Genomic DNA, 130903 nt, shown 5'->3' on the forward strand with positions numbered 1-130903 from the left:
CGCCAGCCGCCCGCCTCCCGGCGCCTCCGCGGCACCGGCCGGCTCGCCCCGCCGGGCGCCCCCCGCCTCGCCGGGCGCGTCCTGCGCCGCATCGCGCCACGCCGCTGCGGGCGGGGAGCGGCGCGGATCCGGGCTGACCGCGGCTGGGTGGCTCTCCCGCAAACCTGCCGGGCTGCGTGAGTAATCCTCGCTCGCTGGGGGAGGCGGGGGGCGCCAGCCCGACCCCCCGGGTTCCGCTCCGCGTTCTTGCGTGCGTGGGCACGCGAACCTGGGTGTAGGTATATAGATGTGCGCGCGCGTGTGCGAGGGCAGGTAGATCATAGGTCTGTGGGTGGCGAGAGTGCCGTTGAGCATGAGCAGAGTGCCTCTCGCCAGCCCAGCGAGTTCGATGAATCCCTGCGGGGTTTTCAGGGGCGGCTCCCAGGTGGCAAGGCGCGGAGGCTTTGCGGGCGAGCCTTGGCACGGTCCAGCCCCTTTCGTTCGAGAAGGTGGGCTTAGGAAGGCGTGCGCCTTCCTGAGACCCGCTCAGAGGTCCGCGTCTGGCTGCTGGGCTTTAGTGGGCGCGGCTGCCTCGCTGCAGGGGGACGGCTGGGGGTCTTGATCTCTCCTGATCGGAGGATGCCGGCCCTGTGTCGCCGGGCCCGAGCGCATAGTCGGGGGCTAACGTCACGTGCTCGCATTGACGTGGGAGTCAGTCCCTTTCAACACACGTGCGCTTCTTCCTGAATAGATGTGCGGAGGATCGGGCGTTGCTAGGAGTCGGAAAGATCCGGGATCAGGCCAATAAAACTCACACGACATAAAATGCAACAATCTTCCTATGCTAATTGACATGTGCTCTGAAAAGACCCCTGGGGCTCCCTTCTTTGTCAAAGGGGGTGCAGGGAGGGGAGGGCATTTGATTTTCCGAGGGAGGGGGGAACCCCTCAACAGAAAGATTCCAGTTGTGGGTATCAGGGAGAAGCCCTTGTGGGCAAGAGCAGCTTATTTGGCGGGGTCCAGGAGGGGATTTGATGGAATAGAGGGCCTCACAGCTTCTGTGCCTTTTTCACCCAACAAATGCCCATGTTCAGCAGCACAGTGGGGCAGATGGCCTTGTAGAGATTTGGGGCCCCAGACAGAAGACTTAGGGCCCCACATTGCCTCTGCATAGGACTGGGAATGGTGGCACCAGCTGGGCAAGGGAAGGCGCTGTTGGTTTGGGATCCAGCCCTCGTTGCTGCACGCTGTGCCCACTGGCAATCCGTTCGGATCTCTTTCCTGCACAGAGGAGAAAACTAACCCCATCTCCAGCACAGCTGGTAGCTTTGCAACATGGAAAGGCCATGCTGGGTTTCTAAAATCAGAGATGCTAGTAGGTTTGGGGTCTGTGCAAAATTTCAGGAAAAGGTGGGCTTCCCTGTGTGTATGTTCACTTGTGACTTAGATTTCTGAGAGAGAAATAAACATTTTTCTCTTGTTGATGCTTTCATCCTAAACATATTTGCTCTACAGTAAGTCCTACTGATTATGACAACCTCCTCTTCTATATAATGCGTTCATAGAAATAAATATCCCATCCTTTCCTGTGAGGTCCCCTGGAAGGTCACCACCAACATAAGAACAAGACAAGATCTGAACACCATTAACATATAACTCCAAAACTACAGAAATATAATAAAATTGATACATCAAAAAGGGATGAATGTTTGTCTGTACCAGGGGTCGGCAACCTTTAACACTCAAAGAGCCATTTGAACCCGTTTCCCACACAAAAGAAAACACCGGGAGCCGCCAAACCCTTTTGACATCTAAAATGAAGATAGCACTGCATATATCGTTTTTTACCTTAATGCTATGTATATCTTCATTATGATTTAGCTGCAGCTCTTGTTCAGTCACTAAAAGCTGTTATTTTTAATCTTACATTATAAACTAGTAGGACTCCTTTCATATATTTTGAATAGGAGAACAGCTTCCTGCAGAGTCAAAGTCAGTGCTAAAGGGCTGCGTGCATTAAACAGCAAACCCCATAAGTTCCTCAGCAGTAAAAGCAAATGAATCTACCCACGTATCATTAAACGTTTGGTTTTCTTCAGAAACTTTTCTTTGATTTATCCAAGCCGTGCCGGTACAGGCTGCGGATCGGCGGTGACTGTGACGCCAGTGACGGAGCCGCAGCAGAGGAATTCAAGAGCCGCGTGCGGCTCCAGAGCCGCAGGTTGCCGACTCCTGGTCTATACCCTAAAAGCTTGTACAAAAAAATGCATCCCTAAGTGACACCTGAGAGCCAAGTTCTGAAGTGAGGATTTTACAGGCAGGGTGCCACCTCTGAGAAGACTCTGCTACATGAAGTAGAGTTCCAAGCAGTGTGAGTAAGCACACGTAGGACCAGAGACTCCTTTTCTTTCTGGTTTATGTTCTAGGTATAATTGGTATGTGCAAAATGGCCTTTCCTTCAAGTGGCCAGTCCGAGTTTCACCTACAATTGTGTATTCAAGGTTTCGTTTCATGCTGATGTTTGCTCTTTTTCAGAATCTTTGCTGCCGGTTCTCTTTTTTGAAATTAGTGCTCTATTATTTTATTGTGTGAGTGTTAATTGTTTCATTGTATGCTGCCTTGGGAAGGTTCCTACTCAGATGGCCAAGGAATGAATGAATTTTATGATTATCATTTCTTATTTAAAGTTTTTATATGCTGTGCCAATACTTTGCACGGCTAACAAAAAACAAAGCAACCATATACAACGAACAACAGACAACACACTGCATCCAATACATGGTGATAAAAACAAGGATAACACCAATTAACTGTTAAAATATTAGGAAAATAAAAATGAAAATTTAAATGAATAAGTAAAAAATGAATAACCCTGAGGGGGTTGCAGTGGAGGTGAGTGGAGCAGGCTGTTTGCCCAGTAGCTGTGCTGGGTCAAACCAGGGTAGTGAATTGTGGCATTTGAGCGGAGCTGCTGCAGTGCTGGGTGAGGCCAGTAGGGGGTGCTGTGTTGCAGGGGGGCAAATTGCTCTTTAGGACATGGGGAGAGGGACCTCTGGCCCGCCAGCCCAGTCCTCCAGACCTGTGGGGATTTACCCCTTCAGGGCTTGGGAGGGCGAGGAAGCCGTTCTTTCCTAACACTGGCTGGAGATAACAGGGAGTGGAGGAAGACTCTGTTGGGTTGAACTGAGAGCAGAGTTCAGGAAAGCCATGCTGTGAGGGCTTCTGCAGCCACAGAGCTGAGAAAGGATACCGGGAACATGTAGCCCAATTCCCTGCCTATTCTAAAGTGGCATTTTGGTCCTTCCTCTTAGGATCTTATAATTTCTCGATGGATTTGGTATCCTGCGTCGTTCACTCATTTTGCCTTTTGGCTCGGATCCCTGGCATTATCTCAAAGTGGGCAAGCTGCAAGCCAGTCAGCTTCAACGCTCACATGCTAAGGGGAGGGGGATTTTAAAGGGTGTATTGTAAATATGACCAAGATAATGCTTTTGAAACTCTTTAAACATTTGTAGTAAAAAGATTTCCTGATTAATTGGGCAGGTGGTTAAAAATAATAAAGATTTGTAGTATGGGCACTCAAAGCATGAATGGTCAAGAATTAAGACAAGTAGCTATCTCTTTTTCTGAGTAGAAAATACTTCCTTGGATGGTGCCTTGCCTTCAACGACGCACGTTGACATCATCTTCCAACAACAAAAAATGCTTTATTCTTCAGTGCTGTTGTTTTCGCTGACGCGCGAATTCAGGCAGATAGAGGCAGGGGTCTTTTGAGTAGACACGAACCGGACTGCACTCCTGTGATGAATCAAGATTTCATTAAGGAGCTGATAGCCTAAATACGTTATTACAAGTAAGAACTGCGACAAAATGTTGCAGTATATCCTACTCTCTTAATCGAAGTGCCCCTATTAAGGATTCTATTAAGTTATTCCCACTTCTGAGCAACTGCATTCTGCTCCCGTTCTTCTTTTGCATCGGAAGGTGATATTCTGTGCTTATGAAGCATAGTTAATGCGGGGTTGCTTGGGGTGGAGGGCATTCTCCTTAGACTGTTAGCAACAACAACAACATTTGTTTTGCTATCTGCAAACCTCAGGAGTTCCCCCAGTGTGCTAATACCTTCCTCAGATTTCTCAGTGGCCCCGTGTGGCCCCAGTTCTGCTGGCACTCACTGTCTGAGCTTGCTATTAAAGGCATGAATATTCTTATCCTTAAAATATTGCCCCTCTCGGGCTCACAGGTCTGGCGGGAGACAGGAGCTGATGACAGCTGCCTGGAAGTGCCACTTGAGCTGTCACTGGTGGTGGTTTCGGCATGATCCTGTCCCTTCCCTGGACCCCAAAGGGGTCAGTCCCCCAGCGGTGAACAACACGCCAACCCATCATGGGTTCAACAAGCCCTGCAACAACCCACGGGTTGGCAGGGGTCTGGGTTCACACAGCAACCCGTGGGCAACGTTGGGTTTCCGAGCCAGGCGAGCCCAGTCAAAACAGCGGAACAGCCATACGGAGCACGGACTCCCAACAACAACATGATGTGATTTTCAACCTAGAGAAGGTGTGAGAACCTCCTTTCCGCAAGTCCAGCTTCTCTTGTACGTGCAGGAAGTAAAAATTGACAAAACCCAGATGGGCTGTTTCTCAGCAAGCTGTTGCAACCTACGTGCCTTGGGAGTGTCACTTTTGGCCCTAAATGGAGCAGCTGGCTTGGGGGGTGGGGATGGGGAAAGGAGGAAGGCTTTGCAGCATAGGGGTGGGGAGGAGACGGGAGGTCAGGGTGCTGATCCAAGGGAGAGCCTGACCTTTTCAGCTCAGGAGATCTGATGGAGGCTGCAGGAAACCCTGAGGCGAAACCTGAGTCACTTTCTCCAGCCGGGTGGTGGGGAACAACTCCGGCTTGTGCTTGGTGGCAAGCAGCCGGTGGCAGACACAGGGTGTTTCTTGACCCATTGGTCGGCCTGTGGGGCTGGTGGATGGGGGCTAGTTTGTTTGGCCAGACGAGACACTTTTATTCTGGGGAAAGGAATCCAGAGACAGCTGAGAGGAGAAAGCCACTGCAGATGTGACTGTGCCGAGAGGAGGGGGGACAGCTTTGTGTGGAAAGTTTCAGCATGTGTGCCCTTCCACATGGATCGCCTTCTCTTTCATGTGCTTGCCCAAATATTAGGAGTGAGTGGGCGTGTCCTCTCCATGGGCTGCCATTTGTGTGGGCTTCAGCAGGCAACAACAGGAGAATGGGGATTTTGAGGTAGGCGTTCCGTCTGTGAACTCCTGTTCACCTTCCCATACAGACAAAATTCAATCTTACACACTTTCAGCACCACTGAAGACCAATTTTTTCCACCCAGGCTTTGATTGTGCTCTTTTTGGCTGTGTCATTCAAGTTGTTTATCTGTATTGCTGTTCTTCACAGTTTTTTTTAAAGCTATGCATGGTTTTACTATGCCATATTGCTTGCCCTCTGCCTTGGGATTATGGAGTAATGAAGATTGGGCAATAAAAGGTGTGATTCAGGACTGAGTGAGTTTAGGCCTGCCGGCGAAATCCAGGCCTTCCCCCTTCCGCAAAGGACCCCCAATCCTTTCCCCCACTCGAGTGCTGATCATTTGCTCATCCCCTGTGCAGTTTTCTTCCTTATTTTGAAAGCCTGAAGGCCTTTCTTAAGACTTGGGTCCCACGGCTTTTGCTCACGGTCCAGTTTTGACAAATTACCCATGCCGGGAGCCACAGACCATTTTTTCCGTCTAAACATGCTTTGGTTGTGCCTTTGAGCTAACACATGCTCGGAGTTTGGGCATTTTGGCTCTGGCCCGTTTGTTTTCAACTGCATCCCTCTTCAAAATATGGCCTCAGAGAGCTTCTCCAAAACTGAATTGGGGTCCTAGGTTGAAAGAAGGTCCCCGCTGTTGCCGGCACAGCTTGCCAAGCTCGGGTTGTGATGTCCCTGGAGACTCCAAGATTTGATGTCCGTTTCTCAGAACGGTGGCCCTTTGTAGTGCCTAAAGCAGCTTTCTGCGAAAGGGACGTGCTTTTCTCTCCCCGCTTCTGAACTGAAATTGGAGACATGTTGGGGATAATTGATTTATATCACCCGAAGGGAAAAGGTCAAGCGTCACTGCGGTGCAGCGATTAACCTGTGGATTTTTCCTGCCAGTGCTGATGGCTGCTATAACCTGAAAGGGGATTAGACAAATTTATGGAAGGATGAATGATGGCCAGATGTATGGAACCTCCAAGTTCAGAAGCAGTGTACCACTGAATCCCAGTGGCTTGGGAATAGTAACCAAAGAGGGTTATTGTTTGCCTTTCTGAAGGCATCTGGTGGCCTTAAGCAAGAAGCAGGACTGTGAATTATACTGGTCTTGGGTCTGATCTAGCTGGACTTTCTTGACAGTCATAAGTAACAACTGAAAATAACTTCGCTTTCCTTTTTTTTTAAACGAACGTACTTCCTGAACATGTGTGCAAAGCAGCCTGTTACAACAATTAAAGCATATCAGTTTGCAGCTAAATGAAGCCACCCTAGAACCTTGGACCATAATCTGAAACCTTTGGCCCTGTGTCCCATATGTTTTGAGAAATTATGTCTATTTGTGATAAGTTACTGACTTGTAATTGGCTTTCACTGTACATACCCGAAGCTACAAAGAAAAACAGCTGCAGGCTACAAGCGATCCTGGCCATGCATGGCCAACAGAGCGAGACCAGTTTGGACCTCAGTTGTCCTCTTCTGTGATGTGCCCATTTAAATTGATTGGGGTTTCGTTTGTTCATTTGTTTGTTTCTGGGTAGGAGGTGTTAAAAGCGTAGCAGCCGGATTAATTGTGCCAGAGGAAACAGAGATTAAAATCTCAGGAGCCGGTAATTGCTATTATATTATGCGGGACCAGGCTGTGGGCCAGTAGCCGTTGTAAAATGTTACAACTTGCAGTGGGAAGGCTTGGCCCCTTTGTTGTAAGCCCCCACTGTGGACTGGAGATTGCAGCAAGCAGGCTGAAGAGAGAAAGAGTAGTCAGGGTTATTTGCTGTCTCCACCAAGAAAAAACAAACGCACACTGATTTTTGGGAGAACGGTAACCCCCCAATTTCTTTTAGTGCCTTTTTCCATTGTGCATTGGCAGCATTTTTGACTGGTCATATTTTCACCTTTCTGGTAGCCCTTACAAGCCAACACATGTTTACCATTACATTATTCTTAATCATCTGGAGAAAGGGAATTCTAAACGTAAGTCCTATTTTGTGATTAGAGGGAGCTGTTACACTGCATTTCTCGCCTGTTTGTCTCCTCTTGCAATGAGCGCAAGGCAGTTCACAGAGTTCCATTTTATCCTCACAACAACAACCCTGTGAAGCAGGCTAGGCCGAGGGCAAGTGACTGGCCCAAAGTTATTCAGGGAGTTCTGGGGCTGAATGGCCGCTCACCATGATGGCCCACATCTGTGCATCTTCTGATGCCGCTTGAAATTTCCAGGGGAGGCGGTACAGACGTAAGTGCAGCAAGATACTGGTTGCGTAATTTATCTCATTCAGATCCTCTGCTTTTATATTGGCTTAAAATTTGGAAAGTAGCCCTTATTGCGGCTACGTTCCAAATGGCTGAATCCTCACATGCCTCTCTTAGTCCTCCTGCTTTTAGGAAGCTCATGGCCCTGGTAAAATAGACTTTATCCAGGGCTAACAGCCTCCCTCGAGCACCTGCTGAATTCAGCCTGCTTTACTCCATTTAACAAACCAGCTGATGAATACACACGTGGGCCGGGACATTTGGCTCAGCAGGGTTCCAGCTGCAGGATAATTTTCCCACAATTCCGCTGACCCAGCCTCACTCTGAGGTATTATGGGAAATTAGAATGGTGGCTGGAGCCTCTCCGTGCATCTCTACACATCACTTGCGAGGAAATCCAGAATCTTGCTGGGTTCACTCCCTTCAAGACTGGAGCTAGTCTTGGAATAGTTTATTTATTTATTAGATTTATATCCTGCCTTTTTTCTTACAAAGAACCCGAAGTGGCCAACATCATCTTTTCCCTCCTGTTCTTAATCTTCTCCCCAGCACAACGACCCTGTGAGGTAGGCTGGGCTGAGAGTCTGTGGCTGGCCCAAAGTCCCCCAGTCGGCTCCGTGGCTGAGCGGGGACTCGAACCCAGATCGCCCGAGTCCCAGCTCTGCGCTCTTAACCGCTGCACCAGCTTGGCTCTCTCTACCAGCAAAGCCCAGTTAAGCCGGAGCTAGACACTCGAGCTGCTGTGTTAATTAGGAGCAAGTGCTTAATTAGAGAGCCAGTGTGGTGTACTGGTTAAGAGCATGGGATTGGGACTCAGGCGATCCGGGTTCGAGTCCCCTCTTGGCCATGGAGCCAACTGGGTGACTTTGGGCCAGTCACAGACTCTCAGCCCAACCTACCTCACAGGGTTGTTGTTGTGGGGATAGGATGGAGGGGGAGATGTAAGCTGCCTTGAGCCCCTTGAGGAAAAAGGCAGGATATAAATCAATCAATAAAAACGTGCTTGCAGTCAAGGAGGCAGCGGGAGAACTGCGCTGCCATTTTGTGGGGCTGCTTCCCCTTTCTTTGATGGGCGACGTGCATCTAATTTCTTCTGTTAGGAGATGAAAGAATGAAACACTTTCAACCTTTTTTCCTTTCATTCCTTCCAAAACCTTAACAATGATAACTCTCAAAAGGCCCGGAATAAAAGAAAGGAAAACCTGTTTTGTGTGCAGAAGCAGGCTCTTACATGCAGGGAACGACACTCTGTGCACATAAACACATTGTGCAAGACCTTACATAAGAGGAGAAGAATCAAATGTACCCACACTATCCATTCTTCAGAAACAATTTGTCTGGCACAAGCCTTCCCCCTTTTTTTCAGTAACCACCCAGGACTTATGTACTTTATTCTATCCTAAATATTATGCTTATTCCCCACCTTTCTTCCTCTTGCAAGAAACTCAAAGTAACTTACAAGGTTCTCCTTGTTTCATTTTATCCTCATAACAACAACCCTGTGAGGTAGGTTAGGCTGAGTGGCAGTGATTGGTCCAAAGATCCCCAACAGGCTCCATGAATGGGTGAGCGGAGACTTGAACCCAGATCTCCTGAGTCCTAGCCTAAGGCTCTTAACCACCACATTAAAAAGAAAGAAGAGAAAAAATTATGCCCCGGGGAAAGCTGAATTTGTTTGCCTGTGCTAATTATGCAGATGAAGCCTATTTGCATGATTTTACCTTATTTAGCATAAGTTATGTAATTGCTGCATTTTACTGCTGAAAAGAAGAAGGTGGCTTTGGGAGTCCCAGAATGGAGCTCAATATGGAAGTGACATGAGCTTCCTTCTGTCCTGGCAACTCAGAACATGTTCCTGAGCTCAGAAATTTTTCATTCTAACGCCACCCCTTTTGCAGCAAGCTCCAGCTGGTGGATCTCAGAGAATGAGCTACATATCGGAGTAGATTCTGCAAGGTTGTGGGTCTCCCAGTCCATTCTGTCCTTGCAAACATGGATGTGCTGGCTGGGAGGACGCCAGTAGGAGGTTGGGGAAGGCTTTCCTTGAACAGTCTTGCTTAAATCCTTGATCGGGGAAAACTAGCGCAGTAACACTTGGGCTAGGCCCAAAGCATCCCCACCACCTCCAGGGGGTTTTGCTTATGGGGAAGCACTGGGACATGGCAGGTCCTACCTGGAGCTCGAACTGGTGCAGTTCAGGATAAAAGGCCTTGCTGAAGCCAGCCAAATTCACGCTCTACGCCTCCACGGTGGTCCGTCCTTGCTCCTTGTTTCCCTTGCAGTGGGCCAGATGTTTGGTTTGGGCCAGATGTTTGGTTGAGGCCGAAGATGAGGCAGGTTTACCTGCTTCCTTGGTCATGGAGCTCGCTGGGCGATCGTTGGGTGGGCCATGCTGTTCTTCCTCTGACGTTTCTTTGGATGAACCAGCCTTTCCTTTCCTTGTGCGCTCCCATCGGCTCCCATCAAACAGCATAGCCAGTGGTCAGACATTCTGGGCACTGTGATCCAAAATATCTGGAGGGTAGGTGGAGGAAGATTGGGCCAAACCTTGGTTTTAGTGCCTGAACCGAGATTGTACTAAACAATGGTTTTAGTGCCTAAACCAAGATTGCTAAACCATGGTTTGTTGTAACATCCCAACATAGCTGCAGTACACATTTGCAAATGTAAATCAAAGAACAGACACAAAATGGAAGGAAATGTAGCTAATGGTTGTCTCCACTTTCTCAGCTGTTGGAAAATCATGAGGATGAAGATGAAACATTGATATTAATTTGCCTGTGGCCAGGCAAATTTTTAAGCAAAAAAGATTCATGTTAGCTCTGGCTCAGTATCTCGAAATGTGCAGTAAGCCTGGATGGGTATTTATTATATTTCTCTCCTGCTTTTTTTTTCCTGCAGAAAATCCTAAGCAGCTTACATAATTTTTCTCCTCTCCATTTTATCTTCCCAACAACCCTGTGAGGTAGGGAAGACTGAGAGTCAGTGACTGGCCCAGTGAGTTCCACAGCTGAGTGGGGACTAGAACCTTGTTCTCCCAAGGCCCAGTCCAACACCCTAACACTATCCCACACTGGCTGCCAGGTTTATGGAGCCCTGTGGCTATGCTTTACCTGACTTGAAAGCTCGAAACTTTCTTTTTGGGAAGTTGAGAAACCAAGTCTGTGAGAGCTGGCAGGCCTCATAATAGTAGTCAGAACAGCATTCCTCCTTCCCTATTTTGGACTACAGTTCCCATCATCCCTGACCAGTGGGCCCTGCTGACTAGGACTGAAGAGTTGCAGTCTGAAATATTGGGAGGACATGATGCTGGAGAAGTCTATGCCAGAGTGACAAAACTAGAAGCGGCGGGACCCGAGTTCTCAGCCGAACCCATCACACAAGGACAAAGAGGGTACTAGGAAACCCAGTTCTTCCTTGAACCCCTTGGGTTTTCTTTTTCTTTTTAGAAAAACATAATGAAGTGTTCTAAAATCCATGCAATGTAACACCTTGATTAAGCCAACGCGAGGACCTCAAAAGTTCTGAAAGCTTTTGCAGATCCGGAGCTGCTCGCTACGTGAGATGTTGCCCAAAATGAGTCGGTGGCGTGGGAAATGGGGCAGAGAGTGGATGATTTGATCTTGAAGTCGGGATGTCTACGTGGCTGCGGGTGATGCGGAGAAGGGGTTGCAAGCCGGCGACAGGATGGCTTCATCCTGACCCAGCCGTCGGGAAGTGCAGCGGAGTTGGAGGAACCGGCAGCCTTTTGTTTGGGGGTGGCAAGATCGCCGTGCGTGCGCGCAGGTTTCTGCTTGCAACCGCGGTCCTTCCTTCCAGACATTCAGTACACGATATTTTGATAGGGAAGAGAGCAAGTCGTAACCTGACGTAGGCAGCGCTCTCTTGCACCGGGTGGAATTTGCACGACTGGTCTGATCCCCAGGCGAATTAATGATTTGCAGTTGCCCGGCCCCGTCGTTCACTGGTCTATGAGGTGGCCTTTTCCCGCTTCCAGGAAGCCACCCCCCCAGAATACAAGCCCCGTGTTGCCACCTACCTTTCCGGTCGCCACTCCCTTTCCTTTGGATGAATGAGAAATCGCTTTTTCTTTCACTGGTGGTTCTGCACGCATCTGCCCATCCCATCTCTTCCTTCCTGCTTTTGTGCCAATTTTCACCCTCTCAGCCATTCCCTTTCCAAGAAACGGGGCCAAGAGGCAGACGATCCTCCTTTTCCTCGTTCCCTTCCTCTCCCGCTTCTTCTCTAGGGTTCCCCGTAGCCAACTTTTCATCTCTCGGAAACAAGGAATGGTTTGATTCTCACAGGCAGCTCAGGAGGTTTGCGGCAGCGTGTGGAATGCAACTCTTGTAACCTTCCAGATGCAGGAGAGGGAAGAAAGGAGACGAGAGAGACGGAGAGACACAGAGAGGAAGGTTTCCTTCTTGAAACTGGCTGGCTTTTGTGCATCCACCTCTGCATTTCTGGATCCTGGCTCTGAAAACTGAAGCAAGGGGGGATGCGAAATCCCAGCTCGAAGCAATTTGGTCAAAGGTGCTTTTTTGTGGAATAGTGAACCATCCGGTGGAGGAAGACTGTCTGGAAGTGAGGGGTAATGGATCTTTCTTTTCCCAGCAGTTGGTGGAAGAGTGCGCATAACAAAGCGCTTTGCTTTTTAATTTTTTTTACAGGGCCTAACAAAGGCGATCTTAATGGAGAGAGCAAGAGAGCTAGCAAGCGAGATTGTCGCAGCCATGAGAAGGAACCAAACAGATCTTTTCCTAGGGGATGTGCATGCGTGTGAATGTGTGTGTGTGGGGTGGGTGGGGGGAGGGAATCCCACCGATGCCCATCATTGCTAACAAAAACACTGGATCTTTGCTTACCTAATGCAGTTTAATTAGATCCCCCCTAAAGAGGATTGAACGCAGTTCAGAGTTCTCCACAGCTTGTGTTGCCCACCCACCATGAGCGAAAAGATCAAGTCCTGGATTTAGGCTTCTCCTTTGGAGCACTGGGCCGGCGAAGGACTTCCGCATGGATCATTTACATGGATAATGCATGTTATGGGGTTTATGGATCCACCTGGAAGCTCTCTGCCCCAACCCCAGGAAAGGGTGTGTGATTGTGGGAAGGAGTCCAGTCTTCAGATTATTTGGACTAGGCATGGGTTTGTTTCTTTACTTCAAAGTTTATCCACCTTCAGATTCAGAAGATTCAGAACTTCCAAATGTTAAGAATCACCAGGGGGAAGGTTGTTTGCATGTTTGGGGAGAATCATTGCTGTTCTTGGTTACTATGAGTGGATTTAACCTTTGGGGTTTGGGGGCAGCTCATTAGGTGGGAGTCTTTCTTTTGGGCCCCCAAATCTCTGCAAGACATTGATCCCCCCCCAATGCAGGGGCACTTGCTGGAAAAAAAAATGGTACAGAGGCTCTGATAATCTCTGTTGCATAGGATGCCCTGCATGAGCCGGCTTTTTGCCCATCTGCGCTTCCTTTCTATCCCCCACCCCCGGTCTTTCTGCCTGAGGTTTTATTTTCTGAAGTCAAATGGCTTTTATTCCCCTGCCTTGATATAAAGGTGTCCTTAGGAGATGTGCCCTTTAACGACTCAGATGCAGAGAGAGATTTTAGACATAGGTCAATCAGTGTGTGGAAATATGTGCATATTTTTTGTCTTGTGGGTCTCAGTGCCAGATCTTTGCTGTACCCAGCATCGCCTCTGTCCTAGATTCTCTTAAGGGAGCCTTGTACTTCGCTTTGGAACCGGGAGTGCGAAAAACCTTCCACAAACACTTCCTAGCCCTCATGTCTCCAGAACTTTGGAGCAGAGGGAAAGGTATGTGGCTGAAATTTGCTCCACACACAAAAAAGCATACAATGAAAGGTTCTCTTCTCCCCCTTCTTTGCACATAAAATAAGCACAGTGGTTCAAGGGAATAAAATAGGGTCAGACAAAAAGGATGACTTTTCTTTTTCTTCTGGATTTCAGTCCTCCTTGTGGCTTTTTAGTTGCCCACTTCATGTGGTCCTGATTGCAAATTATTCATCCAAACGGTTTGATTTCTTTTTGAAAATGAAAGAAGGCTAAAAACCATAAACGCATACCATGTGGGTTGACAGACTTGAATCACAGCGGCTGAGCGGGGGAGAGGGAAGAGAATAGTTCCGAGGGTGGAGCTGAGCGCTGCCTTTCCCTCTGCAGAAAAAATGGGTCTGATTTAATGGCTAATTTCACCCACTACAAGGCGACAGATCTCTGTCAACTGAAAAAGCTGACACTTCTCCTCTCTGGGTTAAATCAAGCGATGCGCCACTGGATCCATGTAGCAGAACTTGCTTTCCTGCTGTAAACAAGGGCTGGGTATGAAGCTTGCTTTTTCACCCATTTGTAAACTTAGGAGCAGTCTCACTTCCTAAGTCTTCTCCCGCCACCCTGCCCCAAATCTGCTCTTCATCCTCATGGGAACCAGGTGCAATTCCACTGAGTTACTGGTCTTGCTCTTACAGCGTAAACCAGGAGTGACTATTAAAATCCGTCGGATTAATGTCCTTAATCCTTTACTACTGTGTGGCTCACCAGGACTAGCTAATACAGTGTCTTTTGTTCTGCTTAGGGACTTTTCCTTTTACTCTCAATTGGATCCTGAGATCTGGATTTTCCTACCTTTCTGCAATGGAATGAATTTTGATTCATTTTTGCAGTTGGCCCAGTACATTAGTTCTTTTTTGGAGAAGTAGTGACATAGCAGGAGACTTTCCTGATATGTTTTCCTTCCCCTGCTTATCTCAGCTGGGCTGTCATTCAGCCTCAGGGATTGATTTGTTTGGATTTCTGGCTGCAATCTACCCTGGTTTTCACCTTGGAGTAAATTAGACGTATCCACTGTGGCAGAAATTGGCTTCAAGAGCCTGGTTTAAACCCAGCATAACCACACTCAGGTGGTGGGAACAGATTCTGCTCGTTCCCCCTCCTCTTCCACTCCTCTGTAAACTTTGGTTTAAGAAGAAGCCTTCTTGAAACCTCTGAACAAATTGCTTCCTTTATCTGGCTAAGGTGCTTCATGAGAGACTCCACAGACTGGATTCCTCCTTTTCTTCCAAAAAGGTGAACTACAGCTCAGCATCCTTTGGCGCATCTGCAGGGCACCAGGTTGCAAGCCTCCCAGAGCCTTCACTCAGCGAAAGTTTTGCATGCGGAAGTTTGCCAACTCATCCTTTGCCATGGCCAGTCCTGGGGAAAGACTCTTCTTGCATAAGGCTCCAGAGATTTCTGGCCAGCCCCACCGGACTCTCCTGGGTGGGAAGGTCCAGTGTGGAACCCTGCGCAAGGAACCACTGTATCCTTCAGCCCCAAACATGTGGAAGGAGGGGCAAAGCCCATGGGCACGTCTCCGGTCTCCCACAACACCGTGTTCGGTGTGTATAGAGCTTGGAAACCAGCCTACCAAGCCCAGCTGTTGATGTGTCTAGCAACAACCCAGTACTGTTGTACCCAGTACTGGCATGTGCCCCTTTGCTGGCGTACTGGGCTCTGCATAGCAGCCCCCAAAGCCTTTGGAATCCCTCCCCAGCTTGGAGCTTGGCCTCTCTCTTGATCCCTGCTGTTCTCTCTGATCGTATTGCCCCTTGGATCCGGAACCGATGGGAGATGGCTGTGGCCAAGCAGGCGTTTGTTCTGCTTCTACCAGGCATTTGCTCTGCTTCTACTAGTTTGCCAAACTTCAGGAGACCTTCAACTCCGCATATCAGCTTTCCTTTTCCAGCTGAGATCCAGCATTCTGCAGTCACTGAGCGTGTTCAATCCAGGCACGTCTTTCTTTGTGTACAGACAGCCATCTTTGGTTTCTTTCCTAAAGTTTCTTTTTTCTTTTTGCACTTCTGCAAACCTTGGGAGTTTCCAAAAGTGCCGCTATACTTCCCTCTCAATTTTCTGAGATCCTGTCGACACTCACTAAACAAGTCTGCTATTAGAGTGAGGGAGCGAGCCGAGAACCGTAGCTCTCTAGCGTCAACATCCCAACTGCCTATTTTGGTTCCCAGAATACGCACCTGACTTTTACAGAAAATGCCATTGGTGGTATAGTGTAGCCGGGACTCAGAGGAACACAGTCGTGGCAGCTTTTTGTTAGTTTTGTGGTTGCCATTTGCCACTGCTTTCAGACTTCCCCGCTGAGTTTAGCTGCAGGGAAGAAACAATTTTTCTCCCAATGTTCTATCCCTCCTTTGTTCTAATGCAAAGTATCTTGTGGTGGCTTGGCCTTGAATGGACAAACAAGATCCGTTAGTTTTAGAAAAGACCTGAATCTTGTGGAGATGAAAACGGGGGTCTTTTTTTGTGGGGCGGCAGTGGGAAGATTGTTCTGGGTTTGTTAATACGAGTTTTGGCTCTTCGAAATTTATAGCTGTAGCAGTATATGTAAGATGGGGCCAATTTGGTGGTGGCACCCACCTTGCCCTGCCTTGGCAGATCCAGCTGGTTCCCTCTCTCTGGATTAGGAAGGTTCCTGTGAAAAAGAGCATAGCTCTGCTGTTAGAGAATTTGCTCTACATTTTTATTACTTCCTCAATTCCTGCTGTCTTTATTTTTATGGGTTTGTTCTGATGGATTGACTAGCTGTGAAATACCTCCCTTGAGAGGTCCTGTGGAGGTTAAAAGGACAGAGATGCTAACATTTCAATCAATAATTGGCCATTACAACAGACCGTCCTGTTGCTGGTTCACACATATGTCAATTTAAAGGGTTGGATAAATATATAAGAGGCAGGTCCAAGAATAGCCAGTAGCGGGAATAGCTGGGTGTGCATGTGGACAAGGGGTGGATTTCTGAAAGTGGAAGGTGCCAGGGTGTTCAAGATACCCTGGAAGAAACTCTCAAGGCTTAGACAGCAGAGGACCCACAAGCAAGGGTTGAGTTGGGTTATTGCTGAAAATAGGCCGTGCTGTCTGAACCCAGCTGTGCTAACAAGCTATAGTTTAACCACAAACAGCCCATGAGGAAAATCCATAGTTTCTCGTTGGGTCGTGAACTGTGCCTTGTTCATCATGGTTTGTCAGCTCGGCTGAGTTGGGACGATGTGATAACCCACATTTCAGGAACAAGCCATGGTTCATTGACACCCACCCACACACCCCTTCAGTGTGGGTTAGCATATTGTCTGAATCCAGTCGTGGACTGATTGAAACTTGGCCTTCTAACTGGGTGCATTAGGGTTGACCAAGACCAGCTGTGCCATCAGCCAGAAGGAGGTGGGTGAAGATTCAGGGGGAAGTAAGGGGTGGCAGCTGGTGGAAGACAGAGTTTCAGGTGTACCACAGGTGTAGCTGTCCTGTACCCCCGTATCTTCTCTACTGCTCTCAAGAATGCCAGAGGCAGCTTGTGCTAAAGTAAAATTCAGCTGCCAGATGGATCAGCCCTGATGCGAGTTTTCTGCAGGGAGCAAAATGAGTTTCTACAAAGTCTTTTTAAAGATGCTTTTCAAGACTTCACCCTCACAAGACAGTATACGGAGACAAGCACAGACCGAGAGGATATGATGTCAGTGCACAAAATGATTTATTTGGAGACAGCTTTAAATAATTGGAAGGTTGCTCTTTAGCTCTGGGGCAACGCCAAGAAGTCTTTCCTTCCTCGCGTGCGAGGCTTAGTGGTGAGCCCTCGAGAAGGAAGAATGCACTCTGCAGATGCTCGGGGACTCTCTTCCTTGTTGCTTTGGCTGCGTAATATCAGTGGCCAAGAAGCACTTTTCAGAGTGTGTTTGTAAGCGGGTTTAAAAGAGGCCTTCTCTCGAAGTCAGCAGGCACTGAGAGCTCATGGACTATGTCCTTTCTGGCCGTGCCTTGCTTCTGACCTTCCCTGCAGCATCTGGTCAGCCACAGTCAGAAGGCAATCGTCATGTCGCCCGCTGAATGGCTTTCGGGCCTGCTGGGAAGGTTTGGTAATCCAAGCCATCCATTTGAGTTAATGTGCTTAATAGCACGGTCCTGCCAAGCGCATTTGGGAAGAGGCCCATGTTCCAAACGGGTTTCAGTGCTCATGTAGCTGTAAAGAAACGGAATACTTTACGCAGGGATCTGCACAGACACGTGTGCAGGGGAACTTTATTGTATAATTAAGGGCCTGGTTCCACATGCGGCTGAATGAGACTCTGAAGATGGTAGAGTGATTCGGGCTTGTTTATTTGGGTGCTTCTCCTGCACCGATGCAGATTTCTTCTTACACGTTCGTTGGAGCAGGCTGGCTAGTTATTCTGTGGTTAAAGGCCGTAGCAGGGAAGAATTCCTTGGCGGTTTGAAGACTAAGAAACTTAGGATGGCATAAGCTTTCTCCTTCAGCAGATGCTGTCCTGGGTTGGTGGGTAAATATACACGCGACAAAATTACTAGCATGAGGCTGGGCAGGGGGAGGTGAAATGCAAGATTGGCAGACTGCTAATGGCATTAAAATGTAAACATATATCTATTTTTTATCTATTTAAAACTTTTCTATACCATCCCATACTTAAAAGTCTTGGGACGGTTTACAGCGGTCTCGTGTGGGTTTACAGCAGTGGCTTTCCTATTTTTATTATAAACTGCTTTGGTTATTTTAGCATATTATTATATTCAAAATATAAGTATAAATCTATATTTATAATATATTTATAAATGCATCTGAGTAACTAATAATATTAAAAATAAAGCATGCATTAACTAGAGCCAGTGCAAAATACAGACTTTGAATTCATGGATTTTCAGCCCGGGAACTTGTTTTGAGTACGATGAATGAACAGAGCATCTTCCACACAAAAATCTACTCCCAATTACCTCTTCTCGGGCAGCTTTCTTCCTTTTGGCAGCATAATTCAGTGTGCATATGGCAGAAGGAGTCATTATGCTGTGCCACTGCAAAGCAATGGGAAAAGCCTACAAAATATACAAAATACATTGCACTAATCATACGCAGCGCAGTGTTGCTGAGAGCACAAACATCCTGGTACTGTGAACGAATTAACCCCAATTGGGGTAACAACCCATTATTTTGATTCAGGCCACAGCAGACAGAACTGAACTCATCTGTAAGTGTTCATTCAGTGGATTGGCATTTCAATCTTTGTTGAAGTTCCTCTGTTGCAGGTAGTCGCTTTGGGGATCAGACTTTGAAGCGCAAATAGATGGCGCTGTATAAATGATGGCAAAACGGGTTGAGCAGTTCATGCTATTTCCCTGTCCGATATGTTTTGCTATTGTTTCCTTTCCTCCACTCAGAGAGGATTCTAAGTTAAAAATGCTTTGTTTCCTGCCTCCGGAAAGACGCATTTCCCTTCTCCATGGAAAAGGGCTTCAAGGGTTGGGATCCGTGAAGGGGCTGGGGCTGGAAAAACCTAGTCGCTTTGCAGGCGGTCCATAGTTGGGGAGCTCGGCTTCTCCACTAGGTCTTTTGCTCAGACAGAGAGGAACGAGAGTGAGAAGCCAGCAGAATTGGTACCAGGTATGGATGCCTATCTCAGCTTTCACATTATTTTCTTCTTGCCTGTGGCTTGTGGCCTCTGGACCCCTGAAGTTCTTTCTTTCATGTCCATCTTGCCTGCAGCATCTGATAGAAGGCGGGCTGCAGGACGGTTTGCCCTTAATTGTATTTCCATGGCCAATGAGGTCTAGCAACTTATCCTTTGCAAAGCAATATGACATCAGAGCTTCTAATGTGGGGGCACACTACCCCCTTGCTATTGCTTACAGTTTCTCTTCAGAAGTGTAGATCACGGGTAGATAACCTGGAAGCCTCCAGATACATTGACTACAAGGCCCTCAGCCCCTGACTATTGACCATGTTGGCTGGGGCTGATGGGTGTTGTAGTCTGAAACATCTGGAGGGCACCAAGGCATCTACTGCCGGTCTGGAATGCTGGCTTTGTGCACAGCTGTGCTTTGTGGGGTTGGGAGCAGGGGAGGGGTCCGTTCTTGCGTTTGCATTTTACAGTATCCGGAGACTGGGAATTGTGTGATGTTGCGGCTGTGTAAAGTGTTCTTACTGCAACGAGAAGGGAATAATAATTCTTCATTACACCCCCCCAACCCCCCCTCTACAACTCATACCTTGCCTTCCTGAAGTATAGCGCCTTTGAGATAATTTACAGCAACTAAGGCAAAATGTTCTCAGTACAGCCCCAGGGTCAAGCTGAAATACAGTGAAATCTACTAAGGGTGCAGCCCTGGCATGTTGTGGCCTACAGCTCCCAGCATGCCCCAGCCAACATGCCTGGCTGGGGCATCCTGGGAAATGGATCGCTTTCTTCCTGTGTGAACATGTACTGCACCCTAAAAGACGAGACGAGACGAGGCGGCAGGGGATGCGGATAACTTCCATGCCCCATTGTGTCTAGGAAATGCTGGGAACCGGAGAACGTTTCTTCTCCCTAGATGTACACAAGGTTGTACAACTGCATGTTAAAGTCCTGCACCGAGGTCAGAGCTGCTCAGGAGATATTCCTGGCCACTCTTGCCCTGCTGTCACCATTTCCCCGCTGAACCCAGGAATCCCCTCTCGCGTGTCCCGCACAACCAGAGAAGCGTGAGGGAGAATGACTGGGCTGCTGGTCACCAGCGCATCTCGTGGCTTTGGTGGGGTCTGAACCCAGATCTTCCCGGCTGAGAAGTGCACCAGGGACAGGGATGTGGTTGACGGACCTTCCTGTGTGCAGCTCGAGGGCGCTTTGCGTGGATATCACAAGCACTTGTGTAAACCGCCTGTCCTCGTCCTCAGGAATGCCTGTTTGGTGAAGGGAGGAGCCCGGCTTTCCACGATGCCCGAAGCGGGAGCGTGCAGGGCTGCCCTAGCAGCCTGTCTTCCAATTCTTCCCAAAAGCATCGGAGAGAACCCTGCAATTTCGTATTGCACCGCTCGGGGCATCATCTGGATCCTGCCATTCTCCATGCTTCTGCCCCGGTCCGGTTTTAGGGGACTGCCTTCCTTGTGGGGTTGGATGCCCTTGCAGAGAGTTGGAACCTAAGCGTCCCAGAGAGCTTGGTCTAGTCCCAGGTCATTGTGAAGGTGGCTAGACCTCTTGAGGTTTCTGGGGCATGGCCCAGATTTTGAATGGGTGGAGGGCCTGTTTGAACACAGCTCAGAATGGATTTGAGGCGTGAATTATCTCGGCTGAATGAGGAGGATGGACTTAAAAGAACCATTGAGGGGGAAAAAACGTAGCTTTCATGAATTCTACTTGTAGAAGGGACTTCTTAGCTGACTTTGTCCAGAAAATTTCTGAGCATGTCATGACTTCACTAGGAAGCTGCCTCTTACCAAGTTAGGTCATTAACTTCACATCTCTAGAATGGTTCATTTTCCCCTCCTTCCACCTATGGAGAGAGAGAAAGCTTTCTTGGTCACATTATTGTGAATATCTTTGCATAGTATTTATATTCTGCCTTTCTTCCTCAGAAGGTATCCCTGACTTACAGGGTTCTCGTCTTCAGTTTCTCTCCACAACAACCCTGTGAGATAGGTCAGGCCGAGAGTCCATGACTGGCCCGGACAAGTGTCAGTGCGGCGTTGCGGTTAAGAGTTTGGGGCTGGGACACAGGAGATCCGTGTTTGAGTCCCCACTCAGCCATGGAGCCAACTGGGTAATGTTGGGCCAGTCATGGCCTCTCATCCCATCCTACCTCACAGGGCTGTTGTGGTGGGGACAAGTTTGAGAGCAGCAGGAGGAAAATGATGTCACCGTCCCGTCCCTGAGCTCTTTGCCAGAAAAAGTGGGATATAAATCTAATAAATAAAAAATAAACTAAGTGGGTGGTGGAGCAAGCGAGGAATGTACCTAGGGCAGGTTTCGTTCGAGGGCTGCCAGTTGCTGACCAGTGCCCCCTTTCCTGACATCCCCTGCATGCTTCCCCCCCTCTCTCCCGTGTTGTCATTCCTGACCCATTCTCCAGGCACAAAGCCCAACTTTCTCCACCCACATGGTGGGCCCAAAATATCTAGCCAACAGCTGACCTGCTCCTACTGTCTCCTGCTAGGCAGCTGTCATGCGTCCGTTCCCTTCCTCTTCCCCCATTCCACGCCCGCAGCCTTCACGTTCGGGAAGGCACGCTCGCACCCTGAGCGATCCTCTCTCTGGCTCTCTGAGGCTTTGGAGCACTTGGGCGCCCTTGAGCAAACCGGTAAGATGAGGCTCGGACAATGGCCCGGAAGTGAGAAGTGTCCAGAGAAAAGTTGTGTGTGTGTGTGTGTGTGTTTAAGGGTGTGCCGGTATGGCAAGATTTGGAACGTGTTTCTGGAGTAGAAATCTAGGCCAATTTTGCAAAAAGGAACGAACGGTCAGCCTGGGAATTAATCTGCTGGTGTGGAGGAGTAGGACGTGGGGCGGAGGGAAGGTGGTAGATAAATATTTTCCATTCCTGCCCAGTTGTAGATGGAGAAGACTTTTTATAGAGATGATAGAAGCTCCCTCTGTGATCTTGTAAGTCATTGGAAACTGGGACGTTACATCTGAGATGGAGGGAAGCCATGCAAGTCTGTGTAACTTTGTGAAAAAAAAAATTAAAAATATATCCCTCCCCAAATTATTCATTTTGGGATAGCAGAAACTTGAGCTGTGGAATTTTGGTGCACTTTGGGCAAAATCCTACACAAGTTTAGGTGTAAAAATGCCCTACAGTTCCCAGCCTTCCTCAGACTTCTTGTGGGCTGCCCTATTTACTGTCTTGAGATTTCATCGGGCCTTTTAAAATCTTTCTCTCTTTTGGTAAGTCTTGGAATGCATGAGGGATAGAAACTTGACTTAAAAACAAAAGTGGCTTATGGTTCTTAGGGAACTGCACCAAGAGTTGAACTCCGTGCAGTGCAAACACAGAGGTGTGGCAAAGTCAAACAGTTCAATGACGGGAGGTGCTTATGTATGAGAATGGGCAGGTCCCCCCCCCCCAAAAAAAAGCCCCTTGGTACTTTGCACCACTGTGAATTCCCTTGGAAAGAAGACTTGGACTAGAAAAGCTACAGCTCCTTTTTTCTGGGCAAGCAGAATTTTCCGCGGAAAAATGTTTTTGCGGGGAGGAAAAGGCACGGAGGGGAAATGCAATATTTCTCCCTCTGCATCAGGTTCTGATCAGAATCCGCCGGGTGTCACAAAGAGGTGTGGTCCACCCTGAACACACACTCGGCGTGATGCACACTTTGGCCCTCGGCTGCCACACCTTGGCCAGTCAGACTTCTGGTTTGCTCAGAGCGACGGGGGCTAGCATTCCTTTTCTGCCCGGCTGGACTGGCATGATTCTCGGGCCTCCACGGGTCCGGATTTCACACCCCGGATTCTTGATCCGAGCAGTCCCGAGGCAGCCTCTCTCCCCACTGGGAGCGTGAGAGCCGCTCTCCGGACTCTGCTTTGGCAGCTAGCCCGGGAGGGCCGCTTGCAGCCAGCTGGCCGTCGCATGTGCGTGCTCCTGGAGGGCAGGACGTCCAGCCTGTGTGCAGAGCCAAATGAATGAGGCCGGCAAGCCCTGGAGACGGATGGTGAAAGGGCCTGCACGGCGGCTGCCAAGGCTGCACATATGACTTTGGGAGGCTTCCGCGAGGGAGCAAGAGCTCTTGCCTTACTTGGCTGTTGGGGTGTGGGCACCGTTTCTTCCGTAAGCTGCTGCTTGTAACTTCAGATGGGAGTCCCCCGTCTTGGCCCGCACGGAGGAGGCGAAGAGCCGGAGCTCAGGGGTGGGACACGTGCGAGAAATCCAGGTGGAGGAATGAAATCAAACAGTGGGAGATGTACGGAGGATAAAAGCAAGCCCTTCTTCACACAGGCCTGAATTAAACTGTGGAATTGGCTTGCACAAGCCACAGTGACGGTTGCCAACTTGGGTGGCTTTAAAGGGGGACAGTGGAGCCAAGATCAGGGAACCAAGGTTCAGTTTGGATGCCGGGAAGTACTTCCTGACGGTTAGGACCCCGAGGGTGTGGAATGGGCTTCCCTGGGAGGTGGTTGAAGCCCCATCGGTGCGGGTGCTCAAGGATAGGCTGGACATGCACATGGTGGGCATGTCATGAGCAAAGCTGGTTGGAGCCGGGGGTCAGACTAGATGGCCCGGGAGGACCCTTCTGACTCGCTCTGTTTCTATGCTTGCTGGGGGAGCGGGCTGTTGAAAGCGACCAGTCACTCCAGTTTCAGAGGAGACATGAAATTGCTGGGGAAGATGCGTGGGTGTGTGCCGTTACATTTCGCTCCGCTTGTGAGCCTTGCACATCCATCTGGCTGGCACGACCTGAGCAAGATCGTGCCGTACTATTTTTACTTTTAATTTATTTCATTGAACTAATTTAAGCAGCCAAACGGTGATAAAACATCACTTAAAACGAACTCTGGTTTATAGCATAACATGGAAGCAGTTTCCTAAAACCCCAGTAATAATAAAAATATTGATGGGATGGATAAATCTTTGGTGTGAACGTAGCACAACTCTTTTTATGGCTGAGAAAGGAAACCCACAATTTTGCAGCAGATGGACCCTAGTCCTGATTCTGTATGTCCAGCAACTTCCCCATTAGTATCCTTACTTCATCCTTAGTATCCCAGCCATTTTCCTCAGGGGAGGAACCCCAGGTGGCTTAACGGAGCTCTATTTTATCCTCACAACAACCCTGTGAGGTAGGTTAGGCTGAGAATGAGTGACTGGTCCAAATTCACCCATTAAGCGTCATGGCTGAGTAGAGACTCAAACCCGTGTCTCCCAAGGTCCCCAGAGCCTCACTCTTTGATCCCAAGAGCTGAACTCAGTTTGACCGCAGCTCTCGAGAGCTGGTGGGTTGCATCTCGGTACTGGAATAAAATGCAGAGGTTTGGTCAGACTTCAAGAATGCCACTAAGCATCTCCTGTCACTTTTCTTTTCCCTGCAGGAAATGAAGCCGTGTTGGTTTTGCTGCTGCAAATGACCCGCCTTTCTGGAGAGCTGCTCCATGGACCCCTTACCTCCGGCCACCCCTCCGACCCAGAAGCCCACCCGTATCATCAAGCCCCGGCCCCCCACCAGGCCGCGGCCCTACCTGCCCCCCAGGCCAGACTCCGCCAGGCTGAGCTGTGACTTGTCCCCGTCTTTGTCCTCGGAGGGCTCTGTGGCTGAAACAGCAAGCAATGGGTGTCCCAGGATCACCGAGCCCTCTCGCAGCCCCCAGCGGCAGCTCCGAAAGCTGCAGAATTCGGGCGCCGTCCGCAAGATTGTGGTGCGCTTTGATCACGTCGGCTCGGAGAAGGGGGAAGCCAGGAAGCCGGCCCGACCGAGTTCAAACGGCAGCCAAGCACCCGGGCCTGTTGTGGAGAATGGGGCGGAGAAGATGGTGGAGGAGACGGAGATGTCAGACCGGTTGCGTAAGTTGCTCCAAGCCTGCCTCCTCCGTGGCTGGGTTGGGAACCTCAGGCCAGCAGGCCAAAACGGGGTTTCTGTCCTTTGGCGGCTGGATGAGCTCTCTGCAGTGAAAGAGCTTTGAGCTAAAAGGAGGCTGGTTTTCTGGGCCAGTCCTTTTCCAGTTACAACTGGATTGCGGCCCCAGAGAATCTCGGGGGAAAGAAGCAGAGCTAGGAGCAAGCGAGGCCTGATCCCAGCAAGGATTCGGTCGAGGCGCTGGCCCCGACGGAGGCCTCCACCTGTCTCCCTCTCTCCCCTTCTGCAGATCCTTCTGAGGAGCAGCCCGCCCCGTCCGTGGTGGAGCAGAACGGCGTAGAACCGGCCGCATCCTGCCGCTCGGGGTGCCCCTGCCTTTGCCATCAGCAGCGGCCCGGCATGGTCTTGGCCTGGGTGCCGGCCCGGTCGCGGCAGGCGGAGTGCGAGGACGGCGAGGAAGGGCCTGCTTCGGACCACTCGTCCTCGGCGGATGAGGGGGGCCCGCCCTTTCAGCACCTCCTGGTGGTCACGGCCCCGGCGGCCGGCCCCCCCTCGCCTGCCAGCGGCAGGGCCCCGCCATCCCGCCTTTCCTCCCGGAGCAAGAAGCCCCCCGACCCGCCTCCCTCGGCCAATGGGGACACAGACGGCGGCGTGGTGCTGACGGGGTACCGCTCCACCGCCGAGCCGCTGCCCCCGCGGTGCCCCCCGCTGATGCCCAAGCCACCCCGCCGCAGCAAGGGGGGGTCCCCGGCCTCTCTGGACGGCGAGGCCGTGCCCCCCGCCATCCCCCCCAAGGCCCCGGTGAAGCCACCCCGCAGCTCCCTGGGAACGTTGGCCTTCTCCCGCAGGAGCTCCCTGCAGTACCCGCTGGAGCTGAACCAGGCGCCGGGGGGCATCTCCCCCATCTCTTTGCGGGAGGGCCTGCTGTTGCCACCCCCTTCCCAGCCGCCCCCTCCCCCACCCACTTCCCAGACGCCCCCGCCCCTCCCTCCTTCGCAGCACCAGCCTCCCCCGCTGCCATCCTTTCCTCCCCCCACGGCCCCGACCCCGCCACCCCCCTCCCAGCCACCGCCTCCGTTGCCCCAGGGCCTGCCTCCCCCTCCTACTCAGCCGCCACCGCCCTTGGAGAGCCCGCTGTCGGATGAGGGCCCCTGTCCAGGTACCAACTGTACCAAAAAGGGAAAGGTGTGTTGGGGTTGCGGTGGGAAGGGCAAGGGGGCTTATTCCAGGGTCCCCTGGCAAACAGGCTTCTTGGGTTTCCAAACTGGCTTGGACATAAAATTGGGTGGCCACAGAGAGCGTGCCTTCCTGCAAAGTGAGGGTAAGGTTTTTGTGTGTTCCACTATGTTTCCTTCCAAGAATGTAGCTTGGCTTACTTGCGTTGAGTTATGTACATCTTCTGCCATGAGCTAGGAGAAGGCAGGTGTCTTCTGCTATGTGGCGTGTGGCAGCCATTCCTGGGTTTTGCCCAGACATATCTCTACTTTGTGTGTGCATATTTGGGGTGGCAGTGTTCGTGGTAATATTTAGGTTAAATATTCTCCCCGTTCTCTCATTCCCCCACCTTGTGCTTCAATAACTGTTCATACATCTTTCTCCCCAGGTGGATGTGATACTGGATGTGGCCTTTCAGGCGATTCAGATCCAGCCACCCCAACTGACAGGTGTGTTGGTGTCCTCATGTCCACAAAATTCTGAAGACGTTTACCCAAGATGAGTGGGTACTGTTTGGGGGTACAGCAGCCAGAAATTGAAATGGGATTTTCCAGTTGATTTACAGCAGAACCCCAAGAGGCAGGTTTAGCACCAACAGGTGGAAGGCAAGGATGCTGATGTTCAGCGAAGTATTAAAAAAAAAAAAATGTTCTAAGGTTCCAATCATTTTACATGGCAGAACCGAGAATTGATTTTGGGATTTGAAAACTCACTTCTAGGTCATGAGTGCCCTCAGGAGCTTTTGTTTCTTAACTCTAATTTCATGCTTGTCACTCCTGGCATGGGAATTATTTTATTTTTATTTAGTTATTTATTTAAAAATTTCTATGCCGCCCCATTCGCCGAAGCCTCGGGGCGGCTTACGAAACATCAGTTAAAATATAAAACACTAAAAATATAAAACACATTAACATTATAAAATAAGTCGCCCTGGCCGAAGAATTAAGCAAATAATATTAGCAATTAAAATGACGTTTGAATAAAAAGGTCTTCTCCTGGCGCCGAAAAACAAATAACGACGGCGCCAGGCGGACCTCTCTGGGGAGCGCATTCCATAGATTGGGCGCCACCGCTGAGAAAGCCCTCCTCCGGGTACCTACCCTCCTGATTTCCTTCACGGAGGGTTCCCGGAGTAGGGCCTCTCCTGCAGATCTCAAGGGGCGGGCGGGCGTATATGGATGTAAGCACTCCTTCAGGTAGCCAGGACCCAAGCCGTTTAGGGCTTTATAGGTCATCACCAACACCTTGAATTGGGCCCGGACTTCAATGGGAAGCCAGTGAAGCTGACAGAGAACTGGAGTCAGGTGAACATAACATCCAGTCCCTGTCAGCAGCCTGGCAGCTCTATTTTGAACCAATTGAAGTATCCGGACCGTCTTCAAGGGTAGCCCCACGTAGAGCGCATTACAGAAGTCAAGGCAGGAAGTCACCAAAGCGTTTGTCACTGTCGTACTCCAGGCAGTCGTACTCCAGGTAGGGGCGCAGCTGGAGAACAACATCCAGAATCCTTGGCCCGATTAGGTGAATTCTTACGTACAAGTTGCATCTATTCTTACTAGCTTGTTTGTTCTTTGTTTCCTGCTTTTTGCAGGTGCAGCCTGATATTATCCCCAAAAGGTCCAGACTGGGCACTCTGCCTGCAGGATGGTAAGTAAGAAACTGGTGTGGGGATCGTGGGGGTAGAGAGATCTAAGGAAAGAAAAGATCACTATTCTGCCTCTGTTTTCTCAGCTGTTGCTGGCGGCTCCCGTGTCAGTGGGATTGGTGCAGCCTCTCCAGGTTTCAGCTCAAGCCTTGAAGGAACTCTCCTTGGTGCTGAAACTACGAGGGCTTGGAATTCAGCACCATGGAGAGATCCTTACAGTGGATACTTTGGGGTGGATACACTGCCCATGGCGTTGGAATCATGAATCTCTGCCCAATATTATTGGGTAGATTTTTGCCCAATATCAAAATTCTTTCAGCCCAAGGGCCAAGTGCCACTTCAGAGAAGGTCTTGGGGGGGGGGGGGCTGCCTTGAGGGGGGGGGGGGCTGTCAGGCTGTTTTGGGCTAAATGGAGAAGGGAAGGAGGCCAAAGGAGAGTCTGAGAGAACTGGGCATGGTCAGACTTGAGAAGAGAAGACTGAGGGGGACATGATATCCCTCTATAAGGACCTCCAAGGCTGTCACAAAGAGGAAGGTCAAGATCTCTTCTTGCTGATGCCAGAGTGTAGGACACGGAGTAATCAAGTCAAGCTGTGACAACCCAGATTCAGGCTAGATATTGGGAAAAGTTTCCTCACCATCAGAGCAATAAGGCAGTGGAACCAGCTGCCTGGAGAGGTGGTGGGCTCTCCCACACTAGAGACATTCAAACAGGAGCTGGACAGCCATCTGGGTGGGGTGGTGTAACGCGGTGTCCTGCAACAGCAGAGGGTTGGACTCGGTGGCCTTCATGGCCCCTTCCAACTCTGCTATTCTGTGATTCTGTAACCTGTGTAGCGCATTGTAGTCCATACAGTCTGAAGCTGGAGGAAAGGATAAACCGTTGGACAAAGTTATTTCTGTATTTATTATATTTATATCCTACCATTTCCCTGCAAGGAACTTAAGGCAGCTTACATAATCTTCCTCCACCTCTCTGTTATGCCCTCCCAACAACCCTGTGAGGTAGATTGTGCAACTGCCCCCTCCGCCTTGCTCTAGGACCATCCCTCGTAGGGTAGTGGGGTAGAGAGAAGCCTCCGTCAGAGAATTATAGGGGTCCACCATAAGAGGGGCTGTGTTAGGGTGCTCAGAAATGATTGTGGACCAGTTATCCAACTCCGGCTGCCGTTTAGCTTGCGCGAAGGCTTTGCTGCATGAATCTAAGGACCATCCTCACCTGTGCAAAGCTGGGCCCTTTGGCTAGTAATTCCATAAAGCAAGGCCATCTCTCCCTCTCCCACTGAAACACCCGTATTTACATCCTTCTCTTTCGCCCCTGCAGAGCCACTGTATCAAACCTACCGCCAGGCTGTCATCTCCAAGGAGATCAAGCGACAGACGGTGCCCCGCAATAGCAGTTTCAGCAGTTCGGACTACGGGGCCCCTTCCCCTGGTGAAGGGCCAGCCGGGCCCCGTGGGACCCTCCCACATAGCACCCTTTGGCAGGAGCTGCCTGCCGTGCGGGAGAGCGGCCTCCTGGGGAACATGGGTCCCGAGGAGAGGAAGATGCAAGAGGTGAGACTGCGGAGGCTCAGGCGGAGAAGACTTGGCCTTTTTGCCACCTGGCAGCTGGTATCAGAAAGCAGAGTGGGGGGGCCGTGCGTAGGCAGACCTGGTGCTCTCTGAACCTCAGGCTAAATAAAAGCGTGAATGCAAAGCTCTTTGGCCACACAGTGCCCTGAGCATATTTGTGGTCGTAAAGCGGCGTAAGCAAACATCATAAGTAAATGCATGGGCAAGCTAACAGTAAGCACAGAGGAAGCGGAACAGTCGGTAAACTCACGGCAAGCTCTTTGAACACAGAGGTTTGCGGCTCAGAGGGTTGTGGGCTGGGCAAGCGTGTGGCCAGGGCATTCCTTGCGGACCGTGTTTTAGCTGGGTGCTTGTTTTCATTAATGGCAATGACTCGTTCTCAGCATGTGGGCGGAAGGATGGCAACACAGCGTGTTTTGTCAATCAAAGTGTCCCAGAAAGCATGAATTGATTTTACGCTGCAAAAGAAAACGATCCAAATGGTATATGTTGGCAGTGCAGAACGATATGGGGAGGATGGGCTGGAGTGCCCCCTAACCACCAGGTGGGGTGGGTTAGAAGTGCCATTAGGCAGGGCCAGGTCCGTGCCAGCCTCTCTCCGTGTTGGGAAGGGCATGGCCTTCCATGCCTCCCACACAGAGGAGGAGACGCCGTCTTCCCAGCACTGCTCTGACTTTGCACCGTGCCTGGTTCTTCCCAGCAGCAGCCCCGTCCAATCTGTTATCTCAGTCTGGCAATAACGGCTCTGGGCTGGAAGCTGTGCTCCCACGATCTGTGCGTTGGGTTCTGAAACACCCTGTTGCAGGAACTCGGATATTCCCCGACACCTTAAGCCGCACTTCAGTACGACTCCTAAGATCCCGGTGCAGGGAAATGAATTCTGTAAGCGCTATTAACAGTTCTCACTCTCTCTCCTCCTCTGTCGGTTTTCTCCTCCCACCGATGTCCCTTTTGGCGGATGGTGCTCCTCGTGTGCAGAGCCTTTTTGAGGTGGTGACGTCGGAGGCATCCTACCTGCGCTCCCTGAGCCTTCTGATCGAGCACTTCATGGAGTCGCGGGACCTGGCGGCCACCATCCTCCTGCGGGAGCACCGTATCCTCTTCTCCAACATCCGCAAAGTCAAGGAGGTCAGCGAAAGGTTAGCTTTGCCTCCTCCCCTTCCCTCTTGGCCCCTTTGCCCCCATCACTCGGGCTTCATCCTGGAGAACAGAGGAGACCCATCTATGCTGGGGAAATTGCCGGCCTGCTGGTCACAGTCGCTGAAAGCTCAGCCCTGTATCCAGAAGAAGTTTCATGGCTCCTGCAGGGACTGCGCTCTGTGACTTTTCCGGAGATCACCTCTTAGTGACCAGCAGTAAACTGCATCATTTCGGGGGGTATCGGATGTTAAAATCCTATTCCTGAATGCTCATCCCTGCTTGCAGACAGCTAAGCCCGCTCTCACTGCCTGCATAGCTGTGACTATCGCATGCATGGCTTTTCCTAGTGCCTGTTTTTCTTCTGGGCAGATTCCTGCTGGATCTGGAGGGACGCCTGGCTGACAGCTTGCAGATTTCGGATGTCTGCGATATTGTGGAGGAACATGCCCAGCAGAACTTTTCCGTGTACATCGACTATGTACGCAACCAGCTGTACCAGGAAAAGACCTACAGCACCCTCATGTGAGTGTGTGGTGTGTGTAGCGGTGGGTTTTCTGGGATGGTGGTTTATGGGGTACTTCCCACTGCAAAAGGCCATCTCAAAGAGTCTTCTAGAGGTGGATAAGAAACTGATAAGTAAGTTGACAGAAAAAACACCCCAAATCCGTTTAAAGCATCATGCGCACAATACAAATAAAAGCAAGCACCGCAAAACAGAATCTGAAGTTAGTAAATACATTTTTGCAACTGTTGAGCTGTGACCCGTACCGAAAGCATCTAGCAAAATATGTTTATCTTCTGGTGCTGAAAAGACCACATTGGTGGCTGGGTGAAATAAACCGGAGGAACTCCTGGTACTATTGGTCTTGCAATTTTGCATTTGGATCGTTGTGTACAAATTGTGCGGAAGCAGATAGAATCGGGTATCCTCAGGGTGGCACTGTTCTCTGGCGCATCATTTTCGAACTCCATCAAGCTTGCCAGCCTCATGGATTGTAACCAGGGTGGGAAGGGGGGATGGAGGTGGGTCTGGGAGCAGAAACAGCCAGAATTGACTGGCTGATAGCAGGACGGGAAATGAAGGGTTGACTGGCTGATAGCAGGAATGGAAATGAATTGGCGTATCCTGAACAGCAGCCATCTGCGCTGCAATATGGAAGACTTTTCTGACCCAGGTGCTGCCTCTTTTTGCTTCTCAGGGAAAAGAACCCGCAGTTTGCCGTAGTGGTCACCCGGCTCCAGGAGCTTCCCCAGTGCCAGCGGCTGCCCTTTATGTCCTTCCTGCTGCTTCCTTTCCAGAGGATCACCCGCATCAAGATGCTCATAGAGGTGGGAGCAGTCCTCGTCCTGATAGCTTTGGCGCTGTAAGGCAGGCTGGGGAGTCCGATTGCGTTCCCTCGCCCAGGGCTGCATGCCCTGTGGCAGGGGTGTGTGTGTGTGTGTGTGTGTGTGTGTGTGTGTGTGTGTGAGAGAGAGAGAGAGAGAGAGAGAGAGAGAGAGAGAGAGAGAGGGAGAGGGAGAGGGAGAGAGAGAGAGAGAGAGAGAGATATCTCCCAGGGGAGGGGTGTGATAATAGTGTGCAAGGCCATATTTCTCTATTCCCCGATTCCTCCCAGCTCAGCGGCCAGTGGAGGGAAAACAGGCTGGTCTTGCCCAGGGGCTTGAACTGGCCACTTGCACAGGGCGTCTGACATTCAGGCTGAGGGCTGCAGGTTGCCCACCGTTGCTGAACGGCGACTGGGTTCTGTTTCTCTGCCGTCTGACATTTGGTGGGGCTGCTCCGTGTCCTTTGCATCTCGGCATGATGTGGTTGGGAACCAGCCTTCTTCCGTAGCACGGGCCCCTACAGCTATTCTGGAGCACAACTCCCAGGATCCTTGGCATGTCAGGACAGGTAGTTTCTGAGTTTTATCCACTGGATCCAGGAGTCCAGCGAACTGAGTCTGTATTTGGGGGCCCCTGAGGAATGTGTCTCTAGAGCTCCACGGATGAGCAGATTAACCTTGGCAGAGAAATTCTCCACCACCCTTCTTCCCCAAAAGCGCAGAAATGCTGGGGAAGTGCCAACTGCTTCCTAGGCTGCCCAAGTGGGAGGCCCAGGATCCCGCTCCACGTGCATGAAAAGTGCCTTCCCAGAATCCGCTGCAACTCCCAGGTGCCCCACAGCCATCAAGCCAACATGGAGAGCAACTTCACTCCCCTAGAGCAAAATAGCTGTGAAAATCCATGCAGCTTGCGCTAACCCCTCTACGTCTTGGGCTACATTTCCTGGGGGAGCCCATCAGCACTTTCTTCTGGCTGGGGATGATGGACACGGTAGTCAGCACATCTGGAAGACTGTCCTAGTTGATGAGGATGAGTGATGGCCTCTTGCCCTCTTCCCTCCTTCCGCCTCTGAGTTTATTTATCCCTGTATCTGTAGAACATCCTGCGGCGGACGGAAGAAGGGTCCCAGAGAGAGCAGAACGCCATGAAGGCCCTCGCGTCCGTTTCCAAGGTGAGGAGGCGCACGGCTAACAGGAGCCCATGTGGCTACCACAGATGGACTGAGGCCAGTGGCAGGCGCTCTCCGTGCGGTTTTCCCAGGACTCTAGTGTGATATCCTTGCACCGGGCTTTCCCAGGGGCAGAACCTTCTATGGAGTTTGGGCCTTTATCATATAGGGGAATGGGGACGAGAACGCTGCTTCACCTCACCCAGATGTGGCTTGGTGGCAGCCCGGGAGCCGAGGCAGGTCCTGGAGGAATGAAAGCGACGTCTCCCGGAGCCGACGGGTCCAGGGGAAGCCAGGGTGGTGCGGTGGCCGAGAGCGTGGGGCTGGGGCTCAGGAGATCCGGGTTCTAGTCCCTGCTCGACCAGCCATTGTGTGACTTTGGGCCGGTCACAGATTCTTAGCCCAACCTGCCTCAAAGGGAGGTGGTTGTTAGGGTGAGAGTGAGAGGAGGAGAATTAGGTAAGCTGCCTTGAGTTCCTTGGAAAGGAAAAAGGTGGGATGTGAAATTAATTAATTAATTAATTAACCAACCAACCAACCCTGGGATTTGTAGACCTACATCCCCCTTCCCAGGATCTTCTCCACACCAACATTCAGACCAAAGCATGTTGAGTGGCCCCAAAATGCTAAGCTCCAGTTGGGGTGGGGGGGTGAGAGGAAAAGCACGGGGAACAGAATGGCATATCCTGAAAAAGGGCATGGCCGGCTGCCACTTTGCACTGGATCACTTTGCACTCGCAGCGTTTGGTTGCAGTTCCCACTTGTATGCATCCGAAGACCGTGTGGTTCATAAGTGGTCCATTTCCTTTAGAGAAAGCAGGTCCTCTGAACTGACTCTCCAAGTCCTCTGAACTTTCCTCTTCCTCAAATCTCTTCCTTAAGATCATAGAAGAATGCAACTCGGAGGTGGGCCGCATGCGCCACATGGAGGAGCTGATCCACCTGACCAGCAAGATTGAGTTCGACAAGCTCAAGGTAGGACGTGGCAACCTGCCCCTTCGCTCCGTAGCCAAGGGCGGCTCACAGCCAATTAAAATGCTGCCATTCACCTGCCATGGTATGCCTGTTGTTGTTGTTTGTTCTGGAGTTTGGCTTGGAATCGCAATTTCTCATTCTCTTTCATAATAGAAACGGAGTGAGTCAGAAGGGGTCTCTGGGGCCATCTAGTCTGACCCCCGGCTCCAGCCGGCTCCGTTCATGTAATCCCCAACATGTGGTTGTCCAATCTTTCCTTGAACACCCTCACTGATGGGGCCTCCACCACCTCCCTTGGAAGCCCATTCCATATCCTGGGGGTCTTAACCAGCAGGAAGTACTTCCTGACATCCAACCTGAAGCCTGGTTCCTTGAGCTTTGCCCCACTGGAACACATCCTGCCCTCCACTGCAGGGGGGAAAAGGTCATGACCACCTCTGTGTGGCACCCCCTCACATACATTAAAAAAATCCCCTCGGAGTCTCCTCTTCTCCAGGCTGAAAAGACCCAGTTCCCTCAATCTCTCCTCATTTGGCCTCCCTCCCAACCCGGCTACCCTTCTTGTGACCCTGCACTGAACCGATTCTAACCCAGCTATGCCTCTCCTATAACTGGAGCCCAGAACTGGGCGCAGGACTCCAGCTGTGGGCACTCCAGAGTCGAGCAGTGCTTTTCTCCCCTTGGTCTCCTTGAGAACGGTGCCCGCTGGGGGCTTGGGGTGAGCCCTTTCCGAATGCAGAAGAACGACGCTGCTTCCGCGGTGCAGAGTTTGATTCCTGGCAAGAGCCCCGTGAATGCTGGATGCGCTCGCCAGGAACTCGGGCTCGGGCCACTGCAAAGCAGCCGTTGCCTCTTGAATGGCCTCTGCTGACATTTTGTGGGTCTCTTGGCCCGTGGCTAGGCAGCCTTCAGAGACCTTGCCATCCCCCCGGATTTCTCTCTGCTCCAGGCGGTGCCCATCATCTCGCAGAGCCGGCAGCTGCTGAAGCAGGGCGAGCTGCTGGAGGTGGTGCATCGGGGCACCATCTTCGGCACCAAGCCCAAACTGGTGCCCATCTATCTGTTCCTCTTCAACGACCTGCTGCTAGTCACCCAGCGCAAGAGGTGAGCTGGGAGGTGGACCGTGTGCTTGTGTGTGTGTGTGTGTGTGTGTGGGCTGGGAGCCAAAATGAAGTGGCAAAACATTCCCCCAGACACCTCACTTATGGGGCTAAGAAACATGCTGGCCAACAACCTGTAAACTATTCTGCAGGATACATTTTGAGACTGAGTCAGCTGCACAGTTCCTCTCACTTTAATCTTAAGGGCTAGAAACTTGTCTCTTTTTAAAAAATGAAACCACAGATTATCCAAATGTCACCCAGTGCACAATTGTGTCCTTGCTTAGTGCAGTTGTGAGAATACACCGCCCACACCGCACACGGAGTTTGTTTGACACAGCTGGTAGGCCTAGGAGCAGATCTGGTTCCCAGGTAGCCTCATCCGCCTTTCCCTGGCCACTCATAATTTGGTGGCTTCCTGATGGTTTTGTGCAAACCTTTTGCCTGCCTGGGGAGGTTAAAATGCCTCTCTTAAGACTCAGTCACTGGCCATGCCCTAATTTCAAGCTAAAAGAGCCTGGTGTTTTTGGAACAAGATGCCTGATGGCCCAGCCTGGACAGTTGGCTTGCGAGAGGGTTTGTGCGAACCCCTCCCGGCCTTCCAGCCGCCCGGATTTCTCCCGGGCCTCACCTGCTGCGTTCCCCTGTTCTCTGCAGCTCCGAACGCTTCGTGGTGCTGGATTACGCCCATCGCTCGCTGGTGCAGGCCCAGGACTGCGGGGAATCCTCCACGAGCCACCACGCCGAGAACTGCTTCTACCTAACCCTGATGGAGAACCACCAGGGGCGGAGCAGCGAGCGCCTCTGCCGTGCCCCGACGCAGTGAGTGGCCCGCCTTGGGAGCCTCGGTGAGGAATGGTGCCCGTCCCTCTCGTCACGGACCTGTCTCTGGCTTTCAGTTCTGATATGCATCGCTGGATGGGTGCCTTCCCCTGCCACGAATCCCAGTGCAACGGCAAGCAGGAAACGATCTACGAGGACTGGGGTAAGGCCCGGGTGCTTCCTTCCTCTCCCCTTCTCTTCCCTCGCGGCCGTCGACACGGCTTCTTACAAAGTGCGTCCTTCCAGCAAAATTGGATTGAGCTGGATTCTCCTGGCTTTGCTTTGGTGTCTCTTGAGAAGCATTCTGGGCATCGCCCTGCTTGCAAGCCGTGCCTTTCCGATGGGACCGCTAGGTTTTTGCTACGTGGGCAAACTGCAATTTGTGTACACGTGTGTGATCTGTACTGGGGAGACGCCTTCCTCTGAATCATCCCAGCTCTACCACAGAGATAGATAAATAGATAGCTGTATGTTTTAAATATGTATAAGGATAGGACATTCACTCACATATAGCTTTCTTGTACGTGGCCTGCAACATCCTCTCCTCATGCATATTAATCTACACGTTCAAAGGTTATATTCTAGTCCTTTTTAGTAACGTGCTGATTATGACTGTATATGTTATATTCATGTAAGATCCCTTGGCATTCTTATTTTTCTTTTACATTTTTCTTCCTTTCTGTGCTTCATTTCTTTTAAGAAAACAAGTTTTGAAAGTTTATATCCTAATCTTTTAAATACAGATTACAGGAATGAGGCTGGTTTTGACAACAGTATGTGAAACAACAACAGTATGTGAAATTCTCCCAGCCTTACTGGCATTTTGAGTTTCTTGCTTCTCCCTCTTGCCAAGGGAAGATGGGGTGGGGGGGGGTCCTGTTTTGTCCTTCTGCCCCCATGAGACTTTCTCCCATTGGCTAGAAGTTCACTTCTTTCACAGCACCTGTTTGAAAACTTCATGGTATGCTTTTTCTTCTCAGCAGTTGAAATTTAGCTAAAGCATTGCAGAAGATGGGTACCAAAAGAGCTCCCTTGAGGCGGGTTTGTCTGTAAGGGTTTACGTCATGCAGAAGACAATATTTATCTATCTTTTCCCCTGCTTCACCTGTTTCTGTATGCCTGGTTAAGATTATTCCGCATACAAACCAGGGCTGGGTTCAGACAGCATTCTCAGTCAAGGGTTGAGAATGGGTTGTCATTGAAACACGGGTGATCGTGTTGTCAGAACCCAGCCGGATTAATAGCAGCGTGGTGAACCATTCGCAGTTCACAAGCCAGCAACAAACCAGGGGTTCTCTTCAGGGGATTTTGAGTCGACAAGTTGTTGGCACACTGGCTCCAGATGGCTCAGAAACTCAGGTTCAGCGGCAGCCCCTGCCCAGCCCTTCTGTGCGTCATCTGAAGCCGGTCCATCTCTCATTCCACCCCGGCTTTCTCTCCGCAGACTGTCCCCAGGTGCAGTGCACGGAGGCCTACACAGCTGCCCAGGCCGATGAGCTGAGCCTCGAGCAGACTGATATCATCAACGTGCTGCGCAAAACCAACGAAGGTGAGCGAGGGCAAAGGGGGTGCAGTTGCCGAATAATCGCAGCTGAGGGAGCCCATCGAAATCTCCTCCCGGTTTCCTCTCCACCACATCCTGGTGGACAGAGTCCCTGCGGGTGTTGGACTCTGGTCCCTATTAGGCTGGCTGGGGATGATGGGGTTTGTAGGCCGGTGCCTCCAGATGCTGTTAGAGTAAAAGGGACTGTTCCAGCCTCAGGGATTCAAAGCCTGAGATAGAAGGATAATTTTATATTATTTATATTTATATTTATGGCCTCATTTACTAAAAAAACCGTCAAGGTGGTGCACAGCAATTTAAAACAGTAAAAGTGTAGCACAATAAAAATTAGACCATTAGAAACAGAATAACATCATACCATCAGAAAAGCTAGGCTGGACGTCCACATGGTGGGCATGTCGTGAGCGGAGCCGGCTGGTGCCGGAGGTCAGACTAGATGGCCCGGGAGACCCCTTCTGACTCGCTCTGTTTTCTATGTTTCTAAGCTACATTATTCAAAAAGTTGCCTACATAGAGATGCATCGTGATACCCTTTCCAAAGGCGAAGAGAGTGCAGGCCCTGTTCTAGCTTGCGTGGGGAACAAATTAAACTTTTTATTTATTTGATTTATATCCCACCTTTTTTCTTGCAAAGAACTCAGAGCAGGTGCCCTCATTCTCCTCCACCCATCTTCTCCATCTTATTTATTTATTTAGGAGACTTCTATGCCGCCCCATTCGCCGAAGCCTCGGGGTGGCTCACAACCATAAATAAACTTCAAGATAGAATAATATAAATTAACAATATATATTAAGTCGCCCTGGCCAAAGAATAATCCCCACCACAACAACCCTGCGAGGTAGGTTGGGCTGAGAGTCTGTGGCTGGCCCAGAGTCACCCAGGTGGCTCCATGGCGGAGTGCGGACTAGGACCCGGGTCGCCTGAGCCCCAGCCCCGTGCTTGAAACCACTACACTGGGACAGCCTTTTTATCTCTGCCTCTCCGTGGGCCATACTTCCCTCGAAAAGCCTCTCCTGCAGATCAGGCAGGTTCATTACAGGAAAGGTGCCGGCCAAGATAACCAGCTGCTCACCCATTCTAGGGGGTTTTAAGTTCAGCTGCGCCTGGAAGGCACCTGGCAGCCCGTTTTGATTTTTCAGGGCAGGGTTAGGATTAGGATCTCTTAATAGGATCCCGATTCCATGTAGTGGTTAGCAACGGAGCCACTGCAATTATCCTTCAAGCCCCACACAATCACGGCACACCGTGCCTTCCTTATGTAGGACATTCCTATCCTGCCCTTTATATCCTCACGACAACCCTGCGAGGTCGATCAGGCTGACAGAGAACGCCTGGGCCAAGCTTGCTCCTCTTGCTTCATGGCAGTGTCGGGATTTGAACCTAGGTCACCTTCTCCCTTCTTTGGGACAAAGTCCACCCTAGGTGACATTCCTGTTTGAGTGCTGCAGGGGTCGTCTCGATCGGGAAAAGAGTCGGAGGGGAAAGGAATACCTCCCCCTTCTCCCAGTGCCATGGCACTGATCAGATTCAGGATCTCCCTCCTTTGCATCCTGTAGCCGCATTCCAGGCAGAGGGAGATGGGGGCACTTCCAGCCCAAGACGTCTCTTGCGGAAGCTGCAAGAGCTGGACGTCATGTTCTCTTCACGGTGGTACCTTCTGCAGGCACCTCCTGGATCTGCCCTTCTCTCTGGCTTTTGGCCGCCAGGCTTAAAACCTGTTTTTTATCAAAACTTGCTGAGTGACTTTGTTCATTTTCATCTTCAGGGGATTTTGAGCTCTCTCTGTGTGTGTGTGTGTGTGTGTGTGTGTGTGTGTGTGTGCGCGCGCGCGCGCGCGCGCGCGCGCGCGCGCTAATGGTGTCCTGCTGATTTTAAATAACATCTTAGACTAATATTTTTTGGCATTCCATTTTCCTTCAGTGCTTACATTTTTAATTTCAGTCGACACTCAGACCAGTGTGCCTTTTGCAACACATGAAGAGCTTAATTAGAACATTGTGCTCGTTTGTTTAAAAACAGGCCCCTCCTAACAGTTTTAGCCAACATCTTGTAGCAGCAAGTTTTACTCTGCATCATTTTTCATACCATCCAGCATGGAAATTCATGGCAAGGCGTTGTGACCTCATGCTTTTATCCAAGTCTCTTGACTGCCATGGTGATATTATTATATTTAAGCCCCCACCATGAGGAAGAGTTCTGTGTAACCTAGAAGTCTGCACGCCACACTGTGAACACTTAATCCCAACAAAAGTGTTGTTCTTCGTGTCTCTGGGAGTAGCTGGTTGGAAGCGTTTTCCCTCCATGGTATCCTCTGATACAGGCATGGCTCATTCTGCGGCCACCAGTAGCTAAACAGTGCCTCTGTTTAGCTCATCATGATTAGAGAGCATACTCTAAATACCAAAGGGTGAGGAAGGGCTTGCTGAGGCGATTCTCAACAGCCTCTGGGAAACAAGAAACTGGACCAGAGGAAAGAGTGATCTCATTTACGAATTACCATTTCCTCTATTTGTGCCATCCCGGCTGAGTGCATTTGCTTGTGTAGCCCAAAATAAAAGTCGTTGATAGACTCAGGGGAGCCTCACGAGTGGTAGAGACATGTTAGTAGTGAAGATATACAAGGTATTTAGGGGAAACCTAAGTTGGGTGACCCCAAAACAGCCCAGTGGGGGCTGAATGTGCTTACCGGCTGCAGGATGGTGATCGTTAGTGACGGGAAGAGGGACCCCGAGGGTCTGGAATGGGCTTCCCCGGGAGGTGGTTGAGGCCCCATCAGTGAGGAGTTCAAAGATAGACTGGACATGCACATGGTGGGCATGTTGTGAGCGGAGCCGGCTGGAGCCGGGGGTCAGACTAGATGGCCCGGGAGGCCCCATCTGACTTGCTCTGTTTCTGTGTTTTTATGAAACCAAATGGAGCAGGTAGACACCTGGATAACATGTTGCAACATTTTGTTGTGCTTGTGTGCTCTTCGAGAGCACCTGTCTTATTGATATTAGACCAAAACCTTATGGATGGTTGATTGAATGCTCAGCTATAGATATTCCTGGTGTGGAAGGCAGTCTGCTTTTATTAACCGTGGCAGCTGCAAATGGAACCTCAGTTTTCGGAGGTGTCGGGCCATGTGGCTGGTTCATGTCAGCTGGGACCCAAGAGTTGGGACTGATCCTCACCGCCACTGAGCTGGTTCGGCCTTCGGTCTAAAGCAGCAGGGCCGTTCTCGCCTTTTTATACCCCGTTTGGCCTTCCTGGTGCTGTTGCGGGGCAGCTCCCACAAGCGTGGTCCGTGGAGAGGCATGATGGGAGTTGTGGTCCATGCAGATCGGGAGGTCCGTGGCTCACCCGCTGCAGCTGCAGAGCAAAAGAGGGCCGACGGGCCTCGCGACTGCTGCCCGCCTCTGGAGCGCACTGCAAACGGGTCCTGTTTTCTGCCCGCAGGTTGGTATGAAGGTGTCCGCCTGGCTGACGGCAGGAAGGGCTGGTTCCCCTCGCGCTACGTGCAGGAGATCACCAACGAGCACGTGCGCCGGCGCAACCTCCGTGAGCGCTACCGCGTCCTGCAGGTGGCTCGCCAGCTGCAGCTGATGCGCTCCAGCCAGGGGAAGAGCAAGTTCGGTTCGGCCTGAGACCCGCGGGTGCCGAGCAGCCAAGAGGAGAGCCAGGGACCAGCCTGTGCACTCTGCACACGCGTCTCGCGGCCTGGAGGGGGCAGCAGTGGGACGCCTCGAAACCCGCCTCCTCCACCCACCTGGAGCGGCAACAGGCCGTCGGTATCATCAACTCCCTTGCATGGCGCACAGAACTGGCTGCTTCCGGTTCTGTCGACCGACCGCCCAAGAATTGGTCCGAATTCCACAGAGACGGCCCTGCTGTGTTGGGACTCACAGGTTACAGCTAAATTCCTCAGTGGAGAGAGCGTGGTGGGGAGAGGCTCTTTCCCCCACTCCTGCTTGAGGAAGGCTGATGATCCCAAGCTGTAACACCAGTGCCATATTCCAAGCAGAAAGGTTAGCGGAGTCAGGGCCTGAACTGTTATGGCCCACTATTCTGACCAGCTTCAGGACCGAGGAAGTACCTTCTCACCTCCTCCTCCCGTACGGCTGTGGGTCTACTGACATAAGTGGCAAGCCACGATCTTTGAGCGAGAGGGAGAGATGGGGAACAGGGCCTTCCGTTGCTCAAGTTCCCCAAGGAACACGGGCAGTAGATGTTCCATCCAAAGGCCGGGTTTTCAAGCGATACTTTTCTTTTCCTGAATCGCCTGCCCCAGGTGTCTGAAGAGAGCACCTTGCTCGTGCTACTAGAGGTACCAGGTAGAACCGGAACCTTTTCCATTTCACAGAGAAGCCCCCGTTGGCAGGCTAAATGTGTGACCCAGGCTAGAACTTGGCACAGGAATGGAACAGCCAAAAGCCAACCCCCTCCCCAAATGAATTTTGCAAATGGGGCTTTTCCGAAGTCCGAGCATCCTACCACCTCTGCCAGTTTTTCCACAAACCTTCCCAGTTTCCCTGTTCCGACCTCAGGCCCTCTACCTCAATGCATACAACGAGCTCCCTCTCTTCTCCGGGTTTTAGCGAGCTGCCCTGGTGCAGCTCATGGGCCTAGGCGCACCCATTTCCTCTTTTCTGGCGCTGGCGTCTGATCCACTCCCTTCCCTGGCCTGCTTTCTCCCTAAGTGTGCTCAGAGGTTTCTGCGACTAGGGAGTCGTGTTCCCCACCCCGGAAATGCGGCCGTGGACCAGCTTGTATTTATTACAACGTCCCCACACCCTTGGCTGTGGATTCCTTAGAGCTCTGGTAGCACCAGGAGGTGTGGAGGAAAAGATGGTTAAATTATTCTGTCCCATATTTGCCTGGATTGTCGTCTTTATTTTGTGCAGCTTTTTCCCTATCACCGTTGCCTGTTGTTGTTGTTGTCTTTTTAAGCGATGATGATGATGATGAAGAGAATGAGAGAAATGATTGTGTGCCAGTGCTGGTTTTTCTGCCTCTGGAGGGTTCCCACTTTTGCGGACGCTTGTAGAAAAGTCTCTGCTTACCACTTTCTGCTGCTTCCCAAGCAGCGGTCGCATGAAGTGGAGGCGGGAGCTGAACGCTAGCTTAACAACGTGTCCTGAGCCATCGCTGTCTCCCAGGTTTGTAAGCTGCAAAACTGAGCGCTCTCGCATAATGCTTGCCTATGCCAAGTATTGCATTTAAGGCCCTCCTCCTGGCCCAAGAACTCATTCAGAGAGATAACGGGCAGCCTCCTCTATGCAGGATTGGCTGCTCTGGAAGGAAGCCTGGCTGCGTGTCCACACTGAGAGGTGGACCATTTTGCTGGGATTGTTCAACACCAGAAACGCAACCGGTTTGACCGCTTCTGGAGGGAGGTGGGCAACTGAGTGTCTCGGTGCTGGTCTCGTCTCCTTGCAAAGTCATGTAAGGAGTGTGTCTCATGCATCCTCACAAAAGTGAACTATTGCAGGGGTTGAGGAGGGGGAGATGGAAAGTTTGCCCCATGCAGTCCCTGCCTTTGGGGGTTAGAGATTGCCATGTGACACAGATTGCTTATTAAAACAGCCTTCGTGGTGGGGGGAGACGGGGGCTTTCACAAGCCTAATTATTTGGGGGGGCATTTTCAAGAGGGTTTGTAATGCCAGAGTGCAGTCTAGAAGAGATGTGGGTAGGAGAGAGGCTGGGTTCAGACAACGTAACAAGCCATGGTGATCTTTAGACCCTGTTGGTTTCTCTTGCTGTCTGAACCCAGTCATGGTATTTCACCACGGTAAGATTAGTCTTTAGAAACCACAAAGGAAACCATGGTTTGTTCTATGCTTGTCTGTGCCACCATGGCTTGTTATGTTGTCTGAACCCAGGATCATGGTGTGCGTGGTGCTGGTGTGTGACTACCACAGATGCACCCTGGGATTGAGGCCAACAGCAGGACTGACTGGGGAGCATGGGAAGTCTGGTAATGTAGGAACCTCTTGATTGCCTTTTGGGTGGATCAGGATTGAAAAAAGCCACCAACTGTGGTAACCAAGCAGGGTAGCTTGCCAAGTCGTGTGAACCCAGAAGGTGGGCGAGTGAATGGGGTCTGAGGCCAGTGTTGACCATGGAGTGGCCCTGCTTGCCCACTTTGGGGGGGGGGGGGCAAGGGGCTGCTGCCCCAGGCCCAATGGGACAAGGCTCTCCCAGCCTATCTTCCCCCACACAAACATTGTGGAACGCTGCTGACAGAAAGAGGAGTCCGGTTAAAAACATAAATGTATTTGTCGCGCCGGGAAACAGCAGTGCCAATAACTTAATGCACGCTCTGTGTAGGAAGCCACTAGCCACCCCACCGGCCAGGTCAAGCTGAGCGCCAGAAAGCCCACAGGATTATGGGGGGTTACGCAGGGCTCTGTGTTGTACCTGAGCTCTCCAGCCCCGGAGTTCCTGCCTCGACACGCTGGCGAGTACAGAGCAATGCCCCACAGTCTGACCTCCCCCTCCTACTCCTGGAAGGGCGCTAAGCACCCCTCCAGTGGCACCTGAGGATAATCTTCAGCCGCAAACTGAAACGGGGTGTTTGCATCCGTCTTCAACTGTTTAAGAAACAGAGTGTCAGCCGCTGCTGGGGAGCTGAAAGTTTGAGACTTTCTTCTGTTTGCAATAAACCTCCAAAACTTGTCTGTCCCCGTCTGCAGCCCCAAATACACGTCCAGATGGAGAAGGGTGACAATGCTGAGAGTTAAAATTTGCGTCCTTCCTGGCTACTGTCTCCCCATGTTTTCTGGGTAGCTGTAATCTCTGCAGCTTTGTTCTCGGAAGCGGAGGAAGGCCAAGACTCATGCCTGAACCTACATCTTCCTCTTGCTGCTTCTCCCATGCAAGAGGGGCAGCAGTTGGTGGAAGGGATGCTGTGACTCAGAAGCACCTGCTGCTTCACAGAGGCCAGGCTTGGGTCCTGGCCTAGCTCAAAAATTTCTTCTACAAAAGAAGAGTTTGAACTTGGCTCAAATAAAGTCGATCAAGGTGAACAAACCGAGGAAGGGGATAGGAAGAAGACCTGAGGTGAAGGGTGAAGGCACTGGGAGCTGCCCCTTGCCCCTCCTGCGTGCTGCTTTTCCTTGAGGAAATGGTTTCGGGGTCTGATGTGCTTCTGCTAACCTGATGGAGGCCTGTGGGCGTTAGGATAGATCTCAACTAAGCCCTTCTTGCAGAGAAAAGGGCACAAACAGCCAGCGGTGTCTCCCAAGGGCAGGTGTGGTTGGGCACCGGGTGAAAGCTGGCAACTCCAGACAAGAGGCCTCTGGCTCTCCTCCTCCTCCTCTTTCACCAGCTCAGCTCCGGATTTAGTGAGGAGAAGTGACGGATGCCACCGGCTGTGTGATCCTGGCCCACCTGGAAGCCACGAGGAGAGAGAGGCAGCTGCAGCAATGGGGCTGCAAGGACAGACTGGGAGGAGAGGACCCGTGGAGGGCGGCTTGTCCCGGAGCCCGGGAGAAACCCGGAGGCGGCACCCCAAGGCGAGGAGGGCACCCAGGCGGAGCGCTGCAAGGCGGCGGCGGCTTCTCCAGGCACTGGCGGTGACCGACGTTCGGTGCCGGGCAAAGGGCCGTGCCTGCCGCACCTGGCAGGAGGCCGTCCGTTTCTGTCCCGCGTGGAAGGCACCGAGGACGGTGAAGAGGAGGCCGCCCCCCACGCCTCGGCCTGCTTTCCGCATGTCTCCTGCGTTCGGCGGCCTCTCCGCACCCCGGGGCCGAGGCGTGGGGGGTGGCGCTGGCGTTAGGGGTCCACAAAGGAGACCATGATGTAGCGGGTGCCGCTGGTGGTGGGCAAGCCTTCGTGATAGTGCGTGAGGCGTCCAGGGTGCAGCAAGGTCCAGCCCTTACGGGGCGACTCCACTTGGCAGTTGTAGCGGAGGAAGCGGCAGCCGCCTCCCTGGCGAAGTGGGAGAGAGAGAAGCAGAATAAATTAACGGCTCCTGGTTCGTCAGCATCCTCAGCAGGGGGAATGGGTAATTTTAAAGCGAAGGCCATGCAGTGGTTCTTCCTCAAGCTGGTATGTTGGACAACAACCTCTAGCATCCCCTGGCAAGCTATGAGGAGGCCGGATCCAGATTTAGCCATACTTAAGAGTAGACCCATTGAAATCAGTGGGGTTTAAGCGGATCGTGGACTCCGCAGCCCCAGTGATTTTAATGGCTATCCTCTTTAAATCTGACTAAATCTGGCTCTCACTCTGAACATAGACACTGAAAAATAAAACTAGAGATTTCATTCGATAAGGAAGATAAAATAATGGGAATTATTTACTTGAAAGGGTAAGAAACTAGAGTTTTCATTCAGTAAGATAAAATAATGGGAATTATTTACTTGAAAGGGTGAGTGGGCTTGCAGTACAAAAGCTGCATGTTTAATATTGCAGATTTTTCTTGAAAATTAAACGCTTTTGCCTTCCAGGAAATCCTTCCATCCATCAACTTCCTGGCTAGGAAACGTCCTTGTACTTCTGTCATGGCAACCTTTCTGAGCATCAGAGGATTCTGGGACAAATCTGAGGCCAGGCCCAAACTTCCCCCAGTCCATTCTCACTGTCCCCCTTCAGGAAGTGGGTGACTTCTCGGGCTGGCGGGCATGTTTTGCAGGTCCGAAGTCCTCGCGTCATCTCCGGGTCAAAGGCAACAAGGCCAAGAGGAAAGCCTCCGCTGGGCCACGCTGCCCACTTGGCACGGACACTCAGAGCGGCCCAAAAACATTTGAGGGGGCTGCTAGACCACTCTCCAACTGCCCAAAGTCTGTGGGAATGGGGCAGTATATAAATACTAAGATAAAATAATAAAATGATAATAAAAAATAAATAAAATAAAATAAATCCTCTGGGGACATGCTCTGCCAGTGCCCAAAGTCTGTGGGAATGGGGCAGTATATAAATACTAAGATAAAATAATAAAATGATAATAAAAATAAAATAAAATAAAATAAATCCTCTGGGGACATGCTCTGCAAGTGCCCAAAGTCTGTGGGAATGGGGCAGTATATAAATACTAAGGTAAAATAATAATAAAATAAAATAAAATAAAATAAAATAAAATAAATCCTCTGGGGACATGCTGTGCCAGTACAAGACTTCTCCTTGAGGAATCCCTGACCGTCACATGCTGCAGCGATTTGTGTCAAGCCACAGCTTCTGAAGCAAGGGAAAACGGTCTTTGTTTTCAGACCCTGCGCCTGTGTCCAAAGAGGCATCCTCCTTTTGTGGGGAGCAGCAAGGCAACGGTGCTTGCCGTCTGTTGCTGTTTGATTACGACACCCATCAATCCTAGCCCCTGGTTATGCTGGCTGGGACTGATGGGTGTCTGGAGTGCCAAAGCACTGGGAGAGCCATGGGTTCCCCGTCCCTGGCATACAGGATCAAGCAGCTGGAAGGGTCTTCGAGGGTCATCCGCATCTATCCCTCTCCAGGACGGGAAATTGACTGTGACGGAGGGCTGGGCGCAATTTTGCCCTGCTAACAAAAGGCAGTCCGCCATCTTCCCAGGGGGTCTCTTGCCCCACTGTCTAAAACTTTCTGTGTTATCAAGAAGTTCTTCGTAAGGTCTAGGCTAGCTTTTAGGAGCCAAAACAAACAAGTCCTTCCAAATACTTGGAATTGTATCCAAGTATTTGTATTAAAAGTAGAGATATTCATCAAAAGCTTACTGTCCTGTTAAACTGGGGCACCAACAGTGTTTTCTTTTATTCCGTTAATCTACCCAATTAAATGCGGTGGTTCTGGATGCGCTCTTACCATTTCTGTTAGGGTTTGTTTGATTGGTTGTATTTACAGCCCACCATTTTGCCTTTCAAGGAATTCAAGGCAGCTTATAGAATTCTCTTTTTCTCTGTCCTGCCCTTGTAACAACAACCCTGGGAGGTAGGCTGTGCCGAGAGTCGGTGACTGGTCTAAGTTCGCCCCATGAGTTTCATGGCTGAGTGGGGACTCAGTCCTGGATCTCACGGATCCCCCGCTCAGCCCCGTCCCCATCACACCACCCTGCCCTCCCCCATCCCCTCAGCCCCCAGATGGCTCCCTTCCCGCCCCGCAGGGAGCTCACATCGTAGTCGATCCCTTTGTGGTTGAGCGCGATGTTGATGGTGAACGTGGAGGAATCGTGATGCGGCCGGAGGGCGGGCTGCTCATCCGGACGGTACCGGACCATGAAGTTCATGATGGCGCGAGCCTGAGAAACGGAAGCGTGTCAGCACCGCTCCGTGGAAATGCGGGCGAGTGTGGCAAAGGGCGCCTGAAAGCGCCACCACTGACTGCCTCTTGCCCATCCTGGCTTGCCCCGCGGGCCTGTGCGTTCCCTCGTGCAGCGATGGCGAAGCTCTGAGAGACCGAGTGCCCAGAACCCTCCTATTCATTGCAAAGTGCCAACATGGCAACAAAACCTGCAAACTGAGGTTTTAGTTTAGAAAAAACAACTCACAGCCGGTCCTTCGCAGCGCACTGACTGGCCATGCGAAAGCTCGGACGAGTCGCGGCTCATGATGTCATCGCCTGGCACCGCTACTCCTTTCCGAGCATGCGCATGGCCCCTGTGTGCGCCGTTATCCGATGCTCGGCTGCTGGGGCGATGCTGGGGCGACTTGGCTCTGCATGCCCGCTATGGCATGCGTGCCACAGGTTCGCCACCACTGCCCTGGTAGATCCAAGAGGATCTTCTGGTGTTCTTGCACCAACCTCTCCCCCACCCCAGTAAAAACCCGGTCTATAAAATCCATGACAATGGGAAAAAAAAACAGGTTGTTGCAGAATCGACAGACTGGGTTTCTGAGAATCTAAATTCACAGAATCCGTGTCTGATTCCTCTGACATTTCTGTCTCCTCTTGGGCCTTGGCAATACCAGGGGACACCCTGATGCTCAGCTGGCAGCTGGGACAACCTTCAAGCATCCCACAATGCACCAGCACTGTTGCTCCAGAACACTGTTGGAGTTAATTGGACAGCTGTAGTGAACCTATTGTAAAGGGCCATCTGGTAGGTGCAGATTAGTGGGATGGTGTAAATTGGTGTCCTGCAAGAGCAGGGGGTTGGACTCCATGTCCTTCATGGCCCCTTCCAACTCCACTATTTTAAGATTCTGAGTTAAGATTTTCCTCTATGCAAATAGTTTTTGTAAACTAGAGCTCTTTTTTGCCTCTGCCCTCCTCTGCGCTTGCTTTCTTATCATGACCTTCCAATGGGCAGTGTCCAAGGCACTTTACAGAACTTCCCCTCCATCAATGATAACTCCAGCACCCTATGGATGCGGCCTTCCAGACTACTGATGTGCCATGAAGGACAGACACATACATGGGCAGATGGGCCGGAAAGAAATTTTGTAGGCTAGCTGCTTTTCACGCTAAATCATGAGAACTAGTCACTTAACAAAACTTTTCAGGGTGGTGGGAAGAGGAGAATGCAGTCCCCCCTTCGTTAGGAATAGATACTTAATTCTGGCTCCTCCTGCCTGCGACCAACTTCTCTGATCCCTCTGTTGTGATGCTTCAGGAGACGAGCTGCCGCTGCTGTTTCCCCACGTCTCAGCAACTGGTACCTTGGTGTAATAGCCAGGATACAGCTTCTCTGTGACAGGCGCGATATATTCCCGCAAGAACTGCAGCCATTCCTTCTCGAAATCGATCTGGTTCATGTGGATATCAACAGTAGGGACATTCTCGTAGCCGCCAGCCAGTCGGGAATCCTAGCGCAGGCAGATGCAGAGGGAGGGGACACCATGAGACCATCCAGTCCAGCCCCCACCCTGCTTCCACCGATCCACCAAGAAGGTCCAGGCCACAGGGCACCCCAAGTAAAGGAAAAAGCAGAACATCTGGAGGTGACTTGGAAATAAATCGACTCCTCTCTCAGAGAGAGGAAGGGATTTCCGTGTGGCATTCCGATGTTCAAAAGTGGCACATCCACACGGCCAGAAGTCTGGGCGCAGCTGGCCTTTGGTCAAGGCACACTGCAGTCCTGCAGCATGCCGTACAGATCAGTCGGGCGAAGACCACAAAACAGGCTTGGAATTCTTTCTGGCTTTGGAAGCCATTTTCCCTGGCATCTAGCCTTCCTGGGACTGCACCCCAATGGGGTTGCCTCCCCCACACTTAAAATGGGGAGGGTCAAAACAAACCTGAGCAGGGCCACCTTTCCATGCGCATGTCTCCTCTTCTCCGGGAAGAATCAGGGTTTTGCAGCGATGGAAGACTTCCAAATGCGCCCAGTGCAAGGGGAAGAAGTCCCCGCTTACAGCCCCCTCCCTAAGTTGCTCCCCTACTCTGCAATTAGGCTTAAAAATATTTTCCACTGGTGCCAACAAAAGGATTTTTCCAGCCTTATCACGGCTCAGGGAGAGGGGAGGCAAAACCCCCCAACTGGCTGAGGTGACCCAGCTGACCACCGGTTCCCCCACCCTGTCCTGAATCCAATTCCCCCACATGACAGTTGTGCAAAAGAGGAAAAATGGTGCCACCGCTAGCAGGACCCTGCAAAACCAGCAGGAGAAGCCAGGAAAGAGGAAAGGAGGTGATCTATTCAGGGTAACTTTTCCCCCCTTCTTCTCAAGTTTCACGTTCTTGCGAAGCGAGGGTCCCTCATGCTGGTTCTGGGAGATGTGGCAGGCTGGTCCTAGAGATTCTGGGTGAGAGAGATGACACTCTCCACCCAGGAGGACAGAAACCATGACGGACAACCGCCTTACGAGTCAGCAGGTCCCACGTTGGTCACACGCGTGCCGAAGGACGGGAGAACGTGCCCATGTGGCGCTCTTACCTCGTGCTTGCCCCCGGACCACTGGCCAAAGTGTTCCACTTGCTCAACCAGTTCGTCACACATCTGGTCACTGAACACCGGGAACCAGTAAACGTCGGGACAGGGCTGCCGATAGGGAGAAGGGATCACATGAGAGGAAAGACCAAGCCGGAGGAAAGAATTCTGCACCGTGACGGATTGCAAGAGAGGGGCAGTTACCTGCTCGAACTGTTCCCCCTCCAGCACTTGCGAGTAGTTCTCGTGGATGTACTTGTCTTGCCAGTCCTAATTGAAGAGGGGGAACGAGCACAGAGACATTAATGGTCCCCAGAGAATTTGTTTTGGCTTTCATGGCAAGGAGCAAGTTCCTGGACTTTGTGTCTGCAGAGAAGTGCTTTGACAATGTCAGGAAAGAATATCATGTAACAGTCAACTGATTTCTAAACTTTAGAGGTCCAAGAGGGGGACCTCAGGAATTGTCCTGCCCAATTTTTGCCTCTTTGAAGAACTGTAGCACTTGGAAAGGCCAACTTCTGCCAGCTTTACAGCAGATTCTGAACACGTGTTGCACGAAAGAGAATGCAATTGTCAAGGTAAACAGAAAGCCAAAGCAACACTCAAGAGTCTTTCTTGCCCAGGCACATGGCATTCTTGGTCAGCTTCCCCCCAATTTGTCACTGGCTCTCTGGCCCAATTAGTGCTGGGTACCTGTGTAAGGGAATGTCTGTTTTAATTTCCCTTAATATGCCTATATAATATCACTCTAGGATGCTATCAGAAATGTAAAAGAAGCCTTCTCAGAAGAGACTGAATTCCCACAATGCCCTGGTTGTGGGACATTGTCATGCGGTGTCAAGGCATTCTGGGAAATTTTCATGGCGGTTTCCTCACAGTGTCATGGCTGCTGTTGCCATTACCAGGTGAGCCTTCAGCACCAGGAGGGCCCACCTGGGGCAGGTGTGTGCGGTGAGGTCACACCCTGTGCATCCTGGAAGTGCCACAGGTATAGCATTGGACAGCCACTCACCAGGGGGTTCTCCGAAATCTGCCAGAGATCCGGATGTAGACGGGATGCATTGTACCTGGCAGTGGAGAGCAGACGTCCAAATTCATCCCGGTTACTGATGTGAAGAAAGATGCCCTTGAAAGAGACGCCCAAATTTGGGTTGGAAGAGGAAGAAGCAGCTCATAAGGCCTGCATCCCCAAACCCCTACATGCGGGGGGAACCCGGAAGCACTAAAAAGCAAAGTCTCCCGTGCATTGAGACATTGCTATATTCACTCTGCCAGAGCAGAGAATTTTGTGATCTGGGGAATTCTACCTCAGTGTATTTTTTGTATTTAGTGGTAATTTATTATGTTCTATTGTATTTCAATATAGTTTATTGTGTTGTAAGCCGCCCTGAGGCTTCGGCAAGGGGCGGCATAGAAATGTAATAATAATAATAATAATAATAATAATAATAATAATAATAATAATAATAATTTGAGGGTTTTTAAAAAGGAAATATTCTACCCTTAAGATGAGGGTGACAGACTTGAAACTCTGTCTTGAGGAATTTAATCAGCGGATGAAACTCCTGAAGTAGGGAAAGGGCTCGGTGGATGTTTCAGAACACACCTTGTGTTCCTACAGGTCTGGGAGGAAAGGAAAGATTTCTCACCTTCTCCCGCACGCTCTTGCAGAAGGCCATATCCGGGTCAGTACTGTCCAAGGTGAAAACGCTGCGCTGGGACAGCTCACGGCGTAACGTCTCCCCTCGCAGCAGGTAGGCCTGCGAGATGTACGGGACATTCCACACCCCGCTGCCGCGGAGAAAGGAGATGGGAGAATTTTTAGGGCCGAAAGGAGGGGAGTCTAGAGCAAACCGTCCTCCCCACTCATGCCCCACCACGGCAGCTTACATTCTCTTGCCTTGCACCAGCTCCACATAATCCTCCGAGCGAGCATAATAGTCATCGGGGCTCAGGGCTCCCCAAAAGTTGGACCAAAGTTTGCCATGGCGGGACATCATGGGAGCGATCACATTCCTGAATTGCGGGGGAGAAGAGAAACACCAGAATTGAAAGGAGCAAAGACGGCCAGGCCAGGGCAGTGGTCAGCGTGTCAGACTGGAGCTCTGGGTCCCTACTCAGCCATGAAGTTCACGGGGTGATTTTGTACTTCACAGGTTCGTTGTGAAGATAAAATTGAGAGGAAGGGGGGTCATGAAAGCTGCCTTAGGTTCCTTGAAAGGTGGAATATAAATACGCATCGATGAAAAGGGGGATCAGGAAGGAGACATTCTTGCAACTGATCTGCTGTGCTAGGGAGGTGGAGGAAGCGAAGAAGAAGGTCTCACTTGTTCTCCTGGATGAGAATCTGGAGGATCTCCGGGTTGGTCACCACCACATCGGCATCCAGGCTGAAGTAGTAGTCACAGGCTGGGTCCTGCCGACACAGATCCCTGTGGCAGGGGAAAATGGGTGTTCAGAGATCCATGCGGTGCATCCTAATACCCGGGAGTCCCTTTCCTTTCTTCCTACATCAGCTTCCGTTCCCATTTCTGCCTACAGTGACTTGGCTTCGCAAGGGGCAGAGACAGGGAGCGGCGAGAAGGTCGGCGGAAGCATCAGGGACGTGGCTGGCTGCGGATGGGCATGGGGACACGACTTCACAAAAGTACCCGATCTTCCTACAAGCCTTGATTTCTTCCACACTTCAGAGGCCGGGGTAAGAGGTTTCCCTCTCTTCCACCCAAGGCAGAACCCATCGCGTTTTGCATCACCTTTCCACAGCTTGGCACCTCTGGACATGTTGGACTACAGCTTCCAGCATCCCCTAGCCATGATGCAGATAGAACCCAAGGCAAGGAAAGGAGAGGTCCCTGTGTAATCATGACCACCTTAAGCCAGCTCATGACCCTGCCGACAAAAGTACGTATAGTCAGGGCTATGGTTTTCCCAGTTGCAATGTATGGCTGTGAAAGCTGGACCATAAGGAAGGCTGAGCGCCAAAGGATTGAGGCCTTTGAATTGTGGTGCTGGAGGAGACTCCTGTGAGTCCCTTGGACCGCAAGGTGATCAAACCGGTCAGTCCTAGAGGAGATCAACCCTGACTGCTCTTTAGAAGGCCAGATACTGAAGATGAAACTCAAATACTTTGGCCACCTAATGAGAAGGAAGGACTCCCCGGAGAAGAGCCTGATGCTGGAAACAATTGAGGGCAAAAGGAGAAGGGGACGGCAGAAGATGAGGTGGCTGGATGGAGTCACTGAAGCAGTGGGTGTGAGCCTAGGTGGACTCCAGGGGATGGTGGAGGACAGGAAGGCCTGGAGGAATGTTGTCCATGGGGTCACAACTAACAACAACAACAAAACCAGCTCAGGGGTACAGAGATCAATATCACTCAGCAGGACTTTCAAATAGCAGGTCCTTGCATGTCTACTCACAAGCAAACAGGTCTCCTGCCTGCAAAATACACAACTTATTTCTTTTCCAGACAGCTGGATCCTTTTGCAGGTACTTCAAGTTTAATTTGCTTTTAAATAACCTTTTAGCTGTATCAGTGACAGTAGAGATCGGATTTGAACAGGGACATTTCTGGGGAACAGTTCATTTTTGTAACTGCCGGGGTGGTTCTCCGCAGAGGCAATGAAAGCTGCACCTGTTGCGTTTCTGCCCATCACACACCTGTTAGGAATGGGAGGCCTTTGCCAGAGGGGCTGTGGGGAGAGCACAAAGTTGGCACTTTGGCCAACGGGGCCTCGTTTTCCTCCACGGGTCCACCGGCACCTTCGGGCGCCGCTTCGCCTCTTCCGCCCGCCTCATCCAACCTTTCCGCATTTACTTACATGCCCATATCTCTCGCCTCCCCCTCGCTCAGCTCCTCCTCGGGGCCCACGAGCTTGATGCTGCTGAAGGCCTCGCGCAGATTCTCCCACTCTGCTTGGATGTGCAGCTCGTGATAGACCTCCTGGGGAAAGAGCGAGATGCATCACCCTCCCGAGAAGCCGCGGAGAAGCCAGACCCCGACATGGGGCAGCATCTCTGGACGCTTAGCAAGGGGCTGCAAAGTGCCGGAGAGACAAAGCCCCGCAAGAGCTGGATTCAGCTTCTCTCTCGTGTGTGCGGTGTAGCGGCCATGGGGTTAGACCAGGACTTGGGAGATCCAGTTTCCAGTCCCTGCTCAACTCTGAAGCTCACGGAGTGTCTCTGGGCCACTCACCAACTCCCAGATGAATCACAGGGTTGTTGGGAGGGTAAAAATGCAGAGGAGAATCCCCACCAAGAGGGGACATGACAGGCAATAATTACAGTAATAAATACGATAAACAGGCAATGCTCAAATTATTGGGGAGGCGAGTAGGAATGGATGAAGCTCCACTCCTGATTTCCCTCAATACTTTTTTTTATTTCTGTACTGGGCAAATGGCTGAGAGGGAATTCATAGGGTTGGCACCAGGAGGGCCTCACTGGAGAGACTGTCCCATAACTGGGGGGCTGCCACAAAGCAGGCCCTTCTCCTTGTCGCCCCCAACCAAACCTCCCTTGAAAGTGGTGTCTGCGGGAAGGCCTCCCGCGTGCGCTCACTGTGAAATGGGTTTGGAGAGGGGTTAAGTATTGGAGTCCCCAGCCAAATCACCCCCCCCCCGGTGGTGCCCTTTGTAAAAGCAGTGGTCAAGAGAGCAAATGCAAGGGGACCCTCCCTGCCCTCTGGCCTGCCCACGATTCAGCATTTTCTTACACCATATAATTCCTTTCCATGGCTTTTAAGTACTCTGCATGTAGCTTTTAGAGGAGTAAAAATCCACTTCCAAATCTTAAATCCAAGTTGCTTTAATCTTAATGTTTTTAAATTAAGATCTCCCTGTTTTAAATTATTTGTCGTCCAGTCATTGTATTCTTTCACTTTGCCCTTGTGCACGTCTGCAAACAGAACTATTTTGTGCTTTTTACATGAAATGGGAGTCACAGATTTAAATGCTGGAGGCCCTTTTAGGGCAACTATCTACGTTGTCTGAATATGTCTCTGTATTTAGTATTTCCTAGAAACAACACGGGGAAAAACTGGTGCCTACGTACTCTTGACCTCTTAGCAGGCTCTACACCAAAATTCTGTATTCCCAAACGCAACTGGGGTCATCAGTTTAAAGTGCCTGTGCTTTAGAGGCAGTTTCTGGCATCTTGGTGCCTCCCCGAATGGGTTCGATCACAGTGCCTACCACCCCCAGACAAATGGGAACATGCTGGCAGGGAATGATGGCCACTGTAGTCAGATCCAGCCTGATTTAGGGGCACAACTCACGTGGTTGTGGATGAAGAGGCTGATCTGTGAGTAAGGGTAATCCAAGGTCACGAGGCGGCGGAGAAACTCGGGGAAAAAGGGGGTCGGTTGCTCAATGAAGACACCCAGCAGGACTCGTGGGTAGCTTGACTCCTGCAAAGAGGTGGGGACAGAGGAAACCTGAGCACGCTTCCCTAAACCGTTTGCATATCCCCCCACCCAAAGTGCAAGATCCCCACCCACCCATCTCCTTCAGTACCAGGACATCTAACTTCTTTTGGCTCAGGGATCAAACTCCATTTTGGGGACGTTCCAAGGTGGTGGAGGAACCAGAGGCAAAAACCCCCAAAATGCCAGGGTACTGTAGCTTCAAGTTCTCACAGCCAGTAAGTCAGTCTTTGGAGGAGTATTTCAACCGTTTGGCATGGCAGACAATGATGGAAAAGCCACTACAACGGCGAAACAGGAGCAGGGCCTTCTGGGAAACCCCAAGGGACTCTGGGAGATTCCATCCTCAGATCTGAGCTTCTGTGCCTCTGCTCAAAGAACTTGCCCCCATCTCCAGCTTCTCCCATCCTTATTCGGCCACTGACTCACCGGCACGTCTGTCAGATCCAGAAGGCCTTCATCACACACCTCACAGCCCCCCTCGTACGTCCACGCGTTGGGGATGTAGTTTCCCAGGTAGTTCAGCTGCAACTGCAGAGACAGAAGAAGAAATGCAGGTGGCGAAGGCGAAAAGGAGCTTGCTTGCCCCAGGGTATCCCCAACGGGGGATTTTTCTCACGGCTTTTGTCACCACCAGCCAAATGGCAACCATCACTTTCTAAAAACTGAACTGAGCTAGAAGCCCTTGGAGCGGAGCGAATTTGCCAGGTTATTGGAAAAGACGGTCACCCGGTTTTACTACTAAGTCCCAAGACAAATTCTATCCAGCACTGATGTCCCACGTTTCCCAGATATAAATGCCCGATTGCAGTGGGACGGGAAGAGTTTACCTTGGTAGGTCCGTTCCCATGGATGACAACTGGCATGGTGTCGTAAGCAACGTTCCGGGCACGCACTCGGGTCTTCTCGAATTTCAGAACGACCTCGTCTGTTAAACGAGGAGCAGTCAGGATAGAAGAAAAGCATGGATCCAATGCATCATCCTGACCTCATTCCTTCTGACCTAGGAATCACAGCTGTGGGGGAACGGAACCCTTTCGTTTCCTACCCCCTTGCAAGTTTATGATTCTACTAAGGAGACATCCACTGCATGGTGGCCCTCGTAATCTGCAGCTTGCCTCTCTTTTGAGCTGGGATCTTCAAAAACATTAGGGAAACCTGCTTGCTCGTGGCCTAGAGAGCTTCTGACTCAAAGGGGGCACAGAAATACTTTTAGTAAAAATAAAAGAAACTTGGCTGCTTTTACAATAGTCCTCTGCACCGAGAAAGCCCTGCTGTTTCTCTAGGTGGGAGGTGCTGAATTTTGGCGACTAAGTTCCATGCAAAGGACAGTTCCTAAAGCTCAGCTGTCTGGCTCTGCTTCCCCCAGTATGGGTGCGTTTGCTTGCACGCCACCGGAAGTGACGAGAGCACCGATCACTCACCGATGGCACCATTGAGGTTCTGGAAGATTTTTGACTTGTGATCGAGGGTGATCCCGTGTTTCTCCTAGGGAGACAGCAAGGAAGAGCCCAGAGGAGAAAATTACTTTACGCAACAGGTCCTTCCACCAGCATCCCCAGTGCACAATTATAATTCCGTTGAGCAGAAAAGCAGTGTTACATTATCTTCTCCATCAATGAACCAGCTCGCATTTCGCAAGCCAAGAGTCCATGCTTGGCTGCCGTGGCAAATCTTCCCCAAGACCGAAAAGCATCACTCTTGTGGTCCAGAGGTCCTTTCTGTTTTGTTTGCTTAGTATTGAATGTGACAATAAAATAGGCTCCCCACTGCAAGGTTTGCGCTGGAGAGAGGCAGGTGTGCCATTTCCAGACTTCTGCAAGAATCGGCTGGATTACACATGTGTCAAGTTTCATTGGTCTACGTGTTGAGAATCAGGGTGCTGTGAAGAAGGCCCAGGCAGCGGGAATTGCAGAGAATGGGGGGAATAAGGATCCGTGCTGCTCCTCTCTCACTGTACTCACCCGCAAGGCAGAGTCCAAGTAGATGCGTGTGTAGAAGAGCTGGTCGTCGTCGTCATCCTTGTACTTCCACAACTGCACAATCTGATGGATGGTGGGGGCATAACCAATGAATCCTGCAAGACAGAGAGACCGACCATTGGGGGACTCTGGGGAAATGGAGTATTCCGGCCACCTCTTACTGTCTTGAGGACTAGAAACTTTTCTGTTGCTCAGTTAATGAAAGCAGGAATTCATTGGGATTCTGTGCTCACTGGACACCAAATCTGCTGATGGAATGGGGCAGCCTTCAAAAAGATTGGCACAGCTTGCTCAAAAATACACTGGCCCAGTAGACTCGCTGGGTTATTACTAATGGGGGAGGGACTTTTTAATGCTGCCCTGAACGCTGCACATCTAGAAGAACTTTAGAAGAGTCCAGAGTGGCTGAAGAGGAGGCCACGACCCCATTCACCCGATCACTAGGTTCCAGGGCTCTCTGTATTCTTCACACCTGCTGGCTTGCTATGCAGACCCATAACCTGGCAGCTAGCATTTTATTTATTTTTTATTTATATCCTGCCTTTTTCCTACAAAGGGCTCAAGGCAGCTTACATGTCTTCATCCATCTTATCCCCACAACAACAACCCTGTGAGGTAGGTTGGGCTGAGAGTCTGTGACTGGCCCAAGGTCACCCAGTTGGCTCCATGGCTGAGCGGGGACTAGAACCCAGATCGCCCGAGTCCCAGTCCCATGCTCTTAACCACTACACCACACTGGCTCTCCAGGTACCAGCATCAAATCTGGTACCTGGAGAATACTGGTTCCTATGCTTTACCCCACAAGCTTCTAGTCCATATGGTTGCTACTACACACTTGACAGGTATGAACAGTAAAGAGATGGAAACTAGCCAGAAAGGAGCACCAACAGTACCCCTCATGCACAAAGTGGGGGTCTTTTCTTCCATGCCCCTAGGATGCTCCTTCCTCCACCCCAACAGCCATTGGGTCTAGGCCCAACACTCCGTTATTCTTTGCACCCCCACCGTCACTTCCAAAATAGCTTCCATGCTGTTTTGAAACCTGTCGTGTGCCATAAAAAGTACGCAAAACCCGAGCACACATTCAGATCATGAACTCCCACAGCAGAATCTGAGTTTTTCTGGGGCAGATTATGCATAATTCAAATCAGCACAATACATGTCGTTATCTGGGCAGGTTACAACCAGTTTGGAAGTAAAAAGCCATTTTAAAACACCATTCACTGGTTTGATTTATTATTGCATTTATATCCCACCTTTTTTTCTTCCAAGGAAACAAAGGTGGCTTATATGATCCCCCTCCTTCCTATTTATCCTCAAAACAACCCTGCAAGGTAGTCTAGGCTGAAGGTCAGAGATTGACCCAAAGTCAGCCAGGGAGTTTCATGGTGAGTCAGGACTAAACTCCAAACTCCTGAGTCTCAGCCCAACACTCAAACCACCATACCACACTGGCTCACAGTTAGAAATATAAAATACAAATATTTAAAAGAATAACAATGCAATATAATAAAAATAGGGGGTCAATAAGCAGTCACTGTAACTTTGAACTAGATCTCCAAAATGCCTGGGGGAATAGAAAAGTTTTTGCCTGACACAGAAAGACAACAATGTACACACCACACAAACGTCAAAGAGTTTATTCCATGAATGGGATGCTGGCACCAAGAAAGCCCTCTTCCTTTTGGCTTCCTTTGGAGGAGGTACCTATAAAAGGACTCCTGAAGATGTCCAAGCAGACACAGATAGGAGGAGAAATGCTTTTAGCTACTCTGAAATGTCCTCAGAATTTCTTTCCAGCCCTCGATGCAACGAGCTGCTTACCTCCAGAATTCAGAAAACGCTTGCCCACGGACACCGGCGGGTACTTCTCAGCCAGTGACCACTCCGGCCAGCAGAAGCTTTCTGCTGAGAAAACCAGTTTGCTCTTGAACCGCAGGAACTTCCAGAGAAGCTCGATGGGACTTCCTGCCAGGATCACGTCGTAGCTGAGAATGGAAGAAGACAAGTTCTGGGCACGTGCACAAAACAACATTCCATTCCGACTGGACAAACTACATCCAGCCTGGCTTCAGTCCATCTCTGCCATCCTTTTCTGCGGTCCTTGATCCCTGATGCTGAATTTCAGCAGCAGATCTAGGTGTGGAGAACTGTTCTCTAGGACTCTGGAAGGAAGGGCGTCCTTATATATTCAGCAGTCAGATTTCTGTTTCATCACGCCTTTCCACGTCCCTGTGATTTCTCCAAGGGGCGCCAGAGGGGGACAGCTGTGCATAAAATCATGCTCTTTTGTCAGGCTCAAGAGGCTGCCCATTGATTTTCGAGAATAGGTTGCTGAGTGCAGAAATCTTAATACAGACCTATTGATTTATACCAATATTTATATACTGCTTAATATAACAAGTGGCTGGGGATCTTCCCAGGCCACACTAGGTAGAAACAGCTGGAAGGGTGAAAAAATGCCTGACCTGCATCACCTCTGCATTGAGAACAGTATTTATCAAGACAAGCATCAGTCTGTCAGCCACTTCCCTTGTGCCTTGCACTTCCTGTCCTGCACCCCGACACCCAGAAGGAAAGATCTTGGCCTCCCAATCATGCACTGATTTGAAATAGAGCAGTGCCAACCTCAGAACATTCACTTGCAGCCTGCACCGTTCAAAATATTATTTCCACATCCCACCTGTTCAGAATGTTACACACCAGGCAGATAAAAAAGAAAAAAACATTTAAATCTAATCATCACAACAACCCTGCAAGGGTTACCATCATACCCAGTCTACTGTCATGTTACTGAGGGAGGCACAGAGAAACTGGCCCATAAGAAAGTCAAGTCAGGATGCTGGTAATATACGCCCTGGGCTTGATATTGCGACCAGCCTTCCAGCTTTGTGGAAGCAGCCAAACTCCAGGAAGCGCGGCATTTCCAGTGACCCCAAATGCGGCCTTATCAGTCTCCCGGCATTGCTTTTCCCCGCTACGGTTCCAGGCTAATGTTCCTGAGCCCACCTGTCCACAAACATGATGATCATGTCCTCCTGGTTCGCAAATTTCTTCATTTCGGCCTTCAGCCAACGGACCTTCTGACCTCCACCCACCGTCCGGGCAACATCTCCTCCCTTCCAGTCTTCACCCAGGCCAAGAGTCTTGGGAAATACCACAGTCGGCAAGTAAGACAAAGCTAGAAATGCATCATTTCCCTTTTAGAAGCAAAACCCTTTCCCCACCCAGCATGATTCAGATGGGTTCCTACTGGGCCCCATCTGGGTCCAACCGTCTTCTAGAAAGCAGGAAGGAGGAATCCGTGGTGTGCCAGCCACCAAAGGAAGGCCCAAAGAGCAATCTGCCTGCTGTGGTGACTCAACCCCGCTGCTCTTAACACGGACGATTTAACTTGAGCTAAAGTCCTGCATTTAGCAGGGGGTTGGTCCCAACAGCCTTCTCTGCCCTTCCCAGATGAATAATATCCTGAGACTGCATTGCTGATTCTATCATATCCATTTTTTAATCTCATGTGCCACCTGCAGAGGGGTCCACCCTTGAAGACTGTCTACAAACAATTTTAGATATATTTTTAAAGACATTTCTAAGAGACATCCCAACAAAATAGTATTGAGCCATCATGGAATACCGTGTAAAACTTGGCAGAGGAAACATGCAGGACAAGATTGCCGCTTAGGGAAAGCTTGTCAGACCTATGTGGCTTTGGGAGGTACCCAAAAACCGGAAAAGGGCCCCACGGATTTGCAGTGGTAGGGAGTGGGCGCCGTGATGCAAGAAGCCCTGTTCTCAGCTATTGCGGAGTGGCTCCCCGGTATTCCAGGCTGAACCAGGGCGGTCTCCCCTGATGCAGGCAGCAATTGGGCGGGCAGAGACTGGGGTGAGGGGAGCTCAGATTTTCTTGAAGATGAGAAACTGTCTCACCTTCACGGTGTAATTGAAGTATTTGGCAGTCCGCATGAAGCGCTGATACCCCTCCGTCTCCTCCGTGGCTGCCGTCAGGACCAAGAGTTTGCCTGAAGAGGAAACATACACACACAAGCCCGAACAGGTCAAAGAAAGGAAGCTAAAACTTCGTCAGGGGAAGATCTACATGGCCCTGTTTCCAGGCACACAGGACTACAAAAACCTACTGCTCCTGGGCACCAAGCTTCTTAAAATTTTTTGGCAGCTGCTGAAGAATGCCGAGCATTTTCCAACTGTTCCAGAAGCTGGTGCCTAGAAAGCAGATGATGGCACCAAATCATTTGCCGTTTTTATTTTTCCGACACTCAGGATTTAAGGTTTCGGGATGTGTCCTGCCAAGGACAATTTCACAAGGGCTCTTTTATGCAGGAAAATGTGCAGGAGTTTCTTACTGTTCAATCCTTCTCCCAGGTTTGTATAACTCCCTTTTATCTTTGCAATAACCCTGCGAGGTAGGCTAGGATAAGGGATGGCTGAGGCAACCCACAGAGTTTTGTGACCAAGTAGAATCTGAACCTGGATCTAAGTCCAATTTTGCACTCCAGCCTTTCCTGACCATGTGCTTCTGGATGTGCTGGACTACAGTTCCCATCAACCTCAACCCGCATGGACTAGCCTCTGCCAAACATCTGTCCACAACCTGTAGCAAACATATGGAGCATTAGAAATGGTCTTCGGAGTTCCTGGGCTAAGGACCAAGTTACACATTTGATAAAGATGTTTGGGGAAAATGTACTTAAACTGGTCACTTATTTTAGAGTAAAAGAAACCATGGAGCTTTGATCTGTACCCCCTTTGATCTGGTGGTGGGGAAAAAGGAGAGATTCTCAGCAGAAAACCCTGGCCAGGTTTGGGGGCACAGAGTGTGGCATTTTCTTCATTAGTTTTGAACATGCGTAAAGCAAATATCTTTCCTGTAGCATGAAGTTTGGCACTTAATTATCCAGCTTACTCCCCAGAATACTCAGGTCCAGGTTTTGCTCCAGTTGCATTCTGTGTACAAGATGACAAAAGCCTTCACCCAAACACCTCCTTCCAACTTTCATGCGATCCCGTATCGTGCTTTGCAGTGGGGGCTGTCACATTCCTAGCGATTAGCCGATTGAGAGATGTTCCTTTGTCCCCGGAGCAACCAGCCGCTGCAGGGGTTTAAAAGGAAAGCCCTCTATTCTGTATTGGGGGAGGGGGCCTAGGAAGGCAAAGGGGGCCCAGAGGAGAGCAGGGGGAGAATGGAGGAGGTAAGCCTGGACTACCTGGGCCTCTGTTGACGCAGGAAAACGCTTTGCAGAGTGTTTTACTTGGATCTGGATTATTCCGCACCTGAGCCTGGAACTGCACGTTCTCCTAGGTACCCAGTGCAAGAACGTTGTGCAGGCAAGGAAGGGATCCAAAAACAACACCCACATCATTAAGAGCAACAGACGTGAGATGTGAGATGTTCGTTCTCACTCATTCACGCACTGTTTGGCTTAGGGCTGGACCATCTGCTTGTGCCAAAGTTTTTGGATGGCCAAAGAATGAGCAGGTCTCTGTAGAACAGCTTTCCTCAATTTGGAGTGCTTCCAGACTTGTTGGACTACAAATCCCAGCATCCCCCACCCAGCATTTGGGAGATTCTGGGATTTGCAGTCAAACCCATCTGAAGGGCTCCAAGTCAGGGAAGGCTATTATAAACCATTAACTTTATCAGAAGGACAATCACAGGAATACTTGAAAATATAACCATCCGCTGCTTGGCTATTTAGATGCCGTGTTTCCACTGGATCTGCCCGCCTTTCCAATAAGGATAATGATAAAGATTATATCTGAAGCAGGAAAAGAACAAAATAATAGCAACAGTGGGGAAAAACAGGTAAGTTAGGCTAATTAAAAGGCAGTGTCTGCCTGGGTTTTTTCCCCCAGTTCTGCATCAAGAGTGGAATCCCATGCATGAGTGCTCAAAAGTGCTCCCAGGAAATTTGACGAAAGATCGCAGCCCAAATTCATTTCAGCCCTCATGGATGGAGGGTCAGCCAGCAAGCAACCCAGTCCTTTAGTTCCCCCAATTCCCAGTGCCCTCATCGTATCCTGCCAACCGCAGTGGTATCCTTGGTGTCAATTTCTAACAGTATTTAGAAACACAGAAACAGAGTGAGTCAGAAGGGGCCTCCTGGGCTATCTAGTCTGACCCCCGGGCTCCAGCCGGCTCTGCTCATGACGTGCCCACCATGTACATGTCCAGCCTATCCTTGAACACCCTCACTGATGGGGCTTCAACCACCTCCCATGGAAGCCCATTCCACACCCTCGGGGTCCTAACCATCAGGAAGTACTTCCTGACATCCAAACGGAACCTTGGTTCCCTGAGCTTTGCTCCATGGGAACGCATCCTGCCCTCCACCGCAGGAGGAAACAGGTCACAACCCACCTCTGCGTGACACCCCCTCATGTACCTGTATGTCACTAACAGTTCTCCTCGGAGTCTCCTCTTCTCCAGGCTGAAAAGACCCAGCTCCCTCAGTCTCAGCTCACATGGCTTTCCCTGAAATCTGTCCTCCCTCCCAGTTGCCCTATGGTGCAGTGTACGGCCACAAAGATGGTGGCTGGACTGCAGTCAAGATAATGGCCTTGGGCCAATGAGTTGACCAGCATCCCAACGGTCTCCAGCCTCCACGAGGAGATGTGTGTGAATGCCCTGGATTTCTGGGGAATACAGACTGTTTCTTCTCATGTGCATGGGGGTGGACAGATTCTCCGGCAGGGAAGGGGGAGGTCCATGCAGCTGCGGGCTTGGCTGAACATCCCTAATTCTGCTGGGAGCGCTCGCTCTTCCATTCTCATCGTGCGAGCAGCCAACACTAGCCGTGAAAAGGATGTTATTCATAAGCCCATGGGCTGGGTTTTAGGGGGCAGCCTCTGAGTCACACCACGCTTGCACTCTCGGCTCACCCAGGCAAAATGGCCACCAAGCCACCCCCTTGCTTTGTACCCATGATCTCTCTGGGGAGAAATTCAGTTCTAGCCTTTGCTCATACAGTGGTGTGGCCAAGCCTGGATGCTAGGCCTGAATCTGGTTCCCAGAGCCCCGGGTGCCAAGAGAAGGTTTGTTCTTAACTGCCACGCAGGGGACAATGGCCAGGGGAAATCACGGCTGGGGATGGAAGGGTTAACTCTACCCTCTCCATGTACTGCAACATTGCCTCCTGCCTCCCAAACATCACAAATAGACATTGGCACAAATTATGTCCAGCGAGGGCTGTATCCCAAAACTCTATAGGACCTAGCTGGAAAAAACGCAGATTCTGGTAAATTTCAAGGGCTGATGCATGGGTGCAAAGAGCCCAGAATGAGATGGCGAATCCTGAACAGATAGTGATGCCACTTGGAGGGGAACCTTTTTCGAATGTCTACATAAAAAGCTCCCAGGAGACAAAAATCGAGCCAAGAGACGTTTGCCCTTTCTGCTGTGCTACTTTGCTGCTTCTGAAAATTTAAAGAAAGCACTCCACCCTCCACCCTCAAAAGCACCTCCAGGCTGAAATGATACACTCGGTTCTTCCATCTTATCAGCTGATCTGTCTCAGAGCCAACCATCCCTCGCTCCTAGTCCAACCATCCAGCAGAGCTTAACCCCAGAGCATGGGCAGAAGTCTGCAGAGGCGGTTTTTCCGATGAGAGTCCCAGAGCTGAGCAGCTGCGCTCAGTCTCTGGATGTCAGGAATTCAAGGAAAGGGAATCCGGGGTGAAAGGTATCCTGTCGGGACGGCTTGGAGTCCTGGACACACGGCTGGCCATCCCACATTCCTCAGACTCCTTGCCACTCTTTCGTTACACCTCCTCTGAACAGCCAGCCCAGCTAAGCGGGTCCCTCTCGGCGGCAGGGTGCCGTTGGACAGGAGGCCCTCTGCTTTGTCTATTTAAACGTTTTGCTCATCCTTTTTTGGCTCTCGTGGCGGCAGCGGCGGGGCCTCCGCTTCTTCAATGAGCCCTTCAGTTGACCAGGAATGTGGTTTTGGGGGACGGCCAAGGCTGCCGCTCTGGCACAGGAAGGTGGAAGCAGAGAAGCTGAGAGCAGGCTGGGGCACCTTTGGTAATGCTAGGAGGATTTCGGCTTTTCCCCCCTGCCCTGGTCAACCAGTGGTTAGTGCAACAGGATGAGCACCATAAGATTGCCCCTAGCCACTATTATGCACCGCTACATCTTCAGACCATGAGGACTAGAAGCACATTTTTTGCTTGGTTTTTTTAAAAATGCGGTATGCTAAGATCCCTAGGGAACTAAAAAGCACATTATGTCACGTCCACCCAGAAGAGTCAGATGTGTCCCTCCCAGCAGTGCAGACTTGATGGGGCTGGAAAAGCAGCTTTCCCCGATTTCCCAGATGCTTTGAACCGCAGCTCCTAGCAATCCTGACTTTTGGGGTACCCTGGATCGGGAATGATGGGAACTGAAGTCCAACCATCTGGAGGCCGCCAGGTTGAGAAAGGCAGGGCTGCAGAAGGATTGCCTGAAAGAGGCCCATAAACCTGAAGCCAGTCTGCTGAAAGTCTCCCAACTAGGAGGCCATCTCAAGATTTGGCACGCTAGGTTGGGTGTCAGTTTCTGCCTTAAATCCAAGCTGGCTGTGACCTGCTGCAGGTTGGATTTGTCAGATACTCTGTGCTAACTGGGGAATCCTAGTATCCCAGAGTGCATTTTGCTAGCTCTGCTATAGCCCTACCTGGAGAGGGTGAACTTCACCTCAGTTATCCACATACGAGCAATGGGCTGCATATGGGACGACTTTTGAAGATCGCCCAGAAACATCAGCTGCTGCAGAATGCAGACCCCGGAGTGCCGCCCATCTTGCGCCTTCTGAACTGGTTACTGCTGCATTTCCAAGTCCAATTTAAACTCCTGGTTTTGACCTTGAACATTTGGGGACCGAATAACTTGAAAGGCTGCCTTTACCTGCATCAGGCTGCCCATGCTTTAAGGTGAGCAAGAGAAGCCCTCCTCGTCTGCCCCACCTGTCAGGGCTGTTAGGTGGATGACCACATGGAAGAGGGCCTTCTCTCCAGTGGCCCCCCATTCCTGGAATAAGTTTCTATTGAGAGTCTATTTATTTATTTATTTATTTATTTATTTATTTATTTATTTATTAAAACATTTTTATGCCGCCCCATTCGCCGAAGCCTCGGGGCGGCTTACAACATAGAATCATCATCACAGGCTTTTCAGGAGGCCCTGAAACCATTGTTCTGTTCTGGCCTTCCCTAGAGACGATCACTGTGGTTGGGTTAATTGTGGTTTTTGTTGTGTTCTTCCTGTTTGGTTGTGTTTTGGGCACTTTCAATGCTGTAAAGGTTTTACTGTTGTATGCAGCCTTGGGAATCTTTTCCAGATGGGTGAAGAATCCTCCCCCACACAAATGGTATTTAACACAGCGGTGGAGAAATGCAGCTTTTCGGTTGCTTGTTGGGCTCCAACACCTATCAGTCTCAGGTAGCAGTGGCCAAAGGTCATGGATGATGGGGTTTGTAGTCCAGGGCCTTCAGGACAGAAGCACAAGGTTTCCCACTCCCTGCCTGCCCCCTCCAAAGGAGACACCTCTTAAAGAGGGTTTTCTTCCCCTGGCTGCCAATGTTGCAGGCAAAGCTGCCAAGCCATGATCAAATCCGTCTGGCAAAGCTTTTCTCAAGCTACTATTTTCCCCTCCGCAAACATCGGAAAGTCTGGCTCAAGTCTCTCCGGTGTCGGTGTCGCAGCTGGTCACCAGAGAATTCCAGAACCTGCCAGAAACATCTCGAATTCTCCATCCTGGGCAGAGAGAGAGAATTCGTTGACCACAGAAAGTAAAGAAGAACCGGTCAGCCCAGGTGGGAGGCAAAACGAGGGAAGGACCTGGCAGCAGACGAGGCAAAGAATCCGAGCAAAATGTCAGGGTGAGACGAGGCAGCCGAGCGGGGGGAGTCTGTGCAAAGAGGACTAGGGCTCCAAATTCAGTTTCCCAAGTTCAGGATCTGAATGATGTCACTTAGGGGTACGCAGCAGCTCGCTCCCCCTTTCTTTCACTGTGAACAGCAACGGAGGCCTTGGAACGACAGCATATTAATTCTAGCAGGGCTGAGAAAACAAATCGCTTCGAGCAGATCAGAAAGTTCTGCAGAGAAACTCGTTTTGCACGCTGCACATTACATTTCAGCTGTTTGATTTCACCTGCTTGCAACGGGGAGGCAGCTTTGAATTAGGGCCAGGCAACGGCGTAAACGATCTGGCCCCCTTGCTGGCTTCCCATCGGATCCCCCAAAGCCAAGGTTCCCTCAATCCGCCTCTGTACATGTGGCTGAACGGCTCTTTAAACCCCTTTCTCAGTTTATTCACAGCAGCCGAGGGCCTGGCGGTGAGACCCCCTGAGATGCCTTCTTCCTGTGCTCAAACCAAGTTGGAGGCAAGTGGCGATCAGCAAGAGAGCTATGCCAGGGCCCACAAGTAGGAATGAGCAGGCTAAGCTGTCCTGCGCCCATATCTTATTTACATATGGCAAAGTGGCAGAAGCAGGAGAAGGGAAATGCTCAGCATTCACAACTCTAGTGGTCTTGTGGCCAGCAGGAGCCCCCTTTGGCTACCTGCTTGAGCTTCGACCTGCCTCCCCACCGCACACAAGCAAAATTATACATCCTCCAAGCCAGGAACGTGGTATGTGGACAAAGCACGTTCCCCTGCAGCATCTCAGCGGCTACCAAGTTGTGGGGTGCGGAACCAGAGTCCCATGGGCCAAAACCAGCCCCACGGAGCCCCCTAGATGGCCAGGAATTGGGGGTATTTGGGTCTTGCTCTCAGCTGCACCCACCAGTGCAAAGAGTCCCCCCCCACACACACACACACAGAAGAGGGTCCCCAACATGGAATTCAGCATTCATAACTCACAAGTCGCACATTTTTAAAAGGAATGAATTTTGGGGGAAAGGAAAAGAATTGCTAGCAACGGGATTTTCTCCTCTCGCATCATGTGGGAGTTCACATGATTCCTTAAACATCCCTAACCAGCCAAGGGCCCCTCGGTCCCTTCCAGCTAGCATTACCCCTCAGTACCCCGTCTGCCAGCAGTCTATTCACAGAGATCTAGCGGCTCGTCTCCAAATCTGGACGGCTGTCTCCACAACACCAGCAGTAAATATCTTCTAGCGGCAAGGTCAACATTTCACAATGGCCGAAGCCGCCAGCCCCCTGAAATGCGATCCAGCGATTTCTGTAGAAATAATTATAGGCGGAGGCAGGAGAGGAACGGGGAGGAGATCCGTCTCCCTGGAATGTTTATTGGAGAGCTAAGTCTGCCTTTTCTGTGCTCAGTGCTCGTGGCCGCTGTGCTGGGGGCGATGGGGGTTGTAGTCTGACAGATCTGGAAGGCTGCCAGGCTGGGGGAGATTGCGTTGAGTGATAGAGAAAGGCCTAACAAGGACAGAATCCTGGCAAAATTGCAAGCTGTTTTGCTCCGCCTCAGTCCCTAACAGCAAGTGTTTCCCAAGTTCTGTACATTCCAATCCCCTCAAATCAGGTCCCTGGATAAGGGAAAAATGCTCTCTCTCACACATATAAGGCGAGGAAAATGGTGTCAAGCATTGAGTGAGAATTGAGGGAGCTACTCTCTCAATTTGATGCACTGAACACAATAGGAGAGACCTCTAAGCAAGCATAGATGGACTGCCCTGCATGTCAATTGTTCATGTTGCAACTCTTTCTCATTTTGCCCATGATATTCCGACCATGAGGAATACGCGTCCCTCCACAGCAGAGAAAGCTTTCCTTGAAGGCCGGGGTGGGCCTTGCACGGGCCAAAGGCTGCGTGAATTTCAAGTAGCTTTTGGCCAGCAACCAGTTCAGACCTCCATCAGGGTGAGCTGCCCCGTCCCTGGGCGGGGAGAAGTGGAGCCAAGAGAGCCAAGCTCAGTACGAGCACAGCTGGATGTGAAACGGTCCGTCTCTTGCACCTCCAGGTAAGGCTGGGAAGGAACCCTGAACCATGGAGACCCACCGCCGCTGCCGCTCAGTGCTGACCGTACTGGATGGCTCCAAAGTCCGATTCAGTGTAAGGGGCCTTCCCACATTCCTAGGACGGGGTGTCAGGAAGAGACACTCCGTTCTCGGTCCCATCTACCACCGGCTTCAATGCCCTACTTGAAACCAATTTGGTGCATGCTTAAAAATGGGTCATGTGTGAATTGGGCTCTAAAGGCACTGCTCCGAAAATGAGCAGTCTCCATTTCCAGGAAATAAATGGATCCTAAATGATGGATGCACCATTGGAAGGAACGCTAAGGGAGGTATCTCAAGGGTAAACCCATCCACTGCCGAAATTCCCAGATTGACCCAATCCAGGGACAGGCAGCAATGGAGGGCCATCATCTCCATAGCTTCCTTCTTGCACATCTGGCCAGCTGCTGTTGGAATCCTTGGAGTGATCCAACCCAGCAGATCTTACCCCCTGACCAATTCCTCCACCTCCACCATCATGAAGAACCATTGCAGGGTTCTGGAAGCAGTCAAGAGCACAATCCGACACAGGCCTAGCCAGGAATAAATCCTACAGCTTGCAGTATAGATTTTTTTCTGTCTAAAGCTGCAGAGGATTGCAGCCTGAGGTGTACTGTTGAAAATTCTGCATGATGCTGCCTCAGCGATTTTGACATCCCAAGCAGAAGCAAGGACAGGAAAACGTACTTCCTCAAACTTTCTCAGGACCCAGTGAGGAAATGTTCATGACCCAAGAGAATTTACAGAGTGACGCAATGGGGCAAAGACCATGTCAGCTTTTGCAGTGAATTTCTGCTCACTGAAGCAATTCTGGGGGAGTTACAAACCATGCCCGGATGACATCTCAAAAATAAACTTTTCAAAGCCCAATGAATCAAGAAGGGCCACGTTCTGCCACTTCGACAATTGCTAAACTCTCACCAGAAGCCTTCCTCAAGAACTTAAGAAGGGTCTTCCTAGATTAGCCTAAAGGTCTATCTAGTCTGGCATTCAGTTCCCACAGGGACTAACCAGATCCAGGGGCTAACTGCAAGCAGGACTAGCTCAATAGCACTTGCCTTCTCCTGTAAGTCTGCCTTGATTTACTTCAAGAGGTCTGACAAACTTTGCCGGATGCTAAATGTGGCTCATTACAAAAGCTTCTGGAAAAACAGACAACCTCTGCTCATAAACTTACACGTAAGAGATCTTCCTTGATTTTTGTGGTTGTGTGCCCTCAAATCATCTCCGACTTATAGGAACCCTATGAATTATATATTGCATGTGGAGGAATACAATGAAGGAGTTTTCCAAGGGAGACTAAAATATTACATGGTTGCTATTCCAGGCATAAACTCTTTTCGCATCAATATGATGTGCATAGATACGCTTTAGAAAGAATTAAAACAACAAATTCTATCCTCCTTTCCTGGGTGCCCTCAATTCTCCAACTTGCACCATTGTTTCCCATGAAACGTGGGGTTGCATTTCAAGATAGCCTGGGCTTAGGTTTGGCTGGGCTCTGCTATAATAAGAAGGACTGGCCCTGGCGTCACGGATGGCAGGGATGGGCACCAGGTGAGAGCTCACAGCCAGCATGGGGCTGTTCGTCTTTTGCCCCATGGCGCCCTGCTTCTTCCCCTGCGTCTCTGCTCTGGCCCAAACCGGAGCAACAGAGAGAAGGAGATGCTGGAAACGGTGCATCTCCTTGCTTGCTGGCTCTCCGTCCATCAAAAAGCACGGGGGGGGGGGGGCAATGATGGGAAAGAGTCTGTGGCGCAAGGGCGGCAGGTGATGCCGGCCCTGAGAAGGGAGGTTCACTGAAGGAGGGAATCCGTTCAGCTAGCTTGCCCTTCACCAACCTAGACTCGGACAGCCTTGTAAGAAGAGAGCACTTTGGACACGCGCAGAATGCCCTGTTCCTCCAGCTCAGCCACCACGGTCAGTTCCCACACTCATGTGGATCTCGATGTTCAGGGGACGAAAGCGGCAAGCAGGAATGGCCCAGGATTCCCACCGGCACTGCTGAGATCTGCCTTCCCGGGCACGCAGCCTTCCCCGAGATGCCCAGTTTGGGTAAGCTCAGCAAAAACGATGCTGGCCGCTCTGGGGAGCTCCTACCTCCCCGGGGACTGCCAGCTTGCCCCATCCCGCTCCCGCAGACCAGGCTGCCTGGGCAACGGCGTGCCAGGCTGTACGGACTGCGACTCGCCACTCAGAAGACGCAAGGCCCTTCACGGGTTCTCCCCAGGGACTTGTGAACGCCGCCTCGCCCAGCCTGGCGCCTCTCGTCCCCCACCGCTAACCCCCTGCCCCGGGGAGGCGGCCGAACTTGGAGACGCCAGTGAGGTTTTGCTGCAAGGCTTTGCCCTCTCCCTCCCCTTCCCCAAAAGGGAGCATGTGGGGCGCCCAACTTGCTGGGCCGGACCTTGCATCCAGATAAGTTGGGCTGCAAACGTCCCATCTTCCCCCGCTGCAGCCACGTTGGCTGGGGAGGATGGGGCCTGGAGCTCCAAACACCCGAAGGACCCAGGAGGCGAGGGGAGGCCGTGGGAGGCGCAGCACGGGCATCTACGGAGGGGCGCAAGAGGAGGCGCGCGCGGCGCCTGAAGGCAGATCCTCGGTCGCAGCGCGCCCCGTCCAACAACGCGCCCCCTTCCCTGCGCGGGCGAACCGTCTCCAGCCCGCCCGGATCCTACTCGCTGGCAGGATCGCCCCACGACCCACTGAGCCTCCCCCTTCCCAGCCCCACTCTTCGTCCCCGCGACCGTACCGGGATCCACAGCCTCCTGCTTCGCGCCGCCGGCCACTTCGCCCCTCAGCAGCACGGCCAGCGTCGCGGCGACAAGCGCGGCGCTCGGGAAGAGGGTCCTCCGCCGCCCCATAGCGCAGGCGAAGCGCGCACCGAGCAAGGAGCCTGCGGGGCCCGCCCGGGGATTTTATGTTTGTTCTCGCGATCGGCGGGGCTGGGTCAGCCAGGCTCCTCCCCGCCGCCCTCCTGCGGGAACTTGCGGAACACGGGCCGGTGGAAGCCAGCGAGGATCCTCGGAGCGGGAGATCCGCGGCCGCCGTCCTACCTCCCTCCCCAGCCGGGCGCGGGGCGCACCCCCCTTTCCCGTCCCGGCGATCGCCGCCGAGCCAGAAGGGGCGAATTGACTCTTCCCCCGGGAGCGCCCGCTTTCCGTTTTTCTCAATGGCAAGCTTTGGGAAAGTTGGTCTTCTCCACTGTCCAATCAGGGCGCAGCCCACGCCAGGGGTGAGCCAATCGAGGCGCGGGGCTCCCCTCCTCCCTTACTCTTCCCTCCAGGCCAATTGGGAGTCTGGAAAATTCTGGAGGGTGACAGCAAAGTGGGACGGCGGAGGTGGGGGAGGAAGCACTGGGAGAGATGGAAGAGGCAGGGTGGCGAGAAAGACTGTGCTTTCCGAGGAGCGCGCCACGTTGCCGAGTGCGCTTCGCCCCGATCAGAGCTGTGCTTTTCGAGAGCTGGAAAAGCGCGATTGGAAAAGTTATGGCAAATAAGCGCGCGATCCTAGGCACGTTCAGACAGGAAAAAAGTCCCGCAACTCCCTGCATTCCCCAGCCAGGCTAAACATACCTAGGATTGCACCCTGCTGCAGTCAAGGGCTACCTATATGGTGGCCATATATTATCTCCAGAAACAGTGTTCGAGCAAAAGTCCCGCCTCCTAGCTATCTGTCATCTCTAAAGAATGAGCTGTAGTGATTGATTCTCAGCTCACTTACCTGCGAGTAAACCCAATGGGTCGCCACGAGGGTTTCTTCCGAGGAAGCATTCTCAAGAACATGGTTCGATTTGCCGCCTGTAGGAGGTCCAAGAAGAGCGGACCATCCCTCCCACCCGATTCAAGACAAAATTTAACTGTTATTGGTATGTGAGTTGACAATTGATTTCCAAAATCACTGAGTTATTCTTGCCTAAGCACAAATAGAGCCATATCAGGTCCGAGTGACTCGCAGGCTGCTTTGCGCCGCCGATCCTATGCAGAGAGCCGCTTTCAAAATGAATAAAATACAAACCCCGCTGAGGATCGGACTGGCTAGAAAGAGGTACTCAGGGCCGTCCTTTGTGCTTATGATCCTTTCGCCACCCTTTTCTTCCCCACCTCATCCTATGTCGGCGCCCTTCGTATCTGGCCGTGATTATATTGCCGGCGCTCTTCACATGGTCAGAAGAACGATTTTACCATGATATCACTGTCATCATAGCCCGAAGACTGGAACTGGGAACATTTTCCGGACCCGGGAGCTGCTTGTGAGCCTCGTCTCGCTTTCAAATGAAACTCATTTGCACCCCGCCTTCGCAGAAATAAAGCAATTACGAAGGATTTGGAGGAAACACGACGGAGTTTTGGACCCAGGAAAACATTCCTTGTCTCAGCCAAAACGTCATCGTGATATAGTCCAACGGGGCAGGCGGAAATGCATTTGCCTCTAGTAATAGGGCGGGGGGTTGCGACTGGCACTTACTGCACAGAGATAAAAAATGGAGTCTGCAAAACGCAATATACGCTTCCGGTACGAATGGGAACAGGCTTTGCGCTGAATGCAGAATGGTGCCGCTCTATATCAACTCTATGGCACTTTGATAGAAAACAGAGTGGAAAAGCCTGTCCCCTTTCGAACCGGAAGTTTATGTCAGGACTGCGTAAGGAGCTGTAGCCTTTTGTTTGCCTTCGTGCATCATGGTGGAAAAGAAAGTATCAGGTATTTCCGATTGGGACGCGGGGAGAGAATTGAGGATGGGTGGATATGAAGGGTGATGGGGTGTTTTTCAGTTTCGGAATGGCTCGAATTGCAAAAGGACACACATGTCCAGATTGTTCATTTTGCACTGGAACAATCTGGAATTCGGAGGAGCTCTTTCCAAAAAAAGGGGGCACGCAAAACTAATTCCCAAGGCAGATTCCTCAGCAGTTTCGGTTTAAGAAAAACCTGGCTTAATTATGAATTTGAGCTGAACACGTTCCATCCCAGGAAAATGGTGTCAAATGTTATTAACGTGGAATGGATGACCCCTTATAAATCGCCCCCAAATCGCCCCGAAAATGGAAACGCATTAACAAAAAAAATTACATACCAAATGTTATGTAATTTGCATAACATTTGGTATGTAATTTTTACATACTTTTTACATTTAATTTGCATAACATTTGCGTGTGCCAATACATTTTAAAAGAATATAAATAGAAATTTTAAAAATTAAATGTTAAAATAATTTAAAAAGAAATACACAAGAAACTTGATGGGCAACATGTCTTAAAATTCTTTATCTTTAAACTGGAACAGAACAGGACAACTTTTCAAATAAAGGACACCAAACAGAATGAGCCATTCCTCTATTAGACCTGACAGAGGATTTAAAGATAAATAGAGGACAGTCTGCAGTAGAAGAGTCACAACTAAGTCCTAAATGAATCCAGTGCTTAGACTTGCATATTTGGACTTACTCATGTAATGCTAGGAATGTCTCTGAGCCTGTGCAGAGTGCCTTTCAGGGCAATCAATAAACTGGGCATGTCTCAATAATCTGGATATGAGAAGAAGGTGCTTTCAAGTAAGAGTATTTTGCACCCGGGGCGATTTTAAACAAAGCAAAACAAACCTTTTTGTTTCAGGCAGTTGGTGTAATACATTGAAAGCTGCCCCAGTTCACATGGTGAACAACTGTGCCCAAGCATTTCCGGTGACCTCCAAATGTTTGGGACTTTGATTCCCATCAGCCTTGTCAGCATGACCAATGCCCAGGAATGCTGGGAACTGTAGTACAAAACCTGTGGAAGGCACCAGGTTGAGAAATGATTCTAGAGCTTAAAGGCAGTAACCCTGTTTAGCATCCCCGCTTTCAAGACTACCAGTTTTATTATGGTACAATAAATATTCATGGGCTAGAACACGATTCATCAGATGCACCAGTCTTTCATCCTCAATGAGCAGACAAAAAATTCAAACCACTCTCTGAATTGGATAAATATCCGTATATGGTCCCTTAAAGTGGATATTGACCATGTCTGGGTAAATTGCTGGACAAGAAAGAATGCTCTGGAGCAGCAAGTGCCAGTTCTCGCCACATGATGGTGCTTGCAGACCACACATGCACATGTTAATGGCGTGGCGTGGCGAGAACTGTGTTAAAATAAGACACAGAGGTCCCCTGTGAGGGGCAAAGAGCTATTCCTGCTTGAGTGTGGGAAGTGAGGGCCTCAGGGTGGGGTGAGGAACCAGCTCTGAGGGACCAAGGCAAGCCCACTGGGACTCCATAGAAGGCCACTCCGCTGTCTTTTGCCCTTTTCCCGCAGCCACCCACCATTTGTGCTGTTTTTCCAAAAGGGATGGAATTCCTCTCCTGAGTTCTTAGTAGGAAGAACTTTAAGCTCAAATATGGTGGCACGTTTGTTTGCCTGTCTGTTTGTTGGCTGTTCTGCTGTGACTGTCTGTCCTATCCCACACGAGAATGTGGCCCCCGGAGCTTCTCTGAAATGCAGTTTAGCCCCTGGGCCAAGTAGGGGTTCTGCACCCTTGCTTTAGGGGATGAGGCAACAGCAAGGACGTTGTGGAGGGCCCCCGCCGCTGCTCCTAGGGCTGCCTGTTGGACCGCTCTCGCGTTGCTTGACCCCCTCTTCGCTCCTTCGCTGCACAGCACGGTCTCAGGACCCCGGCCAGAGGCGCATCTTAGACCGGGCGACCCGACAGCGGCGCCTCAACCGCCAGCTGGAGGCGCTGGAGAACGACAACTTCCAGGACGATCCTCACGCCAACATGCCCCAGCTGGTGAAGCGCTTGCCTCAGTTTGACGACGATGCCGAAACAGGTGCATTTCTGTCCCCGCAACGGAAACTGCGTGTTGATGTTGTTGTTGTTGTTGTTATTATAACATTTCTATGCCGCCCCTTGCCGAAGCCTCGGGGCGGCTTACAACACAATAAAATACATTGAAATACAATAGAACATAATAAATTACCACTAAATACAAAAAATTACACTGAGATACAAACATAATAATATAAAATTAAAATTAACAGTATAACATAAGTAAATAAAGAATATAGGAGGATGTCTGCCTTTCTCGTTCTCTTGGGGTTTGCCCTGCCTCGGAGGCCTTATATATGATATTTGCATCCCAGCCTCCTTCCTCCAAAGCAGCATACATGAACCTCCTCTTCATTTTATCCACATAGCAACCCTGTGAGGTAGGTTAGGTTGGGAGTCACCGACTGGCCCAAAGTCACCCAGTGAGCTCCATGGCCAAGCAGGGATTACTCCTGCCCCAGCCAAGCTCTGCAGTGACTATACCACACTGGTTTTTGTACTGGAGAATGGCAGCAGTTTATTTAAAGCCTCTGCATCCATCTTGCTTTCTAGCTGAAACTGCTTCTCCAGCAGCTTAAAAATCACATTTTCTGCTCTCAGGTTTATGGTTTAAATGGTATGATGTGTGTGTGTGGGGTAAAATATTTGAGGAGCAAGCAGTGAAAAGGGGAAAAGCTGGGAGGTGAAGGACAGTCCTGTCCAGAAGGTCCATCAGCCGATGGGCTGTCAGATTCGTTGGATGAGGCAGAACCATCCACATTTTCCTGCAGTCCTGACATGTCTTGCTAGTTCAACTAGCTCAGCTTACACTTGAGCATCAGCTGAGCAGATAAGATCACACTTAAATATATTTGAAAGCATTAACGTCACTGGAACAGAAGAAAGAGACTTTAATCACCCGCAGGTTTGGCTGAGGTCTGCTCATTGGATGAAACAGTTTGTTGATGCTGTTGTGAAGCAACAGCAGAAAAACGGAGGTCAGATTTCTAGACATTTAGAAGAATCATAGCATTGCCATTTGTTGTCCAGGAACACCTGTGTCAAGCTGCAGTTGCTATTCTCCTCCTATTATTATTATTATTTTGAAAGAATTGTAAATGAACAGAGCAAAGTAAGAACAAGCATTTTTATTTAAAAAACCCCAGATTCCCTTTTACACATAGTTTTTTTATTTATTTAGAATATTTATATGCCGTCCTTTTGCGAAAGCCTCAGGACGGCTTACATAAATAAATAAGAATAATAATATAAAGCATAATACAGATAAATTCCAGATCCCTAGTTATGCTAAGCTGATGGCAGTTTTATACTTCAGGTATTGTCAGCATCAAAAGAGATGGAGTCAGGGTAGTCCTAGAGCAAAGCTTCTCACTGCCGGAAGACGGATCCTGACCACTTGCATAGGGAGGCATCAGGGGAGGCTGGTGGCCAGTGGGGCAATGGGGTTGCGGGAGGCCAAGCAGTCTTTGAATCCCCAGCGGTCAGTGAGCCATTGCTCAGAAAGAGAAAACTGAGCCCTGGGCATGCAAAGACGTCGGGGGAAGTCACCCAGGGACACAGAAGCACTGTTGCTCCCAGTCCTACACCACAGAAACTCAAGAAGATAAGTGGGATTGGAGACTGCACACAGCCATAATATCAATAATAATGATGATAATTAAAATAAGACAGAACATTCTTACAGCTACAAAGAAAAGCAGACTTTGCAACCCAGGAACAAGTTCTGAAAATCTGGTGCGTTCACCAGAGCAGCTTTCTCAGAAGCAGGACGATGCAAAATTCCCAGCTGGGAATATCTTGTCAGAAGGAAGGACTGCAACGCTGGGGAACAGCATGCTTTAATAACAGAAATGATTACTGTAACCCTTTTAAACTGCCCTTCCCTTTGGACGTGGATTCACACACACACAAATCCCCTAACTGTGTGCCAAGTGAAACTGAGGCTAAAACTCCAGAGCTTACACTCACAAGCACACACACACTTGTCTTGTGCACACCTGTCGAGTGCCCGGCCTCTTACTTGCCTTTGGTCTTAGCTAAACAGCCCTGAGCCTTGTACCCTTTCCTTCTGGAGGTGTTGCTCCTGCCCCGTGATTCACCGACCGGTGTGCCCAGTTCTGCTCAGGCTAAAGAAGCGTAGCTGAAATTGACCGTCGTCTCTTCCTCACCCCGTCTGTCTCTCTGCTTGCTGTGTCTACAGGAAAGAAGAAGAAGAAAACACGTGGTGACCATTTCAAGCTGCGTTTCCGCAAGAATTTCCAGGCTTTGCTGGAGGAACAGGTACCTCTTTAGGAGGTGGCTGAGAACTGGCCGTCCTCCACGGCCTTTGCTGTTCCGCCTCACAGCTTTCTCCTTTTGCTGCCCCCTGAAACAATGCAGCCGTTCGACACAGAATCGTCCAAACTGACGCTGAAAGGGACACTGCCAGACGCAAATGGTGCTTTTGGTTTTGCATGGAGACTTGGGGGATGTGTGCCCGGCGTGTGCCCTGAAGGCACATAAGGTGGCCCGCATGCGAAGCTAAGCAGAACTGGGGCTGGCCTGAGCATGGAGGGGAGACCACCTGGGAACCAGATGAGCGCCAGAAGGGGAGAAAGGTGGGATAATCAATAAATCAATTAATGAAGACATCCTTTTGAGGCAGAGGAGTATACAGCTTGCAGAATAGGGTTCTGTGTGCGTCGGCATTTACCAGGTGGGTTGAGGTTCCGTGTGGGGCTCGGCCCCTCTTTCCCCGTGTCCTCAGTTACAAAGGGGAGTGGAAGTCAACCTTTGCACCTCCTCTGTCTCCATTTTTTGGATTCTGGAGTCCCTTTTTGGTTAAACTCCCCATAAGTACCAGCAGCCTTCCTTCAGGTCCTGCTGCTGCTCCCAAGCGGCACGGCTCCAGGAGATGCAGCCTCATTGCAACCGTCCGACTGTCTCAGCAGTCAGGCCAAGCTCCCATTTCTGACAAGCACATTCAAGGAACAAGCCATTGCTCTGGGGGGGGGGGGGTGTGGAATTCATCTGGGGGTAGGATTCATTGGTTCCCTGAGCTCAGCTCCTTGGACTCTGAGCTTTGAAGTGGCCCTGGGTCCAAATTTCTGGTGAGCACATCCCACATTCAGGGGGTACTTGCAGGAATCAAGGATGTTGCACAAGCCCTGCCCCTCTTCTGCCCCCAATGCTGCTGCTATTTGGGCAGCTGCCCCAATGGGGAAGGTTGCCAGATGCACAATTGCGGGTCTGTGAGTGTTCCTGGACTTCCTCTTTGTTCAGCTCGCTTTGCAGGGCCTCTGAGGATGCTAGAGGGATGGATTCCAAAAGGATTCATCCCAGTGCTTTGGAGGTCAATGGTGGGGCACATGCTTTGTGTGTAGGAGACCCCGGGTTCAAAACGTGCCATCCTCAGCTTGCCCAAGACCCTGGGAAGCCACTGCTAATTGGTGTTGAAGGCAGCACTGAGCTAGATGGACTGGTGGTCTTCCTCAATGTGAGCAACTTCCTGTGTTGACCCTTTGCTCCCATTCGCTGATCTTGACAACTGTGTCCCATTCTGTGGCTACTGGAGGCTCTCCGGGGTGGCAGCTATCATCCAAGAGGGACTTGTCAGAGCAAGGATTCTGATCAAGGCAGGCAAAGTTGGGTTACATACCCTGTTTCCCCGAAAATAAGACCTAACTGGAAAATAAGCCCTAGCATGATTTTTCAGGATGCTCGTAATGTAAGCCCTACCCCCAAAATAAGCCCCGGTTAAGACTGTCAGCCAGATGGACGCATTTAGTACATCTGTTGCAACACAATTCGTGGTTTGGAGAGTTATGACGATGTTCCAGAAGAAGATGATGTGGCTGTATTTGAATAAATGCAGATTTTTGTACTTGAATAAATGTAGATAGTTGTTGTAACCCTAACCCTAATGCGACTTTTGGAGCAAAAATTAATATAAGACCCGGTCTTATTTTTGGGGAAACACGGTAGGCGGAGTCTGGTCACATTTCATCGCGTTGCCCAGAAACCGAATGGCAGATCCAGGCACAGAGAAGAAAGCACAGAGGTGGCGTCAGGAGGCGGCAGCTTGGAGTGGCCTGACAGCTCCCACCCCAAAGAAGGCACAATTTGAATTCATTTTTGGCCTCCCACTTTTGCTTCCCAGCAGAACCTGAATGTGAGCGACGGGCCAAACTACCTGACTGCGTGTGCTCCCCCTTCCAACCTGCCCCAGCGCCACTTCTGCACCGTCTGTGGCTTCCCGTCGAACTACACATGTGTGTCCTGTGGGGCTCGCTACTGCTGCGTCAAATGTCTGGGGACACACCAGGAAACTCGGTAAAGCACTCTTGCAAATGGCAGCTCTCCTGGTCGCCTGGGAGGATTAGGAATCGCCCCAGGCGAATAGAGAAGGAAGAACAGAATGTCAGAATTCTTTTGGAGGGTGCAGGGAGGCAATGAAGATTGACACAGGCAAGCCTGGACAGAGAGGCTCAGAAATGCACTGCTAGCATTTCCTCCATGTGATTGGAGGAAAATGCAGAACAGAAGATCAAATTCCTCTTAAAACCTTGTAAGACTGTGGTCGGTCAGTGGGCGCGGATTCCAAAAATCAAGTAATGATTATCTGAGGGGCTGCCTCTTCTTTTTCCTGTTGTGAATCTCTTGTGCCCGTCTGTTGCCCGTCAATTCCAGTGGATGTTTGAGTTCCAGCATTATGAGAAATGGAGAAAAAATTGCCCCTGTCCACTGTCTCTGCACGAAGGGACAGCTTTATAAATCTCTTGGCACACCTCCCCACAGCCTCATGGTTAGATTTCTATCTCAGTTAAAAATATGCCAATTCTTTAGCCTTCCCTTGCCTTCAAGGGGGTCCAGAATCCCTGATCATCCCTAGTTGTGCTTTTTTCCCCTTTTTCCAGATATAGGAATGTAAGTGGGATCACAGGGCTTCGTATCCACCCCTCCAGGGAGTCTGTGATGCGAATACAGCACCTGAGACCACTTAACCAGCATGATCCTATGCAAAGGCAGCCTCCTCCAGCCTGGCAACCCCCCAATGTGCTGGCCTACAACTCCCATCATGCCAAGGCATGAATTACAATCAGACACACTGAGAAAGCATCACACTGGAGGAGGCCGTGAGCGGGTTTTTCCTTGAATTTTCTTTGGTGCATGTGGCGTGGCTGTTACGAAGCGCTTACGGTTTGCCTTCTCATGATTTCTTCTGAACTCCCTGCTCTCTCTTGCAAACAGGTGCCTGAAGTGGACCGTTTGAAAGGCGCCCAGAAGAACTGCAGTGCCTGGGTCGCATGTGGACGGAACGTGAGGCCTGCCTGGTGCCTTGGGATGGGTCCGGCTGGGCTCTGGCTCCCCTGGGGCTGAATTATGGGTTTGCAGAGCTGGGGGAGCTCGCTTGCCTGCACCTGACTGTCACCGGAATCTGACAATTAAAACGTTGTGTTGCTGCTGCTGTGATAAGTGACTTCAGTCACGTCTGTGAGTCTCTGGGAGCCGCTTCTTCTGGAGCTGACGGGCTGCCACTTGCAGACTGGGGTGCTGTGTTACCTGGAGGATCAGCTACAGGATCCCAGGATCAGCTGCATGTGGAAGGGAGATCAGGCTGACGAGCCTGTTGCTTTCCAGTACTTTTCTGCTGCCAACAAGTAGAAAGCATTATTTGCCCTGGCTGCATCCACCAGACAGTTTTTAAAATCTCTTATAAGTGTCTTTAGGTAATATGGGGTCTGCCTTTTACAGGTGGGTGAGTAATCCAATGAGGAAAATACTCACAAAGTTTAAAGGATACAAGTTTCAAAGCTGACTGGAGAAGTGTTAATTTTGGGGAAAAGGTTTTAACAGTTGGATGGTCACAGCGTTCACACACAAACAAGACCATGATCATACGGGCTACAGATACATGGTGGCATGTCGTGAGCGGGGCCGGCTGGAGCCAGGGGTCAGACTAGATAGCCCAGGAGCCCCCTTCTGACTCACTCTATGTTTCTCCGTCCAGTCATTCCTAACTAGGCTGTGTCTCTATTTTCCAAGCCCTTCCCAGCAATATTCTACTCGGAGTTTTCATGTTCAGCTCGCTTTCGGGACCTCTGCATCCCATTTCACCCTAGGATTCAGCAAGCAGTTTTCTCTGTTTGAGTCTTCTTTCCTTCCAACCTTCTATTTCACCCTTCCTCTAACTTTTCAAAGCTCTTTCTTCTATCAACTTGACCAGATGGGAAAGCTCACTCTTGCCCCAGACTCTGCTGAGCAATTTGCAAACATCTCAGCAGAAACCTTTGCATTTTGCGGGAAGAAAAAGTAGTTTTTCCAGGATAGCAAACACTGTGGCTTCAAAGGGGTTTTTTTTACCTTTAGTTGAAACTCCTGTGCTTAGCAGCAATCTGAATTTTTAAACTATTCATTTTACATTGGGCAATATATCCAGAAAAAAACATCTTTGAACATCTAAACTATATATAAATGTATAAAGAGTTCTTTTCCTTCAGTAATCCAAACTAGCTGTGGTATGGAATGTGTGTTTACCAATTATGTCAGGCTTTTAATTAATAGTAGTGATACTAAATAACATGAGCAATTGTTGGGTGGTCTCATTGGGACTGGTGTGGATCGACAGGGAGGTTTAATTCACAGGCAAGCCTCTGATCATAAAAATCACTCCCTTGCAGGCCTGCTGTTGGAAGGAGAGCACCCAATGGTGCCTTCCTGGGAGAACAGCAGCTACCAGAGTGGGGTAGGAAGGGTGAAATTTCCTCTCTCCACACACTGAAATCCCAGTGATAATTTGCTTCCCTTCACCTGCTATTAATTAAAACAGAAGGGTGGTTGCTGAAGAAGTGTTTTGTATCATGCCCAGTTTGACCCCAGGGGACAAAAGAAAACCCCACTATTCTGCAACCAGCAGCCCTTGGGTTGGGATGTCTTTTGCCGGGGGGGGGGGGGCTACAACTAAACTGCTATCATGCCCATTTTTCGCGCTTAGACTGCATGAAACCTGCACAGTCCCTTCGTCTTGGTATACTTGGAGTGCATTGATGAGAAATCATAAATCCCGCATACTGAAGCCTTGGCAGGAAAGAGGCCCTTTAAAAGAAGAGAAAGCCTGCTTGGGCAGGTGGAAGTTTTGCATCCGTCCTGCTTGAGGGATCCTGTGGGCAGCTGGTTTGCCACTGTGTGTACAGAATGCTGGGCTGGATGGACCATGGATGGGCCAAATCTAACATGGCTGTTCTTACATGCTTATGCCAAAGTCTTCTCTGTACAGGACATATTTTGATGGAATTACTGACTCTTCCCAGTTTACATTTGTCTAGGAGGTGACACTGTTTTCTTTTAACTGGACTCTGTCCCAACAGCTGAAAAAGGCAATAAAAACTGCTGGCATGTAGCAGAAAACAAGAAATAAATAGGTACCGCATTGTTACATTTATACCCTGCCTTCTTCCTTTTGTATCAAACTCAAGACATCTTATAAGGTTCTTCTCCTCTCTGTTTTATCATAACAACCACCTTGTGAGATAGCTTAGTTTGAGAGTCTGTGACTGGCCCAATGTTACCCAGTGAACTTTCAGTGCTGAGTAGAGACTAAAATCTGGGTTTTCAAGTCCCAGTCCCACACACTAACCACTATGCCACATGGCTCTCCAGTGTGGGATGTCCATGTTGGGAAGCTCTTGGGGTTCCAATGGTGCCCAGGACTGAAGGTGGAAGAGATAGAGTCAAAGAAACAAAAATGCAGCGTATTTAAATATTGGCACTAACAAAACCTTAAGGGAGGAATCTCAGCCTTTTAGAAGGCACAAAAGCTGGGAAACAGACTGTTTTGTGGTTGGGGAAAAGCTGCAGTCGCAGGGGAACGGGGCATTGCCTTTTAGAAGTCCCTGGAGGGCTGGGATTACTACTGTCCTGGAAGCAGCACAGGATGGATTTTCAAGGATTACACCATACAAAAGCTTTCTCCAGGATGGATCAAAGGAATGCTACAGCAGGTGTATCCCAGAACGGTCGCAGTTGAACCAGACAAAACCACAAACCACTCCCTTAACATATTTTTGTCGCAGTGCTTGTCAGCTTGGAACAGTAATGCATCTGTTACTAAGCTGCTATCTGGGCGGACAGGTGAGTCAAAAGCTCTACAGCCAAGATTAACATATTATTCGCTCTATAAGATGCACCTGACCATAAGACGCACCTAGTTTTTAGAGGAAGAAAACAAGAAAAAAAATATTCTGAATCGAATGGTTTACTAAACTATTTAATAAACTATAACAGAATACAGTAATACCGTATTTCAACCTTGTCAAGTGAACAGCAGTCAACAGTAGCATTAAGAACCATCATCACTGTCATTAACAAAAGAGACTTTAAAGTTCGAGTGCTCTTCTAGTTTTCATAGAACCCATAGAACTCATCATCACTAGAGTCAGAATTTATGAAGCTCTGTTGCTCACAATCACTGACATCACTTTCTTAGTAGTGGAATTACTGAAGGAATCCACAATCTACACCAGTTATACAAGAGCTGCTGCAGACAATTCAGTAACAAATCTAAAAAAGCCAGTAATGCCCACGCTGCCCTACTAGTAAATAATAGAAAAAAACTTCTGACAAAAAATGAGATATTGTATGGTAAATCAAACACACAGCGGACTAAGTAGCCTTTGAAGAATAAACTTCATACACGAAGGTAATGCTGTTCAAATATCCACTGATCCAAAAAAAAATGTGTCTGATCAACTAACAGATAACTGATCCATGGAAAGCTTCCTGATAATCACAGGCACATTCCCCCTCACTTCCCCATGGGCTTCTTTAAAAGACAGGTTCCCATTTGAAAACACCCACCCACCTGTGATTAACAGCTCTCACCTGCACCGGAGGAGGGGGCGCGCCGAGCACGTGCCGGTCAGGTGGTGCCACGTGGGGCCGGCAGTGTGCCGGCGGTGGTCTTCCAGGCGGCATGGCGGTGGCGGCAGGTCTTCCCAGGCGCTGGGGGTGAGCAGTCCATCTCTCCATGCGGCCAGCGGGTTAAAGGCCGCGGCTCCTCCTCCTCCGCACGCCTCCCCCTGAGCGGCACAGCTCTCACCTGCACCGGGGGGGGGGTGGAGCAGCGCGTGCCGAGTGCGTGCCGGCCAGGTGGTGCCACGTGGTGCAGGCGGGCTGGCAGCATCCCGGGCGTCGGGCACACACACATTCGCTCTATAAGACGCACAGACATTTCCCCTTACTTTTGAGGGGGAAAAAGTGCGTCTTATAGAGCGAAAAATACGGTATTTCTTGGGAGGGTGTGATAGCAGGTGCCTTAGCTGTGACAGGTGAAAAGTTCAAGCAGAAAGTCTTGTGCCCTCTCAAGAGAACGAGTGCGTGGCTGTCTTGCTTAAAGAGAATGAGTGCCTTCCGTTCTTTGGCTTTTATGCTGGCTGTTACCCTGGAGGCCTTATCCACAACCACGCTAGTGGGTGAATTTCTGTGGTCATGATGTAATTTCTGTTCTGCAGACAGAGAACACTGTCCTCAGTTTGTAGTCCTCTTGGGTTTTCCCTTCACTTATCAGAGAAATATGTTGAAGAGGAAAAGGACGAATTGGATGCACAACACCTTCTCACAAGTAGTTCTTCCGTCTGGGACCGTGCTTTGGAGGAAGGAAGGGGGAGCACTCAGCTGGTGGACTCGAGAATGTGCAGCTGGGGAAGAGAGGGTCCTTGGGGAACCTGGGTGACATGTCTGAAGATCCCTCTGGCTTGGAAACAGCATTAGCAGCCTCTCAAAGAGAAGTCCTGCAAACTCCAGACAGTGCCTGGAGAGCCAAGGATCTTTCCGGAGTTCCAGCTCCAAGGTTGGAAGGAGTTCCAGCGCTGACCTTGGAGATGGGGCTCTGCAATCAGAGTTGCAACCTTGACCAACCGCATCTCTGAGGCTGCAGGGTGCTGGTAGTTGTAGGGTGTTTTCCTCCCTAAATACTCCTGGGATTGTACCCCTTGCCAACGTTGAGAGCACATGCTCACCAGCTTTAGAAGGGGAATCTGGTAGTTCTGATGGGAGGGGAGGAGACCAGAGATCCTTCCAGAATGCTTTCCTGTCTGTCTGTCTGTCCGTCTGTCTGTCTGTCAATGTTCAGGGGATGGGAAGGCAAAGAATGCTATTGCTGGTCCTCTCCACCTGTCAACTTCAGACTGGAAGGACATTGGACTCTTGGAGGCCTCCACTTTCAAGGGGTTTCGAGCAGTGAGGATGTAGTTCACAGGATGATATTCTTAACCTCCTCAGTGATATTCTGGAACTGGATGCAAAATGTATAAGTAAGATCTAATCCTTGGTGCAACAGTTCTCAGAATTATCCTACCAATTCCAAAAACTTAAAATAAATTTAGACCCATTACTTTTAATTTTTAGATGTACTTCTTGTTGTTGTTCCTAGGTGTCAAGTATAATTCTTCACATACCTACAGAAAGTTAGTGATGCATTAACTTAGCCTTTTACATTCAAGCAGTGTGCAAATGAAAATCAAGAGGAAAGTTTTTTTAAAGCAAGTTTTGGCTTAGTTTCAGAATGCAAATCGAGTACAGGAGTGTATTCCGGGACAGTTCTGAGATCCAGACAACAACACTAGCAGCTCACTAGTGTATTCAATGTCATCTGAAATCCTTTTATCTCCTTTTAAATTTACATTACATTTCCTCCACTATTAATAATGTAATCTCAAAGAAGTTCCCAAGTTATTCTCATGTAGCCATGATGTTAATTTTCTTTTGCTTTCTTTGTTGCCTAGTAATTTTCTAGGCAACAAAGAAATTAATTTACTTATTTTAATTTCAATTTACTTTTTAGTCTTTGATGATGTTTGAAGGCTTGGACTTGGCTTGGTCACCTATCAGGGGCCTGGAACCCAACAGGACCACAGTGACACTTAATGATTCTGTGATAAATTTTAAAGATTTAGAGAGATGGAAGAAGCTGCGACAACCAACCAAAGCTCAGCTGAGGTCACTCAGTAGCTTCATGGCAGAGACAACAATTATACTGGGGGACTTCCTAATTGTTTCAGCCAAAACTGAAGCTCTTAATATTTTCTAGTTTAAACTGAATGAAGAGTGAATTAGGTTTAGACTGGTCATGGCTAAATATCAGGGCTTCCTTGAAGGGCCAGTATCCAAGGGTTTGGGTTCTAAGATTCAGTCAAGATGGTTCTTACTCCAGCTTAGCTCAGAGCTGGTGACATCCAAAACAAGTTATGGCCAGGCATTAGCCATTCAGGTTTTCCTGGATGTTTTCTTTTTCTTCCTAATGAAGAAGGGAGGTGGTTGAGGCCCCATCAAGGAAAGACTGGACAACCACATGTTGGGGATTGCATAAGCAAAGCTGGCCGGAGCCAGGGGTCAGACTAGATGGCCTGGGAGGCCATCTGACTCGCTTTCTTTCTATGTTTCTAAGCTCCAACCCACAGGGGTCATCACCCAGGCTTCTTCCCCAGGTCCTGCCCCTCTCCTGGCAAGGCTAAGGATTTATCTCCATTCAGCAGCTGATCCATGAGTTTTTGCCTGCCGAGCACTGAAAAAGTCTCCCTTTCTCAATACTTCAGCTGGGAAAAGCTCTTGTCTCCATCACCCTGTGGAGAAAACCGCTGCGTCAGTCCTGCCTACTGGCTTGCTCTGCTTACTTCTGAATAGACATGCAGGGGCCTGCCTTGCTTACTTCTGAGGTTTAAGAAGGATGAGAATTATCATCTGTTTGGGTCTGCTCAATCTGCCTCTTGCCGTACCCACAGATAGAATGTGCTTCCCAAGACCTTGACCAGATTAGTACTTGGATCTTGGGCTGAAAATGGGTCCCAGCCCTGTGCACGAGGACTCCTGGCATTTCAGCCCTCCTTGGCACATCAGGTTGGGCACCAGGCAAGAAGAGCTGGAGCTGTGATGCTTTCCTTGTGCGATCACCCGTAGAACAGCGTTTCCCAGACTTCTGATTAGCTGCAGCACTCTATGTTGCATCACAGGCAGGCCAAAACAAACTTACTGTGCTATCAACACAGTAAGGCAAACAGATTTTGACAGCTTCATTGGTTAGTATTTGCACCCCACCCTTCTTTGATATTTGTCCATGCCAGGTAAATACCTATAAAACTTCAGAGACGGATTTTCTTCCTTTTCAACTTTTGAAAACGTGGTGAATTGCCACCAATTTGCTCTCAGTGGTGACCCCTCCCTCCTCTGGCACCAGAAGGGTTTCTGAGGAAACATCTTACCCCTAGTGCAGGCTTTCCCAATCTGACATCTGCCAGATAGGTTAGACTGCAACATGGCTGGCTGGGAGTTGTAGTTGAACAGGTCCAATGGCTACCAAGCTGTTTATAGCAGGATTGGTTTTAGTTGTGCAATTGTTAAAATGGGAGTTTGAACAGTTAATGTAATTTCATGATGTTTTATTCTGCTTTTTAGATGGCTGCTTCTCATATTTATTAACTGTTATTCACTGCCCAGAGAACTTCAGCTATTGGGCAGTATAAAATAATAAAATAAAATAAAAATAAATAAAATAATGAACCTGTTAAAAATCACTCCCCAGTCCATCCCCTGAGTGTGAACTCCCTCTTTTTCCCCCTTCTTTCCTCCTGTCCCAAGGAAAACCTCCAAATGCTTTTCCTTTTACATGGTTGGTTTTCCTGGGTCAACTGTGTGTATACATTAGTATGTGTATGCATGAGAAAGACAGACTGAGAGACTAGCTGAATTTGCAGACATGCCTATGGCAGGGAAGACTGGGATGAATGGAAAGCAGGAAAGGCAAGGACATTCGGTTCTGGTGCAGGAATAGTTCATGGTTTTAGCATCCTGAAAGATATGCTGGATAACATTCATTTTAAAAGCTTTCTTTTGCCTTCTGAGTGTTGACTTGAGACTAACTGCTTTGGGCGATTTGAGAGGCGTCTGCAGTCTGCAACCAAGAATCCTTCAGATGAAGTATGCCCCCATCAACATAGACATTCCTGCTGAGCAGCCATACTTCAGCTGGTAAGCTTAACTGTGGACATGGTTGTCATGGTGAAGGGAGCCCGGGCAGAGCTGTGGCTTCCCACACTCCATGCTCATGTTACTTTATTGCTCTCTTGCATATTGTATTCTTTGAGTCTTTGAATTGTTCCATAGTTGTTGTTCCACAGCACCATAGTTGTCTGGGATTCTTGCATTTTTCTTTTCCTCCTGCTCTGATTAATATTTATGTTCAGCTTCAGTATGTTTTCCCCCCATTCAGTATTGTTTCGGTATCATGATTACATCACAACCGGTAACATTCAGAGTCAAACAAGAGTTCAAGAACAAGTTCACATTTTGCAAGAAGAAAATTGACTTCTGAGATTATGAATGATATTCAATGGTCCTGTATTACCTCATGAAGCATCTGAGCTTTGCTGTTTGTTGCTTATATCAGTGGCTGGCAGGATAAGCTGAACACTGAGAGAGAACTTTGGTTTGGGACTTGCCATGGGCAGAGGTTTCTCCCACATCCCAAAGAGAACATTCCTTTGATGCATGCTTTGTCAACTGTAAAGTTCTAATAAAGGACTGCATTTGTAAGGTTTTGCCTAAGTCTTCTGGAGAAGGGTAAGGGAAAGGGGTGAGACCTGTTTCAGAGAGTTGGCCAGGCCCAGATTCCCAGGTCTGAGGAAGCCCTTCTTGAGGGCCAGGCATTGTGGAGAGGTGTCCCAGGAAAATGCTCTTCAGAGAGTCCACCTCCCACTGAAACACCCTGAGTAAATCACAGGGTGGATTCCTGCTCCAGACATCCATGGCAGTGGCTCTCCCGCTGTAGCATTTCTCACAGATAGGGTTGGGGGCTCTCCGCTTGCTTTGTGCCCCTGGATGGGCTAAAGATCCAGGGTCTTGCCAGCTCCACACTCTTCCTGTGGCCATGAGAGAGCAGCCAGTGGGACTTCTGGGAGTAATGCCCTGGGGTCCCCTTTGGAGGGAAAAGCAGCGTATAATTTGCTGCTCGTCCAGTCTACAGCCTCAAGAGAGGACTGGCCCAGTTTATTTTATGCAGCCACAGACAGCACAGTTCCTTTTTAGAACCCCTGGAATGAAGCTTGACTTCATCACTTTCATATTTATTGTACCCCATTGGTAGAGGAAACCTAATATCATGGAATGAAATCTAAGACTCTGGCTGTCAGTTATTCTTAAATGCAACACGTATTGTTCTCTGTGTGGCTAGCATATTTTGGGTTGGCAAATCCCAGGGAAAAGTAATCCCAAGGAATGGCTGTCTTCGGCAAGCTTTTCTATGGGAAATCTAGCCATTCACCATTGGAGACAAAATACTGGACAGGTTGAATGGATGGTCAGATCTAACAAGAAGGCTAACGGGAATGGAGCCAAGCATATTCCTTTGGTGATGAAACCAACAACTCTCCTCTTGAGCTGAGGGCTTCTGAATTTGCAGATGTAGGAAAGAAAAACACCTGTGTACCTTTATGGAGAGGAAGACCTAGTGACTTTATGACCTTACATAGCAAAATGGGAGTGGCTGCATGTTCAGGAAGCTTTTCAACCCATCTCAAGAATGATTGATGCATTTTAGTGGCAGTGTCTATGGTAATGACATAGTTCACACCTGAAGAAACCTCAAAAGAAGGAGGCCACAAGAAGAGCTGGGTTATAATGAGGTTCAGCTATGCTGCGTCCTTCAAATTGCGGTTTGGAAAATGGAATTTAGTGCTGGCCTTCTGTGTGATCTTCATTGTCAGCCTCACTCTATCACTGTTACAGAGAGCAGACAGGTGAATGATATTGTTTCATTTTGGATGAAGGGGACTGCTAAACTAGGAGATATTTGTTGGTATTCTTATTTTGTATCTCTGCAAAGGCTTAAGGATGAATGAATCTATTGTTTTCCAGTCTCTAAGCTTGGATTGTCCTGAACTTTGTGTGTGTGTATGGGGGGGGGGTTGTTCCCAAGTTTGCATTTTTGTGAGCATTTCCCCCCCCCACACACACATATGCATGCATGCATGCATGCATGCATGCATGCATACACACACACACACACACAACTCTGCTGAATATACACTTTCTTGCCTAATCTAATGAATTTTAACTTCATTTTGATCTGTGCATTCTATGGACTTTCCCCTAATAAAATTATTTTTGCCTACATTTTTCAAATTGGAGACTTCTTTGCAAAATCCTGAGGAGTGAGAATTTTGAAAGATAACTGAATTTTGGTTTGTGTATTAGTTCAAAAGTAGAAAATTCAGTATGTTCATGTTAGCTTGCAAAATGATCAAATTCTCCTTCATCCTACTTTCAAATGTATAGAGTGATTTTGCTTTATCTCATAATAACCCTTACATGATCCTGAAAGCTACATCATCATTATCACCTTGACTTTATTGCAAATGTAGGAGGCTTGAGCCGAAGTGGATGACTGAGAGTCTATGTTCCGACATCAGCCTTTCAGCCACTGGAATGAGTTGGCTGATGCAGAGTCCTACCCTGAATATGAACGCATGAATCTGCTTTGTAGGGAGTCAGATCATGCAGCCCATGTAGTGCTTTCCAGCAGAGAGGGTCTATTCCGTTGTATGTTCTGATGTATTGATAACCTATAGCTTCCCTGCATTTGAAATTTGGGCAGGATTCTACTCCTTGGCACACAGAAATGTGTTCTTCAAAAAGGTCCAAAGTGTGAACTCCTACACATTAAAATAATAAAACAGGCTTTATCAGACATAGAAAATACTTTACTTCTTAAAGTGGATTGTTTGCAGAGAGCAAGGTTTGCTTTAGTAACATACAAAGCTGTCCTACTGACTCCAAGTCTTGGGGTGGTTCCAGTTGAGATTTTATCACCCGATGGCCCACCCACATTCCCAGAATCCTATTTGGGGCCAGGATGCAGACATTATCACTCTGTTATAATCCTCCCATGCTTCCCCACCATTGCATCTTGTTTCTTGCTGTGAAAAATCCTTTCACTAGAAGACAGACAGAATTTCTGCAGGGTATCTTCAACATTGCAGTATGAGGAGCCCTATGTCTGGGCACATCTCAGGACCATAAAGCTGCCTTACACCAAATCAAGCCTGAAGAGGAAATCTAATTGGCTGAGGGCAGAGCTCTGTCCAGAATTGAACTTGGGTGCTTTCCCTTTATTTATAAAGTGCATTTATTTAAAAAGTTATGAGTCAGTCCGAAGAGGGTCTCCAAGATAACTTACAATTACTGTGTTTTCTACATGCTGATCAAGCGCTCTGTCCTGAGTTTTTCCCTCAGCCAATAAAATTTCATCCGGCTTGATAGACACACATGGGAGGATTATAATAGAGTGACCTGCACCCAAGATTATAATAGAGTCTGCACCCTGTTCCCAAATAAGATTCTGGGAATGTGGCAGGGCTATGTGTTGATAAAATCTCATCTGGAATCACCCCAAGACTTGGAGTCAGTGTGACAGTTTTATATGTTGCTAAAGCAAACCTTGCTCTTTGCAAGCAATCCAGTTCAGGAAGTAATTTTCTATGCCTGATAAAGCTTATTTTATTATTTTAAGGTGATGCATGGGTCTATTTTGTTGTTTGTTCCACTGTATTAGTAACCTATAGTTTCCCTGCATTTGAAATCTGGGCAGGATTTTACTCCTTGGAACACGGTAATATGTTTTTTCAAAATGATCCAAAGTTTGAACTGTTATGGAAAATTGCATGGTAGGGGATGTAAAATATAGACACTGAAAACAAAACACTGCTCCCATTTTTAAATTAGTAATTTTACATTTCTGAGGAGAAAAGCTAAACATCTCCAGTATGACTTTTCTCTTTTTTTTCAGGGAGAATGTGTTTTCTAGAAAAAATCAGAAAAGGTAGCAGGAGGTCCCTTTGCTTTCCTGGCACTCAGAATTCTCCCGGAATTCTTGTATTTTCAGGAAAACATGGGGCAGGCAACTAAATGGTCCAGTGCAGAATACTGTCAAGAGTTCCACCCCCACCTGGTGTTTTGTTTCTGCCCCCACCCAACAGTTTGGTCACATTTTGTCACAGCCCTTTCAGAGTTACTGCTTTTTCCTGAAGGTCTTTGCTAAAGAGATGGCTCTTGTCTGCAGCCATCACATCACAGACCACTTAGCCCAAGCCATAACAGAGAAAGTAAGACCGGGACTGGTTGGTTGCTTGGGCTTTTGGTGCACCTGCTGGAACTTTAGACTCCAATCTTATGGCAGTTCAAATCAGCCAAGGTACCCAGGGCACAGCCTGGTCAAGTTTCCTTGAACAATTTATTTGTTTATTTAAAGCTTTTCTAACCCATCCACCTCTGATGTCTTGGGATGGCTTACAAGAGATGATTTTCAGTTGGTATAGCTCAAAGATATTGACAAAATGCTTGGACAAGTTCGTTCAACTATGTGCATATGTGGACCTTTTGGATTATACAAGCTAACATTGGGGGAAGAACCTGGAGGACCAGGGAAGGGCTCAGTGCCTCTTCATAAGAGAAGGTGGCCCATGCTGCCTTAAAGAGGCGAGGGTGAGGCCACTCCTGAACAAACACAGAAAATCCAAGCAAATTTAAGTTGATGGTGAGTGTTCCCTTCCTAGACAAAGTCTTTGAATGGATGGTGGCCAACTAGTTCTAGGCAATCTTGGATGAGACTGATTATCTAGATCCATTTTGGTTGAGGTCCGGGCCTGGTTTTGGTACAGAAACATCATCCTGTACGGAGACTGTTGGTAGTGAGGTGTGTGTGCAATTCTGTTCATACTCCTGGATCTACCAACAGCTTTGGATACCACTGATCCTGGTATCCTTCGCTTTCCAAGCACAAGAAGAAATCTGCAAATGCTAGAGGGTTGGATTCCATTAGATTTCATTCCAGCCCTAGGTTTGCTCAAGGGGTTGGTCTTGTCCCCCAGGCTACTTACACAAAACCACTGAATGGAGTTTTGGAGTGCATTGTCCTCAGAAAAGTGATGACAGCTCCATTTCTCCTTTTCATCTCCAGCAGCTGAGGCTGTGAGTATGTTGAACTGGTGCTTGACTGCACCTCTGAACTGGATGAAGGCTAACAAACTGAAGCTCAGCCCAGAGAAGACTGAGATATTTTCGATGGATAGTTTTCTTTTTGTTTGGAAGCTGCTTACTCATCCTGTTCTGGATAGGAGTGCACCCCCCGCCCCTTGAAAGACCATGATTTATTAGGGAAAGTTTGAGTGCTGGTCTGATGGTAAACATATCTAATAAAGTGAAACTCAAGGGCCAGGAAACAATCCAACAGAAACATATTCCACAGAAAATATGCATTTTCTCTGCTCAGGAAGAACTGTGGACCATGCACAGATCTTTAAAAACGTCAGATGCAGCTGGTTGGAACAGGTTATACCAGGGAAATGAAGAATTAATGGGTTGCACTGTCGCCAGAACCTGAAGAGTTGCATATCAATGAAAAAGATCTCTTTAATTAATCACAGTCCTGTGTGTGACTTTTACAGAAAGCAGGCTAGATTACGAGCAAAATGCTGGGAACCGAGACAGTTACTGAAAATGAAGACCTTCTCAGGAAGGTAAGTAATGATGTTTGGTGAAGGTGTTTGGTGAAGGTGGGGCTGTCTCCTAGAAATACATGCTGGAGATCTCGAGTGCAAAGGTTTGGTGACCTTCTAGACTCAGTATATGAAATTCAGACACTCTTTTACCATTTTGGCCCTACCCAGGTGTTTAGTGATAGGTTTGGGCTGGATTTGGAAGACTGTCTTCAGCTTCCCAGACCTCAAGACTATATGCTGCCCCTGGTATGAGAGCCAATATGCCGGTGAACACCAGTCACTGGGAAACGTGAGCGGGAAGGCTCTTCTGGGTTTCCCATTGGGGCAACTTCTTACATTCTTCCAAACCTGTGATTCTGTGATTGCAACAAGAAAAGGTTTCATGGATTAAAGTTGGTCAAAGTGACTGAATAGCTCTGGCCTGAGCAGCTGCACTGTTAAGTGTAGGGGTGTGTGTGCATATACATATTGGAGGGCCATCTGTATATTTAACTATATTATATAGTTACACATATAGCTAGAGGAGAACTCTCTCATTTTAAAAAGCTAAATGGCCTTTTGCCATCTCTCTTTCCTTCTCCTGTTGCGAGCAGTGTCCAGCTTCACAAGACAATCAGCAATGAGAAACAGGATCTTATGGCCAAAAAGGGGAATATCCAAACAGAGGATAAGAGGATCCTGGAGCATCTGCTACTCCTGCAGGAATGTCCTTGGGAACCAGATGTTACCGCAGTGGCCCAATACAGGTAATGCCATTCACTCACCTGCCTGGACAGACACCTGTGAAGATGGATTGCAATCACAGGGACAGCTTCTGCTTCAGTGATGTGAACTGCAGAAAACCTCGAGTGTTTATATCATGGGTGGCCAAACCGAGGCTTGGGACTTGCATGTGACGCTTTGAGTTAATTTTGCGCTTCACTGTTTGTTGCTCCTTTCTTGCCACCCACTGTCGCCATCTGCAAGTACCCACTTGCGGCTTTGACATATCTGACATTTACCATATGTGGCTCTTCTGTTGAGTGAATTGGCCACCCTGGAATGTAATCTGTGGCAATTATAGCTTTCAAGGGAGAAGAAGGAACATTGTGTCTTTCCAGGATTTCCAGAGGTCATATTTGGAAGATTCTTGGCTTTTGTTGTAGCTTTTGGAAGAAAAAACTATCTTTCCCAGAGAAATTCTAACCCCATTCCCTTCCTTATGCAGGGCAGAACTAAGGCGATGTTGTAATGCTTCCTCTTCATTAGTGTTAACTAAGGAAAATGCACCTCTGGGATCAAGCATCATCTTTGATGGGAACAAAAACAGGAAGTTGTCCGTGGATGCTGTTCTGTTTGACCTGCTGCCAAAGGTGGGGAAATGTATTTATTTTTGTTTGGTGGTGGTGGGCAAATGGGCAGGAAAGGAGCTGCAACCGAGAGAGCAAGGGCCTTGGCTCGGTGGTATGGCACGTGCTAGGTTGGCCATTTAGAGAAGGCCCCAAAAAAGAAACTGCATCACTGAAGAAGATGACAAAAGAAGATGCAGGTCTGTGGAAAAAATGCACACAATCTATAGATTCAAATTTGGAAATAATTGCTATAATTTAAATTGTCATGCGATAGATCTCACCATACTGGGGAAGGCTGACCAAGATTTTGCCTGTGTAGTCTGCTCTCGAAGTATTACCTACTGATGGGCAACTTGAAGGCCTGGGCTCTTCTTCCTAGGGATTCTCTAGTTTTAAACCAGACGTCAAACAGAGAACGTCCTTCGGCACCCCTTCAAATAGAGTATTGCCTTTTGTAAAGTAGGTCACCTTACTCATGCCTGATACGTGGAAGGCCTCAGGTTTAGTCCTTGCCACTGGAAAATAAAGGATGATGGGTAGCCGGAGGGAAAGACCCCTGTCGGAGACCCTGTTGCAATCTACTTGGCTAAATAAATCTGTCTGTAGAAGAGAGCTTCCTGCATACATATTCACGTATAAAGATTTTTTTTAAATAAATGTACTTCAGACTGTTCCCTCTCTCCCCACATCTAGAGACTACCCTTCTCAGACACTCATTATGGGCATTGTGCAGTGGTGGGCAATGGAGGAATCCTACGAAACAGTCACTGTGGGCATGAGATCGACCAAGCGGATCTAGTAGTCAGGTAATTTTCTTTCTTTGAGTGTGATTGCAGGCACTTTAGGTAGGAGGGGTGGATCTTAGGTAATTTTGGGTCCATCAATGTGGAAGTGCCCTTAAGATGGAACATAGCCTGCTGGCTTATACTGAATCAGGCCATCTGTCCTTAAAAGTCCTCTATTGTCAACAGTGTCTGGCAGCAGCTGTCCAAGGCATTCAAGAAGGCCTTTTCAAGCATACATTTTGCTCAATATTGTCTACTCCTTGTGCAGAGAGAAGTAATTCCCAGCTTTGCTGTCTACAGTCATTTAACTGGATATGCAAGGGATTAAAGCTGGGGTCTTTCACAGGTATTCGGCCACTGGCTTACGTGGCTTTTCTAAAGCTGATGTTGGGGAAATTTTATTGGCTGCATATTGTTTTAGATTCCTTTGGGAAGCTCAGAGCAGTTTATGTAAGATTCCTCTACAGTTTTTCATACAGTCATTGACCCAGCTGACAACTTGAGCCATTTAGAACTACTCAGGCACCACTTGGAAGCAGAATCCACAGTACTTCCACAAAGCAGCTTTGCAAAAAGGGAGCTTAGATCTGAAGAAACATATCAGAGTCTTGCCTGACTGGCTGGCTCATTGCTGAACTCATAAAATGTTCTACAAACGTCATCTTTCCCCCTTTATCTGGGGAATTAAGTCTTTTAATTAGTCATTTCCTCTTTGTTTCTTTATTGGAGAATATCTTCAGGATTTCTGCTCATGTAATCTGTTCCTGCTAATCTGTAGTCTTGGCATTCCAGAATAAGCCTAGAATCACTCGGTTTCTGTTCTTCATCAGGGCAGGGGTTTTGATTGCAGGTTTCTTATTTGTAGCAAGAATGATTGCCAATTTATGATCTTGGTTAATAGGCAGTTGACTGCAAAAAGAAATGCAGGATAAACACTAATGTTGTCTCACCATGTAGATGCTTCTGGGAACAAAACTGAACCAAAAGCAATTTAACACAGATGAAGATTCACATTCAAAGAAAGTGGCAAGAAGGAAGCCGTTAACAACATCTATTTTCTACCCTTTTCCAAACCCAGGTTCAATATGGCTCCCATGAATTTCTCTGAAGATGTGGGAACCAAGACAAGCCTGATTACAATCAACCCCAGCATCCTTCAGTTGAGGTAAGGAATGTGGTACAGGAAATACAGAAATTTGCATACCTTGTCTCATCCAGTTGCCTTGTTTTAGTTAGCATGTTTAATTTATAAACTAAAAACAATTGTTCCTACTTGGAAGTGTTTGTTTACCTTGCCATATTCAATTAGCTGGGGAATGTTTAAGGTGCCATAGAGCTCCTGGCTGGTCCCATTCATTCCATGTTCCCAATCTGGATTTTGGTCTGAAAAACCAAGGAAAAGTGTGGGTGCACACAGGATACATTTTAAGTAAGGACAGTTTAGTAAGTCAAAGGTCTGTTGTAGGTGGTTTGCAACAATTCATCATAAATACAATAATAAAAATAGATACAGTACAAATATAACAAAACACTATGTAAAATTCCAATATATAAAATTTAAATTAGAACTAGATTTGTTAAAAAAAAGTGAACATATCCTATCATATGCTATTAAATGCCTGGGAGTAGAGGGTAGTTTTAACCTGATACCAATAAGGTGACAGTATTGGTACCAGGCAGTCACCATTGGGGATGCTATTCCATAATTGGAGGGCCACCACTGAGAAGGCCTTCCTCCTTGTTGCCTCTTTCCAGGCCTTGCTTGGAGGTAAACGTTGGAAGAGAACCACAGATGCAGATCATAGTTTCCAGGTACTGAAGCTGGCAGAGCCTTTACCCTCCTCTGCATGGTGAACCTCCATGTTCTAGTAAAAAATTCCTCAGGCCCAAAGGTTCCTCAACTTTGGTAAATGTACTAAGCTTGGTTGTCCTCTCCTTTTGCTCTTCCTGCAGATTCAAGAACTTGCAGGCCCGGAGGAAACCTTTTGCAGATGCACTCCGCCCCTACAGAGATGCCCTCTTCCTCATTCCAGCTTTCTCTTTTGTGGGCCACAGCACTCTCAGCTACCGTGCTTTGTACACCATGGAGGACTTTGGCTGGCCTCAGCAGATGTTCTTCCTCAACCCACACTACCTGGCCACCCTAAGTAACCACTGGAAGGAAAAAGGCTTTCATCCACAGCGCCTTTCCTCTGGTTTCATGTTCGTCAATGTCGCTTTGGAGTTCTGTGAGCGCATCACCCTCTATGGCTTCTGGCCTTTTGCGCATGACCTAGATGACCAGCCCATTCCTCATCATTACTATGATAATATGTTGCCCAAGGCTGGTATCCATGCCATGCCCAGTGAATTCTCACATTATCTGAGCATGTACGCCCAGGGTGTGCTTCAGTTACAACTTGGCAAGTGTCAATAAGAAATGTGTGTTGGACAGGGAGAATCTTCTGAACCATAGACCAACAGGCCAGGATCGGATATATCCTGAGGACATTCCCATGTATGAGGCACCATCATGCTGGAGTTTCTTAAAAATGGAATTCCTTCTCTTGGAGCACATCTTGATAAATATAGTTCAGTACAAGTACTTCAAAACACCAATATACCTCCTCTGACCTGCTTCCAAGGAAAACGAACCAGGGTAGGTGCTGCAACCCAGAGTGCCTTGCCACACAGAGAAGCACAATTTGAAGCGCTTCACTTAGTGACTAGAAAAATTGGTGGGGTGAGAAAGGCAAACACTTTCTGCCTTATTTTGGATCCTTTAACTAAGCAGAAGTTTGCAGATTTGCCATATGTGTGTAGTTACTTCCTGGGAAGCTCCATGCTTTTTGGGAGACCAGCTTGTAGCACAGGAGAGGAAGTAGTGGGCTGCTTTCTGGAAAAGTGGAGAACCACTCCTAGCTGGAATCTGCTAGCATTATGATGAGCAAAACAACTGGCACTGGAGGACAAGTTACCTTCTCCAACTGTTGGGAAAGTCCAAATAAATCCTTAAATAAAAAATTATGCTTTTGCACATCCTTTAATATAAAATCTGGTGCTCCTCTCATGCAAAGGGAGTAGAACTTTTTGCCCAGCTCCACAGACCTGAGAAAAGCAGTTAGTCCCTGGGCCCCATTATTCATGCATTCCCTTGCAGAACCAGAAAAGCCACTGGGGAAGCTGCACTTCCTTTGCAATGTAAAAATACCTAGGCGGTTCACCTTTGTCTTAAGGAATTCTGTATCTCTGATTGCAAAACCCACAACATTTTAAACTTGTTAGACCCCTGTAACTCCTGATTGTTTTGTTTGTTATCTTTACTCAAGCCTCATGATGTTTTTCCTGATGCCTGTAATGATTTCTCAATGTTTCTGTATTATTCACCATGGCCCTTGCCTTTTCACCCATTCAGAATCTCATCTCTGTCTGGAAACTGTGTACATGACCCACTACTTATAAAAAACTCTGTGCTCTGGAAGCTTGTGTTGGACACCATGTCTGAAGGGAGCTGTGGGGAAAAGAGCATGCAATTTAAGAGAATCTGTGGGTCTGGAAAGAGAGAAACAGTCTGAGGGCTTGGGTTTATGGAGCTGGGAGGAGAGGAAGTCAGAGGAATAACTCAGGGATTCTAACGGGATGGTGCAATTCCGTTTCTGACATTTTTGTATGCTACTTTAATTGGTTTCCTAAAGATGACATACAAATACACTAAATAAATACAATAAATGTACAGTTGTGTTTGAGTCCTTAAGCAACAAAAAAGAAAGGTGCAGAGTGCAACAACGGACAGAGGCAACAGCAAATATTTATTCAGAGTCGATCAGGCTAGTCTCTGGCCAAAGGCCCTGAGATGGAGGTGCAAGTCTTAGGCTGAGTCCCACACAGCAGGGGTGGAGCTGCTATCCTGTCAACTTTATAAATATAAATGTTGATATTAGTTGGATTTCATGTGGGTTTTGGCTTGTATTGTTTCCTTTATCTGTTGTTGTTTCTTGTGAGCTGCCCAGAGAGCCCTTGGGCTATGGGGTGGCATACAATGCAATGACAAAATAAAATAAAAGACTCTTTGTGAGGACAGAAGGTGGCAGGTGCTCAGACTTTTCAAGGTCTTTGCTCTGTGCTTTGCTTTGTTTCCACCCCAGTCCCATTTGGAGTATCCTCAGTCCTCCAGCCGCTTCCTCTCATCTTCCTCAGAATCCCCTCAGATTTCTCCCTCAATCTCCTCTTCAAAATCTATAACTATTTTAACGTTTTCCATCTTAAAATATTTGATGTTTCTAAAATAACTTTGATCCTTTAATGGTATTACATTTTATCATTTTTTTAAATTACTGCTGTAACCTCGAACCAATCTGTATGTGGCTGTTTTGGGCTTATTTGTCTGCTTGTTGTCGCTTTTTACTCTTGTTAATTGAATTGTAACATTTACTGAATTGTAACATTTGAATTGTTATTGTTTCATTTATGGATTTGTTGTTTATTTTGATTGTGTGAACTACCCACAGAATTGTTTTGACTAATGGGCCATATAGAAATTAAACTGACAAACAAGCAAATAATCTCCCCTCAGATTTCTCCCAGCCTCCTCAGAATCTCCTCAGATCCCTCCCTCAGTCTCTGCCTCAAAATCCCCTCAGATTTCTCTGAAACTCCTCAGAATCTCTTCAAACTTGTTTTATTTATCTATTATATATTCATTGCATTCATATGGCACCCAGGGCCGGAGGCTCTCAAAATCAAACCAGACTTCTCAAAATCTCCCTCAAAATCTCCACAGAATCTTCTAGAATGAGCCATTTTCTATGCCCAAACAGGGCTCCCCTCCAAGAATCTTGCATGATTTTGCACAGTATGGTGGGGAAAGTACAAGCCTGAATGCTTGTGTGGACGGAAAAGCAATATGTGGCTTTCGTTCTTTGCAGTGCTGAGTTTCCCTAACTCCATCTTGTTTTGCATTAAGACACTGGAGCGCTTCATCACCCAGACATTTTGCCCATTGGCGTATCTCCTATCCTTTCTCTCCCTCTGTGACCTTCGCCAGTTCTTGAGGAAAGAAACATAGACGTGGTTTATTTATGTATTTATTTATTTGATTTACAAAACCACATCTAATAGTCCCAGCCAGCTGTCTTTGCCATGCCTCCATTCTGAGATTTATATTGCAGGTGTTACCAAAGTCAGCCGGTCAACAGCTAGGGAAAGCCCGGGTGGACCCCAGACCCCAAGTCAGAAGGAGCCTGAAACCCACAAGCAGAGAAGAAATATATGTGTGAATGCATGTACTATTTGGTTTTCAACTGCGTTGTGGAGCTTCTTGTGAGATACCTTATTCAGGAGCCAGAAACACTTGTTTGATCCCGGGTAAGACATGCCAGGATCGATCACGCCAAGGATCCATGTCGTCCATGCCAAGGGTCTGTGTTGTTCACACAGTGGCCAACAAGCAGGGCAATGATTGCTGATTTTTGACTGCCAGGTAGAGGCACTTGTGAGATACCCTCTTCAAATGCCAAGCAACTTTTCTAGCCTTGGGTTCAACACTGCCTTCTAGCCTTCACTGCTCCATCTCAGGCATCAAAATGGCTGGATGCTGGATTAGCTGGGCTCTTGGTTAGATCCAGCAACGCAGTTCTCGCAGATATAAACAAAATCTTGAGTGGCTTTCTGGGGTGATGAAGTTCATCAACAGTTCAGGGTGTTACAGTGTCCACTGCATTCCTGGTGCCTGCTGGGTCTTGTGGTGCCTTTCAGAAGCTCCTGATATTTTCTTTTATTTCCTTAAGGTGCATCTTGGATGCCAGAAAGAGAAACAGAGGTTGAGGCCTGGATTCCTTTTCAAAGAGTTGCATTGACCCAACTCAGCTACAGTTGACGCTTAGGGTAACAAGCCCAGGCAGTAGTGGAAGAGGGGCCCTAGAAGAACCGACACCATAGCACTGCTGTGAGCCATTGTTTAATATGTCCTTCAGCTTCTGGCACAGGAAACAAGACTACATGCTGGGCATGTGTGTGCTCTTCCTTGTCAGCCTCTTTCCTTGGATGCTATGGAAGCCAAAAAGGTGAGCCGACAGCCTGCACTGCTTTGCGAGGTGAACAGGATAGGCATGAACAGGCTAGGAGTACCCTTGTCCTAAAAGAAACCAAACAAATGATGGTTCTTCATCAGGAGTGTTGAATTGGATCCAGCACAACCTCTTCCCAGTCACACCACTGTCTGAACAAGTACATCCTGGTACCTTAGGGAGTTGAGTGGTGGTGGCTGGGAACTGTCAGAATGGTGATAATTGCGATGAGATCTCTCTTTTCCTGAGAAAACCTTATGAAGATATTGCTACTGTCCTGTTGGCTAAATGGCTTGGTTTGCTTGACCCTTTAAACCACATCTACTCGGAGTAGGACCTTCTCTGCGGTGGCACCCAGATTCTGAAATGTGCACCCCAGAGAGGTTCACCTGGCGCCGAGCTTATGCTCTTTTCAGCGCCAGGTGAAAACCTTTTTATTTAACCGCTCTTTTAAAAACTAGTATTTTATTGTAACAGTCGCATTTTACTTAATGTATTTTTACTGGCTTTATGTTATTTATTTATCGTTATAGATTCGTTTAATGTTAATGATTGTAAGCCGTCTTGAGATGCCATGCATAAGGGACTGCATATAAACATTATAAACAAACAAACAAACAAATAAATAAGGTGACTTTGAGGGTTCTCCAAACCCACAATAGTTGTGTTAAGGTTGCTGACATCAGGCTTATAAACCACTCTGACAAGCCACAGGTTGGCTTGACTTCCAAGGTTGCCTAACCTACTACAAAGCTTTTTAAGAATGCATTTTTGCAATTAATGCTTTTTTTTAAACCTAGCGTGGAAGCTAGATTTTAAACCTTGAGTGCTTGCAGAGAGAGTTCCTACTGCTGTTAATAAAAAGACATAGTCCAACTATTCCATCCTTAATGGATTTTTGGTGGGGAGACAGAAGAAGCAGGCAGAAAACACAGGAGGACTGCAAGTTGATGATATCATCATCTAGGACCTTGCAGAATTCCATGGATGGGTCATAATAAAATGAGGCAAGATAAAAGCTTCATTTGGAAGCACCCATAAAAATGGGTAGGATTTGATGCTTTGGTTTAAAGTACTATAGACCATCTGTAGTTTCACACAGTCATACTTGGAAAGCTAAGTACTGTTGAATTAATACTCACTGGTCTTCTGGAGTGTGTTTCTCTCTGTGTGTGCCTCTTTCTTTGTGGCTAGAAACATTCTGTCTCAGAAGATGAACAACAGTGTGGACCAGGACAGCAAAACTGACAAATGCTCTCTTCAAATGGAAGAAAATGGCATACTGGACCATCTACTACTCAAGCAAGAAGATCCTTGGGAACCAAATGCCACAGCAGTGGCCCAATACAGGTAACCATTTACTGGCCTGCTTGCAGAGACTCCTACAAAAGTGAACCAAAACTGCAGGGACATATATACAGTTCCCCTATTAGAGCTACTATTAGGGTTGTTGTATACCTTTCAAGGAAGGGGTCCACAAATTGTGTCCCCCTTTTTAGGAAACATTTTTCAATGCTGTCTATAACAATTTGATTTGTTCACTTGTAACCAGTGCTTTTTTTGTAAAAAAAAAAAAAAAAAAGTGCCAGAACTCAGTGGCTTTGCAGCTATCTCTCACTATCAGATAGCAGATCGCAGACACAATAGCAGCCTGCAGGCACTATGTTAAAGATGTTTGCTGCTGATCTGCTACACTGTGCCGGTGTGATCTATGACAAAAAAAGCCCTGCTTGTAACATAAGTGAACAGAAACATAAGTGCAGACACAAAGAACAATACTGAACCTGAAATATAACTGCAGCTCAAAAGCCTAACTGAAGAAGTGTGCCCCACACTCCTCCAACGACAACACACACAAGAGAGTGCACAAGAAAGCATTTTCCTCATCTTTTAAATAAAGAAGTTCCACAAATAGAGCACGATTCCTGCAAAGGCCCAGCTTCTGTCTATCATCATCCAAAGTTGGTGCAAAGACAGAATAGACAGTAAAGCTTGCTGAACTATTGAGTTCTGACCAAAAGGTTTCAGTTTGAGATAAGTAAATGAATAAATGAAATGATGAATACATAAATAAATTAAAATTTGGAACTGAAATGGTTAATAAGCTTTATAAAGTGATCAAGCAGTACAGAAGCTTTTAAAAGGTTAGACCCATGGATTTCATCATGGAAGTCAAGTTTGCACTGGGATGCATTGTTCCATCTCAGTAACAATATTACCTTTTCTTTTGAAAAGCTATTCTATTTTACAAGTTAAATATAATTCCTTACCAACGATAAACCTAAACAACGGTCTGTTCCCTTGCAGGGCAGAAATGAAGCGATGCTGCAATGCTTCCTTCTGGCTAGTCCTAACCAAAGAAAACATAGCTCTGAGAAATGTCAAATGTATAGAGGACCTAGACCAGCTCAATCAGCTGCTGGGCCTGCTGCCAGAGGTGGGTGAAAACTGTCAGGTTTGTTGGTGTTTGGAGATGGTGGGAAACTAAGTAGGAATAAGAAAGAAGTCAGCGACAAGCAGGATTTGTAGTTCAGAGGTACAACACATGCAGAATCCTGCCCGGATTTCAAATGCAGGGAAACTAGGTTGCCAATACATCAGAACAAACTACAGAATAGATCCATTCATCATTTTAAAATAATAAAATAGGCTTTATCAGGCATAGAAAATTACTTTGGCAGAAACTTCCTGAAGTGGATTGTTTGCAGAGAGCAAGGTTTGCTTTAGTAACATACAAAGCTGTCCTACTGACTCCAAGTCTTGGGGTGGTTCCAGTTGAGATTTTATCACCCCATGGCTCACCTACATTCCCAGAATCCTATTCGGGGCCAGGATGCAGACATTATCGCTCTGTTATAATCCTCCCATGCTTCCCCACCATTGCATCTTTTTTCTTGCTGTGAAAAATCCTTTCACTAGAAGACAGACAGAATTTCTGCAGAGTATCTTCGATGCTGCAGCATGAGGAGCCCTATGTCTGGGCACATCTCAGGACCTCTGCCCAGCAGTGCATACAGAAGTCCACAGATGCAAAAGATCTTGAACAGCTGGGCTGGAAATTACGCCTGCCTGGGCCCCTGGAGAGCTGTTGCTTGATGGAGTGATCAGCAGCCTGACTCTGTATGATGAGCCTTTGTACATACCTGCATGCAAATGATGCATGCAAATGAACCAACCAACAGTAAAAGTGCACTAGGTATGCACAACATATCCTTCAAACTACATTGAGCCTTCAGACTGTGAACCCATGACTTTTCCAATGGATCTAATCCTAAATTGCAGCCCCTTGACTTTTTGAAGTCTTTACCTGAAATGCTGGATGAAGAGTAGAATACTAAGAATGGAAAAGAATAATAAGATGGGAACCATGTTAGGTATCAACTTATTGACTGTAAATATTTTCTATGCAAAGGCAATGCTAATTTAAGAGCTGGCTGGTTCAGTCTAAAACTTTGTCTAGTTGAGCATGCAGTTTGCCTCATGCAGGGTCTGGAAGGAGTGGGCATTTTATACGCTTCTGAAAAGTTTTCCTCATAGGGAAAGTGCTCCAGTTCTTTGATTAATGCATATTTCCCAGCTCTTTGGCATCCATTTTGAGATGTACTATATTATATAGAACAAATTATTGTACCACATAACTTTCCTGAGGATCAGAGCTCTATCTAGGACAGGGGTCTCAAACTCGCGGCCCGCGGGCCAATGCCGAGACGGGAGGGGCATGGGGGAGGGGCTCTGCAGCCTTCAAAGTGCCGACGGCACCCGGGCCGGCCTCTGGATGAGTGGCCCACCACCACCTTGGTGGTGGAATACTTGATGTGGCCCAGCCTCACCCAGACTCTACTTCCAGCGGCCCCCAGGTAAGTTGAGTTTGAGGCCCCTGATCTAGGAGGATCTTGGAATCAGATGATTTAAAGTGGGTCCCTGTCAGCTAAAAGTCACCAAGTTGTTGTTGTTGTTATTAGTCACGAAGTCGTGTCCGACCCATTGCGACCCCATGGACAACATTCCTCCAGGACTTCCTGTCCTCCACCATCCCCCAGAGTCCACCTAGGCTCACGCCGACTGCTTCAGTGACTCCATCCAGCCACCTCATCCTCTGCCGTCCCCTTCTCCTTTTGCCATCTATTGTTCCCAGCATTAGGCTCTTCTCCAGGGAGTCCTTCCTTCTCATTAGGTGGCCAAAGTATTTGAGTTTCATCTTCAGGATCTGGCCTTCTAAAGAGCAATCAGGGTTGATCTCCTCTAGGACTGACCAGTTTGATCACCTTGTGATCCAGGGGACTCGCAGGAGTCTCCTCCAGCACCGCAATTCAAAGGCCTCAATCCTTTGGCACTCAGCTTTCACAGCCATACATTGCAACTGGGAAAACCATAGCCTTGACTACACACACTTTTGTCGGCAGGGTGATGTCTCTGCTTTTTAGTATGCTGTCTAGATTTGCCATAGCTTTCCTCCCCAGGAGCAAGCGTCTCTTAATTTCTTGGCTGCAGTCCCCGTCTGCGGTGATCTTGAAGCCCAGGAAAATAAAATCTGTCACTACCTCCATTTCGTCCCCATCTCTTTGCCAGGAAGTGAGAGGCCTGGATGCCATGATCTTAGTTTTCCTAATGTTGAGTTTTAAGCCAACTTCTGTGCTCTCCTCCTTCACCCACATCAAGAGGCTCTTTAGTTCCTCTTCACTTTCTGCCATTAGAGTGGTATCATCTGCATATCTGAGGTTGTTGACATTTCTCCCAATCTTAATTCCAACTTGTGATTCATCCAGCCCCGCCTTTCTCATGATGTGCTCACCAAGTTGCCTACTGCTTTTTATCAAAATTGCTGTAGAGGTGCAGAATTGGTTTTACACAATTGAGGTATCATGATTTTTGATAAAACTAAGGTACTACATTCAATTCAGGGCATAAGGACAGTACGGAATGGTATTTGCAACTTGTCGGAATGCACAACTCCAGGATAACTGTATATATTTCCCTCTGTAATTTGAATGATGTTATGAATAAAAATGAATACCATTTTTGTATATTTATATTTAACACTTTAACTAAAGTACATGTTTAATTCTGTTCTTCCTCAACCCTCCCAAAGTCTAGCATTCACCATTCTTGGACACTCAGTACAGACATTGTGCGGTGGTGGGCAATAGTGGAATTCTGCGAAACAGCCGCTGTGGGCCGGAAATCGACCAGGCGGATCTAATCATCAGGTAACTCTCTTGTTCGGTGATGGTAATTGGCAGCACTCCAAGTGGGTAGGATCCTAAAAATCCCTGCATCTGGACTGTGCATCTTGGAATATGGGAAACATTTTTATACTTAGAATGTAGGTTGTTGCCTTAGAACCATCCTGATAATGGGTGGGGTAGAAATTTAATAAATAACTAAACTGGCCCATTTAGCTTAGCATTGCCAACCCTAAATAGCAGCAGTTTCCAAGATTTTGGGTAAAAAAATTTCTGGCCTTCCTTGGAGGTGTCAGAGATTGAACCTGGGATCATTTGTGCGCATTTCTTCATGGAGAAGTTGCCCTCTCTTAAGATAAAATTGGTAGTAAATGTGTGTGTGCTTGTGTTTGTGTGATGCAAATATAACAAAAATGAAAAGAAGGAGGGAAATGAAAGGGGGCAAGGGGGGATACAAAGAAAATAAGAGCCAAAAGTGACATAGTATCTATGCAAGAGCCAGTACTGACATTGATGCCTGTTTTCTACTCTTGCCACAATCCAGGTTCAACCTCTCTCCTATGAATTTCTCTGAAGATGTGGGAACTAAGACAGGCCTGATAACCATCAATCCCAGCATCCTGCAAACTAGGTGAGGGAATGGGGAAAACATGAAGAAACCTGTTTACCCTGCCTGATACAATTGGCTTGTTTGGGTTGGTATAACAATGAAAATGTATGGATAATTTATAAGCTACCCTACCTAGAGGAGTTTTGTGCACCATGAAAAAAAGGCATGCCCCGATATTGTCCACTTCGCATTCATCTCATAAAAACCAAAGGAGACTGCCCTATTTTAGTTCAGACTTCTGGCCGGTTAAGTCCAGCAGTATTTCTTAGAAGCTCTCCAGCACCTTCCTCATCACCTGCTACTCAAGCCTTTGGACTACAGAAGGCAGAAGATGAGCCTGGGGCCTCAGGCTTGCCGAATGTATTCTTTGACACTAAGTTCCTGTTGGACAGTTTACCTGATTTTAAGCACCTGCCCATGTAACCGCCTTCTGGCAAGAACTTAGGGCATCCCTGGCATAACACAGCGATCTATGCTTTGCTCTTGATCCTCAGTAACTTCGTATAATATATAGAGAAGCTTAATATGCAGCCTTTAGCTATTCCATCTCGGGCCTTCTAGCACACTCTGCACATCAACTGACCTCCCTGATAGACAAGCCACCAACGCCCCAAGCAACTGAAATTGCCAACTGGCATTTGCCAACTGCTCTTTGCTGTCTAGCTAGAAGCCCCAGCAAATCAGAAGGGGAGGTTTCCCAGGCCAACAGCCATTTGACCTGAAGGCTATACAGATACGTTATAGACTCATAGAGTAAAGCAAATAATCATCGCACAACAACAACATTCATACATATAGCTTTTTTTCACAGGTGGCTAGAATCTCATTGGACATGTGTATTTTCGGAAGTAAATTCAGATGAGGGTTTTTCCCTGTGTCCACTAAGAAACAAATGCACTATTAAAACAAACTTAAACAAAAAACAAACCAGCACAGCATGCCTCAAAGGTGTTACAGTACTCAGGTCTTCCTAGTCTGTGCCTCATGGGGTAGAGCAGCTAACTAGCTCCAGCCTATAAGACACCCCTTGCATGTAATTTCCTTTTCTGCCTCCTCAGATTCAAAAACTTGCAGACTCGACGGAAGCTTTTTGTAGATGCTCTTCACCCATACGGGAAGGCTGTGTTCCTCATTCCAGCCTTCACCCATTTGAGCCACACTGATGTTGTCTTCCGTGCTTTACACACCATGGAGAAGTTTAGCTTGTTGCAGCAAGCCTTCATCTTGAACCCACACTACCTGGCTTACCTGAGTAAATACTGGGAGGAAGGAAAATTGCTGTCACTGCGTTTGTCGTCTGGTTTCGTGTTTGTCAGTGTGGCTTTAGAGTTCTGCCAGCACATCACCCTCTATGGTTTTTGGCCTTTCCCATATGACTTGGACAAGCGGTCCATTCCTTTTCACTACTATGAAAAAGCATTACCCATTCCTGGCGTGCACAGCATGCCCTGTGAATTTTCACATTATCTTAGCATGCACAGTCAGGGCGTGCTGCGATTACGGCTTGGCAAGTGTCAATGAGAGGTAATGCGTGTGTTATACGGATGTGTTGGGGGTATCACCTCAACACTGTTAAATAGGCTAGGCTAGAAGGCAGAGGTTGCAGCAGCTGGAAAAGTATGACACTGACAGTAAAGAATTTGATCTGTGTGTACAAGCACTTTAAGAAGGCCCTCTTAGTATTTCTTTGCATGATTTCCTTTTCTTAGAGCAGGCATGGAGGACCACTTGCCCTGGGGACAGTGTTGGTGTGAATGTATTGATTTGTGTGAGTTATATGTATATACAAATACATGTATGCAGAAGAAGGGTACAGTATGGCCCTGCATTCTCTTTGCTTTTGGCCAAAACCAAAAACACCAAGCCTTTGGAAGCTCAGCTACAAAGGCGTGTGGCCTTCAGGTTGAAAAATGGTTCTACACCTTTATTCTAGAGGAAGAGTTGCTGCTTTATTCTTCAGGAATGTAAAATGAGTGCTGGAAGCTTTTCTAAAACAGAGGAGAGGAAAGTATAAGATATTTAGGAAACAATGAGGTGAAGATATAGTACACAGAGAACAACCTGGAGTGGAATCATTTTTCTGTGCAAAAGAAATCTTGGTTGGAACACTATGGTGTTGATAGAAAACAGAAGGTCAGTTTCAGGAGATGCTAACAAAAAAATGAGTATGGCATTAAAATATTGTTGTTTGCTGGTATTGTTGCTAATGTTGTATAAATCAAACAGCACACACAACAGTATTGTTGTAGGGTTTCTTATTAGTTTGGTTGCTCTGGGACAGTATCCAGATTGACATAATTTGTTGGTAGAGTATAAATAAAAGAACACATGATGAAATTATTGGGTTTCCTAGTTCACCTTTCTGTGTCTCCCTGAACCTGAGTTGTCCTGAGGCAGGACCTGAACTGCTGTCAGCCCAGGATGTTTCACTGTTTGCCTCCTCAGAAACTAAGAAGGCTGGAAAAAGATAACTGATCTGGATTCCCTTCTTCTAGCCACAGAGTCATACTGTGTCTTGGAAAAGAACAACACACTGCAGACTGAGGCAGAGGAAAACAGTGGAAAGCATAAATGGGTGCTGTTTCCATGGAAATCTGATGGAGCAGTGGCGCTTTGGCTCTTTGTTGGAGTCTTTAAGCTGTGCTTCCACCTATACTCAGACCACGTACTTCTAAAAGTTGCAACTCTTACGAAACTTAAGATTCCAATTACCTCCTCAAATCTAGGTAAGTCTTGTGCCCCCAGAATTGCTTCAAGTCAAAGAAGGGTAAGTGCCCTCAGTATTCCACAAATGTTTTTACCATATGTCCTCCATAACCTTATGACCAGCTGATACTTGAAGGAGATTTTAATGAAAGTCTAGACCCAGGTCTAGATAGAAAAATCCCCCACGCAAACTCTCTTCCTCCGTCCGGTCCTCTCTTGCGGCCCTTGTGAAACATTAAGACATTAGAAGTATGGCACATACTAAACCCTAGTGAGAGAGAATGAGCCTTTGTTATTATCAGTCCACCAAAACTGTGTTCATCTAGATTATTTTCTCATCTCCTCCCATTTGCAAGCTGTCCAGAGATGTCTAGTGACTGGAGGGGTTAGAAATACTCAAATAAACAAACAAACAAATAAATATCCTTCAATACATTGAGGCCGGCTATATAGATGTAATAGCCTTCTCAGACCATGCCCCAGTCCTCCTCAATCTGGATTTATTTATTTATTTATATCCTGCCTTTTTCCTGCAAAGGGCTCAAGGCAGCTTACATCATTCTCCTCCTCCATCTTATCCCCACAACAACAACCCTGTGAGGTAGGTTGGGCTGAGAGTCTGTGACTGGCCCAAAGTCACCCAGTTGGCTCCATGGCCGAGCGGGGACTAGAACCCAGATCGTCTGAGTCCCAGTCCCATGCTCTTAACCACTACACCACACTGGATTTAGGAGTGCACTGTGAACTCTGAAGTGTGTGGAGACTCAGTCTCTCCCTCCTGAATGATGAAAAGTTTGAAATGGAAACGACTTCTGCACTGAGCAATTACTTTACCCTCAATGGAGGAACCACCACCTCATGCTCAACTGAATGGGAAGTAGTTCTGTGCGGCTTCTCAAGGAAACATGAGAAACTCCAGCAGGAAAACAAACTCCAAAATGAGGTGAAAGTGCTCACCTCAATAGGCAGCCCGCCCCTGCCTAGACCTCTGCATTAATCTGCAGCCAGCCAAATATGCTCTGAAAATATTAGCAATGGTCACAGCAGAATATTATTCAACCTGTCTATGCCAGCATTACTGGGAGCGAGGGGAAAAGCCAGGTAAAAATCCTACCAAATCCTGCCATACCAAACACAGACAAAGAATAATTGACAATGTTATCCTGGAAATGGGAAGTTCTTTGTGATGATTCCAGTCATTATCAGATAACATAGCAGATAAGCTAGCCTCCTATTGAATTATGAACACCAGGCATGAAGCAACTTTTGTAAATAAATTGCATACCATCTGCTCTAGCTCTGGGTATGGTCCACATGCCATGCAACATGCAACATGAAAATCAAATTGGAAAGTTCATTTTTGGAACCTAAGGGTAAACTTTGGATGATCAGGTCTGTCTGTTAGTCCATTTGGCTTAATATAGTTTATTATCTTATGTAGATCCAGCATGCAGCTGCTGTGAAAAAGACAAACTCCACATTAGTCTTAATTAGGAAAGGAATTGAAAATGAAATTGTCGAGATTATACTCTGCTTAGGCAAACTGATGGTGAAATCACACCTGGAATACTGTGCACAGTTCTGGTCACTATGCCTAAATGGATATTGCAGAGTAGAAAATTGCAGAGAAAGGCAATTAAGGTGATCAAAGGGACTGGAGAAGCTTACAACACCCATGATTGCTTAACCTAGAATGAAGGTGAGTAAGGAGAGGCATGACAGAGGTGTGCAAAAGTGTGGAAAAAGTGGATAGGGAGATAAATCCCCCCGCCCCCGCCTTAACACTAGAACCCAACAGGAATTCCACAGAAAACTGTGGAATTCACTTCCTCAACATGTAGTGATTGCTTTCTGTTAGGATGGCTTCAAAAAGGTGTTGGACACATTCACATACTAGTTTTGATGACCACCAAGGCCATTTGCCTGTGTGTGCCAGTTGCTGGGGAGCATGGGCAGGAGGGTGCTGTTGTGCTCCTGTCCTGTTTGTGAGTTCCCACAGGCAGCTTGCCTGGCCACTGTGTGGGCACAATGCTGAACAAGATCGACCCCGGTCTGATCCTATGTCCTTGTGGGCTGATGCTGGCTGGCAGCACCCCTTGTCATCACCTGCCACCTGGCCGTTTTCACCAGAAATGCCAGTGGCTGAACCTGAGAGCTCCCACTTGTAAAGCTTCTGCTCTGGCACAAAGGTGTGACAAAGGTGTGAACGGCGCGCTGTGCTGAACATGTGGCATGCAGCTAATTGCCACAATCTTGTTTACCTTAGTGTAAGCGTGCAGGCTACCAATCTGAATCAGGACCACTGGGGTAAGGGGGCAGGGCTGGAGGGGGGGCAAGGTCATGTGGGAGTCCCTCAAAAACCAGTTTATTGAGACCCTGAGCCTGAGTCTTTGCATTTTGTGTAACCAAATAGAACTTTACCTCCTGAGGAAACACCCCTTGAAACTTTAATTCATCTACCTTACTTAGCTACTCCAGCCCAACACTTCAGGGGGACTCTTTCCTTGAAAGGGAGCAATTTGCTCTGAATGACTCCAGAGATTTTTTAATTTGATGGATAAGTGGGCAGCTGCACTGAAGGGGTCCTAAGGGTTAGAAGTCAATTGCTACCTCCTCGTGCCAACTCTTTCCATTGCTTTCCCTCCCTTGCTAACTTTCCCTACTTCCTTTGTAGGAAAACACGGGTTGTTTTCCTCTGAGCAGCCAGGGTCCTAAGGGAAACCTTGTTTTTAGGATAGCCACTGACAGGAGAACAAAACAGGTTGTTGAGAAAAAAGTAAAGAAAAAAATCAACAGAGGGTCCACGGGGTGTGCAATCAAAAGCACATTTACAGTTTATTCAGACATACAGGAAATACATACAGCTTGTATGCAGTCTCTAAAGGGACTACCCAGATAGAGTCAGTTTCATACAGTTTGGAGGGGAGGTGGGCGATCACAGTGTGGTAGAGGCACAATAGGGTAAAACAATAAGGTTGAACACAATGCCAAAAATAAAATAAAACCAAAAACAAAGAACCTTCAGGAGAGGCCAACATTAACATCTCAAAAGTGTAGTAGGGTTTGCAACATGGATTCCTGATCAAATCAGCTGTTCTTACAGTGGTAGGCTTTTAGTAGCCATATAATGGCAGTGCTTTCGCTCCTTTTGTCCTGGCACCACTCCAAATTCCCCTTATTTTTTTGGCAACTGAGGGCATGGCCCTATAGCCCCTGCATCAGATGCATGTCAGCTTCTCTGTTGCCCCACATCTTGCCCTGCGCATTTTCTCTAAACTGCCCTTTACAGTCATCTAGATTTAGTGCTTAGGACAGAGAAGGAAGAAGGCTTGGACACTGACTGGGATTAAGATAAGTCCACAGCCTCAGCCTTCTCCCCTCCCAGCACATCAGCTCCTTTTGCCCTCTCTAAGGCAGTGGTGGCGAACCTATGGCATGTGTGCCATAGTGGGCATGCAAGCCCAGTCGCCCCAGCATCGCCTCAGCAGCTGAGCATCGGATAACAGCACACACAGGGGCCATGCGCATGCTCGGAAAGGATTAGTGGCACCAGGTGATGACATCACAAGCCACAACTCATTAGCTGCGGCTCATCCAAGCTTTCGCATGGCCAATCAGTGTGCTGCCAAGGATATAGATATATATTTGCTTGGACTGGCTATGAGTTGTTTTTTCTAACCCCCCCCTCAGTTTTCAGGTTTTATTGCAGTGTTTGCACTTTGCGATAAATAAGTGGGTTTTGGGTTGCAGTTTGAGCACTCGGTCTCTAAAAGGTTCGCCATCACTGCTCTAAGGCCTGTGAAAGCTTGGAGAACTTTAATTAATGATCTTGACAATGGATCCTTTCTTAGCTACAAAAGATGAAAGCAGCTTTGACAACTCTCCGTGATCTCATGAAAGCTTCTGTAAACTATGAATACTTCTTGGACAGTTTTCTTGTAATGGGAATGACTATCTAACCTTGTTACCACATTTTTAAACCTTTTGCTTAGAGCCAGGGATGAACAGGAAGAAAATGGTTCTACTGTGAATCAAGGGGAAGGCATCCTTTCTCCACATCCGCCCCCACAGGATGTGGAAATCATGAATATTCTTTCCTCCCTGAGGCCAATGAATTTGAATGATAAATATCTCAGCACTAAAAAGCTGCATAGGATTAGGATGTTGCAGGGAATTACACGGCAAACACCTTTTCAGCTAGCAAGCATACTAGCTGTGGGGTTTGAAGTTCTGCTTTGAAATTCGCTCTGTATGTGTGTGTGAGCTTCTCTTTTGCTAACATCATGAAGATGTTACTACAAGCAAAAAAATCTATTATTATTATTATTATTATTATTATTATTATTATTATTACAGCATTTCTATGCCGCCCCTTGCCGAAATGGGCTGTTCAGATGGAGAATGCTGGAGGGTCTACTTCTCATGGTGGAATACTACTGGGGTAATGCCATCTTCACATGGAATCTCATGGTGTTGTATACCGCAAGATCCCCGCAGGATGCACAGGGGTGTATAGAGAAAGCTCCTGTGTTCGAGGTGCTGGCTGTGGACTTTGCTGAGTGTGGTAACAAACCTGGAGGGAAGCATTTCAACATTTAGATATGGGGGGAAATGTGGAAAGGGTCAGAAAGTAACACATGATAAGTGGTTGAGTCAAAAGGGGTGCAACCAGGGAAGGTGCACGGTAGATTTGGCTGGAGTCTATACTCCTCTACTGGCAGATGGGACTATGAAGCAAAACATGTGTCATTTGTCTTCTGCGTGTGCGTGTCTGAGTACGAAAAAGGGGAAAATTAAACCATGGTCTTCTCTACAAAAAGATATTTTTCATGCACTGTAATTCCTCATCCATGGTAGTGGATATTAACGATAGCTTTACACACAGTGTAATCATCTCCCAAGGTGTCTCTCAAGTTTTGCAACCAATTCTATGGCTCTACCACTTACCCATCACAGAAAATTTGGCATTACCTGGAAATCCCGCTAAGAGAAGGTAGTGTATTTGTGCAATTCCACTAAACCTTAGCGCCATCCACTGGTGAGATAATGGACCATACGGGAAAAGCAGAGAAAGAAAACTGGGAAAAACACACACACACATGGAAAGGAATCAATTTTAATTCCGCAAAGAATCTGGAAGCAGAAGCTTTGGTAAATTTGCACGTTGAATGCTATATGTAGAGAAGCCCTATGTGTGTTTGGATTTTTGAAAATGGGTGTGCCTGAGCTCATTTTTCACAACTTGGAAGTAGCTCTATGCTAACTGAGTAAGAATGTAGTGCAGTGATGGTGAACCTTTTAGAGACCGAGTGACCAAACTACAACCTAAAACCCACTTACTTATCGCAAAGTGCAAACACTGCAATAAAACCTGAAAACTAAGGATTTCATTTAGAAAAAACACCTCACAGCCAGTCCAAGCAAATATATATATATCCTTGGCAGTGGACTGCCCGGCCATGCGAAAGCTTGGACGAGTTGCAACTAAAGAGTTGCGGCTCGTGACATCATCGCCTAGAATGCTACTCCTTTCCAAGCATGCGCATGGCCCCTATGTGTGCTGTTATCTGATGCTCGGCTGCTGGGGAGATGCTTAGGCGACATGGCTCACGTGCCAAAAGAGAGGGCTCTGCGTGCCTGCTGTGGCACACATGCATAGGTTCACCACCATTGCCCTGACCCTACCCTGGTGCACACCCCTAACCCAAATATAGGGCTGAAGTTCCACTGAAAAGAAGGTGATTTTGTAAAAGCCGTCCTTGAGCAGCTTTTTATTTATTTTATTTATTTATTTTTCTGATTTATATCCTGCCTTTTTCCTACAAAGGGCTCAAGGCAGCTTACATCATTCTCCTCCTCCATCTTATCCCCACAACAACAACCCTGTGAGGTAGGTTGGGCTGAGAGTCTGTGACTGGCCCAAAGTCACCCAGCTGGCTCCATGGCTGAGCAGGGACTAGGACCCAGATCGCCTGAGTCCCAGTCCCATGCTCTTAACCACTACACCACGCTGGCTCTCAAAATGAATGCATCGCCCAACGTGGGGCTCGAACCCACGACCCTGAGATTAAGAGTCTCATGCTCTACCGACTGAGCTAGCCGGGCTGCACATCCCAACATTTCTGCCCATTCTAAACACATTCCAACTTTCAAAATCTTACCAGGACACCTTGTTTTTCTAACCCTAACCCTACCCTGGTACACACCCCTAACCCTAATAGAGGGGTAAAGTTCCATTGAAAATAATGCAATTTTGGAAAGGCCTTCCTTGAGCAGCTTTTTCTGCACATCTCAACATTTCTGCCCATTCGAAGCACATTCCAACCACCAAAATTATACCAGGTCACCTTGTTTTTCTAACCCTAACCCAGTGATGGCGAACTTTTTAGAGACCGAGTGCCCAAACTGCAACCCAAAACCCACTTATTTATTGCAAAGTGCCAACACTGCAATAAAACTTGAAAACTGAGGTTTTCGTTTAGGAAAAACACCTCACAGCCAGTCCAAGCAAATATATATATCCTTGGCAGTGCACTGACTGGCTATGCGAAAGCTTGGATGGGTTGTGGCTAATGAGTTGCAGCTCATTGCCTGGCACCGCTACTCCTTTCCGAGCAGGCGCATGGCCCCTATGTGTGTTGTCATCCGATGCTCAGCTGCTGGGGTGATGATGAGGTGACTTGGCTCGTGTGCCAACAGAGAGGGCTCTGCGTGCCTGCTGTGGCATGTGTGCCATAGGTTTGCCGCCACTGATATAGTGCATACATCAACTGTATTTACACCACATCCTGGTTAAAGAACCCTTTCAACATTATTGCTTGTTTCACATATATCACAGGCCAGGTGTGCATGAGTGAAAACACATGACAGCAATACCTTATGCCACCCCCAGAAACCCACAGCAAGTTAAATGTGCATTTATAGAAGATGTTTTATGATTGGTGTACATAATCTGAGAGACAACTAGTATTTCTCATGTTACCTGATATTGGGAAATCTGAGAGACAACTGGTATTTCTCATGTTACCTGATATTGGGTGCGACTAGAACAAAAGGCCGCTGAGATGATTCCCCCTTTTGGAGACTGTATTGTGCATCATTGTTTATCCATAGCAGCTGCTTCTGTTGTATAAATCCAGCCTCTCTCCTAGGCAGGCACGAATCCCTGAAAAGCCATCCAGCCAGACACTGGAAGTAACTTCTGACCACTAGATCAAGCAGGTAACTAGCCTTGGGTTTGCTTGCACAGATTGTATAGATTCCTAGCTTGGACTTTCCCCAAAAGCACTCCCCGGTCTTTATCGTAAGCTGTCCCAAAATGTTACTGGTGGACAGGGTAGAAATGTTTTAAATGCATAAATAGAATCTGTCCAAAATCTTGGTTCAGTAGAGTTTGGTCCGGCTGGCTACAGTGCGATTGTGAGAATAACCTGGGCGGGAGGCAAAGCATGTTCACAGAGCCCCTTGAAGGAAGGACAGAATAAGACAGGTAACACACTAATAATAAATTCCCTCCTCTTATGTAGCTATTTAAGGCATAACAGGCCACCCTGGATTTATTTTTTTTCACTATCCAGCCCACACGATCTCCTGCATAGATGGCTGGAGCAATGGAAAAGGGAATCTGACAGCTGGAGGTCATCATTTGTCAAGGGCCCACATCCTAGCAAGGGTCTGTAAACAAGCAGCCCTGGATTAGCTCCTCGTTGCAACCTTCTTATTTATCTGCCTCTTGCTCTGGTGGCCAATAGGAGCAGCAGCATTGCTGACTCGCTTACCTGTCGGGCGAGCCCCTGGCAACTGCAAAAAGAAAGAGGAGGAGGAGGAGCAGCTGGGACAACAGTGGTGAGAAAGTAGAGCCACCTGGGCAGCGGGACCCCTTGCTCTCAAAAACTCGGTGGCGGGGCCTGCTAGGTGGCTTCCCCCGCAGTGCGCAGAGATCAGATGGCTTCATGCTGGGGTCTGAAAGCGATTCTTTTCCTCTGCTGCTACTGCATCCTTCTACAAGTCAGCTTTATTTTTCTTTACAGACATGGTGGCTTGGTCTGTTAGGCTCGTGACCCTCGCTGTGGTAGTCGTGGCCAGTGTGGCAGCAGGTAGGGGCTATCAGCGTATCAGGGTGGGGAACCGGCAGAGCCCCCAGTGGGTCTGAGGAGGCCATGGCCAGTGCACCCCTGGATGGCCCCCTGGCTATATTGCTGGGCCCTGCTGAGCTGAGCTGGCTACTGACACATCCTCAAAAGAGGGGAGATGCACCACCAAAAGAAGAGGGCAGAGTCACAGATTTGCATGGGATTTGCATGTGTGAGTATACATGCAAGCCAATCTAGCAAAGATGGCTGCAACTTAAGTGGAAATGCAAATGTGAGCAGAGTCCTTGCACAACATCGAGATTTATTTATTTATTTTCTGATTTATATCCTACCTTTTTCCTACAAAGGGTTCAAGGTAGCTTACATCTCCTCCTCCATCTTACCCCCACAACAACAACCCTGTGAGGTAGAGTCTGTGACTGGCCCAAAGTCACCCAGCTGGCTCCATGGCTGAGTGGAGACTAGGACCCAGATCATCTGAATCCCAGTCCCATGCTCTTAACCACTACACCACACTGGCTTTCAGTGGTTAAGAGGTCAGTGAGATCTGAGTATTCTGTTCTCAAGGGTCAGGGACTAGACTTCTCTCCAGACCGGATGCCTTGAAAGAGAGGCTTGTGACATTGGCTGTGGTCCCCAACAGTAATTTATCTGGTGTTCTCCCCAGCATAAGGTCCAGGTACCCCGGCTCTGGGCCCATCTCTGGGGAAACTCCCAAAAGAAAAAAAAATGGCTTGAGGGAACAAAGGGTTGGCTAAGATGAGGCGGGCGAGGATTTAGCCACCTATCTTAAATATAAAAGTTCTCGGCTGGACCTGTATTTAGCCATGCTTGGAGTAGATGCATTGAAATCACAGGGACATGAGTTTTTGTAAACATGCACGGAGACAGAGAGCAAGAGAAGTAGAGAAAGAGTTCAGACTTTTATTTCTGATTTATTAGACTTTTATCCCACCTTTCCCTTCTTTAAAAAAATCGAAGCGGCTGACATCATTCTCCTTCTCCTGCTCTCTGTCTTATCCCCACAACAACAACCCTGTGAGGTAGCTTGGGCTGAGAGTCTGCGACAGGCCCAGTTGGCTGCATGGCTGAGCAGGGACTAGAACCCAGATCACCTGTGTCCCAGTCCTGTGCTCTTAACCACTATGCAACACTGGCTTTCTTTTGGCTTCGATATGTGGCTCAAGGGCTGAAAAAAGCTTCCCTTATTATCTGGTCCAGGCTGACAGGCCATATGGACTTTACTCCATTAGGCTTTTAATCTGCCAAGGCTTCTGGATTCTTTGAGGGATTACATTCAGCTTCATTATATGTATTCTTTCTTAAAGTAGGTTTTCTTTTTCAACCTTTCTAAATCTTCCATTACACAGCCACTTAGTGGCACTGTGGTGTAGCAGAACTGTGTAAATACGTGAGGGTTCGGCAAGGGGCGGCATAGAAATGTTCTAATAATAATAATAATAATAATAATAATAATAATAATAATAATAATAATGCTCCCCATGGACAGATAACCCTAGATTTCCTTTGAACAAAACCAAACCAAACCAAACCAAAACAAACCGCCACTGAAATGCATGCAAAGAATGAGAGAGACCCTGGAGAAGTGCTGACATCAGGTAAAGTACCTGTGAGCTGTCATGAGCGAGGAATTATCAGGACACAATAACTACCTTCTGTAGAAGGACAATGCCTGCAGGCTCCCCAGAAGGGCCTTTTTCATCACCAGTCATCCTGTTCTTTGAAAGGGAGATGACCAGGCCTGAACCTGCACCCTTGTGCAATGCAGGACCCGTATTCTCTGTCCTTTCATGGAACGCTTTGTTGCTGCGGCTTTGTTCTCAACAGGACCTGTTTCCTTCCTTTCCAGGGCACCTGTGTCCTTGCACACAAGGATGCTGTGAGGACAACTGGTTCCAGTACAAAGATGCGTGTTACCGGCCTGTGCACTCTCCAACATCCTGGGAAACTGCTAAGGTCCCCTCTCTTAGGCTCTCTGTGTGCGTCATGAATCAGTCTTTCATCAGGCTAAACTGTAGTCAAGTTCCCCAGTGCTGGCCTGGTTTATGAAAGCAATATGACACAATTCAAAGTTGATTTCAGATTAATTACCATTAAGAACCTGCCCTTCCTAGTAATTTAAGCCGCCTGGGAAGGCCTCGGCAATTATAGGTGGCCTGTAAATATATGTAAATAAATAAATAGTAATTGAGATCCCAAAAACCAAACCCTCAACGTGGTTCCTGATTTCTCATTGCGATGGCCTTCGAACATCTGAGTCTTCACACTCCTACTTGTTGGTCTTCCCTCGACTAACATTTCACCTTGGATTGCTCATGTCCTTTTCCCCTTCCTACTCTACAGTTTCTCATGGGTTAAGGGCAGCTTGACACTCCCCACTCCCCTCTGTGATCTACATTCCCTCTATCCTCGATGCTGCATTCCCAGAATCCCCGTCCTCCTCTTCTCTGAATCAGAATCTAATCCCATGTCCTTGGAAGGCTCCTCTGGAGAGCTAATGGGCTGTCAACTAATGTGTGTGGTGCAAATTTTCACATGCTGGTGGATAGGTAAGATCCTACCTTATAGGGAAGTGTGCTATGCCCTGAGTACTGCTGGTCTTTTACGGTGCAATCGCCCTGCCCTGGTTATGAAATTTCGTGGGGGCTCAAATGATATTGTCTTCCATTTGTAGCCCTCCTCTGTTTTCCCAGAACCTCTTCCACGCTTTCCTTTATCGGAAGGAAGAAATAAACATTAAGGAAGAAAAGATGGAATGGTGGCACAAGGCCTTTTGAGTGATAGTGCTTTGAAGTCTCTTTCTGGAAGTATCCCAGTTCCACTGGCCCATCAAACCCAGTAAAACCAACAGCCTTGAGTTTACAAGAGCTGAGCATGGCCGTCAGGGATACATTCTGGAGCATATTCATTCCTAGGCTCACCATAAAGCAGAGATGATTTGATGGTACATGGCAAGAACGTCAAACCCAGTACAGTCTATTTTGGACCCCCAAGAGCTCAGATAGGGCTACTCAGTACCCATGGGCTGTTCTAGGGTTGTGGATGGGTTGTGCAGCATAACGAGGGTGCATCCTCATCAGAATCACACGACACAACAAACTGCAATTGTGGCTTGAACCAAAGCACCACATGCGTCAAGTCTACTGTAGCTTAATCAAGCAGGCAGGTGATGATCCAGACCTGCCCCAGATTACTTTTTCAAATCCTGGCTGACTGGTATTTTGAGTGCTGAAAAAGGATAGAGGTCACACCTAAGTTTGCTCTGCTTATTTTATCCTAGCACAACTGTAAGCAACTCAGCGCCCACTTAGCTTCCGTTCATAGTGATGACGAAGACAATTTCATCTTTCACCTGATGGGGAAACGAGATGGTTACTGGCTTGGAGCACAAAAGACCCACGTAAGGATCCAATGGAGGATTTTCACCTAAGGGCATGTCTGGCTCATTGTTGCTGGAGTTGTAAAAATGAAAGAGTTCCTTAAACTGAGTGAATGGTCCAGATCGTTAGAACCGGGTTTTAGATTAATCCTCTGACTGCCAGTAATGAAGCCCCAGGAAAGACATTTCATCCTTTCTAGAATGAGGAAAAACTGGGCAAAAGGAGGGCATCAAAACTCCGGCTGGGGAAAGGATGCACGGATATCTGGGAACCTCAGAGTACCACGCTGATATGCCTCTTTGGTTGGATTTGGGCTCTGGGTTTGAGGTTTCGCATCCCTCTGTAGGGGGAAAGCGGGCTTTAAACTTTTATTCTGACTATGATTCCAGTCCAGATGCTGCTCCTTTCCCTCATCTGGGATTTGAACTGGAGACAAAGCTGCAGATGATGCTCTCCTGGTAGAAATAGCCAGCACTGCACCCGCTGCTGCTTTTGGTTGGGACTGTCAGCTTCTGTATCCAAGATGCTTCACCTGCACTTTGCCAAGGATTCTGCTTCCAGATTGTTTGTGAGATTAAGACTGAATCCTTTTTATTTTCATTTTTCCGGTTTTCTATGTGTTCCATCACACAGCCCAAAGGAGCTACTACCCTATAGCAGAATTCAGAAAATACAGGACAGCCTCATTCTGGTTCACCCCACCATTTCTAGATAAAGTGACCCTTTCCTTGAACTAAGGAGAGCCATGGAAATGCTTTGAAAGCACAGGAAAGTATGAATATAATGAATGCACAGGAAAGGATTCATGTAGAGAAGCCCCACAGCAAGGATAAAAAGTCCAAGACTCCATCCCACATGTTGTGCTCCTGATTCTTTGCCTCAGATTGCTGCTATTTACTTTAAGAAAACAACAAACACACAATTACTAATTTATAATACCCACTTCACCATCACGGAGCTCTCTTGCATAGTTTTACTATACAAAATCCCATTCAGAAGGGCTTATCCCCATATAAATGGATGGCATAAGATGCTACATTTCCTTTCCAAAGCAATGGCCTTTTAACACGGATCCGTTTTTGTTTTTAATTCTTGGATCCTTAGGACCGAGCAGTGCCCTGGGAGTGGGCAGATAACTCTGCGTGGGACTACAGTAAGTTTAGGGAGCCCCTACCTCAGAGATACCATCTGTTGCTCCATCCTCATGTGGCTGTTGACATCCTGGAAGAGCAAGGTCTGACCAGGGGCTGGGGGGAATTTTATTTGTTCGATTTATGTTTTCATTTACCGGCAGTAGTTTGAACTTGCTCCTTTGCCCCACACCCTGAAATAAATCCTTCCCTGGACCTGGCTTAATTTGGGCAGAGCCAAGCATTTCCTGCTACTGTTCAGTTGTTGTTTCAGAGAGGCAATAACATTCTTGGCTTGCTTCCTGATCGCAGTGTCTTTTTTCTGGTAAATTTTTATTATTATTTTCTACAAACTAAAAAAAAAGAAACTAAGAAACATCAATTATCAGAAACATCAGACCTGCTGGGTCAGCCCCCAATTTTTTTTTTTATAGCAATCCGTAAACATATTCAAATCTGCACATAGTCCTGTTTCTCTAGCCAATTATAAAAAGAGTTCCAAGTTTGATAGAAGTATGTATCCTCTGTCTCCTTCAGAGACAAAGTCAGTCTGTCCGTTTCAGAACAATCCAGAATCTTTTTTAAAATCAGTTCATCAATGGGTGGTTCTTCACTCCTCCAATGTTGGGCAAATGCAATCCTTGCTGCAGTAATTACATGTAAAATCAAATACATAGCTTGTTTATCGACATCATCAGGTACAATGCCTAGTAAAAAAAAACTTCAGGGTTAAATATTAAAGATTTTTGTAACATTTCCTCAAGACATTTATGAATTTTAGTGCAATATTTTTTTCCATGCCCCCATATCCAGACCTGATACTTTCTGCTGCTCTGCTGTAGTCCAGGCTGGGAGAGAACCACAATCTCCAACCACAATTAGTGTAATACCAGAAAAAAACAGCAAATGTGTCACATGCTACTTTTTCCTAGCTTCCTTTTGTAGCTGTCCTATCTTTCTTTCAGGTACCACTTACTGGAAGTACGTCCCTGATAATTTTCCACACATGTATGTTTGCAAATATCTTCTGGAATGAGGATGCATCCAACAATTGATGGAGAAGCCCTTCTGATGCAAGATGTTGTGCCTTTGGATGGTGATTAGAATTACAGTAGCTAAAAGTGTTCTGAAGCAGATGCAAAAAGTGTCTTTATCATATAGAGCACTGAAATGTTAAGATGCACAGAGTAAATAAAATGCTGCCAACTGTAGCGAGTTTTCGACACCTAGAAGCCTTTAAACACGCGATGCCTCTTTTACTGTGGTGTGATTCAAGACAGCCTATTCTGTATGTCTTTTCTGAATGCTTGAATTGATACTGAGAATTAATAATCTGTGGAGGGAGCAAGAGAATATCCAGAAAATTCCACAGAAAACCATTGAAGCAGATGCTCCTCATGAGCAAGAAGGACTGAAAATATCAAACAGGTGTGCTTTCTAAAATAACTTAATAAATGTATACTCACCTCTAAAAGATAAATGTCTGGCATTTACAAACATTGTAAAGACATCAGAAAAGAAATCAGAGAAAACCTAAATGTCACAATATTAGAAAAAGAGAGAGACACAGAGAGACAGATTGTAATGGGTGACAGCAGCCTTGAAATGATACAATAATTAAAAGCTTAGAGGAATCTATCATTTTTTAAAAGAATCTGTTCCCAGAAAGACTTGAATGTTCAGCATTCTGGGGAGACTATCCCACAAACAGTGGCTCAGCACTTTTTAAAGGCCTGTTTCCCATTCTCTGGTTCTGGAGAATGGCTCCAAAAGGAAATCTTAAGGAAATCTTTGTAGTTCCACCAAAGGCCATTAGGGGGCATATCCACATGGGAGATGGTGGACCATGAATATTAAAAGCCTTTGGTTTTATGTCAGGAGTTAAAGGCAGCCACTCACATCCTGCTCCTTCTCTGAGTTTGAGCATAACAAGCCACCTCCAATCTGAGCCAGAACCAAAATAAATTAGTCCTTTCTTGAAAGACAAAATACGGATGTTTGAGGATCACTCCTGTAACTCATCTGTGATGGGATATTTTAATTTGCTAAGACTTACACCCTGTGTTAAAAGAACAGCTGTAAAAGCCAAAACAAGACCCTAGAAATATTTATGTTTATGGTCCCCAATGCATTTCTTTCTGGCTGTCTCTCTACAATGGGAATGTGACCTCAGAGAGGATGTAAAGTAGGCATTGGAAGGGAACGATGTGAGTCAAGAGGCCAGGATAAGAACTCCCCTTTCTCCTCCAATGCCTCCTTCTCTCTTGCCTTCAAAACATCCCATATTCCCAACAGGGTGTGAAAAAAGGTCACCTGGGAAAAGTGAAGGGCAGGAGCTGCAGGGAGTTGGGAATTGCTTCTGCCTTGCCTCCTGCTCTGCTCGCTCTGGGTCCGGGGGCCTTACAAGAAACCAGTAGGATTGTGCAATAATGGGAAGTTCAGTTAAACCTCTGAAATAAATGCACAGTGAACACCAGCTGCAAGTACAGGAGGTCAATCCCCACAACCGCATTGCCCCCTAATGGCCTTTGGTGGAACTACAAAGTCCCGCCGGTGACTCTTAATCACGCTCTTAAAAAAGTATAAATAGCTTGACGGTCCATAGGAACCCATCTGCTCCATCTTGCCAAGACCTTTGGTAGGCATGACTGACCCAAATAGGTTCAGTGTTCAATTCTTGCAAACTGTCCACAGAGAGCTTTGGCCACTGGGCAGTCTGGAAATGAGATTATCTTGACACCTCTTCATCATTCTGGAAGAGGGGAGTGAGAGAGGAGCAAGAGTGGCCATGATGTCTGCCATTTTATAGTCTACTCCTGGAGGGATTTTCCAGGTTTAATTATATTGAACTTTAGCAACAAGGTGACAACAAAGGGGAGGGTCTTCTCAGTGATGGCCCCCCAGTTATGCAATGATCTTCCTGATATGGCCCACCTGATGCCAACATGGTTCTCTTTTTGGCTCCAGGTTAAGACTTTCTTGTCCCAGACACTTGACAGCCTATGATGAGCCTTTTTAATCCGGTCTTGAATTTTGCTGTTGTTGATTACATAAAATTGCTTTGGGATATATGGGTGTCTCCCTGCTTGATGTATTTTATATGCATAATTTGCATAATTGTATGCATAATTTGTGCATTGCCCAAAGTGCTTTGGCTATTGGACAGCATAAAAATGTTAGAGAAATTAAATTAGCCCTTGCAGGGTGCTAATGAGTTTTAGTTGCACTAATGCTACTGGGGCAAAGAAACAGTCATGGCAGATCTGTCATTAAAAAAACACACACACATAAAATCTAGCAGTGACTCCGATCCAATCCAAGATTAAGCCAAACACACAAGCTTCCTGGTGTGAATTGGATGGCTCAATTCTTGAGGGGTATAGAAAGCCCTCAGTGTCTGTCAGTTTATGAAATACAAGACAAATGCATTTCAAAGACAGAGAATCACAAGAAATTCATCAAGGGAATCAGCTTTATTTCTCATGTTTTGAATAGGTTCATATGGTCACACTCCATAAACTAACAGGCTCACAGTTGCAAATATTTCTGCATTATTGTCCAACAACATTTTTGTGAATGGCCACAGTTACGGTCATCAACATCACCAGTAAATTTGTACTTCAATCAATCGCCTTTCATCAATTGATTCCAGCACCTCCCCAGTATGAATTATAGATCAGTCCCTTTGACAGATCAAAGGGACTATCAAACTATCAGTGGGGAGATGCTGGCATTCCCATCAGCCTCAGAGAGCAGAGACAATGGTGTCCATTTCTTTCTGAACGGACCCTTTCAATCATGTAGTTCCATGGAGGCAAGCGCCCGCATCGAACCAGTTTTCCTCAATGGTTCCTGAGCCAGACACATTTGCATGTTTAAACAGACACAGGCTGATCCAAACTGCAAAAAACTCTACTTAACTGACATGTCAATAAAGCAATCAGAGATATTTACCAATATTTCTGATCTGCTTAGAACATTATGCCTGCCTAAAGACATCGAGATGTTATCGTACCAACACTGTCTGGAAACTTAACATGCTGTATTGGTGTATGTGACTAGCAGGCTATAAAAACGGCTGTACATGGGCTGTGAACTTGGAGTTGCTTAGACTCTACCCGGGGTCACGCTGTCCTTAGTTACTGCAGGAACCGGGGCACCGATCCAATAAAGCCGCAGAAGTCTAGATGTGTAGACCTTCCCCTGAGTCTGGTTTCCTCGCACACTGAAAAAGATAGTCTCTCACTTTACAGCCTCAGGGAAGGATCCAGCCGCTTCTCTCCATGCTAGCTGTGAGGCGGAGAAAACAGATCCAAGCACAAATCTCCAGCTCTGAGGTCAGATGGCTTTTCCCAGCCTCAGATCTGGGAAACTGGAGAGCCCTACGGTCCCCTAGATGTAAGCAGGGCCATACGATCTCTCTGTTCACTCTCTTTCGCCAAGCAGTGCTGTAAGGGGTAGTTCTTGGGACCCAAATCCAAAGCCCCACAACCCCTGGGGGTCCCTAAATGAACACTCAGAGCTCAACAGACAACGCGGACGGCAGAAGCAACCCTCTTCCCTTCTGCAGCCGTGTAAGTTTGAAATGAAAGTCTGTACATGCCCAGAGTATTTATTCAACAGGAAGGCAAACAGTTTTGTTCTGCTTCTAACACACCGGAAATTTAGAAGCGGTTCCGACGAATGGAATGCTAATTGGGGGGGGAAATGTTAATTGCATACTTCGCAACTGAAGTGATACATACTCCCTTTAAGGCTATTAAGGACATTACGCAAGATCACGTGTACATCAGCCCGGCTAGCTCAGTCGGTAGAGCATGAGACTCTTAATCTCAGGGTCGTGGGTTCGAGCCCCACGTTGGGCGATGCATTCATTTTAGGGACGGGAAGTGCAAGTCTCCCGTACAAGTACATACTGTGCATGTAGAAACTTTCGAGTTCCGGCCAGACAGAGAAGGAAAAATTGCTGCTTGAAAACTGTCTTTCTAGCTACAGGCGGAAAGTTGCATTTCTGCATTAATTCCATGGGGAGGAGTTGAGGACCTTTCTGTATTTCTCAATTTATGCTCATTTGTGCTACACATGAGGAGGAGGAAGTACCACGCCATGTCAGAAGAGGATTGGAGATTCCCAGGCAAATCTGCTTTGATTGCCATCTCTGAGAAGGGAAGCAAATGCCCCCCCGCCCCCGCCGCCCCCTCTTTTTGCCTGGATTATACTATTCTTGGACTAAACGTAGGGAATAGGAGGGTTCCCAAAGCAGGACTAATGGCTGCAAAGGTAGGCGAGCTCAGTTGAGAGGAGAGGAGAGGAGATGCAAACTGGGAGCTGCAGCCAATGTTTCACATCATGAAAGCCAGCGTGGTGTGCTGGACTGGAGCGATTAGTGCTAGTTTAGCATGGAGCTCCCCCGAAGTCTTTAGCCCTGTCACTCATTCTCAGCTTAACCTACCGCGCAGGGTTGTTGTTGCAAGGATGAAATGGAGTTATTTCATAAGCAAGAGGAAAACGGGCAGGATAAAAATGCAACGTGACGAGGATGGTCATAGTGAACAGAGAGGGGTCAGCTTAGAGATTGTGTTGTGGATCGTCCACTGGAGCCGGAGCCCTTTATTTTTCCTTTGAAGCCACAACTTTTTTTATCTCCAGCCCTAAATTTCTGGGAGGCTGCCTGCCCCCCACCCTGCTGTTCGTGGGCACTTACTAAAGGACGGGTACAGAGGCGCTCATGCAATTCCCCTGTGCCTCACTTTGGGATCTTTCTGCCTGCATTTTCCCCGTCTGAAATCACATGCCCTCCTCTCCATCCAAACCTGGAAATGGATGCATTTTCCCCCCCCTTGTGGGCTGGACCCCAAATCCTTTTGGCACTGAGCACCATCCCTTGACAAAGAATGGAGAGGATACACCAGTGCCAGGAACCCCAAACTCCCTTTTCAATCAGCAGAGAGGACGCAAACGCACACACACAATAGCCAAAAGCTCTCTGGGTGGTTCAGGGGAATGGTGTGAGGCTGAGAGGTGGGCGGACAGAGACAAGACCAGGGCGGCAGAACTCGAGGCAAGACAGAGACACAACATAAAGTTTAATGGCAAGTCCAAATTGCAGGAACCAAGCAGGTCAGGACCTGGATGTACAAATCAGGGCAGCGCAAGGATGTGGTCAGGAACAAGCCAAGGGTCCAGAACCGGCAGGACAAAGAGAGTTGCTGGCATCTTGGACAGGATGCGGAGCAAGGGAGGAGGCACGGCAAAGGCCGGGTGCAGGCACTCGAGGCTGCATGACTGGACAGGGTACAGGGCATGGCAGATGCACAGCAAGGCAAGATGCGTGGTGTGTAGGAGACACGGTGAGGGTCCCGGCATGGTGCAGGCAAGCAAGACGGGATATGGACAGCGAGGCAGGATGCAGGGCAGGCAAGAGGCAGCCACAACAGCGAGGTGGGGGACACAACAGCGAGGTGGCGCCCAACCTATGGAATTCACTCCCCAAAGAGGTCCGCCTGGCACCGTCGTTACTGGTTTTTCGGCGCCAGGTAAAGACCTTTTTATTTAAACATCATTTTAATTGTTAAAATATATGATCTGGCCAGGGCAACTTCTTCTTCCTTCTCTTTTCTCCTCCTATATTCTTTATTTACTTATTTTATACTGTTATTTTTAATTTTATATTATGTTTGAAACTCAGTGTATTTTTTGTTATTTTTGTATTTAGTGGTAATTTATTATGTTCTATTGTATTTCAATGTATTTTATTGTGTTGTAAGCCGCCCCGAGGCTTCGGCAAGGGGCGGCATAGAAATGTAATAATAATAATAATG

At 48.3% G+C, this 130903-nt stretch overlaps 5 protein-coding genes and 2 non-coding genes across 10 annotated transcripts; 5 read left to right on the forward strand and 2 right to left on the reverse strand.

The window, feature by feature from the left end:
* Nucleotides 1-24368: 24368 nt before the first annotated feature.
* On the forward strand, nt 24369-42310 carry ARHGEF15 (Rho guanine nucleotide exchange factor 15; the record flags this gene model as incomplete). The annotated part of the gene is made up of 16 exons (XM_044421376.1): nt 24369-24801; nt 25104-25973; nt 26418-26478; nt 26533-26535; nt 27621-27676; nt 28999-29231; nt 30228-30388; nt 30759-30911; nt 31589-31718; nt 32812-32886; nt 33766-33858; nt 34808-34962; nt 35616-35780; nt 35858-35943; nt 37225-37329; nt 40784-42310. Coding segments are annotated over 16 exons (2967 nt in total), but the record flags the coding sequence as incomplete, so codon positions are not given.
* A 1271-nt stretch (nt 42311-43581) lies between these two features.
* Nucleotides 43582-73774, reverse strand: PLOD3 (procollagen-lysine,2-oxoglutarate 5-dioxygenase 3). 3 transcript variants are annotated; one of them, XM_044421411.1, is made up of 19 exons: nt 73653-73774; nt 61434-61525; nt 60519-60655; nt 59334-59497; nt 57492-57604; nt 56952-57015; nt 56358-56455; nt 55957-56058; nt 55381-55512; nt 53927-54048; nt 52436-52540; nt 51999-52124; nt 51758-51899; nt 51121-51234; nt 50313-50378; nt 50115-50219; nt 48898-49044; nt 47412-47537; nt 43582-45256 (listed from the first exon to the last, which is right to left on the reverse strand). In XM_044421411.1, the coding sequence occupies exons 2-19, from the start codon at nt 61467-61469 to the stop codon at nt 45101-45103; spliced, it is 2055 nt and encodes a 684-aa protein (XP_044277346.1). In that variant the 5' UTR covers nt 61470-61525; nt 73653-73774; the 3' UTR covers nt 43582-45100. The 3 variants fall into 3 exon arrangements, with proteins under 3 accessions (XP_044277346.1, XP_044277345.1, XP_044277344.1); XM_044421410.1 differs by lacking the exon at nt 73653-73774 and adding an exon at nt 73192-73621; XM_044421409.1 differs by lacking the exon at nt 73653-73774 and adding an exon at nt 72221-72531.
* Nucleotides 73775-74094: 320 nt separating this feature from the next.
* ZNHIT1 (zinc finger HIT-type containing 1) lies at nt 74095-81726 on the forward strand. Of its 2 annotated transcripts, none has more exons than XM_044421427.1 (5): nt 74095-74172; nt 76106-76276; nt 78476-78555; nt 80414-80586; nt 81505-81726. In XM_044421427.1, the coding sequence occupies exons 1-5, from the start codon at nt 74151-74153 to the stop codon at nt 81524-81526; spliced, it is 468 nt and encodes a 155-aa protein (XP_044277362.1). In that variant the 5' UTR covers nt 74095-74150; the 3' UTR covers nt 81527-81726. The 2 variants fall into 2 exon arrangements, with proteins under 2 accessions (XP_044277362.1, XP_044277363.1); XM_044421428.1 differs by having other exon boundaries at nt 80417-80586.
* A 13071-nt stretch (nt 81727-94797) lies between these two features.
* Nucleotides 94798-99331, forward strand: LOC123018917 (alpha-2,8-sialyltransferase 8F-like). Its single transcript, XM_044421377.1, has 6 exons — nt 94798-94817; nt 95393-95545; nt 96007-96151; nt 96824-96936; nt 97994-98080; nt 98869-99331. Exons 1-6 carry the CDS (start codon nt 94798-94800, stop codon nt 99329-99331), a joined length of 981 nt encoding a protein of 326 aa, XP_044277312.1.
* A 4841-nt stretch (nt 99332-104172) lies between these two features.
* Nucleotides 104173-110273, forward strand: LOC123018918 (alpha-2,8-sialyltransferase 8F-like). The gene is made up of 5 exons (XM_044421378.1): nt 104173-104309; nt 105267-105396; nt 108054-108166; nt 108687-108773; nt 109811-110273. Exons 1-5 carry the CDS (start codon nt 104173-104175, stop codon nt 110271-110273), a joined length of 930 nt encoding a protein of 309 aa, XP_044277313.1.
* A 7217-nt stretch (nt 110274-117490) lies between these two features.
* Nucleotides 117491-117563, reverse strand: TRNAK-CUU. Its single transcript has one exon. It is a non-coding gene; the product is annotated as a tRNA-Lys (tRNA).
* Nucleotides 117564-128874: 11311 nt separating this feature from the next.
* Nucleotides 128875-128947, forward strand: TRNAK-CUU. Its single transcript has one exon. It is a non-coding gene; the product is annotated as a tRNA-Lys (tRNA).
* The last annotated feature ends 1956 nt before the right edge of the window (nt 128948-130903 follow it).

This window comes from Varanus komodoensis, unplaced genomic scaffold (genome assembly GCF_004798865.1).
Source record: "Varanus komodoensis strain SLA01 unplaced genomic scaffold, ASM479886v1 scaffold119, whole genome shotgun sequence".
Taxonomy (NCBI): Eukaryota; Metazoa; Chordata; class Lepidosauria; order Squamata; family Varanidae; genus Varanus; species Varanus komodoensis.

Coding starts and splice junctions, on each gene's coding strand:
- LOC123018918 (XM_044421378.1), top strand. CDS start 104,173: ATGAACAACAGTGTGGACCAGGACAGCAAAACTGACAAATGCTCTCTT. Junction 108,167..108,686: donor CAGGCGGATCTAATCATCAG/GTAACTCTCTTG, acceptor GCCACAATCCAG/GTTCAACCTCTCTCCTATGA. Junction 108,774..109,810: donor CCCAGCATCCTGCAAACTAG/GTGAGGGAATGG, acceptor CTGCCTCCTCAG/ATTCAAAAACTTGCAGACTC.
- ZNHIT1 (XM_044421427.1), top strand. CDS start 74,151: ATGGTGGAAAAGAAAGTATCAG. Junction 74,173..76,105: donor GGTGGAAAAGAAAGTATCAG/GTATTTCCGATT, acceptor TTCGCTGCACAG/CACGGTCTCAGGACCCCGGC. Junction 80,587..81,504: donor GGGACACACCAGGAAACTCG/GTAAAGCACTCT, acceptor TCTTGCAAACAG/GTGCCTGAAGTGGACCGTTT.
- LOC123018917 (XM_044421377.1), top strand. CDS start 94,798: ATGAAGACCTTCTCAGGAAG. Junction 94,818..95,392: donor ATGAAGACCTTCTCAGGAAG/GTAAGTAATGAT, acceptor TGTTGCGAGCAG/TGTCCAGCTTCACAAGACAA. Junction 98,081..98,868: donor CCCAGCATCCTTCAGTTGAG/GTAAGGAATGTG, acceptor CTCTTCCTGCAG/ATTCAAGAACTTGCAGGCCC.
- PLOD3 (XM_044421409.1), bottom strand. CDS start 72,332: ATGGGGCGGCGGAGGACCCTCTTCCCGAGCGCCGCGCTTGTCGCCGCG. Junction 50,379..51,120: donor AGATTTCGGAGAACCCCCTG/GTGAGTGGCTGT, acceptor CTCTTCAATTAG/GACTGGCAAGACAAGTACAT. Junction 49,045..50,114: donor GGTCCGGGGGCAAGCACGAG/GTAAGAGCGCCA, acceptor TGCCTGCGCTAG/GATTCCCGACTGGCTGGCGG.